The 108,595-nt window shown below is 46.0% G+C and overlaps 1 protein-coding gene across 1 annotated transcript; it reads left to right on the forward strand.

Moving 5' to 3' along the window:
- The first annotated feature begins 283 nt into the window (after nt 1-283).
- Nucleotides 284-62,053, forward strand: PRADC1 (protease associated domain containing 1). Its single transcript, XM_086960100.1, has 5 exons — nt 284-449; nt 45,102-45,202; nt 45,806-45,915; nt 52,410-52,577; nt 61,150-62,053. The coding sequence occupies exons 1-5, from the start codon at nt 395-397 to the stop codon at nt 61,268-61,270; spliced, it is 555 nt and encodes a 184-aa protein (XP_086816226.1). The 5' UTR covers nt 284-394; the 3' UTR covers nt 61,271-62,053.
- Nucleotides 62,054-108,595: the final 46,542 nt, after the last annotated feature.

Consider the following 108,595-nt stretch of genomic DNA (forward strand, 5'->3'; position numbering starts at 1 on the left):
GCCTGTGATTCAATGTCTCCCTTAATATTCCCCCAGGTCTGAGCCTGTCACTCGGATCTCTCGAGGTCGAATCAAGCCTGTGGCACATATCAAGAGTTTAGGTGCAGGAGTGACAGCAGAGGCAGCGGCTGTGCACAAACGGATGGGCGGGGCCTAACCAGGAAAGACTGTGGGACCTGCCGCGAGTGACGTGCCGCGACGCCGCACCAATCCCATGTCTCGGCATGGCTGTGGGCGGGTCCTAACCAGGAAGAAATGCGAGACCTCTCGCGAGTGACGCCACGCCGCACCAATCAGATGTCTCGGCGTTGCTACCTGTCTTTCCTGTTTCCTTTCCATGCTCTGCTGCCCCTGGTGCCCTGGCGTGGGGTGAGAAGCAGGCGGCTCTGGAGTCATGCCCCCCTCGGCGTGCTTCCTGCTGCTCCTGGCCCCCTCCTGCGTCCTCTGCGGTGAGTACGGCACAGCGGGGCAGGCACGCGGCCTTTTATTTATTTTAAATGTACCCGGCCATGCCCCCCAAAGATTCCAAGACCCAACCCCCCAGCCTGCCTGAATGGAAGCAAGCCCATCAGTGTGTGGGAGGAATGCATTTTATTTATTTAATGCAGTTTTATAAAGCGCGGACTTTACCCGAAGGTGTCAGAGCACTGAACAAAAGAACCAGTTTCACTACATGAGAGAACTGTTACAGGAATCGAACAAACAAAAGTAGCTGGCTGCGTGGTGTCTCTGTTGCAGGGTGGGATCCAGGGTGCTGCATCCTTCTGCCCCATGAGCAGGTTATTTCACCCCCCAGTGATTGGAAGCGTCTTCCTCGTCGCTGAATAGTTCACGCGCACTTTGCTCTTCAGTGTGCAATCTGCAGCATCATTGCATTCGCCTTCAGAATGCACTGCAGTGTGGCGCCGGTCTGTGTGTATATTTAGTCAGTTACCTGTATTAGAGTTTATGTTCTAACCTTTGCTGGCTCTTGTCTGTAGCTCGTGGCTGTATTGGCTTTTAGTCTGTGGTCTGTATTGACAATTAGTCTGTTGCATAGTTTTTGCGCTGAGCTTGCATCTTGTTCTTAAGGCTGCTTGTTTTTATAAGGCTAATCTGGGGAAACTTCTTTAGGTGCTTCTTCTTAATAAAAAGTGCCTCGGTAACCGACCAATGTGAAGCATACGTGGCCCGTCAATCGTTCAGTCATTTTTAACAATTTTATTAATAAACTGCATGATTACTTAAAATCTTTACAGTATGAGAGAGTGAGAACTTGATGAACATCCCCCCCCCACGTGTCCCATCCACTCATGAAAGTAAATATCACTTTAAGTTAAAATACTGACAAATTAGTGCTGTTTAGTTGTCCAAAACAGAATTCTTTTAAAAGAAGTAGAGTGTAGGTTGCACCAATGTTTCCCAATCGTTCAGTAGCCTGTGAGCCTTTACACTAGACTTTTTTTTAATGCACTTCAACTGCTGGTGGAAGGCCAGGACATATACTGATATCTCGATGGCCAGTGAGACAGGCAGATTTCTGCTCCATTTATGAAATAAAAACTCAATGTCAGCTAGTTGAGCATGAGTTGTTTGTTATGAGTTCCTAGTTCCAGAGACCTGGGTGGAGGGGGCCTACGGTCAGCATGAGAAGGTTGTGAGGAACTCCGGGAATCCTGGCCGTCACTCTCAGTCACACAATCACTTGTCAGCGACTGAGCTGATGTAAGGTATGCCAATGATCAGAGGCACAACTAGAGCCGAATTTCGAGGGGGGGGGGTGTTGGAACTGGGGTCACCAGCTCCCCGAGGGTAGCATGGCATGAGCGGGTAGGCATCCGAAAGCTTATGTGTAAAGCGACCATACAGCACTTGCAACCACTGAGACAGAAAAATGGGCACGCAATAAGTGACGCCACTCCAGTGAGTATGTGTAAAAATTAAATAACTTTTATATTTAGAGCAGAGTCAGGGTAATGAAGAATTCACAGTATGGTTAGCTTATTAGCTTTCCTTTAAAATACATGTGTGACAACACTTGGCAATAAATACTGGATGAATAAATATTAAATAATAAACAACCACAGGCCTGACCTTGGCCTTCCTTCTTATCATCACCTGTAAGAATTACATTATAAAGACATGTAGATAAATAACTGTAGGCTCCTAGTAAATTTAGCACTACGTGGAAGAAAACATTTCATTAGGAATAAACATCCTCCTGTGATGGATTAACCATTTCCTTAATCGGGAATAACCTCTTTAGGAATAAGCATTAAGCAGGTTAACAGTTGAAGGAAAACTTTTCATTAGTTATGCATCAACCTTTCAATCAATATGCATTTCACCATATTATGCATCAACACATTTCATTAGAGGCCAAGCATTTTCTTAGCAGTAACCTCTTTACTCTACAGATTAAATTATCATCTAAGAGGGCATCAGCAGACCCCTAACTAGGGTAGAATAACCATCCTACTAGGTACGGACTAACATCTCACCACCCCCATGACTAAACAGGCCATTAACACTCCGGTAGGAAGAACCATCCCCTAAGCGTAGGTAAAACGTTTCCTTAGTCATGAATAAACATTTCAGGGAATAGGAGTAACCCTTCCTCTGGAACAAAAATTGAGCTTTCGTTGACATTCAACAACTTCCCTATTTCATTAGGTATACTCTTGTTTGCAGGTGAGAATCAACATTCCATAGAGCCCACCTCTGCAAGAAATTCATGAGAATCATTTAGGCATGTTTCATGTAGAGCTACACCTAACCACCTGTAGGCATTCAGGGGGTGTAACATTGAACAGGAGCCACCCTATTTCATTAAAGGTAGAATATTCAATTTTCTGTTGTGAACATTTCATTAGGGTATTATGCACGTTTCTTTTAAATACAAAGCACTTCATTAAGCTACAAATACACTATGCGAAAGGGCCTACATTTGCTGGCATTTAGCTTATATACTCCTCCCCTGGATCAGGAGTAAACATGTTCAGTTCCAGGTAACCTTCCCTTTTCCCCTAACAGGGGTTACATTCCTATGTTCCCCAGTCTCAGGACCTAATTGATGACCTGTCCTGGTTTTAGTACTGTCAGGGGCCAATCGGGCCCAACAATAGACTTCCCCAGGGAAGAATAATCTGGTTGTTGTTCAGGGCCTAACAGTAGCCTACGAGGAACTAATCCTCACCCAGGGGCTACTTTTACCCACAAACTGACTCTAAAGGCTTGGTCCTCGTTCTCGCCCCCATCAGGGGCCTTCTGTTAACAAAATTAACGACCAAAAAGACCCACATCAGTCTTGTCCCCAGGGGAGGGGTGAGCTCTGGCCCTATCTGGCCTTTCACCCTACTCCCCGGGATTACCTCAGTCTTCGGCCCTTTAAAGAGCCCTTGTGGCAGACTCCCCCCCCCCCCCCCCCCCGCCCCGCCCGTCCTCGGGGACGAGCAGGCCCTCCGACAGGCCTCTCAAACGATTACCACGGGGGCCGGGGCTGGCAGGTGGGGGCTTGCAGACTCCTCCAGGGTGCCCGCGCCGGCTCTTCTCCTGGTCCCAGGCCTCCCAAGGCTTCCCCGGGCCCAGGACCAATCAGGCAGCAGAATAGAGGAGGTGCGCCCGTAGCAGCGGGGCTCGCCTCCCACGGGCCAATGAGTGCGCGGCGGGGCCTGCGACCAAAGCAAGCCCCCGTCACGTGATAGGGGATGCAGGCTTCAAGACCTGACAGGCCCAGCGCGGCCTGACGTGAACTCCTGCGGCCCTCTCCTCACACCGGGGGCCACCGCGACAGATTTCCAAATGGGCAGGAGGCTCCCCAGTCAATCGTGGCGGCCTCCCAAAGGCTCCGAAGACCGCTACAGCCACTGCACGCGTTCAGTCCCGATCCGGCCCACAGCTCCACCGTGGCAGTGGGGTATTCAGTTAACACTCCTCCCCCTCACAGCAATCCAAATAGATAAAGCGCCCGTAAGCTTCGCGGCACTTCTTAGATCACAGCGCTCAGTAGAGCTAGCGCCTAGAGCACTTCCACAGCGCTTGGGACAGAATTTCAGCGCTAGTCAGGTGGCACCCCAAGAAGAACTCTAGGGTAATGAAGCAAGTCTGGAGGCTAGCGCTGCACAGTGGTAGCGCTTAGCAGTACATGAAGTGCCAGAACAGATACAGCAGGACAACAGCTCAGGCAGATATAGCGCTTCAGAAATCCTACAGCCTCGAGGATCACAGCGCACTCTGGCAGCATCAGCAGGCTCAGTGCTTCTCACAGGGACACAGTAGATAAACGCTTGAGGGGCAATATGACGCTTAGGCAGCAGACAGTTTATTTAAGTTGGCAGCAGGACCAACAGGACAGGACACATATCCGTGTCAAACCAACCAAAGGGATCCCAGGTGGCGTCAGGGAGCGCGGGGAGCGGCACAGCGCCAATACCTGGTTGATTTCTTAATAGTTCTGTGGTGATTTTGTTTCTTCTTGGCGCAGCTGTTTCTTGCGCCCTTGTAACTTTACGTCTCTTGGTTTCTTAAAAAGGGGAAGGGGGTCGAGTTGATGGCTGTATCAGTTCTCCTCAGCCAGTCTCCTCAAGTAGTCTCTGGGTTTTCCTTCCGCCGGGCCAGATCAGGGGGGCAAGTTCAAGATCCCTCAACACTTGATAGGCAGCGCTAGACTCTGTCTCCACCAGTGTCATAGGTCCCTGTCCAGGCCCCCACCGCCTAAACTCCTGCGTAGGTTCTTCCCCAGGTCTGTGCTCCCTCAGTCTGACAGGAAAGTTTCCCTCCCTTTCCTTTTATAGTGCCAGTTGACAGTTGGTAGTGGCAGTTGGTGCCACCTCACCTGTTCCAGAAGGTTCCAGGTGGTTCTAGGAGGTTCCACCATTCTGACTATGGGCAGGCTAGTATAGATGCATTGTCTGGAGGGTTCTAGCCAGCTCCTGACCACTAGAATGCTCCCACAAAGACCGCGCTGCAGTAGCAGGGGTCAGTGGCGGCCATGTTAGGGGAAGTGGGCACCTGCACCTTAACATTACTTTAACATTACACAGGGGTTTCTTCACTACACAAGGCCTATACCCTTTTGTTACAATAGGGGGCACCCTAAATTAAAGGAATAAAAAGCGAAAAATTCTGGGGAAAGGGCCAAGTCCTACAGGGGGGCTAAGAAAAAATTTCGGGGGGGGGGGGGCTGAACCTTTAATCAGTAGGTAGAGTGGAGCTGCAGGGGCTCTTAGAAGGGGTGAAACAACTGCAAGGCCTAATTAACATTCAAATGGTCTTTTAAAGACCTGTTGAATGTTCGGGTGCGGCTCTGCGTGTGCCCGGGATCTGTCTCATCCCGGGCTGCCACACACGAGGGGGGGCTGAAGCCCGGTGAGTCCAATGGGTGTTGCGCGCCTGCCAATGATATACCTTGTTTCCCATGCACATTATCGGAAGGACGGGTTCCATGACAAAGAGATAAGTAGGTCCTGAGGGCAGAGAATTGGGAACCGTTTTGGAAACACATACTTTTTAGCAGAGCACTAAAAACTGAAATCAACACCGTATTTAAATAGCGCTTAAAACCACTGAAGTGCTAATGCTACAGAATGGAGAATGCCCTTGCCAAGGGCATTGTTTTTTTTTTAAATGCTTGGAGAAGAAGGAGAAAGACGTAATATTGGACTTTATGTTGGAACGTAATTGAGAGGAAAAAGAGGTCTTGATTTTCTGGTTTGAAGCGGATTGTGCAAGTAAATTGACAGTGTAGGTTTGAGATAGTTTTTACCAGTAGCTGTCTGATTGTCATGAGGATGTAGGATGTCATGCAATCTTATGTATTTTCGTAGATTAGAAAAAACTATCAGTTGCTATCAATCCTTTAAGAATCGTTTGCCTCTACACCAATAGTTTTGTGTTATTTGATTTGCTATGCTGCGTTCTGGAACTGGGATATATATATGTAGTATGTTCTATTTTTGAAGGGACATTGGTGATTCCACTTCTAGCAACCGTCAGTGGTTGCCCTTCTTACTAGAAATATACTAGTTGTTACTGAGTTAATCTTATTTGTACAGATTGCAGCATTTGGGAATAACACACTCACCACTTAATCAATCAAACATTTGTAAAGTGCACTACTCACCCGTGCGGGTCTCAAGGAGCGGAGGGGGGGAGGGGTGCTGCTACTGCTCGAACAGCAAGGTCTTGAGAAGTCTCCTGAAGGTTAGCAGGTTTTGTGTCTGCCGCAGGTGGATGGGGAGGGTGTTCCAGGTCTTGGCGGTGAGGTGGGAGAACGATCTGCCGTCGGAGGTCGCTCTTCGGATGCGGGGAATAAAGGCGAGGGCGAAGTCAGCGGAGCTGGCGGTTCGGGGTGTAGAAGGTGAGTCGTCTGTTGAGGTATACTGGTCCGAAGTTGTGGAGTGCTTTTCGAGCGTGGGTGAAGAGCTTTAAGGTGATCCTCTTGTTGACGGGGAGCCAGTGCAGGTCTCTCAGGTGGGGTGTGATGTGGCGGGGGAGGTCGAGGATGAGGCGTGCAGAGGCGTTCTGTATTCGTTGTAATCGTTTCAGGAGTTTGGTTGATGCTCCTGCGTAGTGGGCGTTGCCGTAGTCCAGCCTGCTGCTGACGAGGGCCTGGGTGACTGTCCTTCTGGTTTCGGTGGGGATCCATCTATAGATTTTGCGGAGCATGTGGAGACTGTTGAAGCAGGAGGATGAGACGGCGTTGACTTGCTTGGTCGTGGAGAGTGATGAGCCGAGGATGAACCCCAGGATGCGTGCGTGGTCGGTGGGCATTGGTGCCGCTCCCAGAGTGGTCTGCCACCAGGAGTCGTCCTGGTGGCATCCTGTCACAAATTACCACCTTTTTGTTTGTTATCCATCGCATTGATACCCATTTTTGGACCTCCAAAGGATGAAAGGTTTAGTAGACCCACCAGATTTGAACCTGTGAATTAGAGGTCAAACACAGATCACTGGAGTGGATGTATTATCCCACTGAGCCCCTAGCCCAGGTGACTCTAGAAAACGTGATATCTGAATCCCTCCTTCTCTAGTTGACCAGATTTGTCAATCAGAAGCAAATTGCCTTGTCTTGATTATTGGGAGTGACTGTGTGCAATCATTTTGCAGTGACTGCTATATCATTGCGCTTTAAAGTAAGGATAGTTAAATATGTATGTTCTTTTTCTCTTCACAATGATATGGAGGTACATTTATTTCTCTTAACGATTTGGCAGGAAACGTATCTTGATACTCCCAGTTGGTGTACAGAATCTTGCATTATCTCCAAATACCCTCCATTCACTTTATAACTATCAGGCTATAGATACAAGTGTGGTGTTCTCAACAGGAAATAACCATGCAGGAACATCCAGGCAAGAGGCACGTAAGGTTTATTCACCTCAGTCATCAACAGCAAATCTCAACTGCCCCACATGGAATACAGTCATAGGAATTCTACAACAAACATTTTATATAGGATGTACAATGAGGTTCTACATAGAACCTAATACGTCACCCCCCCTCCTTTACAATAGAATAATAAGAATGAAACAAAAGGAAAATAAATAAACCCACAAAAGACAGAGATACAATATAAGCATGTCAAACACAGTCTTTCATGTACACAGGAAGTCTGCGCACCCTCTGACCCCTCTCCCTTGCATTACCAGACAGCCCAGAAGGTCCTGTAAGAGAGGGAATAACACCTGTCGATGAGGGATAAGAGCCAGTTCAACCTCAAACTCTCAGCTGAAGGAACATTTCTATTAACTACAACCACACAGCTCTTATTCCAAATCCTACTATCTTCAGTCTTGACCGCATTTTTAAAGCTCTTTACCACACTCCTAAATTTTGGAATATTTAGACCAGGGTTGACATCCAACAGGAGTTTTAATCTTCACCCGGTCAACCACCTTCACCTCATTGGTTGGAGCACGTTTCTTTTCATCAAAATACATTTTACTATTAAACTACTTATCCAGTTTAACCTCATCCACCCTGGAAACAATTTCGAGTTAGAAGCCCTACCCTTGAATAACTCAAAGGGAGTTCTCCCCTTGGATTGCTAATCCATTGTGCTTTGCACGCGTGGGTTCGTATCCCATCCTCGTCGCCAAATAAGTGGTGTTTTCAACAGGACATAACCATGCAGGAACATCAAGGTAAGAGGCACGTAAGGTTTATTCACCTCAGCCATCAACAGCAAATCTCAACTGCCCCACATGGAATACAGTCATAGGAATTCTACAAAAAACATTCTATATAGAATATACAATGATGTTCTACATAGAACCTAATACAATGTCGCAACAAGATAAATAGGCCCACATTATGAATAGGGCTCCCGGTTTTCCGTTTTTACGGATTTTTACATATAAATACAGACGGAAATGTATTTTTCCTTTGTCTGTATTTATATGTAAAAACGGCAAAATACGAGTAAATGAGTTCAGGGTCTTGAAGTGCCCCAGATCAATCCGCCTTAAAAGCCGCTCCTGACACTCCCTCTGTCCCTCTGCAGCCTCGAGCTCCTGCCCTCCCTCCCCCCACCCCACGTAAGAAGTAGCAGCACCAGCTGTTCGCATCCCTGTGTTTGTTTTTGTTTCTCTTGTGATCTGCTTGGCTGTGCACCGTAACCCCTGCCATAGCACCCTGTAGTCCATCAGACCTCACCTATTACTGTCCTCTCTGCGCACATCCTGTCTTCCTAGCTCCCGCTTTTCCTTCTCTCCCTTCTACCTGCCTTCATCTTTCTCACTCTACCCTCGCCTCGCTCTCGTCTCCCTTCCCTCATCTGTGCACTTACTGCTTTCTCTGCCGCTCTCCTTTCCTCTTCTCACCCCCTCTCCCTGTGAGCTCTCCTCCTCTCTCTCGGAATAATGCCCTGTCTTTCAGTGATCGCTTACAAATGGTGTGATTCCCTGCGCTCACTAATGCTAAAGCATATCACTAGGTAGAAAAAAAAGTGCAGCCGCTTTGAGGGTCGGAAGGGGGGGGCCTTGATGCATGTTTCTTTGTCTCCCCCCCGCCCCTCCCCTCCCCCCTCCTTCTCCCCGCCCAGTTAGTTATTTTTGAACAGTGGAGCAAGACAAAATTATGCCCTCCTCTTCCCAACCTACAGCTTTGCATAATGAGATGAGGGGCCCGAGACGTCACCGGTCTTGGGGTCAATGGGTGCCCCCCGACAGGTTGAGCCAATCCTTAAAGGTGCACTTGCTGTTCCCGTTGTTTTCCAAAGTCGGCCGCCTTAACCGTTGAACCACTGATTATCTGTTTAAATGGGGTTTGAAGCCGCTTCAGCAATTGGCAGAGAGTTTGGCGCCAGTCCGTCCCCCCCCAACCCAACCCTGTGCGGGACTTTATCACCTCCACCCCTCCGATCGACAAAAGCCTGGTCACGGAGGTGGTCGCAACCCTGGTGTTTTCCCGTATGGGGGGTGGCCTCCTCCTGACTTGGGTACAGACAGTTGGCCATGCCTCTGTGGCAGAGGTATGCAGGGTTGGCCGTACTAAGGTGGGTGCCCTGCCCAACGGTTTAGGGGGTTATGAGGACGCCCACGGGGGCTACGGGCACATTAAGCGACAGTTTTCACATGCGCCATGGGTACTGATAAAATGCCTGCCACGGGAGATTACCGTCTCGAAGCAGAGCGCTGATGGGTTGCTGACTTCACTCTGAAGGCACCAAAAGGTTGCAAAGGATGTCAGTATCTCGGCTGCCGAGTATCCGCTTTTTTTTGGGGGGGGGCTGGTCCCGCCTCTGCTTCCCGCAGATGTTAAATATCCCGTCGGAGGGTGCAGAGCTCTTCCACCTTGCTTCGTTCAAAGCTCAACCTGGACTCCCGTGTCGGCTCGTGGTCATATTGCTGCATGGGAGCGGTGAGCGTCGCATGGCCCTCTCTCCATGGTCATATCGCGGGTGAGTGACTAGGGCCTCAGGAGGACAGTGGGTTGCACAGAAGTGTCTTTTGCATCGAGCAAGCATGCCCCGTCACCATGGTGAATCTGCATAGGCTAGTGAATTGGGCACTCAATCGTATTAGGAGTGAGTAGAACACTTCCGGGTCTTGGAAAACTTCAATGACTGGTTCATTGTTCTTCTAACTGTACAGGGCCTTGACTCGGAAGCTTTCAAGGACTGAGAGGAAAGTAAATAATACTCTACCTAGTAGCCCAGAGGAGAGTTCGGTAACAAACAGGGACAGCGAGCAGACAGGAAACAGCAGACATTGTAATTGTATTTATATAGCGCTTACTCCCCCAAAATAGTCTATATGTAGCATTTGTTCCATTTTACCAAGAATCTTAGTCTTGTCTTGAGCGTTTATTTATCAATCTAATGCATTATGGGGGGTAGTCTGCTTCATACCAATCAACACTTTTTGGTATACAGAAACATGGTTTACGTAGCTCAGTGTGCCACAAATACTAAAGCTACCATCATTCCTGGTAGGAGTGCTGAATTCTGGCTCTGGTCCCTGATGCCTGGGTGTATCTGGTTGTTCGTTTTTTTTCCTCTTTAGCTAAGTCCGACTAAATGTGCAGGTTTAATAATACTCCTATATGTGATAGATACCAAAGACCAGAAGCCTGTTTTGACCAGTCCTTCTGCCATCCAACTATTTTAGAACTGTGCAAACTCCTCAGATGTGTACATAAAATGTAACTTTGGTCCTGAATTTTGACCCTTTGTCCTGAGTTTTTACAGTCACTGCCCAGAATGTCCCATGTTGCCAGTTGGCGACCCTCCTAGGACCCTCCAAGGTTTACAGCCTAGACCCTGGACACCTGGGTTCGAGTCTCAGTAACGACGATAAACAAAACATCCTGTGATTCTGGGCAAATCACTTAATCTCCCCATGCCTAACAAAAAAAATGAATGTGTGTCCTCATGTAACATAACTGGTGCTATGTAAAGCGCTCTGATACCCGATTCAGTTCGGGTCTAGTTCGCGCTATATGAAACTTAAAAAAAAAAAAAAGGCAACTTTTTCATGTGAATGTATTGTGTTGACTGTGAGAAGTTGGCCCGATATGCAGCGTTCGCTATTCTAGCGACCACTATGCATCGGTCTAAACGACCCTTATGGTGATTGGTTGTAAGTCAACCTTGGACCAGCTATCCTAGTAGCGTGGATACGAGCAGTCTTCGGGCTAAACTCTAGAGGGCGTGTTAAGCCAGCTGTAATACCATCACATACCCCTTGAACACCAAGTGAAAGGACACCACACAAGTGTTATGAAAATAAACAGTGTATTTATTAGAATCACAACAGCCCTGGACTCTTTATGAGGACAGGGTACTAAGCACAGAACAAAACTCTTAGGAAAATACTTCAAGTGCACAATTAAAACAAGTGCCCGAGGGCACGGAAAGTTCTAGTGGTCTCGGGCGGACCCGATAAGGCAAGTCGGAAGCGAGGGACTCAGGACCCTTAAGTAAGGAGGCTATGCAGACACCGCAGTGTCGGAGTTACCTAGCCACAAGGGCTGCGGCTGCACAAGTCTTACAGGCGTCGGGGGTCTTCGCTGACGAGCCAGGAGTCGGAAGGAAGGAGTTGCTGGCCGGCGACCAGTGATGAATAGTTCGTAGAGATCCAAGCCTGGATCAGAGATCGTTGATACCTGAAAGCAGAGGGGACCAAGTTCGTACTACTAGCCAGTAGTCAGAGGGTACCAGGAAGGTACTGGATGGCCGTCACCTCGACTAGGTGAGTGGGCGACGCTAGGCTCTGCAGTCTCACGGACCAGGAGGCGTTGTCGGCGACCAGGATGGAGGTGCGAGCTGTCCCACGAAGATTGATGCTGTCGGCGTCGCTGGGCCCAGGATTGGGGCAACAAGCCTTGGCAGATTTCAGGGCCACGTGGTGGGCCTAAAATGGCGTCTTGAGTGGACCAGGAGGGTCCGCGGTGCTCCTCTCGTAAAAAGGAGCAGACGGCTAGTCTGGAGCAACCAGACCAGCAGCGTTGGTTGTTGTTCGTCGTCAAAGGGTCACGAGCCAGCGGCTAGTGATCGGACAACGTACTGAGCAGCGGCAGAAGGGCCCCACGCAGATCGTGGAGATGCTGGGAGACTGCACTTCGGTGCTGGAGCTGCTCAGGGTCGGGGCTTCTCGGACCCCAGAGCACTCACCAGAGAATTCCTTCGGTGGTCGTGCTGGTTAAGAAAGCGTGCAGGTTTTGATGATGGCCGGTCCCTCGAGGTCTCGTCGCACCCACAGATCTCAGCTGAGCTGACGACGTGGGTAGAGATCAGAGGTGCCAGGGAAGCCGGTTCTCGTCGAGCTGGGTCGTCGGATTCCTGAGGAAGGACTTGCAGCAAACCGCAGAGTTCTTAGACGGTGCCTGCGGGTGCAGGGTGACTACTCCTTAGCCACAAGGGAGAAATCTTGAGAAGAGTCTCGAATGTCCTTTCGTAGAAAGTAGTTCTTGATTCAAAGATGATCTAATTTGGAAGGGTCCCCGCTCCGGCCTTTATCCTAAAGAAAGGGGTGGGTACATGACTAGGTCCTGCCCTAGGGGTGGGACCAGGAAGGGGGGTAGTTACACCCCTCTCCCCTGCCGGACTTTCCCCAGGTCAGGGACGGCGCGCCCCTCGAACTGGTTCTAACCGGCAGATACGTAGTGAGCACCGGGGTGCCACTCCGCAGTCACCTTCCTGCGAAGCCCTACCTACCCAGAATACACAAACCCTGTCTGGGACGGTGCGAACACCGCCCCTGACAGGAAACCCTTTGTCCAAGCTCTCCTCGCTGGAAGGACTCCCAGCAGCAGGAGGTCAGACTCGCGTCTGTGGTGGCAGCATCCATTTTGTGGAGCTGAGGCTTCGGCTAACTTTAACCGGGGTTCACAGTTACGTACATGTCGTGTCCCTCTAGAAGGGCGGAATGCTAACCTCGTCGCCAGAATTGGTGAGGGGGCAGCATCCCGATTCGTATGACACCTTACTCGACATGTCTTGATAACGCTATACCGAAGTTACCGATATGATACGCGTTATCATGGAACAGCCATTGGGTCTTGGTTCCGCAAGCTGCAACCGGGCTCGGCTCGTGCCAGAGCCCAGTTCACACGATTCCACGCACTCTGCCTTCAGGATTGTTAAGGCCTGCCATAGGAGTGACTGATAGGAACTCGGGTGTCCATTTTGAGTTTAGATATAGGGATACTATACCTACAGCAACGGGCGAGTACGCCACGTTGTCCCAGCTGTCATGCAGCCAGTTGTGTCAGATTTAGTTGGCCAGCCAGGGGTGGCATAATACATGCTTCAGCCCCTGGTAGGCCCTGGGTTCACCGATGCCCTGAGTTACAGGGTCTGACAGGGTGGCCCAGTTCCAAGTGGGTAATGCACCTAAGGTACACGCATCAATTTAGTGAGAGAACAGCTAGGCTGTGGGTCTGATTGGCAGGCCCACAGCCTGAGAAAGTCGTAAACCAGTGAAACAAAAGCAAAAAGTCCGGGTGATCATAGGATTGCAGACCCTACTCTCCTACATTGACCAATAACAAACGGGCGCAGGTGTGCCTCGTTAATTTAAATAAATGTGGAAAAATACTAGCCGTAGCGTCGTCTTTTGCTTGTGGCAAAAATAAATGTGGATAAATACAGAAAAAATACCCCAAAAATAAATATGGATAAATACAGACGGAAATGGCAAAAAAATAAATACCATAAAACCGGGAGCCCTAATTATGAATGACCTCTTCATTCCGTAAAACCAGTTACTGACCCCATCGCAACCATGAGATCTGCAGGAACACAATGGATCTGCTTATTCCCACAGAGGATTTGGCTCGTGGGAGCGGCTGAAATCTCGATGTGAAAAATCAGGGAGACATGAGAAGTTACTGGTGTAATGAGACTCGGAATTACAAAATAAGTGTTTCCCCATTTCTAAAGGGTTCCTCAGAGTCCCACTTGTAATACCCTGGTAACTCTGGCTCTTAGCAGTTACTAGTACCCACACTAAGGTGACTCTGCTTTGGTAAAGTTACCCGGAGGATCACTCTGCCAATCCAAATAATGCCGATACAGTGAGAGGTTTACAGATCTATAAATTCCCTGTGAATGTATTCCGTGTATGAAGAGGAAATGAAGCTATACAGGAAAAAGGAATTGCAGATTCTCTCTGGAGTACTTGTGGCATGTTCCTAGTCTTAGGTAACATGGCACTGTGCCCTGGGTTGCATTTAATACTAAGAAGTTTTTAGAGGGCTTTGGTCCCATATACTACCCCTTACCTACATTGTCTTAAAAGTTCTGTAGTATATCACTGTATGTGAACTGTGAGACTAAAAACTCATTTGTGTGCAGTAGCTGGCACTTTCAGTAATGCTCGATACTATAGCCATGTAATATTATCATAACGGAGCTCATGCTGCTAGGCCCGGCCGACCCGACCCTCTTCAAGTCACTATGGCCCACCAGTCTAGGCCCCCCCCCGGCCCCGAAAGATAACATCAAAAGCCTGGGGATATGGCTGGACAAGAACCTTACCTTTAACACCCAGGCCACAAAGCTGTCCGCCACCTGCTTTGGACTTCTCCGGACACTGAAAAAGGTCCTCCCCCTGCTCCCATTGGAGGCAAAACAAACAGCTATTCAGGGCATAATACAATCACGCCTAGACTCAAATAACGTCCTATACTTGGGAGCTCCAGAATACACATTAAACAGATTACAACTGGTGCAGAACTGCGCAGCCCGCACCCTACTGCAAATTCCACGAAGAACCCCAGTCAGAGAGGCACTGACCAGCCTTCATTGGCTGCCAGTACGTAAAAGAGTCACCTTCAAGGCAATGTGCATTGCCCATCAGGCCTTCTGGGACTCGGGACCTAAACTCATGCGCAGCCTGGTTAGCCAATACCATCCAGGACGTGAACTACGCTCTAGCCAGGCTTTCATGGCAACAGTCCCCAGAATCAAGAGGTCTAGAGCAGGGGGAAGGATGTTCACCTTCAATGCCTCAAAGATCTGGAACACCCTTCCCCTTCATCTGAGATCTAACCCTAACCTCGCCTCCTTCCGCAAGCAACTTAAAACCCATCTATTCAAAACCCCGTAATCCACTTAGCCCTTATCCCCTCCTCCCAGTCTCCGTCAGCCTCTTACATCACCTCCCTATGGTTCCTTAGCGCTTGGACGCCCCAGGGCAGCAATCGCGCTGTATAAATGTATTTTCATTTCATTTTCATTCATTTATGGATGTCTCTTACAGCAGGTTTTGACACTGGCTGGTAATTACCAAACACTAGACTTGTTAGTATATCTGCCTTGCCCTGCCATGGTAACTTAAAGCGAGCCCCTTGAGTGCTGTACAGTTGCAAGTTTGATTAGAAAGGACATGGCTGAAGGTCCTTCACTCATTAATTCATGTATTTACAGTGGTGGATTCACTAAGTTAGGCGTGTCTGTTTGGAAGTTAAACATTGACTTGGAGTATGGACATTACATCGTGAACAAAGGGCCGGTCAACCATGAACAGTCACATTGACCATGCAGCTTGTAAGGATTTAACTTGCCTTTCTTTTGGTAGCTCTGCTGGTTTGAGTTTATTGGTCCTTTTTTCTTGTTACATACCTTTGCCTTGGGCATATGTGATTGTTGGGCAGGTTTCTGACATGTTATCCATCCCTAACCGATAACTTGGGAATTCTAGTACTTCATCCTTTCATTCCTTTTTGTTTTACCTGCAGGCCATGCGTTTTAGAACATTTGTATAGCATTAGGAGCCCTGGACATCTTTACCAGCTGCTTCAATCTCATTTCATATTGGTTAATTAATGTAATTCCTGAAAATTTAATAGACTGTAAGTGTTGCTTTCATGGCACTTCAGAGTGCCATGGGCTAGTGCAGAGAGCTAGGCGAAGACGTATGAGGTGAGACTGAAGATAGTAAACCTCAACAGCCAGGTGATTTTTATAGCTTCCAAATATGCCCATTGAGATTCCCATGTAGTGCACAACTTTTTAATGTGTGAATATCCAACACCAATTTGCTAGTTTATAAACGGGATAGAAAAACCCAAGATGAGCTGTACATAGAGGTAAATTGCCTGTGGCTTTAAACAACTTAAAAAAACTGAACTTGTTTCTGAGTCTGCCTATATACAAAGACCAGGCCTCGGTTTTCATGGGTTCTCTATAGGGATCTTTGTGTCTGCTATTCAAACTTTGTTCATAACTTAAGCTCTTAATTCCACAATTTAATTACTTTTCTTTACCTCTTTTGACTCCAGTAGGTCTTTTCTAGATGTGTTGACTGTACTAGGAAAACTGTGTTTTTTAAAACTTTTTTTCCATTTCTTTTTCATTGTGGTTGACTTTCTGGGTAACAGTGGCCCACAAAGTGTAGACCAATTCCTTTCTAGGTTTCCCCTGAGCCTGCGTGCACATTTGTTGTCAGCGACATCACTTTAGCTAACAAAAAAACCCATTAAAATGGGCTTAGTGCCCGCCCGTTACTTACCATTGGTTAGCTTCAACGTCACTCTCGTTTCAAGCTAGCTCTTCCATTGCAACCTGTCGTAGCGGCAGCAGTAGGTAAAGCCGAAGTGAAGACGTGACTGATGGTTGTGTGGATTTCTCTGACTTGGCTTTCACGTGGATCCAGTGAAGCAGATCTGAGATAATCGACTTTCCTGAACTGCCGCCTAACTATTGTTCTCTGTACAAAATTTGGCTTCGCGTTATATACATTTGGCACAATGACCTTGAAGTATAGTGGCTACCTATTTGAAATTAAAGACTTTAATGCGTGCAGCTGAACAATTCTCCTTTACAGTCATCGGCTGTGCTTCACACTGGACCTGCTCTGACATGAGTGCTATAGTTGTGTTTTCCTGTCTACAAGCATTTAAATGAAGATTGGGTTCAAGCTTTAAATGCTTGTGACAGATTTCACACAAACTATAGCAAAATGTTTGCAAAAGAGGGAAAGAATGGAAGAGTGTAATCGATTTGGCAGGGTCCAGCATGGGAAGCTGTTTTCAAAAGAGGACTGATGCAGCAGGAAGGATTAACAGAGGATGGAGGTATCTGGCTCAGTACTTTTTCAAAACTTTAAATTACTTAGTTTTTTACATAAAAGTTGATCTATTTATTATTTATTTATGAAGCTTGTAGAGCGCACGGCTACCCCCGACGGGGTTGTCCCGGCGCTAAGACTGTAAGCAGGAAAGGAGATCTACCTATACAGATGAGAATAGCCACGTCTTAAGACGGCTACGGAAGAGTGCTTCAGAGGAGGCAAATCTGAGGTCCAAAGGTAGGCTGTTCCAATATTTGGCAGCGAGGACTGCAAAGGCTCTGCCGCCCTTTCTGGAGCGGCGGAATCGCGGGACAATCATGAGGCGTAGATTATTAGATCGTAAGGATCTGACTGAGTGAGATAGTACTAATCTCTTTCTTAAGTGTTCAGAGCCCGGAAAGCAAGAGTTAGCATTTTGAACTTGATACGACTGGCTATTGGGAGCCAGTGAAGCTCTTTGCGATAAGCTGAAATCGGGTGCCGGAAGGGGATGTTGCCAATCAGCCTCGCCGCCGCATTCGGAACTATTTGTAGACGTTCAATTTGGTATAGGGGGGCCCCAGCGTAGAAGCTGTTGGCATAATCCAAATGAGAGGTAATTAAGGCTTGTGTGACCGTTCTGCGAGCATCTATAGGCAGAAATGGGAAGATCTTTCTCATCATCCGTAGTTTTCCAAAACAGGCTGCAGTGACCTTGTTAATCTGAGGGCCGCAGGAAAGAGTGTCATCAAACTGGAACCCCAGGTTACGAGCAGTGTGAACCGGGATGGGGGGTGGATTGAGTACCGTCGGCCACCACAATGTGGAGGGTATGGTCATTTTTTTATTAAAAAACAAGACCTCCGTCTTGTCGGTGTTGAGTCGGAGATGGTTAGAAGCCATCCTAGAGCAGATTTCGCCCAGACAATGACGAAAGCTGGCGAGGCTGGAGTCAGAGTGATCTCTAAAGGAAAACATCAGCTGTGTGTCATCAGCATAAGAGATCACTCTGACCCCACATGATTCAACTACCTTGGCCAAAGGGGCCAGATAAACATTAAAAAATAATGGACTCAGAGCCGAGCCCTGCAGGACTCCACAAACAAGTGGTTTACACTCAGATTTGAACGGTCTAAGAAGGACCCTCTGCGTACGTCCTTGGAGAAAGGAGCTAATCCATGATAGGGCGGAGCCACCAAGTCCAATCTGCTTCAATCGATCTAAAAGTATCTTGTGGGACACTGTATCCAAAGCGGCGGATAGGTCGAGGAGGACCAACATGGCCTCCTCGCCCCTATCCACACATTCTCGAATGGTCTCCGATACTTCTAGCAGCGCAGTTTCCTTACTGAAACCAGTGCGGAAACCTGATTGGGAATCATGTAGTAAGGAATTGGTCTCCAAATATTCCGCGAGTTGTAGTTGAACGGCCTTTTCCAAGACCTTCGCTGGTTTCGGGAGGAGGGAAATGAGGCGGTAGTTTCAGAATTGCATGGGGTCCGCATCTGTTTTCTTCAAGATAGGTACCAGCATGGCTTCTTTCCAAGCAGTGGGAAATTGGCCTAGATGTAGTGAGGCATTCCATATAGAAGTGAAATGTTAACATGAATATCCTGAGTCTGACCATATCAAATATGTGTACGTTTCACAGTACCTGTGGTCTATACGGACACTTATTTAATATTTGCTCTTATCAGTAAATTGTTGTGGAATTACAGCAGTTATTTCTTTGGCGACATATATTCACCCCAGGCCCCGAGGAAATATTTTTTTTTTCTTTTAGCTCCATCACACAGGAGTATGTTGCTAGGAAAGGTGGACTCGGATCCAGGGATGATCTGAGCTGTAAAGTCTCCTGACTTGAATGGAGATCCAGTTTTTTTGATCTAGGTTTACAGCACAGCGATCACCAGACATTTATGTTAGCATCACTAGAGAGGGACTTCAGCTCTTCCCACATGTTGGATACCAGGAGTACATGTTTTAATTGGTCATAAGTTGTGTGCTTGCTCAACAAAGTGCTTCCCTCCTCATGATTGTGATTATTTGTTTTTTTTTTTAATTCAGCTGCCTAAGATTGAAAGGGGCATATTCATGACGTTGTAATACTATATAAGTGTCTTAGATAACTAGTTAAGTTATGGTGTTTTTCTCTGGCAGCAGCACAGATGGGAGGAGGGCAGTTTTAACTTAAAAAGATGTTTAGGTTTAACTTGTCAGTGCAACTGTCACCCGACCTTTTAACCTGCACCGATATTATTGTATAGTTCTTTGCTTCCACACAAATACATATCCATTCCCACGCTATTTGTTTGTAGTGCTTACAATTACCATACAGCATTCCTTTGAAGCCAGAACTGTTGGCACTGCCAGTGCTTGTTTTAAGATTTCCAAGTTTGTCGGTTTGGGAAGTTTAGATTAAAGCAGTGAAAAACACCCTTCTCAGCTGGGCGGAAACTGTTGAACTTGCAATCAAGGGCTTCACGGCTCATGGATGGTGGCAGTCTGGGAGTCTCCTGTTCCACACTGCCACGGGCATTGGCTCACAAGCACCTGGCCCACCGCCTTGTACTTTATCTCAGAAGCCATGGCCCGCAGACCCCCAGCCAACATTTGCCTTGCCTTCTCACACTCATACCTGCCCAAAAAATGACATTTCTGTACTGGGTTGCTCCTAGGGGAAATACTGAGGAAGGGTCAGATAGTCTCAGAGACACATTCCTGATGTCTCCTAATAGTGAAGTCAACAAATGTGTTTAAGCTTAGGGCCTGTGGCCTTCACCTGAGCACACTAAGTGCTTGCATGTAATCAGTTTTTCAGTGATCTTTGTATAAACTCCTCTGTCTGACTCCCACTCTCTAGCAAGGTACAGCGCTGGGACACTCCTGAGTAGCCGCCTGCGATATAAACGCCTATAACATAACCTAACTTGGGTTTTCTGCATCATAGGACATTATTATTAGGCCTCTCTCAAGCAGCAAAATAGATCAGCAGTCTTCAGACTGTTGGGTGTGTCCCCCGGGGGACGTGGAAGGATGTCAGGCCAAGAGGAGTATTTTAGTCTGTCCCTGCGGACACACGACACTGAAAAACAGTGCTGTGACTTAATGAAAGAGCACAGAGTACTTTCGGTCTAGTGGGTTTCACAGCGGGCCTCCAAATAACCCCCATTGCCGCACCCCTCATTTCTGAGAAGTATTATACTGTGAACATATTTTAGGTGAAGGGCCTGTAAATAGTATGTCGGCGATTACGTATGTGAGTGCGCTTTCAAAGGATAACTGAACATAAATGCAATGTTCGAATTGTTGAAAGTGCTCCGAGATGCCCTCTGTCCCCAGGTATTTCTTGTGCAACACCTTCAATCCGTCCTTCTATTTTATGTAACAGCACCTTGCCCTTTGGGACTTCTTGTTTTGCCTTTCATTTTGTAAGAATGTTTGCAAAAGTTCCAGCAGGCTAAGTGTTTCTGGCTAAAAAGCCAGAGCAGGCTGAAAAGGTTACCCACATAATATCTGATAAAATAACAGGAAATAATTAACTTCATTTTTTTCCTGAATTTCTGTGACCTCGTCATAGCCCTTTACAGATTTGTCTCTTCTGTTTATTATAAACATATTGTTACTATCTCACATCAAATTTAGCGCAAGACAAGTGAGAAAGAGCATTGCCCTTTAACTTATCATTTGATATTCCCCTCCATCCCATGATCTCACTTCAGCTATTTGGCTGGCGTTCTGTGGTTACACTGGTATGTTCATTCTGATAATTGAAAAAAATAATTGCAAATTAGTTCTCTCTATATTTGTTAGAATCCCCACTACAAGAATAATTGTGAGAAAATACATTTGCAATGTTCAAGGGTGTGGAATTTAATAAAATGTCTACTTGTCCATGGAACATGTTGCTTTAAGAATCTACTTGTCCTGCAAAAAAAATCCACTTGTCCTTTTGGTGTCTCGTAGTGTGGTGCAAATTATGGCAGCAAGCGCATTATATGAGAGCTCTGATACTAGTCTCTCTGATTATGCAAAGGCTCATACGTACCATAGAAGGGTTTGAATCCTAGCAATTCACGGATTTTGCCATCTCTCAATCCTGGGGCTGGCAGTAGCGCTAAGCAAAATTCAGCGTTGGAATGCCCTTTTCAGCCTGTGCAAACCTAATGACTTGCATGTTTTTGGGGTTTTTACCAACTCTTCTGTAATCTGTTCCTATAAGGAGAATAGTTGGAAAGTTTCTCCTGATAATGGTAGAAGTAAGTATTCTTCAAGCTCCAAACAACCCCCCCCCCCCTGCAAGAGATTCCATTCTTTATTTGTTGACCAAAATCAAACGAGATGCTCGGTAACGGCAGAACACTACTTGCTTTTGGTTGAATGCCATCAAAGTAAGTTAAAGTGTGGTTCTTGTGGTTTTTGGATACAACTACCAAAGGCCTGAGGAGTGCCGTGTTCACAGAGCGCCGGCGCCACCACATGTGACGGGTCCAGTTATATTTAGCTGCTTGAATGTCATATCCTGGCGAAGTAATGCCTCTCTATCTGGATGTGTGGGCGAAAGGGCAGGGGGATGTTACTCTCTTCTGCGCTGTTGTTTGATTGCAAAAATCAAGAAAAGAAATGAGGGAAAGAAAAAGGAACGACCAAAGGCCAACAGTTTTATGGGTTCTCCCTCATTCAGTCCTGGAGGTAGCTGTGACACCAAAGGCTCAAGACCGTGCCTCTGAGCAATAGCTTCTGACTCTCCTTCATACAGTAAATGTAAAAAAACAAGGACGGTGCACATGTAATCCTCTGGATCTCCTGGTCGCAGGAACGCAAGAGATGTATATATAGATTTGCTTATCGGTTGGAATCTCAGGGGTGTGGAATTTATCGAAATATGTTCTTGTCCATGGGACAAGTAGCTTCATAAATCTACTTGTCCTGTAACAAAATCCACTTGTCCCTTTGGTGCCATGTAGTGCACCGTCAAATAATGGCTGCAATCTCTTTGTAGAAGAGCTCTGATAATAGCCTCTCTGGTTATGTCAGGCTAATACTATAGAAGGATTTGAATTTTGGAGGTTTTCACCAGCTCTTCTCTAATCTTTTCCCATACTGAGAAAGGTCGGAAATTCACCCCTGACAACGGCAGAAGTAAAGTTTCTTCCAGGGCTGGGAAAAATGTTGTTGGAGAAAAAGTGAACTTGTAAACACTCAACAGATTTCCGCTGGGGCATATTCATATTTGCTCATGCTAAGATGCAATTCACAAATATTTTCTAGGACTACGGTTTTCTGGCCTACTTAAGGAAATTCATGTGAATTCATGAAAAACGTAAATCTCCTTTAATACAAGGACATATATCATGGGTGCACTTTCGTGACTTTAACATTTGAGCCCTAATGAAATTTGAGTTAACCAAGACCTTTTGTTTTTATTGAAATGCTATCTCTTCCTATCTGTGAGCTGGCTTCATTGTGTGTGACAGCATTCTGCTCTTTTACAAAGTAGTTTTGTTCAGTGCTGGGAATTTCTATGGCAATGTGGCTTTTATGAGACCAAATACTAGCTGTCTAGTAAGAACTCGCTGGCAAACAGCACCACGCCTACCTGATAATCCCAAGGTAGAGAAAGGAGCACAATGTAGGCCAAGTGAGTAACCAGAACATTTAAATACCCCCAACGTTGATTCAAAGTTCATATGACACCAAGCAAGCGAAAAAAAGTAATTGGAGTCCTCTCCACAATAGCTCTCTTGTCTCTTCCATCTAAGCATCTATCCATTCATCCTTTCACCCACTGATATCTAGCATTTCACCTTTACATTGGCACCCATTCATTCTTTAATCCATTACCTTTCACTAATCTGTTCATCCATCTGTTCATCTGTCTCTCGATCCACTCATCCATATCCAAACCTACCCATTCATCTCCAAACCTATCCATTTCAACCATCCATCTATCCTTTCGCTCATCCATACAGCCTCCCTTTCACTCCATCTATATACCCTTCCATTCACTTCATATATCCACCCTCCCTTTCACTCATCCTTCCACCCACCCTTCGATCCATCAATCCATCCATTTATCCTTTACATTCATCCATCCTTTCGCTCTCTAATCCTTACACCCTGTAACCCATCCACTCATTCACCCTTTCCTTCATTATAACATCGTTTGTCCATCCACCATCCCGGTCACTCATTCATTCATCCATCTAGCCAGCCACACTTCTACTCACTCATCCTTTCACACACACATCCATTCATCCTTTCAAATTAATTACAAGTCTTTGTCTGCCGAGCTGCAGACAGTAGAGGCCCATCAAGAGCTCCACCACCTCTACTGTAGCTGCTAAAGCCTATCCTGCCATCTCAAAACCTATCGATCCAACTGATCCATCCCGCTTTCCTTTCACTCATCCATCCTTTTGCTCATCCATCCATCCTTTCACCCCACACATCCTCCTTTTCACTCATATTCATCCATCCTTTCACTCATCCCTCCATCCATCCACCCCATCCATCCTCCTTTTCACTCATCTATCCACCTACCCTTTCACTTCATCCATTTATGCTTTCGCTCATCCATCCACCCTTTCACCCATCCATCTTCTGTTTCGCTCATATATCCACCCACCCTTTCACTAATCCCTCCATCCACCTTTACACTCAACTCTCCACCCACCAAGCCATCCGTCAACCCGTCCACCCACCCCTCACTCAGTCAGCTATCTATTCATCTACTCTCTCACCCATTAATCCACCCTTTCAGTAAGTCGTCCATCCTTTTACTCATCAATCCACTTTCAACCTATCCATCCACTCACCCATCCCTTCATTCACCCTTGCTCTTTTCCTCCCATTCTCACACATCCATCCTTACATCCATCCACTCATTCATCTATCCATCCAGCCTTTCACTCATTCATCCATGCATCCATCGATTCACCCTTTCACTCATTAATGTATGCATCTATCATCCACTCTTGCACGTATTCATCCATGCATCTACCCTTTCACGTATTCATACATGCACCTATCCATCCACTCATTCATCCATGCACCTATCCATCCACCCTTTCACTCATTCATCCATTTATGGATTTAAAAATCCACCCTTACGCTCCACTCATTCATCCATCCATCCAGCCTTTCACTCATTCATGCATCTATCCATTCACCCATTCACTCATTAATGTATGCATCTATCATCCACTCTTGCACGTATTTATCCATGCATCTGTATATCCACCCTTTCATTCATTCATACATGCATCTATTCATCCACCATTTCACTCACTCACCCACCCTTTCAAGTCCATTATGGGCCTTTGTCTGCGGACCAGCAGACTGAAGAGGCCCATCAAAAAGTTCACAGCTTCTGTAGTTTCTACAGCAGTGTGTTCACAATGCCCCTGGTGCAGATACAAAGTGACATGAGAGGCCTAGTGCAAGGACAGAATTGGGGGTGGCCTTAGGCCTGCATGAAAGCCCATGGGGAAACTAATGAGCTTTAATGTAAGCCCTTGATGTGTAAGATATGAGAGGCCAAGGGGAGCGGGTCAGGGAGGGCGGCTAAGGGGGGTGGGGTGGGGTGAGCAGGTTCAGGCACCGGGTGTAACATAAGGTGTACAGGAAAGGCAAAGTGCAAAGGAGGGGGTGCATGAGAAGGGAAAGCAAAGTGAGTTAAAGATGAGGCCCAGGAGTGGAGCAGAGAATACAAGGCAGGGGTCATACAGTTCAAGTCAGAGCAAGGGGCCAAGAGGCAGATAAGGCAGCCTCTTACATGGGGCCTGGAAGCTACATGAGCACGAGCTATTTCCAACTTTGAGCTCTGCTTTATCATTTTGTTGTTCTGTTCTGGGGAAATTAAAGTGCAGGCCCCAGCTTTTGCATTCACCCTTTCACTGCCAATAAACTGCTCAGAGCATCTTATTAACTGGCTGTGACCTACAGGGTTGAGCAGCAGTGTATCGGATTACCATAAAACTGTCTACTTGTCCTTTGGACAAAATACAAATTAAAACCTCTTGCCCTCCTAAGAAATCTAGATGTCTTAGGCGTCGGGAGATAGGAATTCCCCACCCGTGGAATCTGTAGATGCTTAAACAGTATTGACAAATGTCAGCTTATTCAAGAAGCAGGTGCATCCTATATTATGTAAATGAAAAAACACACAAGTTATTGTGTTTTAGTCTGTTTCCTCTCTCGCTGATTTTCCACTGCTCGCACCTCTCTAGGAAGTCGTCTCATGGTCTGTCTCTTGCTCTCACACTGTTGAGTGTCTTTGCCTATGACCCTGATGTACTTGCTATATCCATTTCTAGCCATCTTTGCTGCGGTCTCTCTCCCCTACCCTTTGTTCTTACATCTCTCTCACCACAGCTCCCACTTTGAGGTCCATCTTTTTCTCTCTAGTGTGTCTTTCTGTTCCCAGAGCGCCTCTGCTTCAGCATCTGGCTATGAAGCAATACAATTCCCAGGTGGTTATTTTGCCACTGATTTTAAATTGGGTCTTTTACTCTGTGGGTACATTATTCCTACAGATGTTTTCTACTTTGCAGAGTTACCTGCATGGAACTGATTGGAACAGTGGCGACACCTGTGTCCATCTGTGTGTAGTATAGACATCCATTCACTACATTTGCCTCTGAGCACTCCTTCTTGCATCGGTGTATTTGATTGTTCTGATGTCTTTTGACTTTCTTTTACTTCTCAGGAGATGGTCTACCTCTCCATATTTGTAACCCATGCGTCTCCAATGTTTCTATATCTCTCTCCTATATCTCAGATGTCTCAATCTTTCAACCTGTGACTTTGATCTCTGGCTCACAAACATATGCCTTAGAGCTATTTGCTCCTCTTCCCTTTGAATTAGATAGTCCATCTCACACACTGGTGGCTTTCTTGCCTCACCCAAGCAATCATAGAGAGCTGGGGGCAGGGGAGGAGAGTAGTGAGCTTTGACTTGTAAGAAGAGCCCATTCTTTCCTCCTCACCCACTTCCCATCTCAAACCACTGATCTGCATTGTATACCTGTGAAAGCAGAGAGGGACAGTTCATTGTGTCCACCCTGTGGCGCTCTTTCCGTACAGACAAAACTGAAGATCTTTAGCTGGAAATGAGGGCTTGGAGAGCATGAAACCTTCCTCCAACTCTACTTCCTCCTGTGACAGAAGTGTAAAGATTCCCTGGTTGGCCAATCCTGAAGACCAAAGAAGACCACCAGCAATACAAAGATTCCATAGAATCTTTAAAGGGGGGTGGGGGCGTGCATACATACATACATACATACATACGTTTTTTTTTTTTTAATATATTTTTATTGCAGAATTATAGACAAGACCTCCGAATAGGCCAACCATTACACTTCTGGCATCACGAATGTTGAAGTGACATTGATACTGTACACAGCCATTCAGCCCACATCCCGGAGGCTGGGCGGCGCGCCAAGTCGTCCGTTCTCAAGAAGATGACTCAGTGTTTGCCCTTCTCGGGCATCCGGTCGGCTGCAACATTTGGTATCCGCTTTTACCCCCCTACAACCCACCCTCCTTGCACCATCAAGACCCAAAGTTCACACTGGGACACCGTCAACATTTCCTACCCACACCAATGTGGTCCCACCCCCACCCTTCCAAAGGCCATCTCCCGTAACCCCCTGATGGTACTTCCGTGGTGCTTGCCTCCTTTCATCGGGAACCCCTCTCTTCGTGGATCAGCCCTGTGTCCTAACTACCGGTTCTCTTAACCTATGTACGGTGCTCAACTGTCTTCCCCGAAACACTCCCCCCCCCCCCCCCCCCCCCCCCTCAACTGCTGCTGATGCGGGCATACAGAATCCGCGCTAACGCTGGAGCACATTACCTATCAGGAGTCACTTGCAATCACTTAACCTGCATGGAGCCCTATGCTATCATTGCTCTTCCTCTTCATCTTCCGTCATGTAATCACGCAGTGCTTGGACCACCATCTCCCAAGCTCTCGCATGTCCAAGCATTTCGCATTGCCAGTTCTAGTAGTTTGTCGCATTCTGATAATACTTTCACAGCCTGACCATTTCAACAGCTCATTCATCCATCTCCTTACCGATGGGCCTTCTTTAGACTTCCAGTGCCAAGTTATCTCCCTCTGGGCCAACATGAGTCCCAGGTCAATAAATGTACTCGTGATTTTCGTCCTCTTAGTATGAGGGAACCAGAGCAGCAGACATGCCGCCATGTCAAAGTCCACTTCCCTGTCTGTGACTGCATTCAGGAGCTCCCCCACTTTCGGCCAGTACGCCCCTAGTTTCGGACAACCCCACAACAGATGATCCAGGTCAACCTCGGGAGCCAAGCATCTCGGGCACATTGCGTCGAGCACCTGGAAATACCGTTTTATCCTCTCCGGGGTCAGGTACGCCCTATGTACAATGAAGAAATGCACCTGCTGAAATTGTGCGTTCCACGTCCATCGCAGCACATGGCTCCAGACTGTGTCCGGTATGGGCTGGCCTATGCTGTCCTTCCATCGCGACTTCAGTGGCACCAGTCCCTCATTCAGCATTCTAGTGTGGAGGCAAGTCACTGCTTTGACAGTGCCAGCGGCCATCACCACATATTGGCACGCCATGGTCACTCTGCTAGCCCTCCCCTCCAATGCCTCTGCATCGCCGCCACCACTGCCGCATGCAGTAGAAAAGTTCCATCCGGTAAGCCAAATTGCTCCAGTAGGGTCTGATAGGGGACCAACGTCCCATCGATGTAGAGATCCCCCCTACCACCTGCAAGCCCAACTCCTCCCATTCCAATAGCTGGGACCAATCGCCCCCATGAGGCAGCGTGGTCAGCATTCCCAAAGGTATCTCCGGTGCATATGGTCGGTCTCTTTTCGCTCTTTTTAAACTCCTATGCCAACATAATTTAGCGTCTTTTCCTCTATCGTAAGATCCCTCATATCCAATTTCTGTTGCACGACTATATATGACAAGACACACCTCTGGATGCCAATCCCACGTTCATGTTCAGGGCCCCTGAATTCTCTAGCAACATTTTGCGTTAATATCTGGAGTTGTGCCGCTAGGTAGTATAATTCAAAATCGGGGACGGCCATCCCCCCTTCAGACTTGGGCCTAGTCAGGGTACCCAGTGCACCCTACGCCGTCCATGACCCCAAAGGAAGCCAGTCACCAGCATCTTCAATTCTTTAAATATCCGCTGTGAGATCCATATTCGTAATGCTCGAAAATAATAGAGCAGCCGCGGAAGTGCTACCATCTTCAACAATGCCACTCGGCCCAACACCGACAGGGGGAGGGAGGCCCAAAAATCCATGCAACCCTTCAGCGCGCGAATGCAACGCCCCACGTTCCCCTCTAAGAGGTCCGCAGCCTCAAGGTAAATGCGCACCCCCAAGTAGGTGAAACAGGAGGGTTCCCACACCACCTCTCTCGCTAGTGGGGGACAGGGCGTACCCACCCGCAATGGAAATACACAGGTCTTAGTCCAATTCACCCTAAGGCCCGACAGCTGCCCGAATCTGGCCAGCATATCCACTGCACCTTCTAGGGAATGTCCAGGATCCGCTAGGTACAATAACAGATCATCAGCGTATAATGATATGTAATGCGACTCTGACCCTTGCGCAACCCCATTGTACATGGCGCCTGACCGTGCCTGTGCCGCCAGCGGCTCCATCGCCAAAGCAAACAGGGGGGACAGTGAGCAGCCCTGTCTCGTACCCCTACAAACAGGGTAAGCTGAAGATACAATTGGCCCCAGTCGTACACGTGCCCTCGCCGACGAGTAAAGCACCCTTGTCCATCTCCGAAAACCTTCCCCGACCCCGAATTTCACCAACACCTCATCTAGGTACTCCCACTCGAGGCTGTCCAAAGCTTTTTCGACATCAACTGCCAACACCACAGGGTCAAGAGCCGAGGCCCCAGCCCCATCTATAATTCGGATCAGGCGACGTATATTCATCGAAGTGCTTCTAGTCTGGATGAATCCCGCTTGATCCCTATGTACTAATGCGGTCATGTGTGGCAGTAACTTGGTGGCCAGGATGCGACTCAGGATCTTATAGTCTACCGTCAGCATAGACAATGGTCGGTAGGAAGTCACATCCAACGCATCTCTGCCTGGCTTCAGCAGCGGCACCACCAGCGCTTCCCTCATTGATTCAGGCAAGCTCCCCACCTGCTTCGCCTCCGAATACACCACCAATAGTTTAGGTGCTAGTATATCCACAAATTTGGCATAAAATTCTATCGGTAGGCCGTCCACCCCTGGGGTTTTATTCCGTGCCATCTGTTTAATTGCCACCCTGATCTCTGCCAACGTTATGGGACCCCCCCAGTTCTTTCGCCTCCTCACCGCCCATCACCGGTAACTGGATCAGGTCCAGGTATTCGCCTATCTCCGATACCTCTGCCTCTAGTTGGCATTTATATAATCCAGTGTAATAGGACTGAAAGCGCGCCAGGACTGCTGATTGAGAGTAGACTACGTCCCCTTCTGCTGTTCTTATACTCATGACCGGACACCCCCTAGGCTCTGGATCGGCAAGCCTAGCAAGGAGCGTACCCACTTTATCTCGTTCCTCATGTACCTTTACTGCATACAACTTATAATCATAGCACCGCAGCCGTTCCGTCTCAGTCGCCACCACTTCCTTAGCCTCCATCAGTCGTTCCTGCAGTTCCGGTCGCTCAGGTCTTTGCCGCTCCAGCCCCCTCAATACCTCTTCCGCTTTCGCAAGATCATTCAAGACTGCTGTTCTCGCATTCGAAAATCTACCCATGCACACACCTCTCACCACCACTTTCATCGCATCCCATTCTATTGACCTTGACGTGGCTGAGCCTTCATTCTCCTCAAAATAGCGGTCAATTCCCTGTTGAATCGTGTCACTAAACAACAGATCCTCCAGTGTATCAGGCCGCAGCCGCCATGATGGAACCGCTGACCTCGCCTGCCGCCACTGCACTGACACCAATAAGGGGTTATGATCCGAAATGGTCCTGGTCAAATATTCAGAATGAGTCACCACAGCTGCCAAGGGGCCACTACACAGCACCACGTCTAGTCTAACATGTAATTCGTGTATTGTGGAAAAGTAGGAGTATAATCTCAGGGTGCTGTTCCCTCCACACATCTACCAGTCCCCACCTCTCCTGCCAATCCTTCCGGTGGGCCGCTAGCCTGAGTACTGGGGAGTCGGCCAATGGCGGATGTGATCTATCCAGCTCTACATCAGTGATTGAGTTAAAATCGCCCCCCAGTAAGACCGGGCCAGCCAAGAAATAGGCCAGCGAGCTCGGTAAACCCTCAAAAAAGCGGGCCTGGTCGGAATTGGGGGCATAGTTTGAGAAAGGTCTATAACTAGTATACATAACATAGAAACAAATGGTGCTATTAGAACCCACTATATATAAATAATCATGGACCACTTTTGTTGTACTTTTATTCAAAATGTATTCTTTTTGTTTGATTTTGTAAAGGGTATATACTTTGTAAAAATTGAGTTATTTATATATATAAAGGGTAACTGATCAAAAATAGTTGATCATTGAAGGTGCAAAACATACATATGACAAGACATAAAATTAAACATAAGGAAGATGAATGAACATGATGTAGGCAAAGCGGTAGATACACACTACGTGCGTTTCGACTCGTTAGCCTTCATCAGGTGACCCGTCTTTGACTCTATAATTAAGACACAAAGAATATTCATATAAACATACTATACATTAAATGACATAAATATAGTGGGCACATCTATATAAATTGGTATATTTAACTTAACTTTTATCACAATAACATACATGTACATCTCATTTTTACATTATTTACAATTAAAATTTCATATTCGCGTGTACATGTCCTAACCATTCATAGTCTCAAATAAGCCACATCAATTAGGTTGAGCATTACATTTCATAAAGGTCTTGCGTACACATGTTGTTCCCTAGATGTAGATATTGTAATACAATCACTGGATATGTCTCACATACTCTAACAATCTTATACAAAGACATGCTCTTACCAAGTGATATAGAGGAGCCAGGATATATATCTCATCAAGCATTAATGATACATATATACAGTCGATATTATTCGGTGACTATGGTAATAAATTAGATGAGTGTGGCATAGACAGGGAATAGGTGGAATGGGGGGGGCGGGGGGGTTTGTGTAGGTATAGAAAATGGGACACATAATCATCCTGAAATAAAAAAATTTAGAAGTAGGGGGCATGATAGAAACCATAACGGAGATAGGGACACATAATAATCCTGGATTGAGGCCTTATAGGAACACATAATGCAACATATAAAGACTAACCGGTATATACTGGTACTTACAAAAAACAGCTAAAGATGAGTGAAAAGCTGGTCAGCAAGTTAAGATAGTTGTATGTTCAATCTCGTAGCCCTAGCAAAATGGTCGGGGAAGTGCTGATGCAGAGTTGATATATAAGCGTGTAATTTCCTAGAATGGTAAAGGAAAAAGAAAAACAAAAAAGACCTAATGGGTATATATGTAAACCTAAGAATAGTCTAGCCAAAGGCTCTAGTACTATCTGAGGTCTATGTACCTTTAATGTATTTTGATCACGACGTAAAAGATCTCATTGATGTTGGAAGTGAATATGATGCTAATAGTAAACCACTTCTAATATCTTGGCGTTGTGGATATTGGCTCTAAAAATATAAGGAGCATAGTATTAGAAATGGATAGTGAGATATACTATCAGATAGATAACAGCAGAGTGATGAGATCCATGGCAAATACCTTAAGGGTTGGGCATCTAGAAGAGAAGCCAGATCGATTTTAGTGTGGAAATTGTAGGACGATTCTAAAAACATGAAAAGAAGTAGATAAACAGGATTACTACTTACTGTCTAAGTTAAGATTAACAAGTAAGGATGATGCTGATAATATGTGGAGACTAACAATAAAGTGGAATAGCTAGTGCTGGGTGCTGCTGAAAAACCATAGAAATCTTTCTACTGACATAATTACATGACGTTTATAATGATCAGAAATATATGACTCTCCTTTATAGTTATATGGAGTATGTGCTTGTGTAGTACAGCCATGTTACTCCAATATCAGAGATAGCAGTGAATGCATTAAGCGTCTATCTAAAGTAAGAGGGTGCTTCCTAACTGTTACTAAACATAGCGAGTAGAATGGATCTCTGCTCGTTCAGAACTAACTGGTAATGGGTAGGGCTTGTACCAGTGACAAGACCTGGCAAAAATTTCTGCCTGATATTCGAGATAAACTTACTTTTAGGGATAAAATGAAGTCGGTCGTCTGGCTTCATGAATGCATCCTCGATAAAGGATCCCGGCGTCTTGTGTCGGAAACGGACGGACATAAGGTCGCGCCATATTTAAAGGGGCATTAATTAGCTGTAAGGACACGGACAGAGACGACAGACTGAGAATGAAAAGCGGGAGGCATAGTACTCGAAAACGGACTGCCGATGGTTTAGCTAGCTAACCCGGTGTGGATGAGAAAAACAAACAAAGAAAATAGAAGAGGGGACATAAAAACGGAGGATTAGAAATGAAAAAGTGAAGATTGAGTATTAGGTTAGCATTAACGTAACTGCAAAACCCCAGTCAGATAATCAGAACCATAGAGAACCCAGCATGGAGCTGTTGTATTTTGAAGAAGAGGGATGGGGACCGACTAAGGTGCTTTTAGACTAAGTCCAGTATTGGTGCTACATAGTATAGATGCATGATGCCAAAGTGCTTATACAGTTACTAAGACATGCATTAAAATAAAAATAAAAATAGAATATAAAGGGGCAATGGATGAATGGTGTTCCACTTTGAGTGTTTAGAAGAGTATATATATGTGTATATAGGATAAATGCTTAATGAATGTATACATGATGGCTCACTCTATTACATTATCATCTAGCCGTATCTCTCAGAGTGATAGTGTACTTATTTTCATATCTGCCATTACAAAAAAGCCTGTTCCCACGGAATGACGGCATTTAGTTCTTTATTTACACTGTCCAACATGAAGATATAGTATACTTCCCGTTTTTTCCTTATTGCATCACAGCAGAGCCCTGCTGTGGGCATGATTTTTTCTAGGATAAACCATCTAATATCTTCAGGTTTATGTTGGTGTTCAAGAAAATGGCATACTAAAGGGGCTGTTAGTTTTTTTTGTCCTTATTGCTGATCTGTGTTCGGTAAGTCGAACATTCATGGATCGTGCTGTTTCCCCAACGTATGCTTTTTGACAGGGACAGAGTATCATGTATACTATATTTTTAGATTTACAATTTGTCATACATTTACTTTGGATTGTTACTTTGTTGTAGCAGACTGATGGGCTTTCTATCACTAAGGGGCATGAAACACACGTGCCGCATCTATAATTGCCTAGGACCGGTGATAGATCCATTATGTTTCGTTGTGACATTTGTTTAGTTAAACGCGTCCGCGATTTAACTATAAGGTCTTTTATGTTTTTGTTTTTTCGATACGCGAACATTGGTTTTTCTAACTGTTCATTTTTTGACTTATTGATGTTTAATAAGTACCAATTCGAGCATATTATCTGACGAACTTGTTCGGAATTGGGGGCATATACACTACACAGGACCACCTCCCTGCCGTAAAGCCGTCCCTCAACCGCTACATATCTACCCTCAGGATCCACCCGCTGATTTGTCACCTGGAATGGTATCCCCGCTCTGATCCATATCAGTACCCCTCTGGCAAATGCTGAGTATGTCGTTCCAAACACCTGACCCCGCCACCTCTTCTGTAAGGCCCCGCATTCCTTCTTGGTCAAATGAGTTTCTTGAAGCATTGCTATCTGTACGCCCTGTCTCGCCAAATAGGCATGCACCTTATGACGTTTCACCATCGTTCGAAGTCCTCGGACATTCCATGTTATGCATTTTAGATGAGGTAACGTCCCCATGATGCATTTTTCTGCACAGTATCACTAACAGACAGTTGTTCCCCCGCATCGCAGCAGTTGTAGCCCCCCTTCAAAACACCCCACACAACTCCCCAAACCCCTCTCCCCAGGACAGGACCTAATAACCCAGCTTCAGCCCGTTCCAAACCATCAACATTCCACACATTACTCTAATCTGTGGTCGCCACCACAGAAGGCCTTCAGGGCCACAAGAGGGTGAAGGAGCGCCGAACCAGATACATACATACATACATACATACATACATACGTACTGTTATTTCGTATCCTAGGGTCAGGTGGTGGAGATATAAAATAAATACATTTTACTGAGGGTAGGTGTTGCTACACTGGTCTCTGGTGGGTTGGCCAGTGTAACCCATGTCAGAAACATTCCCCCTGAGTTTCTTTGTCAGCCATTCAAATTGGAGATTTAAGGGCTGTTAGTTTTGCTCTGCCCCTTGCCCCTCTAATGCGGACTTCTGTCTTTGAGCTGTTGGTCTTTCAAGAGTTGACCGTCATCTATAACGTAATATCTTCTAATAATTTCTCTGTATCTCTGCAAGGGTATACATCCTCGGATAATTAAATAGACTTGGATGTTTTCCACACCCTGAGTGGACACCGGAGTGCTCGTCAAGAGTTGGCGCAGTGCCACAAGATAAATGTTGAAAAAGGCTGTGGAAGGTTGAGAGTCCTGTTGTATCCCATAGCTATAGACAACAACCTCTGAAGTAACATAATACATTTATAACGTTGTGTCCTCCTTTCACGAGACAGAAGAGTGCAGTTCCGAAAAACAAAATTGTGGAGATTACACACAGGCCGACTAGTCTATGGAGGGGCCACGTAATTGGAAAAATCAGAACCTCAATGTGCTTGAGGAGTGTTTGGCAGGGGCATTAGGTGTTGACTGGCCAATCATAGGTTTCAAATTGGTACATATATTTGTATATTGCACTTAGTGTCCATATTATTTTGAACAGAAACCCTGTTGAGAAAACAAAACCGTTTTAATACATAAGACAATCATACTCCGGTGGTTAATATGATCCATAAGCTGTGAAATAGAGGTGTGGACCTTGGACGCCCTTATTTAGGAGTATAATAGATGAGGACATATTTGCATTGTTCAAAAGTGGCATTGGTGCTATGGAGGGAGAATTATGTGCTGTGAGCAGGTGAAGGTTGAGGAAATGGGGTGTATTATATAGTATGGTTGTGCAGCCTCACTGTGTAATACACTTACCGCCTCTTTAGGTTCAGCAGCTTTGGTCTGCAAAAACCCTCTGAGCACCCTCGACACCAAGGATTACACAGAGGAACAAGGGTAAAGCATATAAATGGCACTAAAACAATTGAAGAATAAATCTACACTACTCAAGAAATCAAACACCAATTTATAAAAATAGACTGTATTTTATAAGCGTTCATACAATAGAATGAAAAAGATCGACTGCAGCGTTCCAGAGATATAGATTTTACAAGCAATAATAAATCAAAGCAATTTCACTTGACCGCGAACAAGTATTGGTAAAGTCAATGAACTTGAGACTTAGAAACTTTATGATGGAAAACATAGGTAAGTGTTCAGTTATAAGTACTTGGGGTGACCAACCTCGGCAGGTAGCAAGTCGGGGGGGGGGGGGGGACCAGCAAGGTCCTCCATAACCTTCATAAGGGAAGCAGTCCTTCAGCAAGTTCCAGGCACTGTATCTGCATTGGAAATTGAATCCTATGGAGTAGTTATGATGCAAGTTATGAAGGATGCTGAAGATGCTCCAAGGACGACGTGGATGCGATGCGGTTGACAGGAGGGTCTTCCATCAGGGATTCCTTTGTCCACTTTGATGGTGAGGGGGTCCTGGTTGCATGGTCGACATCCCACAAAGTCCTCTGCTGTCTGACTGAAGTCCAGTCGCCACTGGACTACCAGCCTGCTGTTGTCATGGGTATAGGCAAATTCTTCCTGAATTGATCACTCTTCTTCTGAGGGTCCCAGTAACTTTGCGATGGCACTGATGGGCTCAGCAAACTCTGGTGCAACTATGTATCAGATATTGGTTCTTGGTGCTGCATGGCCAAGGAGGTAGCGACTGAAGACTTTGGGCTACCAATGTGCCACAGCAGGCTTCTTCGGTTGTTATTTCCCTTTGCTGCGAACAAGAGGCCCGTCAGCTGGCCCTTCAAGTTCAAGTTCAGAAATTTGGATGATTGACTGCTTTCTCAATAACTTTTGGCAGGGAATGGGAGGAGCGAGATGGGGCGGTAGTTCTTAAGTTCAGTAGGGTGTCTGCTGTGGGTTTCTTTAGAAGGCGATGAGTTCTGCATGTTTCCAGCTTTCCGGTAAGGTAGCGGAGTTGAGGGAGCAGTTGATGACGTCTCGGAGATGGGGTGCGATGATGGAGTCTGCTTTGTTGAAAATGTGGTGGGGACATGGGTCGGTTGGCGATCCTGAGTGGATGGAGTTCATCAGGCGGATGGTGTCATCAGTGGTGATTGGGTTCCAAGCGCAAAGGTTGTTAGAGGGGGATTCTGGTTCAGAAGTGGGTGGAGTGGGCTGGTCTCCGGATTGGTTTTCAAAGCTGTTATGTATGTCGGCGATTTTGTTGTGGAAGAAAGAGGCTAGGGAGTCGCAAAGGTCTTGGGATGGAGTGATGTCGTTGGCGCCGGCGATGGGGTTGGTAAATTCTTTGACGATGTTGAATAGTTCTTTGCTGTTGTGGACGTTGTTGTCAAGTCGATCCTTGAATGCTGATTTCTTGGTGGATCGGATCAGTTGGTGGTGTTTGCGGATGGCGATCTTGAAGGTGGTCAGGTTGTCAGTGGTTGGGTTTTTTCTCCAGGCTTTCTCGAGGGTACGACATAACTTCTTGGATGTCTTAATGTCATAGTTGAACCAGGGGGCTTTTTTGCTGCTTTGTTGATTTGGTGGTTTTTCAAGGGTGCAAGTTCGTCGGCGCTGTGGGTGATCCATTGTGTGAGGTTGGTGGCTGCTTGGTTTGGGTCCGACGATTTTGCAGGAGGGTTTTGGTGAAGCGAAGTGAAGAGCTGGTCGGTGGTAATTTTGTTCCAGTTTCTTCGGGGGATTGGTTGTGGGTCGTGGTCTTTTTGTAGTTGAAGTGAACGCAGCTGTGGTCCGTCCAGTGGAGAGTTGTGGTGTGGTTGAAGGAGATGTGCTTGCTAGAGGTGAAGATTGTGTCGAGCGTGTGTTCGGCATAGTGGGTGGAGGCTATCAACAAGTTGTTTGAGTCCGAGATTGGCCAGGTTGTCCAGAAGGGTGGTGGTGTTGCTGTCGTTTTTCTTTTCCAGGTGGAAATTGAGGTCTCCCAGTAGAATGTAGTCCTCGGAGGGGAGGGCGTGTGGGCTGATGAAGTCAGTGATGTCTTCGCTGAATTGTGTGCGGGGTCCTGGTGGTCTGTAGATGAGGGTGCCTCTGAGTGTGGTCTTGGGGTCGGTGTGGATCTGGAAATGAAGGTGTTCGGCGGCTGCGAGGATATCGTCTGAGCTGGTCGTGATGCGGATGGAGTTCTTATGGACGATTGCAATGCCTCCTCCTGTTTGAATGGTGCGGTCCTTTCGGATGATCTTGTAGCCGTCTGGGATGGCTATGGCGATGTCGGAAGCTGAAGAGGCGTTCATCCAGGTTTCTGTAAGAAAGGCGACGTCCGGCGAAGTGGTGTCGAGTAGGTTCCAGAGTTCAATGGCGTGTATGTGGACCGAGCGGGTGTTGAGTAGGATGCACTTCAGGTGGTTAGTGTCGGAGCTCTGTTTGGAGTCTGTGGATTTGGTGTGGGTCCTGATGCAGTTGAACTTGCAGGTGAAGGGTCCATGGGTGTGTCCTGGGGCGGCTTGGTAGCAGTCTTGGGTGCGGCCGGGGTTGAGTGCTGAGAGGGAAGCGGCATCATATGTTAAGCAGGAGGAGTGGGATTTACGAGGGCCAGGGGGTCTGGCGCGGTCTAGGCGCGGACGGGCGCAGACGGGCTTACCTTTGGCGCACCTTCGGCGAGCATGGGGCGCGGTTGCTGCGCTTGAACGCTGCGCGCAAGTGCATCTGATATAAGTGGATAGAGCGGCTGGGAGGCGGGAGCGGGGTGGAGAGGCTGGCTACGAGGCACAACAAGCAAAATGGCAGCGAGACCAAAACCGAAACCAGGAAGAGATTGGGGCACAAAGGCATCGGCACAATCGGGCAATAATTGTAAATATTAAATTACGCAATGCGAGAGCAGAGGGCACAATAATTCTTCTAGGCAGCAGTGAGCATTAGCAGGCAGCAATTAACAAAGCGCTACGATATGATGCATTGAGCACTAGCAGGCAGCAATAAACAAAGCGCTACGATATGATGCATTGAGCACTAGCAGGCAGCAATAAACAAAGCGCTACGATATGATGCAACAAAGCGCTACGATACCCAGGCACAATTCTTAGAGGCAGAGAGGCAGTGCTAGCAGAGCGCTATGATATCCGGGCAGGGAGCGTGGGGAGCGACCGCTTCACAGAGAGTCAGACGGTCACGGTCCTTAGAGTTCCTTGGCTTGACTGGGTCTTTAGACAGCTTCTCCTTCAGCAGGACATGGCAGGGACAGTCCCTCTCTTCGGTAGCCACCAGGTGCAGTCCTTGTCGGTGCAGCCTCTTTTTGCTGGTTCACTTTGTGCAGCAGGGCAATCCTTCTTCCAAGTTGGTCGAGATATGAGTTCTGGGTGCCCTCTTTATGCTTGGAAGGTGCCCTCAGTACAGGATGCGATTGGTAGCCAATGGGCTACCAGGTTCCCTCCCACCTGGTGACCACTTCCTGTAGAGTTTGGTATCCAGCTATCCCAGGAGGTACCTTTCTGTCCACTCCCAAGATGGCGAGACTCCTCTCTCAATGTTCAAATCCCACCAGCACACCCCCGGGGGTTTGGCTTCCTCAGGGTTACCCGTGCATGGGTCAACCAGTTTGACAACTAGATTCCTCTCTCTGCATCCAGTGCTAGCCAGATTACCTCAACAATGGGGCAGCCCTCCCTCCTGGCGTTACCCATCTGTCTTTCAAAGGTGGCTTCACCTTTAAAGCCTGACTTTTGGGCCTAACGCCTAAGAGGCTTCATGCAGGAGGGAGGTGACACCTTACCAGCCTGCAATCCCTCATTGTTTTTCTTCCTGAAAGTTGTTGGCACGTCTCTCCAGGTGGGCAGAAAGCCGTCTCGTGGACCAGGCTCCATGTGTGCCTGGGAAGGCCAGGAATTTTTAAGGCAACCCAGTGGTAGCTTTGCTAAAGCTGCCAACAAGTTGTGTTAATTTCGACTTAAGATTCAAGTCACGCTTAATGTAATGAGTTGTTTGATATATTGAAGTGCCCACTTTGGTTGCACCGTTCAGGAGTATAATGTATTACATTTTCAAAAGATCTCTTGATTGCCAACATTTCTCTGCCTGTAATGATGTAGTTTAATTCTGCTGGGGAACATTTCTGGAAAAATAGTCCACTCGATTCACCTGCCCAGCGATTTGATTTCTTTGGATTAAAACACCTTCCATGGCATAATGTAGAGCATCTGTCTCCATAACAAAAATGGTCGTTCAACATCTGGATGATACAAAATAGGCGCACAGAAAAGTGTTAGAAAAAAATATTAAAATCTCTTTAGATAATATAAAGGTAGCTTCTTTACGAAGAAGTTTGGTTATAGGTCTAACTACCTCAGAAAATACATAGATGAATGAATCTTCTAAAAAAAAAAATCAGCAACGCCTAGAAAACCTTGGACAACTTTGATAAAAGTAGGTGTAGACCAGTAAATTATTGTAGTTTCCTGTGGGATAAATATAGACCCCAAAATTTCTACTTGTATGGAATATGCTCCTCAAATTTGGCAAACGGATAATAGTCTATTAATCTTTGTAATACTGCCTGAACATGTTACACATTTGTTTCCAGAAATTCATAATAAATATCACCTAGGTCAAATTCAGCAATACACTAGCTAAAGAGAGTGTAATTTTACATCAAATTACTTCCTAATTTGCACACAAAAGGCAGAAAAATTGTACAGCGTTGGGTTATTGTAATCTGCTAATGAAAATTTGCAGTTTTCCACTCGAGTACCGTGAACAAATGCTACTTTGGTATTCAGGGAACATAATGGGTTTACACAGAAAATGTAGTTGACACTGATTAAGGAATAGTGCAAACATTTTGGGATTAATCATCCCTCTGGAGGGGCTAAAGGTATTGCAAATTGTACTTGTGGGTATGAATGCACATAAGAGTTAGAGTTTTGAACTGGGGCTGGTAAGGTCCAAGGATTATTATTCGGAAGGCAATGAAATCTGGCTTCAATAAAGAACCTAATTCTATTTTACGTGACTCAACTCAAATTGTAGTTTTGTTCTCTGATCTTATTAGACTGACTTTCTTTTGTGATTTAATTACTACTTCTAGGGTTTGAGACAAGGTATTTTCAGAATCAATTGCTTGGGATGCAATAATATCATGGACTAGTCAATCTGTCAAGTTTGCTCCAATTTGCCAATCCAGATCGAACAGTAGTGATGCTAATCCTCCTGACTTCCCGGAAGCCAATGGGAGCCAAGCAAAGGACATTCTGCTAGTCAGCAGTAGACCCAGCTAAACAGGGATTGGACGAGAGAGAAACAGAAATACTAAATATCTTCACTCTGCTTGTTCTTACAGCTGGGCTCACCCTGCACTTTATAGGTGTTGATATCTAAAACCATAAACGTCTCTTACTATTTCATCACTTGAATTCCAAATCACTGCTCCTAATATAACATTTGATCTAACGTGTGGCAATCTCTGTACTCCCCACTCTCTATAGTTGGTTAACACTGTGACTTTCAATAGCTGAAATACAAAATAAGTTCTGAAATGGCCACCACCATTGCATGTCTCAAGAGTCTTGTGGAACCATGGGAGTTGCAGTTTGTTCTGACTGCATCTGTGTTGTTCGCATAGATTGCGCATCTCGGATGCGAAGCCTCACACCTGGGTTTGCGTAGGTTTTGTGCACCGCTGACCTCTTCTACCTTGGAAGAATTGCACACTCATGACGGTAAGAGGAGCACATCTCAACATGTCCAGTAAGTACAGGTGAGCACGATACATTCATCATGAGCACTTCTTACTGATTGCTTGAATACTAGGGTCAGTACACTGAGCAGAGCCCTACTCAGGAAGGCAAGGTATGTTGTGAAGTGTGGACCTATCTCTAGAGGGCAGGAATATAGAGAGCGATCTAGCAGTGAGCTGGTACAAACTTCTAGATTGCCAAGAGCCCATGCTGAGATCAATGACTTAGCGATATAAAAAAGGACATTATTGATTGGTCCTTCATATACTTCGGATGTGGTACCTGCTTGATGTTTCTGTGGAAATTATGATGTCACCGGGTGGAAAGGGAGGCTGGCTAGAGAGGTAGGCAATGGTGTGGCAGCAAAATAGAATTGGTTTTATTCAAGTTAAGCCCGAGGAAACCATCTAGTGATGAGTTGCTGTCAGTCAGTCGGAGAACCACCATTGTTGGAGAGAAATGAAGTTTGGGAATGAGAAAAAAATCTGGACATCATGAGCACATAGGTAATGACAGAACGGAAAGAGGAAATTAGGTCATCAAGAAAGATGTAGGAGAAAAGGAGAGAATGGTTGTTGCTCAACAATGGGAAAGATAGTAAAGGGAAGAACAGGGCAGCCCAGTAGACCAAGAATGACTGGTGGGAGGGATAAGAAGAGAGCCAGTTGGGGGTGTCCTAGTAGAGCAGTAAAGGTTAATAGCAGAGTGGTGTGGTAGATCGTATTGAATGCAGCAGTGCGCTTGAGGAGAATAAAGTTTGAGAGGGTGCTATGGTGGACAGTAGTTAACAGAATGGTAGAGGGTGATTTCTAAGATCTGAAACTCAAGTGAAGTAGGTTATGCAAGTTTTGTTGAGAGAAGGAGGGTGAGATGATTGAATAGTGGGTATTGGGCCGTTAGTTGGAGTGGGAGAAGTAATCAGAAGTGTGGATGTGTACACGGGTGTGGATTAGTCTTCTTGGACATATTGTTTTCTATCAAGTACAAGGAAACATTGCATGTTTATTTTGTCCACTAGACAAAAAGGCCAAAAACCCTGCAGTGCAACTCTTTTGGCTGGTGGTTTCTAGTACTACTTTATGGATCTGTGAAATAATATTGTCTGCCATTAAAGCAAAGTTTGTATCCATATGTATGAGTTGTTCAAACTTGTATATATGATTCATGAACGCAAAACCTTTACTATTAGGGAGAGCACTCTTAGGAAAGGCAGTGACTATGAGCTCAGCTTGCATTGCTGACACTGGTTCAAATGTAACAATTTGATGCTATTTATAAGGCTTCCAAAACGCTCACTGAATATTTGCAATTGCATGCCTAAGCATAAAAGCAAGATTTGTGATTGTTTGCGTTCAAAATAAAATGTACACAAAAAGAATTGCAACTTAGAAAACAGGCATTTGGTAAAGCCAATAGATCTGGCATTGTAAACCAGCCCTTTGCGTTTGCCAAGGCGTGTTTAGGTCCGTCGTTGCTTTTGTAAAACCTATTGTTTACTTATAGTTTACTGACTTCCAAGCCCTCACCAATATGAGAAAAATGTTTCAAAGCAAAACATTTTTTTCTCTGAAAAAGCGCCCAGCCTCTTACATAAAGGATACTACTTTAAGTGCGGATGTGCTCTTTATTAAAAAAAAAAAAAAAAGTAGAATGCACTCCCTAAAAGTGAAGTTAACCAATGGCTGAAGTGCGCTGACCAACTGTTATGTGCTGTATTCTGTGGAAGTGAATGAAACAATAACGGTGCAACTGGTTAAGAGGTCTACCTGAAAACCACTCTGTTAGTATATCAAATGTATATAATTTTAGTAAAATCACAAGGTTTTGGCTAACGCTAGACTCCAAAGCATTTTCTAAACTCTTTTCCAACTTGCAATATGTCTATGCAATGCACCAATGTGTACAGTGAACATTTTCGGAAATTCACAAGAATTTACAAAAGTAGGCCTGGCATCTGTACTTTTAGCAAACCTTTCTGAATTCAAATTTTCCTCAAGCATAGAGCAAATATAGAGATCCTCCTGCTTATATCTGGGGAGCAATTGCCAATTCACTTTCCATGCGCCCCTTTTTTTCTCGCCCTTGTCGGGAGTAAAGATACCATTACACGAACACAAAGAAGTTGGTAGGAAAGCAGAGATGCAAGCACTCTAGGCTGTTTCACCTACCTGGGCTTCTGGCCGTGCATTTACCAGCGCCCTCTGTGGCTGGACTGTGTGACATGTCTCACTACATCCTTCACATACCCCCTCTTGAACCTTTCTTCTTCACAGTCCCACAGTTTTACTACATCATATACAACGTGTGTGAAGTCCAGCTGCATCTCCCGCTTGGCAGTTGCACTAGGATGTAGGGTGCTTAACTACGCATGACCCTATGATGCTTGATTCTTGGCTGTGTGTGTGTGTGGGACTTTCTTCCATGTACATTCTGCTGGATTCTTAGCAATGTTTAGGAAGGGTTCCATTGTAAATGTTAGTGAATATGCCATAAATTGTCACTCCATATGTTTATATCTAGACACTGATGCTCTTTCATACCCTTGAACTTATATGTACAATACTTGAAAGTTTCTACCTTTTGTGGGACTTGCACATATGCATATTCTTACGCAAAGTGTAAACACAGCTTCAGATATTTCATTGTGAATCAGTCAGATAGGGTGATACTCTGACCAATTGTTTGAATACAAGTCCTTAATCTAACAAATGCATAATGTTTGTTGTTTTAATTGATTTTGCCAGCTGACTCACTAAATGAATTTAAGAGCAGCTTAGATCTACATGCTGCGTCTGACCAACATCTGCTCGGGTGACAATGAGGCTTTGATCACAGGAATGATAGTTGTGACGGAAGCACCTTAGAATGCTTTCTACATATTTCCATGCACAAGTAAGAAAGAAAGACTTTTATAAACAAACTTGCATTGGAATTCCATTATTGGAAAATGTACATTTTGATTTAATTTTTTTTTAAGCCAAACTCAATTTACAATCCCAAGTCCACTCCATGGCCATAAATGTGCTGTTTCAGTTGCAAGTCTCTGAGGAATTTGCCTCTTGATTCCAGAGCAAGATCTCAAAACCCTGGTGCAATCACTGATGCGATCTAGAATCGACTGGTCTTCCCAAGATTCATCTCACTCCCAAAAAAAGCAATCCCGCATTAAGCAGCAGGGTTTGTCTCTGAGGCGAAAGGAATGACACAGTTTCACCGATTCTGATAGCACGTGACTGGCTTCCATTTAAAGCCCGGGCTATACTCAAAATGGCTTGTAGCACTTGAAGGGCCCTACACACATCCACTCCACATTGTCTGGCTGAGAACATTGCATTATCTGTTAGACCTTTACAGAATGGTGAAGCTCTTGCTCGCAGCACCTCAGATCTTTGGAAAATCTTAATTTATGTCCCGGTCCGTTTCTGGAAGTGCAACCGGAGTCTGCCTCTACTTACCTCTCTTCTGCATAATATTATACTCTATACGTGTACCACTGTTTACTGTTTATTGTATTTTGACAATTGCTGTGTCTATTTCATTTTTGTCCTCTCTTCCAACCTATTGTAAAGCGCTCTGATATCCTTCGGGATCTTGTTCGCGCTATATAAAACTTTATAAATAACCTATGCACCGCTACCCCGCAGGCTATCTTTAAATCTGAACTGAATGCCATGTTGAAAGATATTTTAGTTAACTCTCTTCTCCATTCTACACCTCAATGGCTTAGTTTCCACATGGATTGGTGCCGCGCGGCTCACCTCTCTACTTTGACTTGTTTGGACTCCTTCCTCTACCTGGCATCCATCCACATGCGGTTACTGAACATTTCTGACTGTTGTAATTGATAACTTACTTTAATGGTCTTTGTCTTTTTTAGTCTGTGGTAATGTAATCTATACGCCTGGTGTATTGTAATTTATATGCTTTATGTAATTATCTATTTCTTTTGTAAAGTGCTCCAACGTCTTTTGATGTCCACGCTATAGAAAACTGTATAAATAAATAAACTGAATTTGCTGTAGGATTATCATTTACAATATGGAAATAAAGTATGTATTGGATGCTGATCCCTGCTATGAATTATGCTCTCTTTAATTGTTTCAGGTCTGCACATCAATGAGTATTTATATTTTCAAGTGGTGAGCCCTGGGGACATTCGATACATTTTCTCTGCTACCCCTGCTAAAGATTTTGGCGGCATATTTGTAAGTATTGAATGACTTTTAAGTTTAGTTTTCTTCACTGGTGGAATCATTTCCTCCCTTATAAATGTTGCCAAGCATGGCCAGTATCCTCCTGTTAGTACTAAATAATATGTGTCTAGTCTGATCTTAGCGCTGTGCCTAGTAAAATATTTTGGAGTACGTTACGGTTCTCTGATGCAAACTCCATTTGACCAACTTTAGCACCACTTGTCAGGAATTTACTACAAATAATCTGAAGTCTAGATTGCAGCCCTCTTTTTCCACCTCTGTTCACTTGAAGACTTTTCGCTGTGCCCTTTTTGTGTCTTAGAATACCTCCAGTCTTACTGACCCTCTGAAGCAAGTGAAGGCTATCCACAGAGACACTATTCCAGACACACTGCGATGGACCATAGACAAAATGCTCAGTAGACTCGCACTTGCCCGGTTCCTTAACCTCTCCCTCAGCTCCCTTCACGCATTTCCCACTAAATCTAAGGGTTTTACACAAGGTTATAAAGTTCATGCTGTTTTACTTGGTGCATAGAATATCATCTGTCCGCTATTAACATTTTCCTCAATCATGCTTCATTCCAGACCATCACTTGTCTTTTTTTTTCTCAGAACAGACGCTATGACTCGATCCATCTGGTCCCTGCAGATCCACCGGAAGCTTGTGGGGAGCTGAGCAACGGAGTCTTCATTCAGGATCAGATTGCGTTGGTGGAGCGGGGGTAAGTGATTTGATTCGATGAATACATTTGTATCGCGCAAGTGTGCCCAAGGGTGTCTTGGCGCTGGGGTTGGCAGGACGGAGTGATGCTGATATGGGATTCAAGCAGTTGGAGAATAGCCATGTTTTCAGTGCTCTTCTAAAAGACATGAGCGAAGCGCTGCTCTTTATCGAGATTGGCAGGAGGTTCCAAGTTTGAGCTGTCCCTAGTAGGAATTTCCCCACAACCAGTTCGGCATTATTTCCGATAGCGGGGGAACCGTATGGCCATTCATTTATGAATAAGAGGAAGGGATCTCCATCTCATTGTTCCTTACCTTAGAACTGATTTATTTCCCTGGATGAAGGGAGGGAGACCATTATTGAAATATGTGAACTTTCTGTACAATAAGCCTCGTCCCCCATGCTGTTTTTAAGCATACTGGGAGAAACCGACTGATTTATTCAAATACCCAGCTATATATTCTGCATCCTACTTTGGATTACTGAATAGATCCTTACGTGGACATTGAAAGGACTTTCATCGCGACCTGTTTTGTTTGACTTAGTATTGCTTTATGAAACGGATTTTGAATTTTAGGTCCCCTTATATTTGCTAGTATCTGAAGTGGTCCTGAAGAAGGTGGTGTCTACTACACGCATCCCACCGAAACGCGCGTCGACCTAGTGCCGAGTCTCAAATTTTTCTTTCTGTGTGAGACCCGAGTTGTTGATAGGAGAGAATTCTTTCCTGTCCTTTAACCTCTATCATTGACATATATTGTATGCTGGTAGTTGTATGGGAGTGAATGGTTTTTATGAGTGGATTGGTTTTTTAGTATGCAATCAGGATTGTATTAATTAGTATTGTTGTGTATTTATTCATTTTTAGTATTTTTCTGCAATAATCATAGTTATAAAAGAAATGTACTAAGGATTATATGCATTTATGATATCTGTTTTGTAACATAAAAAATGAATCTATAAAATGAAAAAAGTTTTAGAAAAAAAGATGAAAATGTTGAAGAATTAAAATCCTGAGATAATTAACTCTTGTCACTGGTATATCTTTAAAATAAGAGTTGTTGGTCAATGAGGGAAATTTTGTGATATTTATAAGGGCCAAAGTTGTAACAAGTGTTTTTAGTGCATCGGGGGAATGAATGGATAATTCTTCCTAATCATCTTTAAAATACCCCAGAAGGTGGAGGAAAGCTTATTGATCTGACTATCAAATGTCAATCTGTCATCAAAGACAACACCTAGGTCCTTAAACTTAGGGACTGGGATTGGGCATTCCACCATCTAGGAGACCAAATGGAAGCATTGGATTCTAGTAACATGACTTCAGTTTTTTCGCTGTTCAATTTCAGGCAGTTGGTCTGCATCCATGTATTTACCTGAGACATGCAGTAGTTCAAACGATCAGCTGTCTCCTCCAGGTTCTTCGAGACTGATACAACCACCTGGGTGTCATCAGCATAGGAGACAAATGAAAAACTAAACTGCCTAATGATTGAGGCCAAAGGAACCACATAAATATTAAAAAGTGTGGGGCTCAATGAAGAGCCTTGTGGCACACCACACAGCAGTTTGAAAGACTTGGACGCTGAGCCACCCAGTTCTGCTGAAAAAGTTCTAGCCATTAGGTAAGATGACAGAGTGCGACCGGTGTCTTGAATGTCCAGCTCCGCTAGTCTGCCAGTTAATATTTCGTGATTGACTGTATCGAAGGCCGCCCATAGATCTAACAAAATCAAGGCGGCCTTCTCCCCTGCATCCAGTGTTCTTCTAAGTTACTCTGCCGCCAATACCAGAGCAGTCTCTGTTCTGTTGCCCTCCTTGAAACCAAATTGTGAATGGCCCAGGAGGTCTCCTGCGGAGATAAAAGTTGTAAGCTGTGTGTCAAGCAATTTCTCCAATACCTTAGACGGGAAAGGAATCCTAGAAATCGGACGGTAGCTACTGGGGTCCTTAGGGTCAAGGGTGGGTATTTTTTAACAGAGGCAGGACTGCAGCTGTTTTCCACGCATCAGGGAATAGGCCTGACTGAATTATCTCTGTGAACACTAAACTTAGTTGTTCACTTAATATTTCTGGGAACTAATGGAAAAGTTTAGGGGGACCAGGATCTGACGGGGCTCCTGACTTAGTTGTCTTCACCACTTGAATAATCTGTTCCACCAAGGGAGAAGAAAATGAGAAACCAGTGCTGGGTGTGCACGTATCTGGCCCTGGCTTAGTGATCTTAGAGGAGGAGTGATTGCTATCTTTGAAGTGTTACAAAATTCCGGGCAACTAGCTGTCTGTGATTTGGCTGGTAGATTGGCTAGTTTTTTCAGTGTAGCAAAAAGCTCCCTACAGGAGTTCTTAGCCTGTTGTGCCTATTGTGAAGCAATCACCCCAATTTCCCTTGGAGGGCTCAGTTTGTATGAGAATCCTTATGGCTGTTGCTGCATTGGATTTAATATAAATCGGGTGGAAATAAAAGTGGGTAAGTAGGATGCTAAGTGGAAGGAAGTAGATGTTTCTGGTATTTGAAGAGTTCAGAATTAGCCCTTACTAGATGACTGAAGTGGTGTTTAGCTGACCCATCTCTGTACCGTACATGCCACTAGTTCCCTAGCAGTAATGATGAGGGGTACAGTTGTAGTGCAAGACCCACAGATAGAAGAGACTCCCTCTCCTTGTCACATTCAAATCTTGTCTCCTGAAATGACGTAAAGTTACGGATGTACATATTATGGTAAGTCTATGCTCGTGGGACCCCTTTGCATGATGTGCGGCAGGTCTATCGAAAAAACAGCTCCAAGGAGGGTGGATGGGGCACCCGAATCTGATTAAAAATCTACAATGGAAGAGAAGACCCCTACTTTAGTGGGGCCATTGTGGTCTCCCTTTTGACATTGTTGATGACAGTACAATCAAAGGTGCATGTGTTGTTAATGTAAGATAGTATTGTGTGTATCGAAAAGTGCTTTGCTTGTCCCATGTTTGAAATATACAGAACCTTATTTTGAAGAACTCCAATGCCAAGACAGTTCCTGGAAGATAGTCTAAGTTATTGGATCCACAATAAATTGTTAATCTACAGAAATGGGGAAACCAAACTTAAAGCATACTAGCTTCTCTAATTGACCTGATTTTATATCCCACTGGATAATCGGTCTAATACTAAACGAGTTGCCATTAATTGCATGAAATACCAAACGTGAAATGGAAGGTCAGGGGATATACACCCCGCATTAATTGAAATAATTACATTTTTCATCATTTTGTCCATACAGTGAGTTACGGAAGAGGAGTACCATACGTTTTCAAGCATTTAAAACTCAGACCTGCAGAGTTTTATCATATTTTGGACTTCTTTTGCCTTATCCACCTAATGTTGTTGCAGAAGAAACATAGCTTTTGAGTCCTGCTGCCTTACTGTAATCAAACTGTCCGCATTAGAAGCTCCTGTCTCTTCTGTAAAAGACGAGAGAATAACCCCCTCCTTAAAGGAAACTTGAACACCAACATTCTGTCCAATTTGAAGCCTCTACCTTTAGTGGCTAAGATTCTGGAGACAGTGGCAGTAGAGCAACTAAAGGACTTTTCCAGCATCTCTCCCATTCTCCTTCATTTATTATAGGTTTGAGCTGAGGTGTGGGACTGAAATAATCTTATTAAGGCTTTGTTTCACATCAGGGTCTCACAGGTTTGACTCTATCTCTCCGTAGCCTTTGAGACCACAGAATATCTCGCCCTCTTTCATCCTGTGCCGTACTGCAAGGTTTCAGGCCTTTCTAGCCGACAGATGTCACCATGCCAAATTAATTCCCTTCCACTCTGAAAGAGTATTTTTTGCTATTGTGTTCAATCAGCCACATCCCCTGTTCCTGATCTATTTAATATTTCTCTTTCCCCTCATTTTGATAACATAATCAGACTTCATATTTGTACAGTCTTACGCTGAGAAAGTTTGTTTTATATGAAAGTCACAAATCATGAGAATATTTCCACAGCTCTGCACGAACTTTTAGATGCAATGGATTTCTAGATGCAGGATATCTACCTGCAGTTACATGATACCAAGACTAGGGTGGTTTATAATTATATTTTTTTTGGCCAAAATGTTGCTCTTCTTTTCAATATCCCCAGTTGCCTACTCTGCTCAGACATTCACTAGCCGCATCAGCAATTTGAAAACACTAGGTTTACAGTATACCAAGGATGGCACCATTGAAAATGAAATCTGTAGTGTAATTAGCGATTATTGCTGCTTCCCAGTCTCAAGCAGATGATGCCATTGCTGTCACAAAGTGAGGCAGTTAAGTCAGCCCCAAATTTTGAAGACATCCTGAATCTCTACTGACTTTCATAAAAGACTAAAACCTTTCATGTTTGAAAGCCTTATTCACTAATAATGACCCTCGGCACTGAAGTTCTACCCTCTGAGCCACTTTCTCTTTGATATGTTTTCTTGTTTAATTTAAAAACAAATAGCGTTGATTAAATGACTTCTTTATCTATGCTTTATGCTATATCCTGACCTCCCTCAGCACCCTTCCCATTCTTGCTTCCCTCTTCAACTATGATTTGGCCTAGCTGCCTTTCCTTCCCACTTCCTCCATCCAGCAACCTCCCCCTTTCTCACCTTCTTGGCTCATCATGAGCGTATGCTATGACCAACCCAACTGACCTTTGCTCCATTACGTGTTTGCGCTTATGGAATTGTTTATTCTTATATTCTCTTCGATGTAAGTGCAAGAATGTGTCCCTTGTCCTAGCTACAGTGCTCTGGTACGCTAGGGTTGGTGGTGCTGTATACGTATGAAATGAAGTCAAATAAATAGGGCAGCTAGATTGAAGGATGGCTTTTTGAGGAAACCTGCAAGTAACACACCTGGTCCTTCCAAAGTTATCAGCCCCTTCCATAAACAATGTAATCTAACGAGGGCCAGTGGAAAGAAACCTCTTTCGCAGTGTCGTAAATTAAAGAAAATTATTCAGGTAGAAATTGACATGTGGACATAAGCGTTGCACGAGTACCCTGGATGGAGCGAGGGCCATGCCCCCTTGAGCAGTAGCTCCTAATCCGAGGCAACCTACCTTAAAGGATGCACCTCTGTTGTCACCTGTGTAGCGTGATTGAGTGATTGGACTGACTCATGAGGTTTCTGTGGTGCAAAGAGTAACTCGTGGCCAGGCTGTCTGATACTGCTGGTTGTTGGAATGTGGCTCAGTTGGTAGGGTGCTTAGTCCAAGATGCACAACTCTTGTACATTTGACGTTTCAGACCGTAGTTACTGGGATTTCAGTCGCTGGGTCACCTCACAGATTGACGAGACCTTGAGATGAGATTAAATACAGTTCTGTGAGCTGCTCCAAACCTTCTACCCTGAAACTGCCCTTAGTGTTATTGAGCCGCTGCTGTTCATTGATGGCAGTGAAATGATTACAGTCCAAATAACCTGTTTTTTAAAAGGGGATGCTACAGGAACTCCAAAGCCTTATTGTCCATGCAGATCTAAAACTCTGGCTCTGCAGTTTTTCCCCTTCAGAACAAATCACTTTAGACTGTAAACCTGTACTTTATTTTTTTTTATTTCTTCATTGATAGGGAAACCTAGGAAACAAGTCTGAAAAGCCTTCATGAAATTTAGAATTCAGCTTCCATCCTTTTAGACTCTTATTACCACCTCACGGGAGTTACTAATTGCAGAGTTACAACCCAGTTGTTTTCCAGTGAGAGTTAAGTCACTAGCTACAGGCTGGGGTGAGTCCAGTGTCAGCCAGTGCTGGGATTAAACTGGCGGCAAGAAGCAGCACACCTCTCAAGAAGAGGGTGACCTGGGTTTCTCTTTCTTATCCAGGTTCTAAGGTTCACAACCAGGAAAAGCCAGGACAGAGAAGTAGAGCAGGCACTCCCAGGGCCTGATATGGAGTTTGGTGGATGGGTACTCTGTCACAAACATGATGGATAGCCTAATGCACTTGTCACAGCGTGGACGGGTTATCCGTCACATTTATGACTGAGTTATCTTCTGCCAAACTGTAAGTTAGACCCATAGTCCTCCCAGCTCCCCCTCCCTGTAAGCGATTCACAAAGGTCACATAAAGTTGATGCACACCTGAGAAGACCTCGGACCCAGTGTCTTACACTTCTTCGGCAGAAGTGTTCGTTATAGCATCCAAACTGGGTTGTTATGTAAAGGAGAGCTGCCTTTGCCAAGTCCCTATATCAGTGGCTCCAGGAAGGAGCTCTTAAGGACAGTTCTACTGACTACAATATAGGCTTTTGAACTTTCTAAAATGTAAATGATTATTGCATTGGAGTAATGTGCATGCAGACCAGTTTAAGATCGGAAATGCAAGTGTCATTTTTTGATTTGCAGATACTTTTATAAAGAAAAATGCAAGAAATCGCTCATGATGAAAAGTATCACTCTACATGCCTCTACAGGTGTATATTATGAGTGTAATTTTGTAACACACAATATTGCTCAACTTATCGTAACATATTTATTACAGAGGTTGCTCTTTCTTGTCCAAAACGCGCAATGTGCAGGAGCACGGAGGGCTGGCAGTGATCATTTCTGATAATGCCTACGAGAACGACAGCTTCTACGTGGAAATGATCCAGGATAACACCAGTAGGACGGCGGAAATCCCAGCGCTCTTCCTTCTGGGGAGAGATGGGTAAGTACCGTCTCATGGAATCACTGGAACAGATTGACCATGTGATGTTAGTGGGATACAAAGCAAAAGGCTTCATCCGTTGCCTTTTGTCCATCATTGCCGCCATTCTGTATTGTTCATTTACCAATACGATTATGGTCTGACATTTTCTCCCAAGACGCCATGAAGGGGACCAGAGTTTTAACCCTGTTGCTTCTCAGTGAGCAACTCATAAAGCACCAATAAAATGTTGAGAGTTTAGGGTAAAATGATGGTTGTCAGGGTAGTGACTTTGCCATGGGTGCCTTGACCTTGCATAGCTGAAGATATCCAGCTCAACCGAGTGCTTCCTTGAAATGGTTTTTGGCGGTGTTAACAGTTTTCAAGTTAGTCGCCACACTGTGCTTTCACGTTATTTAAAGGGGAAAGGTATACTATAATAAACAAACTGGGTAATACGACCAAACCATCGTACAGCAGAGCTTGTTAAACCAAATAAAATGACATTACTAAACGAGACAATGCTAAAGAAATCAGAAGGAAGTATAATGAATGTGGCAGACAGACCCTGTTTGGAGTTAAAGGGTGGACAGGGGCTACTTGGCCTCAGCTGTGGTTCTAGGCACATTAGGCAGATCCTCGGGTCCTCTAGAAGAAAATGTAGACTTCAGGTGATCTACCCTTCACCTCTGGGTGCCTAGCTGTCAGGCGAACCCCAGCCCTAGTTGCCCAGCAGTTGTTCGACTACTGTACAGAGCATTCCATACCATGATCATAAAGGACTTGGAACTGGAAGTGCAGTAGTTTTGGTCCCACTTGGATACAACCATTCCAGACAGGGGGTGTGGATCCTCTGTCTTGTACTGTAGAGCCGGTTTGAGGTAGTTCTTTTAACACATGCTCTTCATACTGCTCTCCAAACTCAGCCTTTGTGTAGTGATGTTTCTCACAGCAGGTAGCACTGAAGAGGTCTCCAAACTGGAGCACTTGCAACGCAGGCACAATGAGGTGTGAGATTTCTGCACCTGGGTGTTATCAGCCTAATTGAAGCAGTAATCATGGACAGACAAGACACAGGCGTGACCTAGAAATGTTCTGACCTAACACAATAGAACTCAAGTAAAGTCAAAAGATCTTTATTCGGATTCAACATCCATAAAAGTACATAAAATCTCAACATCATGGAATATCATACAAGAAACCAAGTCCAAAGCGCTTACATTTAAAATCATGTAATAAAAACAGCAAATTCATCATGGTCTGTATGTGCAAATGACTTCGAAATTAGAAGTATCGAGTTTTGAGTTCATAAAAAAGAGTTGCAATCGGTGACTCTACAAAAGATAATTCTATAATGTGTGCAGGATGCAATTATTTGTGCAAAATAAAGCAATGTGCAAAAACAGCAATTCACATTACAAAACTTTTCAGGGCAGATTCAGTGACACTCTTTTTTTTTTTTTTTTTTTTTTTTTAAATTTTTGAAAACCTTTATTGTGCACGAGGAAAATTAACAAATACGGGCCTACAACCATCCGGCCGGCCACGAACACTCAGTTGAGCACTACAGCTTACATTATGGCGACACAGTACTGCATTAGAACCGCAAACATTGAAAGGAAGAAAAACTGGAGGATAGCGCAGCACCGTGGCCCAGGATGAATGAAGGTTAAATTTTAAAGTTTTTTGTTATGCAACTCTCGCTCAGGCCGTAGTGTTCCGTACTAATAAAATAAAAAATAAGAACAAGGTCCATGTAGGTGGGACACGACATTGGCAACTATATCAAGCAATTCGCATATCAACAATCAAGTCCCCGCCAGGCAGGATGGTTACACAATATCATTGCTACAGAGTAGCGCCTATAACCCAGTCACATTACCACTGCCACCCAACACCCAGCACTCCCTACCATGGGCAAAAAGGTGAAATCATAGAGGAATAAAACAGGTCCCATAGAAACTAACAAAAAGGAAATATAACCCTACACACATGCAGAGGCTATGGCCTACCCCCCCTCCAGCAGCGTGCCTGTCGCCCTATAAACCCGAAATTTAGGAAGAAGAGAAGTCGGAAGAGAGGAAAGGAGACAGCAAGAAGCACCAAAAGAAGGAAGAAAGAGATGAAAAGAAAGAAAATGTCACTCTTGACTATAGGGAGGGAGAAAAGGACAAGCTAATCTACCACTCCCAAAAGAAGGAGGCGGGGAGGAGCCCACCCAGTCACCGATCTCCCAGACTCCCAGCCATCTGCAACCCTAGCGCCTTGCGGAGTAAACAATCAGCGACATGTAGGAGAGGAGGAGCAATTCTGAGGAAACAGGCAAGGGAAACCGGAACAGTCCCAACCCACTCTCCGCCCGCCCCTGTATCTATCACATTGAGTAAAGCCTGGTTGTAAATATTCCCGGACAATCCCGCCATGCAATCCACCACCGCCCCGGAAATTCTAGAAAGCAGTTGCAACATCGGTAAAATATGAAACGGGGCGAGGCATATAAAGTCGCACATTTCAGCATATATTCGCAAGTGTTCCGTTCCGAGTCCCCGGCAACTTTTCAGTCCCGGTCACAAAGCTCAGTGTATCAGCCCTGGCCAGAGCGCGAGAGTCCCCCCAGATTCGGCACCTGAGGGGGGCCAGTCCCACATAGTACCTGAAAGCAAAATGGCCGCCGTCGAGGAGGAGCCCAACAGCCACGACCCACTAGAGACCATACCAGCTGTAACCCGAAACAAGCAATTATAACAACCATGCAACCGCCCAGTACATTGAAGAATGATACAGTCCAAAATGCAACCAGCCAAATAAAAAAAAACATAGTAGGGACCCCTCCTCCTGCACGTACCCCAGGACCGCCTGCACACCGAACCCCCATCTCCTAAACAGAAATCAGCAGCTGTGCCCACCAGTTACAACCCTATGCAGGGCAAAACAAAACGCATTCGGAAGTTCCAAAGTAGTTTGAGAATCCCGGTATCCGTTAGCCAGGCAAGCAAAGTCAGAACAAAGACCCATCACCCCTGGCCTGAGCGTCGCAATCCTCCCAAAAATGGCCACTGCAGGAAACATGCCGAAGGCAGAACAAAGGGACAAGATGGCCGTCCCCAACGAAGAGAAAGCATTGAAGGAAGAGGTGAATGTCCCCGGTCTACAAGGAGTTGATTGGCAAAAAAGGCTAGCATCCCAGCCCTCACAGGAGAAAGTACCACCGACTGGAGAAAGGATGAGGCTCCAGAGGCAAGAACAGCAAGGAAGTCCAGCAGCCGGGGAGTCAGCAGACCATGCAGAAGCAATGATGGTGGAGGCTGAGCCTCGGAGTTCGGAGTGGAGAAAGACATTGTATCCACATCCACGTCGGCGGGCAAGTCAATAACACTGTTGCCAGAAATCGTTAGCGGCATGTCAGGCGCCTGCTGAAACATAGTATCCGGGTCAAGGATAGTTGTAAGCAGCTGAGAACCAGAGCGCCACCGGTGTCCCGGCGCAAGAATCGCCTCGTCAATCTTGCGGCACAAGTCACTAGTAATTTGCCGACATGTAGATCTGAGATCCGTGATAGCCGCCAGGATATCCACACAAGTAGGGGCCCGCTGCAGCCCCACACAAGACGACATTCGGGTCGACATCCCCGGTCTATAGGAGTGGGTTAGAGCAGGCGAGACAATACGTCCAGGGGGCAAAGAAGTAGTCATCTCCCCTTCCCTAGAGACCGCCATCTTTACTTCGGCAATCCGGTGACAATGGGGGGAGTGGGGCGATCAAAAAGTCGGGACGCACCAGGCGGGGGCGCCGGCAGGGGAGCGGCTCACAGGACAAAGTGGCAAATTGTAAGCGACCCTTCGCCGCTGGTCCGAAGGCAGCTCCCGGCGCAGGCGGCTCCGCCAGCCGGAGCCGAGTCAGCCCTCCAGTCGCACCACACTAAGAAACGAGGGGGGTAGGGGTCCTGTCCCGCCAGCGCCCACCGCATCCAGGTCCGGAGAGCCACGGGTTCAGAAAGTGACCTCACCGTCCCACTCCACCGGTGGCAATTCTGCTGCGAGCAGCGGCGCCTCCACTAGTCATCTACCCGGTGCATCGGCATCCCTCGGCGGCCATCGGAGCAGGGTCCAGGGGGTGCAATGGCGAATGGCTCACGCGAACGTATCTCCGTCCACACGGCTGATAGAGGCCTCGGAGGAACGCGTTGTGATCAGCGCGTTCATGCAATCGTGGCGCCGCAGCAATAATTCAGGATGAGTGGCAGGATACCGGTGCGGGAATAAGAGGCTCGCGGAGCTGGGAGCCTACACGTCCGTCCTGTCGGCCATCTTGGCTCCTCCCTCTCAGTGACACTCTTGAGCGGACTTCATATTAAAAAGAACTACGATTGGCGACTCTACAAAAATAATTCTATAATGTGTGCAAAAATGCAGTAATTTGTGCAAAATAAGGCGATGTGCAAATCAGCAATTCACAGTACAAAACTTTTCAAGGCAAGTTCAGTGATGCTCTAGAGCGGACTGCAGATTTAAGAAAGCAACTGACTCTAAAAATTACTTTGTCACAGCTTAACCGTAATAACTCTTCAAAAGCTAATTCAAAGTCAAATTGGTCAATATTACGAAAATATGGCATTAAAAAAATGTTTGGTGTATTTAACATAAAAACCACAAAAAAGTGTGAAGTGCAAAAGGCTTTGTTTGCCACCATGGCTCCAAGGACAGTTTAGGTGCTCCAAATTCCTATTAAATCCTTTTGGGAAGCATAATAGATTTTTAATACTCCCATCCCTGAACCGGAACAGCAAACTCCTGTTCCATCTACTCATCTTTCTGCACAGATAACTTTTGGGTAGATTAGGAGGCCTGTCACTTGGTGTGAAAAATGAGAGCTACCTTAGGACTGCCGGTTTTGTGAAGTCTTTCTTTTCTCTTTCACGGTTATAGTGGCTATACAGGGCCCTTTTTACTAAGTTCTTATGTAAGCAGTCTATTATGTGGGGAGATGTAAATAATTGACCCTGCTCCACACTCCGTAGGCTTTTTTCCACCGCCGCGAGCCATGGTATCTGGGTGGCCCGGTCACATTTCAAGCAGTCCTTAATGATGTCACGGGTCAGGGAACACAATAGAACTGCAGTCCCATCCCTCACCTTTACTGTCAACCAAACACAGTGCTCAGGAAGACTAATCAGCAACCCCTTGCTAACAAAAGGGTTCATGGAGTTTCTAAAGCTAGTCCTGTCTCCATTCTCCTCACATTAGTATCTGGGTCTCCACCCTTCACCCACAGGATTGCATGTAAAACACTTTCTCTATCATGGAGAGCATCCTTACCCCCCATCTTGAGCTCTGCTAGGCCAGGGGCATCTAGAATGGATCCCACTGTCCCGTACTCAGGTGCACCCTCGCATGCATCCTACTATTTTTATTTATTTATTTTGAGATTTGTAAAGCGCCTGGTGACCCGAAGGCATCCCCGCGCTATAATACTGTAAAATCCGGGACGGGCGAGAACCAGGAACTATTTGGGGAAGAGGAGGGTTTTGAGTCTTTTGCGGAACACCGTGTGGCTAGGTTCCAAACGCAGCAGACGAGGGAGTGCGTTCCATGTGGAGGAGGCCTTGACCGAGAAGCGTCGTCCACCGGTGCGCGCCTTCTTGAATCTTGGGACTGTGGCCAGATGTTCGTTGTCCGAGCGGAGGTTTCTGTGGGCTTTGTAAGGTGTGATCATGTCTTTGAGGGTGGCAGGTCCAACCCCATTAATGAGTTTGTGCGTGATGCACAAGGCCTTAAACTCCACTCGCTGGCGGACCGGTAGCCAGTGCAGCGATTTGAGGGCCGGTGTGGTATGGGCTCTAGGGGGAAGTTTGAAAATGAGTCTCGCCGCGGCATTTTGTACGCGCTGAAGTTTGGTCAGGGTGGTTTCAGGAGCACCGAGATATGCGGCGTTGCCGTAGTCCAGGCGTGATAGTATGAGCCCTTGCACCAGAAGTTTCCTGGACAGGGGGGGCAGGAGGGGGAGGATCTTCCGAATTGAGCGGAGAAGACCAAAGCATGTGCCCGCGGTCTTAACTGCCTGGGTCTTCAAGGAAAGGTCCTGCTCCAGCCAGAAACCCAGTGTTTTAATTTCAGTCTTGGGCGTGGGGATGTCACCGAAGGAGTCTGGCCAGGCTGAGGGAGGGACAGAAGACCATTTGTTGCCCAGCAGCATGATTTCTGTTTTTGTCCCGTTCAGTTTCAGCGCGGATTCACACATCCAGGTATGTATGTCTTGCAGACAGTTAAGTAAAATTTCAGGGTTCTTGTCCAACTGGGACAGGGAGACGACGAGTTGTGTGTCGTCGGCATAATTGACTATTTTTATCCCATAGCGGGTAACCACGTCCTCCAGCGGGGCCATGTATACATTAAACAGGGTGGGACTGAGCGAGGACCCCTGGGGCACACCACGCGTGAGCGGGAGGGGGTCTGATCGGGAGTTACCGTCCCACACCTGAAATGAGCGTCCCGTGAGGAAGGATTTGATCCAAGCATGTGCGGCTCCCACAACTCCTGCCTTAGCCAGGCGGTGGAGCAGTACACGGTGGTCCACCGTGTCGAATGCGGCACTGAGGTCCAGGAGGATCACTGCCACTGATCCTCCTGAATCCAGGATACACCTAGCCTCCTCGATGACGGAGAGGAGAGCGGTGTCTGTGCCGTGGCCTGGCCGGAATCCGGTTTGTGACTGCCGTAGTATTTTATTCGACTCGAGGAATTGGGAGAGTCGCACATTGACCAGTTTCTCCGCCACCTTGCTGAAACAGGGAAGGAGCGAAATGGGTCTATAGTTGGCCAAGTCGTCCGGGTTGAGGTTGGGTTTTTTCAGCATGGCTTTGACGACTGCGCCCTTCCAGGAGGAGGGCACTATGCCTTGGGCCAGAGAGGTGTTTATAAGATCCCTAATGATAGGTGAGGTGCTGAGACACACAGTTTTTAAGAATCTGACGGGTGCTGGGTCCAGGGGGGATCCACTTCTCATTTTAGCCAGCGTGTTAGTAACCTCATCGAGGGAGACTTCTCTAAAGGAGGACAGCCGCGGGCTGGTAGAGTGGGCGTCTAACTCCACCGGGATGGGGGGGCTGATTGGGGGGAGGGATTCCAAGATCCGCGTGATTTTGGAGTCAAAAAATGAGGCTAAATCCTTACATCTGTCCGGTGGGGGGGAGAGGCTGCGGGAGCAGAGGGGATGTTAAGTACTATTACTTGTGTGCTGCATGCACAACACATGCACGGGTTCGACATACACGCAAGATGCTGGGCACAAGGTCCTGGATATAAACATAACAGCAGAACTGTACACAGGTGGGGCCTGTACTCCTCCCTTCCAGTGACATTGATAAAAGCGTCTGGTCACAGTGTCTATCTTTCCAAAATATGGCATGTGCCTACCCCCACTTTGTGCGCCATACCTAGGGCTGGGATGGTAGATCTCTGCCCATGAAGAGCGCATGCTTGATGCACCCTTCCAGGTAACAGGACAAATCCAGGACCCCAGATAGGCATGTTTAGATAAGTGTTATGTCTTAGCCAAAATAATGGCCAGGATACCAGCTATGCATGCATTCAGCAGGGTGGCACACCTGTATAGCATGCGGGCGACATTCCCGACACAAAAGTATGCTTTTCTCCAGCAACGATAATTGTTAAAAACACAATTTTGCAAGTGAGGAGAGTGCAGTGAGGTACAAACTGATGAAAGGGAAACAGAAGTTCTAAACAAAAGAAACTTGTGTTTTGCTGGATTATGCTTAATAAAAGGGTGACCTCCAATTTGCAGTAGCACTGAGACACTGCTGCAGATGACAAATATCTTCTGTGTGTGACACGTGGATAATGGTGTCTGTCAGCAGCGTTTAGGGAAATACAGACCCAAATTATGTTGGATTTATAATCCAAGTCTTATTGGCAAAGAGAAAAATAAAAGCTCTCTGGTCAATTTGTAGGGGCCCACGTGCTTGGTGTGTGCACCTGCAAAATGACACAAATGGCTGCATATGACTTGTTTTTTCTTTTTAAAAGCCATGCTGCACAGCATTGGGAAGGTGTACAGCATGGCTAGAATCCTTGGCAAAGACAATAGGTGGAAAAGGTGAGACCTATTGAGTTTGAAAGTGTTTGTTTCTTGATATCCCTGCCGCACATCTTTTTTTTTTTTTTTATCCAGGTGACTGAGCTTGTTAAATTTCAGTACTGTCCTCTTACACGTGTCAATCCTGTTTGTCTTTGTGCTGTTTAGAAAGAATAGGTAGAGCCATAGTGTTTGGTAGGATGTCTCGTTGACCCCATGTAGAGCCATGGCTTGTAGTATGGTCCGCTGTCATAAAGCAGTTGGAGGGTAGCAAGAGTTGTTTTGGGAAGCCTAAGTGAGCCAGAAAACAGCATCTGGAGTCTTCAAAGGTGGATTATGAAGCTAATGCTGAAGATGAAGATGACCTCTTAAAATTGTGACCTAGACCAATAAGATGTTATGTATGAAAAGTAAATATGGGACTGCAACTTGTATGGGCCGGGAGAGGAAATCCAAATGTGAGTTCATGAGACGTTGAAATTGTCCTTCTTTCTCCATGCAGGTACATGATCCGACGCTCTCTAGAGCAGCACGGCCTCCCCTGGGCCATTATCTCCATCCCAGTTAATGTTACCAGCATTCCGTCCTTTGTGCTCAAGCAGCCGCCGTGGACGTTTTGGTAGTCATTGCAAAAGGATGTTGACGAAAGACTGACCCGCGACTGCTGCACTTCTCTGAACATGGAACGTTGAGTGAGATCCTAACGAACTGTTTGAGGCCTTTGTGTATGGAGTAGATGCAAGCTGTCCGGTGACTCTCTATATGTGAATGGGCCTACTCTGGAAGCTGCAGAACGGATTGGTACCTATCCTGCTCGGCTGCCTCAAACGTTCAGTTCCACTTTCGGATCTATGGAAATATATGCAACCATTAGCTGGACCATTGAGGAGAGATGTTTACGGCATACATGGTGTCCTGCGATTAATATTAACAGTCTGCAGCAGAGACGTGTAGATTGAGGCTAGAGAGAGGGCACCCGGCACAATGGCACAAAATGGGTGTGCCCCTCCTATCTGCTGCTTCCTGACTTTCTACTAGATGCTATTCCAGTACCCACTACCCCAATGTGAATCGGATGCATAACTGCATGAGGAAAGACCTTTGGAAGTAGACACTATTTCCGGGCAACAGGCATGGAGAGTGCTTCTTGTAGCCTGTAATGTCAGAAGTGCATCCTCCTCAGGCAGGCCTTACAGGAGCAGGCCCTGTCTTCTTTTAAAGTGTTCAGGAATAGATGTATAAAATGTTTAGACAATAATGATGTATATATTTTGTTATTGAAATGCAATATAGGTGGAATTGTATGTATTTTACCTCTTCACACACCCCAGCATCTCTCAGCAGGTTCTTGTTTAATATAATAAACTGGCAATTGACTGGGAGAATTAAAAATATTTAAAATCCTATGTTAGAAAAGGCTGTGCTTCAAATTGCCTGCTTACTTTAAACTGCATTTATGCACACACTGCACTTTAAATTGTGTATTGAAATTGTGTATTGATGAGCACTGCTTGTCAAACTCACTGTGCTTTAAAGAAGTTTTCCCAGCCACTGCTATTAAGCACTGTCTTTTACAGGCTCTGTAATTTAGTGGGTGCTGTATATTGAGAATGTTTATTGAAGTGGCTGCACTTTAGGAGCTGGTTTGTACAAATATCCTAGGACTTAGCAGGTGCTGTGCTGTAAACCGGGTGTTGTGAACTGCAAGTCTTGGTGTCTTTCTTTATTGTGGCTCTTAGTGTGGTTGTCATCTTATTCTTATAAGTGTCTGAGTTCGATTAGCCCTACAGTGATCTCCAGACAAGGAGCACAGTGCTGAAAGACAATCATGGCGATGCATGTGTAGTGAAGGAACACAGAGAGCAGACTGCACTGGAGATGTGAACATTAGTACAAATTGGCCGAGACTGAACAGAAGATGAATTGTACCAATGTGAGCTTTATGTGGGGTCTTATAGGCACATTCTATAGTAATCTGCAGCTAAGCACTGGTAGACTTAAAACAATTTAATAAAGTAAAATTTAGAGAAGTTCTTAAAAGGCAGTAGTTCTCTTTTTCCCCCTAGATAGGGGACAACACCACTAAACCCTGGACACCCAAAATGTACCTGCTCTGCTGCTTTCCTCATCCCTGAAAATGAAAGAAAGCTACATAACTATACAGAAAGAAACTTGTGGATGAGATCAAAGCCTCATTTTTTAAAAAAAGTTTAACAACTTTCAGTCAGTGTAGGGCTATCGAAAAACAACATTTTCACAATATTTATGGAGAAATTTGCTTTCTCACTAGGAGTTTCCAGCGGTAATATTTCCTATAATCTCCTACACCCAGCTTTGTTCTGTGGATCATGCATCTAAAAAACTGGTTTGTGTATTTACCACTTCGAGTAAACAATATTGTCAACCTGATAATCGGCAATGATTACCCATTCGCTTCCTGTAAGCGTTGCTGCGCTGGTTCTACTCATCCCTGTAGTCGCTAGTCTCCCGCCTGGAGTCCATTTTCTCAACCGATCTCTGCTGGCCCATCTCTCTGCCCCAACTCTGATTCGTTCTGCTGTAGTTACCTTTGATGTATCACTGCCTTCAACCATTGTGCCATCCACTCCACCCCCCTATTCACACATCACATCAAAATAAACCAGAAAAGCAATCGCTACACCTGACGCAACACAAAGACTTCAAACAACAAACACACAAGTTGTTTCTGCTCAATCTCTGCTTCGGTGATGCGCACACCATTTCAAAGTTGTTGTTTCATCTTTACATTTAAAACTTTTTGGTGATTTGCACACCTCAATAACTTTATCGTTGATGCACACAACATCGGTCACTATTATTTATCTTGATACTGGATTGCATTGTAATATATTTGTGTGCACAGAACAAGTACGTTTTCAATGTTAGCAACTTAAAGGGGGCTCAATGCTTCATGGTCACAACAGTTAATATAATTGTATTATCATTACATCAGTGTCAGCCTTGCTTTCACTTCGAATACTGAGGGGCATATTTACAAGCCCCTATTGCCACAGGAACATCACTTTTAACGACATTCCTGCAGGGATAGGGGCTTCGCCTTATCTACAAGGCAACGTTCAGCCACTTAACACCGCCTTGTAAATAATTCCCCCTTCGCACTATACATAGCGTGAAAGGGAAGGGCAGTGGGTGTTTGTTTGCTGTGGGCATTCTAGCGCAACACCCGTTCCTTTTGACACTGCCCCCTATTTACAAGGGTACCTTAAATATGGGGCAACGCCAAAATTAAGACACAAAAAAACCTGGTCTTATCCTGGAGAAATGCTTAATTTCTCCTTTTTGATGTATCTGTGTGTGCTGCATTGTGTAGCACACTAGAAACAGCAAAACGCAATGCATGATAGCTGGATAGTGCCCCCTCCTCACACAATCATTTAGAAAATAACGATTTGAAACTTTTATGTGTGCTGCACAGTTTCAAATCGTCATTTGTGATTGGTTATGTGCAGGAAGGAACACCTCCCTGCACATAAACAATCATTCCCTCAATGCAAACCCCCTTGCACTATGGTGCCAGGGTGCGTGCGTCGGTGCTTGCCAGCTTAAATTTAGCACCAGCGCTAGTCAAAATGTATCTAAATATGGCACATCCCTGCGTTCTCTGAATGGCGGAGCATGGTGTTAGCATTTTATGCTTAACGCCACGCTCTGACATTCCCTTGTAAGTATGCTCTTAAGTGTTTTTAACAACATTGCATGCCAAGTTACATTTCTTTCTTCATTTGTACATACTACTTTTACATTTATTTCATACTTTTCACGGTGTAACTTTACCAGGCATTCATCAGGACAAAAGTGTACTAAACCCTGGCGATATGAGCGCTCTAAGGCCCACCCTGACCTAGGGACGTGAAAGTAAAAATTTAGTGTAAAAAAGTGCAAGAAGAAGTGAGAAACTCCTTCAGGGTCCGCCCAATTGGGGAACCTCACAATCAGTGTATTTGCATTTATATGGTGAATAAATCATACACCATGGATCTCGGGAGAGGGGTGGTGGCGTAATTGGCACACCTCCCTCGACGCCAGACCCCCTCTTGGAACCTGTTGTCACCCTCGTTACCGGATCCTGTAACGAGGGTGACAGCAAGTTCCAAGAGACCCTGAAGGAGTTTCTCACTTCTTCTTGCACTTTTTTACACTGAATTTTTACTTTCACGTCCCTAGGTCAGGGTGGGACTTAGAGCGCTGATACCGCCAGGGTTTAGTACACTTTTGTCCTGATGAATGCCTAGTAAAGTTACACGTTTCAAGGCAGAAACATGTTGACTGATTATTAAATTTGAGAAATAACCAAACCTTTTATTTGGTCTATTTTCCTACACCATTTTAACCTGTCCAAGTGATCAAGCAATAAAATATATATTTTTCTGAGACACTGAAGACAATTTTTTATACCTTCACTCCTTAATAGTTATCACTCACGTCACGCCTATCTCACAAAACCTGCTCCGCAGTAGATCTGGCGTCGAAGCACACTGAAGAGGCACTTGGCCTCTTCAGTGGGGCCCTATGATGAAGCATGTAACCAACCAGGGTGGTGAGTGAGGGCTTTCTTCATTAACCCAAAAGGAGTCATATACTGCTCCAATTGTTCGATAACGGTACTTTCTGGACACTCTTTTCTTGTTGATATGAGACCCTGTAACACCACAAGTAAAAGATCGAGTTTTCATGGGAGGTAACAAATGGCAACAAGGCAGTAACAAGGAGGGACTAACAAGCCTCATAATCAGAAGCCAGCATTTACCAAGGACAATGACACCAGCCAATGAACAATCTGGGAGGAGAGTGGGTGAGGCTTCCACAGCATACTCTACTGCAGCATGCCACGCAGAGCGAGCAGTGCATGTGCGCTGCCACTTGGCTCGACCAAAAAAGGGGACTGGGGAGGAACAAGCATATGGACCCAGATGGGGTGTGCTACATACATACATACTGGCGCACAAAGCCCTGATTTAAAACAGCACTTTAAATCTGCTACAGACTCCCCTAAAAAATAAAGCTGGTGATAGTGCACACAGGAATATCCCTAGCCATTGCAGTCTTCCATGAATCCAAGCCAACACTGTCTGAAATCCCCTTTGGGTGTTCACACAATCAAGCAAAAGAGGTTTTGTACTAAAAAAAAACACAATCTTAACTAAATTGTATTTTTCACAGAGGCGTAAAGTGCAAGCATATGTATTTTTATAGTGAGTATTGTAGAAGCTCGTTTCATACAATATTGTGAACTGTGGCCTAATTTCTTTTAATGTTTATACTTGTAGCAGGGGTGTCAAGTGGGTCGTGCCATGTGCTTGGGGTTTAACATACATGCAGCGGTCATGTGACAAGTCATTCTCTGCTTCATCTGCCACAGCTGCAACGTATTCCCTTGTGAAATCGCTTAGAACATTTAATATGAATTTGAGTGCTGTTTTGATAGGTCTTAAGTTAAATCCCTCGGAAGAAGTTTCTACCAATTCATCATTAGCAGACTGAAAGCCAATCAATAATTGAATACTCTCCAGTTTACAAGTGAGGGGAAAATGGTCTTGGTGAGTAGCAGAAGACTGGGAAGACACTTGAGAAATATTTTGACACACGGTCTAGCATACTTGTAAGTCCATGATTTTAATGACAGTAACATTGCGTCTTTACGTATACTTGCATCTTCGTTTGATCATGATCATATAACATTAAAAAGGATATTCTGCAAGTAAAACATTGGCTATGCAATGTTCAATTTAGTGTGACGAGGCCAACCAACCGCACAGCATGATGACGGTTGGAGTGATTGAACCTATTGAATCTTCTCTCTGGTTATCAACATTGGTTGTGGCTTGAAAGACAAATGGTGGACTTGACACGAGATGTCCAGGTTAAAGATTTGTGTGTTATTCATTGGATCATGAGGAAGCCCACTTTGCGCCACCACTACATCCTGGCTAGGGCATTAAGATCCGCCGACTCTAATTGGTAGAGGTACCCGGCTAAACATTGGCAAAAAAGGGAGTATGTAATAGGTACGGTGTTATGAAATAATTTGCTTTTACACCTGCAAAAAAATTCCTAATCACCTCTGTTTTAGGAAACATATGAAGATTTGCCTAGTTGCAGCCTAGGCTTGGTTTTGTGTTGCGGCAGTCAGAGTAGAAGCAGGGAGCGCTGGGAAGCCCTTACGGGGCAGATATGCGCTATACAAATCAGTATAACAAACATGTAAATTGAAGGGATGTTGGTTTACTGTCACTCGTTGTCAGTTATTGAGGATACAATGTATTTCTGTGAGCTTGACAGGTTAGGCCATGATGTCAAAAACCTCTGCGGGGTTCGTGTCAAACACACAGTGCTGGCCCCATACTTTGCAATCTCCGCTATTGTGTTTTCTCTTTCCCGGAAGATATTTTTTTATGTAAATGTTGCCAAAGAAAGACAAAACATGGTGGCTCCAGTATCTGGCTCTGCATGAGCTGCATGAACAAACACAGCGGCTTGCTTCCAAGGCTGTAGATTTAGCAGTACAAGTGCAGGACCTGGGAATAAGAGCCCCTATAAACACTCTCATACCCTTGCCGACGGCCATGGGTTTTGCATTACACTAAAATTGTGATGTACAAGTGTGCGCGCCATTTGACAATGATGGGTCCAGAGACTTGGGTGTCTACCATTTAGTGCAGTGGGCATGGTTTTGCTTCAAATAATTTCGGTTTCATTTATTTAAAAGGGTGGGTGGAATATTTAGATTCCAGGGTGACTTTGTGTCCACTGGTGGGTCTAAGGTGGGAGCACAATGCTTGTGATATTTTGGAGAGGACAATGAATAACAAAGGAAAGTTAAATGCCGACGCCATTGTTAAGGTGAGCATGCCTCACAACAAGAATCAACTATGGTGTTTTTATGTTTGTGTGGTCCTTCTGGTAAGCTCTTCACTGGAAAGATATGGCACTTACGTGAAATGATGGCCATGGAGTGCAAGATGATCACAGTGCGCACGGTGACTGTCGAGGTGAAGAGACATCCTGAAGAAAGTGTATTGTGCTAATGGGCGACCATTTTGTGTCATGGAACAAACGCACGTCGATCGTTCAGGTGCTACAGTGTATAAGGGAAACGGTATGCAACTCTTACCACGCAATTTTTACCACGCATACTGTTACCACGCATACCATTACAACGCAGGATCCATTACCACTCATACTTTTACAACACATTACACTACATCGCACATACTATTACAACGCATACCATTACAACGTAAGTATTGGTAAGTATATTATTTTATTTTACCTTTTAATAATAAATTATATTAATTTATTTAAGTAATTTATATATAGTTTGGGTTATGGGGTACAGGGGTATTTTTAGGTTTCAGGGCTGGGTTTGGGTTTGGGGTACAGGGGTATTTTTAGGGTTCAGGGCTGGGTTTGGGTTTTGGGGTACAGGGGTATTTTTAGGTTTTAGGGCCGGGTTTGGGTTTTGGGGTACAGGGGTATTTTTAGGTTTTAGGGCTGGGTTTGGGTTTTGGGGTACAGGGGTATTTTTAGGTTTTAGGGCTGGGTTTGGGTATTGGGGTACAGGGGTATTTTTAGGTTTTAGGACTGGGTTTGGGTTTTGGGGTACAGGGGTATTTTTAGGTTTTAGGCCTGGGTTTGGGTTTTGGGGTACAGGGGTATTTTTAGGTTTTAGGGCTGGGTTTGGGTTTTGGGGTACAGGGGTATTTTTAGGGTTCAGGGCTGGGTTTGAGTTTTGGGGTACAGGGGTATTTTTAGGTTTTAGGGCTGGGTTTGGGTTTTGGGGTACAGGGGTATTTTTAGGTTTTAGGGCTGGGTTTGGGGGTACAGGGGTATTTTTAGGTTTCAGGGCTGGGTTTGGGTTTTGGGGTACAGGGGTATTTTTAGGTTTTAGGGCTGGGTTTGGGTTTTGGGGTACATTGGTATTTTTAGGTTTTAGGGCTGGGTTTGGGTTTTGGGGTACAGGGGTATTTTTAACATTTACAAATATTAAAATTTAAATTAATTTTATTATTAAAATTATTTAATAATTAAATAATAAATAATTAAATTAAATAATAAAAAAATAATTATTTACATTATTTAAAAATATTATATACTTACCTATACTTAAGTTGTAATGGTATGCGTTGTAATAGTACCTGCGTTGTAGTGTATTGCGTTGTAAAGGTATCCGTGGTAATGGGTCCTGCGTGGTAAAAAATGCGTGGTAAGTGTATGCGTGCTAAAAGTATGCGTGGTATCAACATACATCCAAGGGAAACAATATCATGATTACTGGTGGTCTGGTAAGGATGGAGAATTAGATCTACAGAAGAGTGTAAAATATGGCCCGCGACAGTGGTGGTGGCAGCTGTGGTCTACATTGTCATGATCTCAAAAGATTATGCCTGGACCCTGTGAATTGTCTGATCACTGCTCACCATTTCCATGCAGGATGGCTCCTGGGCACTTAGCATTGAAAAGCAATGAGCAGCCATGTAGGGCAGAACAGAAACACAAGATTACTGTGAGCAACAATAAGGGCCGAGAAGTGCAGGAGCTGCGAGCAGCACTGAAGCACTCACTAGAAGGGCGTAGAGTGGAAGCGAACAGATTGAAGCACATACTTCAGTCTTTCAGAGGCTGCCCCTTCCTGATGTGGAAGGAGACAGTATGCAGGGCAAACTCAGCCAGTCAGACTAGCCAACAAGCGAAGCTCTGAATAGCTGCCCCGTGGGTGATGCAAAATGTGACTGACAGCCTACAGGCCAACGGCTGAAGGCTGCTGACTCGGTCTCCCACTCTATGTATGCTGTTGTGTGCCTGAAAGTGTGAATGACACACCAATGGCTGAAGCATGTTGGTACAAAGCCCCTTTCTGTATGTAATATCACAACAAATACGATGTATTTATTCATGATCAAAATTACAGCCTAGAGGCGAGACAGCTAAAGCGGTCTGAAAGCCATTGAAAACTGAAGAATGTTCGAGATGAATCCTCCAGAGTGGAGTTCTAGGAGGTGCACAGAAGGGGAATCTATAACAGATTCTCACTGGAAAACCAGCTAAGCTCTACAACATTTATGCCCCAGAAGCACCCGACTGCTCTCCATGCCGGCGTAGAGTGCAGTCAAGTCTGCTGCTGATGAGTGCATGGGTGACAGTCGTTCTGGATTCGGTGGGAATTCATCTGAAGGTCTTTCGAAGCAGGCAAAGCGTGTGGAAGCACTCTACGCCGGCGTCACCCAGAAACTCCTCAGGAAACTATAGAACATTCAAAAAGCAGCACCAAGACTGGTCCTCAACTTCTCCCACCACAGCCACATCACTTAACACCTGCGAGAACTCCACTGGCTCCTAGTCAACAAGAGTGTCTCTTTCAATCTCCTCACACATGACTACAAAGCACCCTACGACCAGCATATCTAAATCACTGCCTCCCATTTGACGTACCCACCAGACACCTACGCTCTGCCCAACTAGCCCTGGCTACCGTCCCACGGATCCTCAAGAGGAATCTTTCTTCTACCTCGCCGACAAGAACTGGAAAACCCTGACTCTCCACCTCAGGCAAGCCCAATCTCAGACCCAATTCAGAAAGGATCTCAAGACCTGGCTCTTCGACTGAACCACAGCGCCCAGATGGATCAGCAGCCCCCTCCTACATCCTCAGCACATTGAGACCCTTACAGGTGAGTAGTTGCACTACACAAATCCTGACTGGTTGATTAATTGACTCACCATACATTTTAGAACCCTTCCAGCGAAAACTGCTGCCTCCGCCCGAACACTTCAATGAATGAGTGCATCGCCAATGGATCCTGCTGCAACATTTTCACATAGCACATATTGTCTGTTCAGGCTCTCTACTGTGTTCACAATGTTTAACAGAGTTAAGTTTTATTGTCATTATTTGCTAAACTAATCACATATGAAATGATGCCTATTTGTTATCTAGCACATTACAATGACCATGTCCTGTGTTGGAAATTGGGTTACTGGTTGAGGGCTGCAATCCTACTCCAGCAGCAACCACAACCTCAGGCAGGGTGAAACACAGACAACCCCCAAATGAACCTGTGCTTAACCCTCTAGCAGCTTAGAGCCAATCGGTAAATCATTTATGCAGAACTTCAAACAGTAATAAATGGAAAACACAACGCAAGAAAAATCCAACACCAATGTAGAAAAATAGAATACAATTTTATAAATTCAGACCAAAGTGAAGAAACTTCAATCAGTAGAACCGGAGATATGTAATTTTAAAGTTTTAAGTAAAAATAGCATCTAGAAGCACAACAGAGTCAAATGTGATTATCTTATTGCACCATACCAGGACAAAGTCGCAAGTTCAGGCCAACCACCAAAGAGTGTGGGCCTGATACAGGGACTAAGTTAGGCCCACTAAACAAAGAACCTTAAATCCTGGCTGTAGATTGTTGCGAGATCCCATATCGAGGATGCGTTGCGAAATGGTAGTTAGAAAGCTATGATGCAGAGTCCTGTATCATCGTTGAGCATACCGTCGACGAGGGGCTTGTGATGTGAAGTTCTGCATCAAATATGCATTCCATGCCGGTCAATCAATCAATCATAGACATTTATAGAGCGCTCTACTTACTCGGAGGGTCTCAAGGCGCTAGGGAGGGGGGGGGGGGTGCTGCTACTGCCCGAACAGCCAGGTCTTGAGCTTCTTCCTGAAGGCGAGGTGGTCTTGGGTTAGGCGCAGGTCGGTCGGGAGGGAGTTCCAGGTCTTGGCGGCCAGGTAGGAGAAGGACCTTCCTCCTGTTGTCGTTCTTCGGATGCGGGGGACGGCGGCGAGGGCGTGACTGGCTGATCGGAGGTGTCGTTTGGGAGCGTAGAAGTTGATGCGGTTGTTGAGGTAGCTCGGGCCTTGATCGTGGAGAGCTTTGTGTGCGTGGGTAAGGAGACGGAAGGTGATTCTCTTGTTGACCAGGAGCCAGTGCAGGTCTCTTAGGTGTCCGGAGATGTGGCTGTGTCGTGGGATGTCGAGGATGAGTCTGGCTGAGGCGTTCTGGATCCGTTGGAGTCTCTTCTGGAGCTTGGTGGTGGTTCCGGCGTAGAGGGCGTTGCCGTAGTCCAGTCGGCTGGTGACGAGGGCCTGGGTGACAGTCTTCCTGGTCTCGGTGGGGATCCACCGGAAGATTTTCCGTAGCATGCGCAGGATGTTGAAGCACGACGAGGAGACGGCGTTGACTTGCTTGGTCATGGAGAGGGAGGAGTCCAGGATGAAGCCCAGGTTGCGTGCGTGGTCTGTCGGTTTGGGTGCGGTTCCCAGGGCGGGGGGCCACCAGGAGTCGTCCCAGGCGGAGGGCGAGGACCCCAGGATGAGGACTTCCGTCTTGTCCGAGTTCAGCTTCAGGCGGCTGGTCGACATCCACTCGGCTACCTCTTCATTCCTTCGTGAAGGTTGGCTCTGGCAGCGGCGGGGTCGTTGGTAAGGGAGAGGATCAGCTGGGTATCGTCGGCATAGGAGATGATGTTCAGGTTGTGTTGGCGTGCGATGGCCGCGAGGGGGCTCATGTAGACGTTGAAGAGGGTTGGGCTCAGCGAGGATCCTTGGGGTACGCCGCAGATGACTTCGGTGGCCTTTGATTTGTACGGTTGTAGGCGGACTCTCTGGGTTCTTCCGTCGAGGAAGGAGATGATCCATTCCAGTGCCTTCTCCTGGATTCCGACGTTGTAGAGGCGCTGCACTAGGGTGCGGTGGCAGACGGTGTCGAAGGCCGCGGAGAGGTCTAGGAGGATGAGGGCCGCTGTTTCTCCGTTGTCCATCAGGGTTCGGATGTCATCGGTGGCAGCGATGAGGGCGGTCTTGGTGCTGTGGTTGGCTTGGAAGCCAGACTGTGAGGGGTCGAGGGATCCGTTCGTCTCGAGGAAGGCGGCCAGTTGCTTGTTGACGGTCTTCTCGATGACTTTGGCTGGAAACGGGAGGAGCGAGATGGGGCGGTAATTCTTGAGTTCGGAGGCGTCCGCTGTTGGTTTCTTGAGTAGAGCGCTGAGTTCGGCGTGCTTCCAGCTCTCAGGGAAGGTGGTTCTGAAGAAGCTGTGGGGCTGAGATGTGGAGTCCTGCGTCATCGTGGTGCGAAGGCTTGCATCGAGGATGTGTTGCGCAGCAGCAGTTCTGAGGAGACTGTGAGCCGCCACACGAAACTCAGCGTCAGGGTTGCGTCGCACTGTGGCGGTTCTGAAGTTGAGCTGTTAGGATATGCATTGTGCTGCGCCAGTAACAAAGTGAAGCTGCAAGATACATTGCGCTGAATCATTTCAGTCCACAGGACCACAGCTGGACTGGCAGAGCACCTTCCAAGGGTCCAGGAATGGGGTAGCACTACTTGGGGAGTAGGACTCAGAGCAGACAGAGTCAGGGCGCTGGGTTCAAGGTAGTTGGAGCGTTTTATGTCCCTCAGGCTCTGATCAGGAAGCCAGCCAACTAGCCCTTTAAGTCACTCTGGTGGTACCGTATTGAAGATGCAGGCCCAGTTCTTCGCTCTAGTAGCAGTCCTACTTGCAGAGCAGCACATCAGTCCTCCTGAGCCTTACACAGGTCTGGAAGTGTAATAAAAGTTGGGTCAGAGGGTCTCTTATTTATACATGGGGCCCACTTTGAAGTAGGAGAAGGTTCTGAAGATTTCCACCCTCTTAGATGACTGGAATTTCCTGGCCACAGCTTGTCTGGGGTCACAAAAGACTAATGTCAAGCTCTTTGTGAATGTACTCAGCCAGAGTCATTATGATGTGTAAGCGTGATAGGTGACCGCTCCGCCACCTCATCAAGTCAGAGATGGAACATCCTGCCAACACCTATGCTCCTTTGTATCACTGTTTGGGAGCAATACAAAAAGATCCACTGCCAGATAAATCTACTCACATGACTCTGAATGCAGGCTACAGGTACTAAATGGTTAGGACCAGAAAATTTCAACTTTCTAAAAGTGGCATTTTCAAAATTGTCACGAACAAGCCTATTTTACAGTTAAAGAGGATTTGAAATTACAATTTTTCTGGCGCCAAACAAGAAATGTTTACTTGTTCTCAATCAAAGGTTGGCACTTTTTTAAATGTAATAAGATAACCCAATGTTATAAAGGCAGGCCTTGCAGTATTGAAACATTTATTAAAGAGTTTTTCACTACCAGGATATGTAAAATTTAAAACACATGTCCAACTTTTTAAATACACTGCCCCTTGCCTCCTGTGGTGTACAGAGCCTACCCTAGGAGTGACATGTATATTAAAAAGGGAGGTTTAGGCCTTGGAAAAGGTTTATTTTTCCAGGTCGAAACGGACGCTTAAATTGCACACATCAGCCTGAAACATAAGGCTTATGTGGTCTGTACCTGCACGGCGTTCTGTTCTTCTTGCACCATTCAGTGGTTGGTGACTGGACTAGAGGACCAGAAACTGGTCTGCATCGGTGAAAGCAAATGCCTCTTTTTGTATGATCACCCCAAGTTTTTGGACCCATGCTGCTGGTGCTTCAACTCAGAGCACACTGAGGCCTGCTACAAAGACCTCAGTGTGAGTACCCAGACCTTGAAATGTATCTGGTGAATTGGTTATACCCAACTGGCATATGCTACTTACTTATAAGTGCTTAGTACATGGTACCAAGGGGACCCAGGACCTGTAAAGAAGAAGGTCACGCCAAAGGCTGCAGCACTGGACATGCCACCCTGGGTGTGGCAAAGGTAAAACATTTCTCCCAGTCTGCCACTGCAGAGTGGGAAAGCGATGAGTCACTGCTAGCCTGACTTTGCCATTGCTCTGTACGCCAAGATAGGGGTCCTGACATGTTGAGAGTAGGTAGAATCGTCCATCCTGAAATGGCCAGATGCCTCAAGTCATAGGAGTGGTCATCAGGAAGGAGGGAACCTGGTAGTCCATTGGCCACCAACCAAGGGGCATATTAGCAAGAACCTCGTTAAAATTACCGCTGCCGCTAAAACAGCGATAATGGGCTTGCTAATATGCATTATAGAATTCCAATAATAGCCCAGGTTAGATGTCCTGCACATTATCGCCGTTTTAGCGACAGTTTCCTGCCGCTAAAACAGCGATAATTTTAACGGGGTTCTTGCTAATATACCCCCAAATATCTTAAGGGCATTTTCGGAGAATAAATAGTGTACTCCTGGCACCAAGAGCCCCATTCTCGTTGAACTGGAGAAGAGGACCGAAGGAAGACTGCCCTGGTGCACCAACGATCAGGCAAAGAGAGGCTGCACCAACATGGACTGCACCAGCTGTGGCTAGTAAAGGAGACGGGACTGTATCTCCTGTGTCTTGCTCGTGGAGAAGTTGTTTCCTGAGCCCAGCCAAAGCAAGAAACTCCAAGGGTCAGATTGTTGACCTCTTGTTCGCTGCAAGAGGGCTACAACAGCTGATAAAGCCTGCTGGGTCAAGTTGGTAGCCCAGATCATCGCATTGTTGCCACTCCTCACCGTGCAGCACCAGAGAGACCAGGACTCGCCCCTCAAAGTTGCACCCGAGTCTGCTGGACGTGGGAGAGTCTTCTAAGTGCAGCTTGGTCACCCAGAAAAGGATTTGGCTATAACTGCGATGCCAGGCAACTGGGCAGTGGTGGCTGGACTTCTACCAGAACCCCTAGGACTTCGAGGAACATCGACCCCTGTGGCCATGTACGCCTCGCCCCATCCGTGGACTGAGGAGTATCCGCAGAAAGACACCCATCGACCCTATTGCATCCGCAGCATCCATGAGCATCTTCGGCATCCTACATCCCTTGGATCAAGCCCACTCCCATAGAAACTTATAGCAAGAGGATAAAAGTTGCTGGAACTGACTGAAGGCTGGTTCTCCCACTGAAGGAGCTGTTGCTGAGGACCTTGCTTGTCCCCTTGACTGGCTCCCTGCTTGAGTGGTCACCTGAACTAACTGCATTGATACTTACCTAGGTTTTTCTTGAAAATATTTTTAATAATCAAATTATTTGAATTTTCACAGTTAAGTGAAAAAGTGCTTACTTACCATATCTTGTAAGATCTATACCTCCGGAAGTAGCTAACCCCTTCCGTGCGTGCAAAATTTCCACGCTGTGCGGGAGTTTATTAGTGGGCGGGGGTTCGGACAGCCGGGGGCTGTCCTCCGCACACGCCCACCGTGACGCGTGACGGTTCCCGGCTGTCACGATCATGGAAGAGGTTAAAAAAAGTCTAGTGTATTTCTTCAATTATTTTGCTGCTGTTTAAAAGCTTTACACACGTTCCTTTGTGTAAACCTGACTGCTCAGAGCCATGGCGACCCAGGGTAGAGCTAAAGTTTTCTCAATGAAACCTACTGGTCCGAAAAGGGTTGAGAAGTGTATTACACAGTGAGGTAGCATAACCACACCATATAACGCACACCATTTCCTCATAAACCGAAATAACGGTCACATGTTATCATATGATCCACTGCTTCAGGTCTTGTTGGCGTTTGCAGAACCCTGCACAGGTTAAGGTGTGGCTGTGCATAGCAGGCGTAATCTTGGGCAGGAACATTTTTCCCTAGCTTACGCGTACATATTATGGAACTGGCTCTAACCCCATAAAAAGTGCTTCAACCACCAGTGTTTTTTTCTCTACATTCCTTCCAGGGATTGCTGGTATCTTGCTAACATTATGTTCACCAGTCCTCCATAATGGAGGCATTCTGCTGCTATCATTTGCACTAGGCTTATTCACACCTTTTACTGTGAATAGGGGTAATGAAATCAGTAAATCTTTTCAAGGAGTCCTGGCCCTTTCCTATTCATTCTTGGTGGTAGAGAGTCAATGAGTCAGGTCTCAGCGTGACACCGCTTTTGCTGTCCTTTGCAAGGCTTTGCTTGTCTTATCCCTTTACTTGAGACATCCCTGTGCTCTTCCTATGATCCGACCAGACCAGTTACCTGTTGGTCTTACCAGGCATTTATTACAATGTATGTCTTTGGCTTATAGGGTAACATTTTCCGTTCGAGGCATGTGTTGCTGTAGATACACATGCTGTGCATCGACTGTAAACAGGTCCTCCCCGAAGCAGTGCCTAGCCTGCTGATGTTGAGGAAGACTGAAAGAGGACACATAGTACAGCCTGACCAACATTGGCTTGTTGGTGGGCTTATACATCTTCACAGTAGTGTTTAGTGAAAGTGTGTGGTGTAGACCAAGTAGCTTCTTTACAAATGCTCACTATTGGGATGTTCCCGAGGATGGAGATAAGCAGCAACAGCCATCAAGTCTAGTCGAATGTAGTTGAAGAATAGACCACATGTGTGAAGCTGTAGTAGGTAACAAACAATGTTTTGAACTGTGGCTGCAAGAGGGTCAATCTGGTTGGTAGGCAGTAGCAGACAACCCTTTTTCATTTGGCAACATAGCAGGCTCAAGTCATGGGCTACGTGCTTCCTTAAGAATGTTCATACATTTAGGTAACCACATTCTGAGACTTCAGGAACCAGATCGCAAGGCTGAGGCTTCTGGGGTAGGGCTACCTGATTTCTCCATGGTTCTGCGTGAGAAGTTCCGGCCTGTTGGGGAGTCTCTTGAGCAAAACCACGAAAAGAGCAATGAGTGGTGAACTAGGGCTATCTGGCCCAATTGGGAGCCACCAGGATGAGGGGAGAGAGGTTTTGGGTTTGAGTCTCGGTAACGACGCCAAACTTCCTGTGATTCTGGGCAAATCACTTAATCTCCCGTGCCTAACAAAAATGAATGTGTGTCCTAATGTAACGTAACTGGTGCTATGTAAAGCGCTCTGATACCTGATTCGGTTCGGGTCTAGTTCGCGCTATATAAAACTCTGCAAAAAAAAAATGGGGGGGAGAGGTGAAAAAGCGTAGACAAATATCCCTAACCAGTTCAGCCGTACGGCATTGCCCCTGGACTCTGGGATTTGAATCTGAAAGCAAAGTTTGGGCATCTTGCGTTTTCTGCTGCGATGAAGAGGTGCATGTCTGGTAACCCTTAGAGCTGGAAGTACTGCTGGAGGACTCACGTGGAGTTCACACTCATGGACATGTTTCGACATCCTGCTGAGAAGGTTGTGGACTCGTTGCTGAATCCTCTGAGGTGGTCGGCAAAGACGTTGTACAAGCGTATTCCACTAGCAGGTTGATCCTGTGGTGGACAGCCCAGTGGCAGATGGACTGTGCAAGCAGAGCGTTGAGGAGATCAAGTGCCTCCCTTCTTCTGTATTTAATACATAGCTGTCATGTCGTACGAGGACTACCATGCCCACTATGGGTGGGAAGGAAGGCCTTGAGAGCTAGATGGACAGCTAACAACTATAGTTGATGTGGAGGCCCCTGTGACTGGGATCCCACTGATCCTGGACAGTCAAGTTTTGTAGATACACTCCCACCCACTGACAGAATCCTCCGGTGATCTGCGGAACTGGGCCAAGAAAGGGCTGTCCCTGGAACATTCCTGGTGTTCCATCTCTGCAGAGAGCGATGCGTGCGGCGGCTGATCAACACTAGACCCTGTGTAGGATCCAAAGAGGTATAGCAGAGGCTAAATTAGATAATTCACTAACAGCTCTCTTTGTGGTAGTGTGGTCGAGCAGTTAGGCGTATCAGAAGGGTGTGTGAAGCATTTATTGTACTCACTCAATCAAGACTGAAAGCACACACTCAGAGACTGAATCCGGACCAATTAGGTAAGTATAAAAAAGGCACTCATGTTTTATTTCTAGAACTAAGCAGGACTTTGTACAGGTAGGTAAAACCTTGTAAATGCAAAACTGTACAAGAAATGTAGTTTTGAATGGAATTGCAAGAATTACAGGTTTGCATTTGCTTATAAAACAGTTTAAAGTGCATAGAAATTACTTTTGCTTTACTTTTAGATTACATCGACTACTCGGGGTGACATGCCTAGATATCACACTGTAGATCCTACAGTACAAAGGTAACAAGCATTGGAAATGCAATAGGTCTCGCAGCATTAGAGTTAGTGCTTTTAGAATTGTTTATGGGTTTTTTTGTAAATCTTTAGCATTTTTGTTTCCTGTAGCCAATGCTAAAGAATTAAAAAAAAAAGCCATAAACATTTCTAAAAGCTCTAACTCAAATGCTCCGAGACCTATTGCACTGTGTGAGGGTGAGGGGTTGAGGGTGAGTGAGGGTGAGTGAGGGTGAGGGTGGGTGAGGGTGGGTGAGGGTGAGTGAGGGTGAGTGAGGGTGAGTGAGGGGTTGAGGGTGAGTGAGGGTGAGGGGTTGAGGGTGAGTGAGAGTGAGGGTGAGTGAGGGTGAGTGAGGGTGAGTGAGGGTGAGTGAGGGTGAGTGAGTGAGAGTGAGTGAGGGTGAGAATGAGTGAGGGTGAGGGTGAGTGAGGGTGAGGGAGGGTGAGGGTGAGTGAGGGTGAGTGAGGGTGGGTGAGGGTGAGGGTAGGTGAGGGTGAGTGAGGGTGAGGGTGAGGGTGAGTGAGGGTGAGGGTGAGTGAGGGTGGGTGAGGGTGAGTGAGGGTGAGGGGTTGATGTTGAGGGGTTGAGGGTGAGTGAGGGTGAGTGAGGGGTTGAGGGTGAGTGAGGGTGAGGGTGAGTTAGGGTGAGGGGTTGAGGGTGAGTGAGGGTGAGGGTGAGGGGTTGAGGGTGAGTGAGGATGAGTGAGAGTGAGGGTGAGTGAGGGGTTGAGGGTGAGGGGGTGAGTGAGGGTGAGTGAGGGTGGGTGAGGGTGAGTGAGGGTGAGTGAGGGTGAGTGAGGGTGAGTGAGGGTGAGTGAGGGTGAGGGGTTGAGGGTGGGTGAGGGTGAGTGAGGGTGAGTGAGGGTGAGTGAGGGTGAGTGAGGGTGAGGGGTTGAGGGTGAGTGAGGGTGAGGGTGAGTGAGGGTGAGGGGTTGAGGGTGAGTGAGGGTGAGGGGGAGTGAGGAGTGAGAGTGAGGGTGAGTGAGGGGTTGAGGGTGAGGGGTTGAGGGTGAGTGAGGGTGAGGGGTTGAGGGTGAGTGAGGAGTTGAGGGTGAGTGAGGCTGAGTGAGGGTGAGGGGTTGAGGGTGAGTGAGGGTGAGTGAGGGTGAGTGAGGGTGAGTGAGTGAGTGTGAGTGAGGGTTCAAATCGGTATTTGGGGGGTAGCTTTGAAATCAGTAGTCTTCGATCTGAACCGGGTGTGTTGGAATGTAAGGTGTCTGGCAGTGGATTAATGAGTCATGACCTGTATTTAAGACCATCCGCCTCGATATCAGGCGAGACGAGATTTACTCGTACAACCGTGGGCTTCTGAGCAGAGCTTCGGGCATAGACACTTTGTTTTTAAAATAAATTAAACACTGCTCTTAGTCCCAAGTCAGACACTCTATCACTGACGCTTTGGGAGCTTACGGGATTATTGCCCCAGCTACCATGTCAGCGAGGGAACGAGAGAAGCACCGGGAAGCCAGCAGCTCCCAGTGCAGGATATGGGCTGCCACGGTATACAAAAAGAGAATGATAGTAGGAGACTCGTAAAGTGCAAAAGGCATATACGCGCACAGACAATTATATAAAATCGGTCGACCAATGGTGCCAAAGTAGGAGATTGCGAGGGCGTTAAAGATAAAAATGCAGCTGCGACGAGGGGTGTTACTTTGAGTAAAGGTTCAGGCGGTGCAAAAAAAACATCCGGGCAGGGTAACCGAGTGCTCACAGCCGAGATGCAACGCACTTTGAGGGTCGGGAACAGAGTTTAAATATTTAGCGCTGGGCGGAAGCCAGATAAATAAGAAGATGGACTATAGAGTAGCTCCTCCTCTTAGATTAACTAACAAAATAAACAGAGGACAACAAGAAAAGAAACAAAGCGGGCAAAAATGGGGGCCATGATAAAATGGTGTAGAAAATTACATATGCAATGGTCGAGGCCAATACCCCATAACAAACCGGGGATGAAAACAAAAGGCATGAACAAAAATGCGACACGGCGGGAAGGGGAGGGGGCGGAGCGGTTAAAATAACAAACAAGATGGAGGGAAGAGAGGGGAGGGGGGAGGAGAAATGCGACACGGCGCAGATTGTACGAAAACTTGTATAAAATGGTGGCTTTAAGTTTAGTTGTGCTTGAATGTTACGGTAGGTGTATTGGGCACGCAGCTAACATCAGACACACAATTAAGGGGCATTTTAGCAAGGGAAAGGTGTCTTAGTAAATAACGAATTGCGTTTTTAAAGCATAGAGTAAAAAAATGCCTCTCCGTACTTACGTTGTTGACATGAAATTGCACGTCTCGGCCGGAGCAGGGGGCGGAGCAGGGAGAGCGGGCTTTGGAATGTAATTGACACGGCCGGCCGGTCGTGAAACTGAAAGCATGGCCGGCCGGCCGTGAAAGCCTTTGATGCGGCAGGGGAAATGCGAGACGGCGGGAAGGGGAGGGGGCGGAGCGGGTAAACAAAGACGGACGTGCACGCGCTTTTAAGCTCAATGCGCATGCGCATTGAGCTTAAAAGTCACGGGCACTGCAAGGAATCGCCACGATTCCTTGCAGTGTGGCTAAAGAGTGGATAAGTCCCAATACTCTCGCTTGCTCGATGCGCATGCGCATCGACAGGCGAGACCTAAAAAGGACACTTTTTGGTTTAAAGAACGTTACTTTGGTTTTCATGTAAAAAGATAATTCGACACAGAACATTTTTAGGACCAACAATTATAACATTGTTTCTTATGGGGAAAAGAAATGTATTGGTTTGCAGATGAGTAAATAACCTGCAAGAATCATTTTTGGGGTTTAGAACCAAGGTTCAGTTATGCACTCAATTTCCACCACCAGCAGCACTATGACAGCCGGGTGCAGGGGCCCAATGTTAGCCATCGGGGCTAAGGGGGCCTTCGGTCAGGGGCTGCTTACGAGCAGGCCACTCGGGCATGGGGGCAACATTACTGGGGTAAGGATCAGCATTGCAGGGGCCCACAATCAGCAAAGGAGTTGCCCCACCAGCGACACAGAGGCAGGGGGATGCTGAGTGCCAAGAAGACGTTGGGAACCCTGTGGTTTGCAATGGAGATCTCCGGTTTGCAGGGGCTGCAGGCTTGGGAAAAGAGGTATCCTGAAGGCGGCGACTACCGGCAGGAGAAGTAAGGTGCGTTCTTGGGAGAGGCCTAGATGTCCACCCAAGGCAGTGAGGCGTTGGGTGCAGGGGTGTCTTTAGGCATTGGATCTTACCAGCTCTGGCCGCGGTCAGGGGGCCTTCTGGTTGAGGCTGCAGGCGTCGGTCTGGAGCTCGAGGTAGGTCACGGTTCACCAGTTTCCAGGACAAGATCGCTGGGTAGACCTCGTCATGGTGTTGGGTGCAGAACTGCAGTGGCCTGGATCTGGGTTCTGTGTTGCAGGCTTGGTTGAGCAAATCCAGTGGTCATTGGAGACAGACTTGCAGATGAGTGCAGGGCCTCTGGGATCTGGGAGGTTGCTGACTCACCGGGGTTTTGTTCTAGGCAAGTTGGAGTGGGGACAGCCCGGTAGGGCTGGGGCCAAAGCAGTTGGTGTCCTCTTCTTCCTCGGGCAGAACAGCTCCTTGGACCTTCTTTCTTCCTCGGAAGGTTCAGGGTCGCCCCTAAATACTACATTTAGGGGTGGTTACAAGGGAGTGCAGGTCTGGACCAAAAGGTCCCTTCCTTGGGGTGTGTCCTGAGGGGTGGAGTTGGCAAAGGTGGGCACATCTCTTCTCCTAACGTGGTTTTCCTGCTGATTCTCCCTCCCCAGGGGAGGGTCAGAACCGGTGTGTGTCAGTTGCTGGGGGCAGCAAAAGACAGGGACAGCTTAGAAATGCTTCCCCTTCATGGACCCAGCCCATCCTGGGCGAGGATGCATGGCAACTTTGTCCAGGATCGGGTTTGTTTCTGGACCCAGAGAGTGGAGACCCTCTACTCAGGGGTCCAGAAACCTGTCTGGTGGTCGCACATGGCGGGCAGCCATTCAGGAGCCACACCAGGGCTGGTCGTTTTCAAGGGAGAATCTCTAAGATGCTCTCTGAGTGCATTTTACATTAGATCCCACACTGGCATCAGTATGGGTTTAATGTGCGGGGAAGTTTGCTACCAAACTTCCCAGGTTTCAGTAAAGCCATTATGGAGCTGTAGAGTACATAATGACCAAATCCCAGACCATATACTCTTTATGACTTTAAAGCACTTACAATGTCGAAGAATGGACTTGGACACTGTATGAGTACAGGGCTCATGATACTGTACCCCCACTTGTGGGCTAAGGCACCCTGCAAGAGGGGTGACTTACCTCGGCCCCGGCAGTGTGTTGCAGGCATGGCACACTCCCATGTCGACTTCACTTTTCTCTGTACTAAAACATGCAGCCTGCAATGGCAGTGTGTGGGTATTAAGGTGCAGGCCCCGTAAGGGTGGCATACTAGGTTCTACAGCCCTTGAGGCCTTCCCTGGGCACAGTGCCCTTAGTAGCCATGGCACCTTTTACCTGCCACCAGAGATGTGCCAATTGTGGGTACAAAGGAACAGTTGGGGGAAAAGAACACAGGCCCTGGGAACCTGATTGGTGGGGACCCAGGGCACATCAAGTCAAAGTGCATCAAATGCCAGGTAAAACGTGGGGATAACCATGCAAAAAGGGGCACTTTTCTTCACTCTGCGCATGCGACCATTGATGCGAAAAGCATTCCTGGAGCTGACGCATGTGTTATCTTGCATGGGATAGTATGGCCATGATGGAGGCCATTATGCTGCCTAGGAGGCATATGACCTTCTGGACTATGCCCTGTTGATTTGGCTGAAAATGGGGGAGAAATGCAGGGAAGGACAGGACTCTTGCTGGACTTGGATAGGCTTTGCCAACCTCTGCATTGAGGATGGCTCTCAAATAGGGTTGAATTTGGAGAGGTTGGAGATGGGACTTCACAGTGTTGATGGTAAAGACCAGTTCATGCAGGAGATCTACTGTGGATCGAGTGTGCGCATGGCACTGCTGTTGCATTGCAGTTGGTACAATCCCGAGGTGCGGTGTTGACCCCCGAAGGACAGCACATTGAACTGGGTGTGTTGACCACTTCACACAACTGTAGGATTCGCAGATGAATCTGGATGTGAAAGTAGGCGTCTTTGAGGTCGAGTGCAGCCATGAAGTCACCTTGCTGTAGCAGTGTAATGTCATCCTGAAGAGTGACCATGCGGAAATATTCGGACAGGATGTACTAGTTTAGGGGCCTGATGTCCATAATGGGTCTTAGGAACCTGTCCTTTTTGGGAATGAGGAAACAGAGGGGCTAAACCCCTGAGCGCTTAAGGTGTTGTGGCACAAGCTCAACGGCTCCTTTGACAAGAAGCACTTGGACCTATTCCGGAAGCAGGCATTGGTGTTCTGGGGAGAGGACGGGTCTATGGGGTGGTATACTGATTTGTGTGATTATGATCTCTAGGCAGTAACCATGTTGAATGATGCCTAACACACACTGGTCTGAGGTGACATGTTGCTGGGAAGAACATCTGAAGCTGTCCCTTTATCTGTGTTGTGTGGTCGGGAGGAGGAATGACAAGACATTGTTTGGCTGGGGCTGCGCTTTTGTAGGAGCTACCTTTGCCTCTTCCTGTGGTACTGTTTCCATGGTTGGAACCTCTAAAGTAGTCTCTTGAGGTTTTTTTTTCGATAGGCTGACTCTGGAAGGATGTGGAGGCTTCGGTGGAGATGGTCTTGGAGGCTCCGCGATATGCTGAGCGCCAAAAGGACCTACGCGCAATAGGTGTCTGCAGGGCGCCCATGGCTTTTGCTGTCTGTGTCTTTCTTGACTTTCTCGAGCACCTAGTTAACCAGTGGCTGAAATAAATGTTTCCTGTCAAAGGGCAGGTTGAGAAGATGCTGCTGAACGTCCCGCTTGAAGCTGGAGACACGGAGCCAGGTGTTTCGGAGTAGGAGATGTCAGGAGGAATTTACCCCTCGAGCAGCAGTGTCTGCAGCATCCAGGGCACTCCTAATTGTTGTACTGGAAATCTGTTTGCCTTCTGTGACCAACTCACGTCCTCTCTTAAAGTGCACCTCTGGGAGATATTGGAGTTCTTTTATTTTCATCTCAGTAGGCCAGGTCATAGCTAGAGAGCAGACCAATGGAATTGACAATGCGCCATTGGTTGGCAGAATGTGATGTGACACGCTTATCAGCCGTGTCAATCCTTTTTAGGTCGAGCCTAGAGCAGGGCATGTGCTGCTTGCTCGACTTTAGTAAGGGGCTTTTCAAAGTGCTACCCGCCGGCCACGAGCTTGCGGTTATGTGCACAAGTGCGCTCGCTCCGCCTCTCCAATCATTAATGCGTGGGCATCACTCGCATGCTTAGCACAGAGCGCGTCATTGCGATCACGATCACTTTTGTTTTCACTGCGTTCGCGATGATGCGCGGCGTTGTAGTTCGTTTTTTTAATTCCTCGCGCCATTTCTCTTTTTCAGACAATCCCTGTTGTGACATGTTTTTGTTCTTTTTTCCACATTGTTCAGGAATTCGTGGGTTCTCCCTCTCGGTCTCGTGCCCCCTCTCCTCGTGCCGCGCACTCTCTCCTCTGTGACTCTCAGTGACAGTCGTTTCTTGCGCTTATTTTCAGCTAAGTAAATTGGGCGAGCTCTTGAAGTCTCTCTATTGCCATCTGGTGCCGCAGCTGAACAGTGCAGTCATCCTGGAGTTTGTAAGTACAACAGCGCTGCCCCTTGCTGTGGGTATATATATATATATAAAATATATATTTATATAGCGTGACGTCGCCAGAGAGACCACTGGCGGTGGTGTGTTCTGCTTTTCCGAGCCTTGTACCGATATCTCAGTGTCTGTACAGTGCCACCTAGCGGTCTCTTGTGCATTCCTCAGCTTTGTTTGTATCAGTCCATAGGTGGGCATCTGTAAGCCGCTGCCAATGGGGCTGTTGCACAGTGTGTCCTGTTAATGCTGCCATTTCTGCGTATATGTAGGTATCTTTCTAATGCCCCGAGCCTGCAACCGACAGACAGCTTTGCAAGGCCGGTAGAAGGGCACATGCAGGGGTGGTGGAAAGTGAGACTTAATAGAAACGACAATCCTCAAATGCATGGAGTGGCTCTCAATCCCCTATTCACCCACTGGTCAGCTTCAGAGGCCGGTGGGGCTGGAATCGGATCAATTACACCTCAGACCGGAGCGTGAGTGGTTGTTTTTAGTGCGAAGCGTGGCGCTCTGCTGAGCTGTGGTGAAAAGCTTAACAGGTGTGACGTCATGTACAAACTGCACCACAACAATGTAAGCAGAGTCATAATCCGGGCCACTGGAATTATGCGGCAGGAGAGGGCTTCATTATGCGGACTAAATTACATGGCAAGAAAAGGCTAATTATGCCGCGTACTTCGGCACATTTTGTGAGCGGGTTACTTCGTTATTATTTATTTTTTACCCTTGTAAGCACTGTTTTAGCAAAGTTTTCAGCTTATTAGTACCACTTTCAAATTAAAATACAAAAATAAGTTCTGAAAAGTAACCAGTGAACTTTAGTTCGGGACCTTTCACTGCGCGACAAATGTCGTGCATTTTTACTAACTTTTGATCCATTTGAGTTAGAAACAATTTTATTTGGTTAAAATCTGCAAATTATGTGGATATGAGAATTATGTGACAAATGCAGCAGATCCATAGCTAGGCGAAAAATACAGCAGCTGCAGAATCTCATAATTCCAGTGGCTCTGTTCATAATCAAGCTCGTTTTGGGGCCGCAGAGCTGCAGATAAAGGTATGGCCCAGCTTGTGACGTTATAGTCCTGCCTGAACCCCTGATCACACAGCACACTGCAGTGACATCACAAGCCCCACCGACTGACCGCACATCATTCTATTATGACATCACAGATCCTACCTACTAACAGCACACTGCAGTGACATCACAAGCCCCACCGACTGACCGCACATCAATATATTATGACATCACAGATCCTACCTACTAACAGCACACTGCAGTGACATCACATGTCCCACCTCCTGACACCTCTTGGCGTTTTTATCACAAGCTCTATTCTCGGACAACTCTTCACACTGTAATGTCATCTCACATCAAACATTGTAAAACAGCCCTTGGTTCATAGAGCATTTTATGCAAAGGCTTCGATATATTCTTTGTTTTTGGATAAGATGGGGCAAAAACAATGGAAACTCCCCCCTTCAGAGGACAGGTTCAGCTAGGGTAGCAGTAGTGCAAGGTTTCTTCATCTCAGGTCACATACGAATCAGACAGCAGCAAAGCAAGCTTTGCTCTCTAACAGTAGCAAAGCAAGTTTCACTTTCTCACGAGTGAAGGCTACAAATAAACAAGTATTGGCATAGCCAATAGGTCTCGCTTTTGGGACCTTATACGCATTTATGCAACAGTTGATGTTGTTGCACCAAGGATATTGTGCTGTAGAACTAAATACTTATAAGGTCCCAAAAGCGAGACATAATGGCTATGCCAATGCTTGTTCTCTTTAGCAGAGGTGCATCACCGGTGCCCTGAGCATTAGCTCACTTATAATCAGTATGAACCACTAAGGAATCTGGTGGGGTTGGCCCCTGACATAGAAGGGATTTTAAGGGGAGGTTTTTTATTTCTTGCAACCCAGTGGGTAATAATCCAGGCCTTGTCTGGCTCCCTGAAGATGTCAGGAGTGGGCTTGAGCATCCCCTTCAGCATGGGCAGATACTGCAATGAGCAACTGGCCGAAGACAGAGTTTCAAAGAGGAAATCCACTTTGACAGGTGGCTCTTTATGCAGCAGCCCTACCCATCCTATCTCCATTGATGGCTTTCATTTAAGTTAAAAATTCCTCCTTCATCTGGCCCAAGGAAAAGGAGGATCACCTTTGGATTGAAGAAACTTGTTACATTGCCCGTTACATTGCTGTATTTCCTATTCTATTATTGTTCCTTCCCCTTTATTTTCCCTGTATACTTTTAACCCTGGCACCTGCCTTGCAGTTGGTTGTGATTTCATTTAGAACTGGAATCCCTATTCATTCTGCTCCTGGATTTGGACTGAGCAGTACTGTGCTCTATCCATTAAACATCTTCTACCTTGTACTGGATTTATGCTTCTTCTTTCATGGAAGTTTTACTTCTTAAGGCACAGGAGTGGTACAACTTATTTTGGGATTATCAATTTTAAAATTTCGCTAGAGCATAAACTTGGAGTGGAACATTTCCGACTATACGTGGTTAATATTGTTTTATTATCCATCACTATTTTTTCCTCGAATTCGCAGTTTTTTTCGTTACCACGGAACTGATTTTTAACTCCTTTGGCGTCCCTTTTACTCTACTCTATCTTTTGAGTAACCTGCCGGTGCTTCAGCTACATCATTGCCCACGCGAGCTTAGAAAGCACCTTGGCTGCAACTTACCTGGTCGTAAAGGGGAGAACAGAAGAAGTGCTCTCGAGATTCCTACTATTCGTTGCCCAGTGAGGACGGCGTGAACGGCACGCTCCGCTTTTGCACCAAGGCGACACAGGAGTTGCTGTTACCTAGACACGAAGATACGCTTCTTCTTCAACCTTTTCAACACAACAGTGTCATCGTGCAACGTGGCGTGCTGACGTGTTTACGTCACTGCTGCGTGGTGTCATTTTGGATTTCCCTATTCAGCGTCGGTGCGCACGACAGTGCATTGAGAGTCAATTGTTGGTAATAAATTACAAGCAATTAGGATATCGGAACCCACACTAATAATGTGCTGATGCGCATGGCTACCTAAAGATACTGATGGTTATATTACTTTATTGTGCACAAATTTAAATTATTAACTTCATCTGCACACCACGCTGATGTGCACAGCTACCGTAATTCTTTATAGAATTATTTCTTCTGATATATAGTGCTCTTATTGTACTGTTGTTATACTGTAATTCCTGCAATGATTAAGTGGATTGCTAGTATTTATATCTTACCATGCAGTTTGAGCCTCATGTCAAGTTTCTTCAATCCAAAGGTGATCCTCCTATTCCTTGGTCCAGATGGAAGGTGGAATTTTTAACTTGTATGAAAGCCATTGAGGGAGATTGGATGGAAATGAAGGAAAAAAAAATTTCTCCTTCATTGTTTAGGGTTTGAGGGTCAAGCCATTTTCAGAACTCTTCCAGTGGTGCAAGGCATACTCAGCACTTTTGAAGAAGCTCTATTACGTATGGCAACACGTTTTAAGCCCATCACCAGCATAGCTTTAAATAGATATAAATGTTATACCAGATCACAAAGGGATTCTGAATCTTTTGATGATTTGTTGACTGCTCTTAGAACCTTGGTAATGTCTTGTAATTTTGGAGTCATAGCAGATGAAATTAGAGATCAAATAATTGTGAATGTTAAAAGCAAGAAAACACAAGAGCAATTGTGGGTTCTGGGGAATCCTAACTTACACGACACCATAGCCACTGCAAAAGCTTTTGAACAATTCGAAAAATGGATGAAAACCATTGAGGATGTCAATGCTAAAGGTGATAAGAGTAACAAAAGTGTTGATGCGGTTTGTGCCATGAATAACTCTACCAATAACTCTGCCAAAACTCCCCTGGTAGGAAAAAGTGGCGACAGGAGTGTAATATGTTATAGGTGTGGTAGTATCAACCATGTGGCTTCATTTAAGTTTTGTCCTGCTATAGGAAAGGAATGTATCAAGGGTGGTATACTTGGACATTTTGCCAGAGCCTGTATGGATGACAGGAAGAGAACCATTAACAAAGGTAGACGTTTTCCCACTAAGACTAGTGAAGTTTCCTGTGTAAGATGTACTCAGCCTTCTAATGACAACCCTGTAGGTGAGAGAGGCATTGTAGTTTCTTTAGTCAATATATGTGGTCTCAAAGGGGAGACTTTGAGTTCACCCAAGCGTGTTGTTCAATTCTTAAATGAAAACTTATAACTGATGGCAGATTCCGGGTCACCTTGGTCAATTGTTATAGAAAAGTATTTAAATAAAAAATGTGGTAATACTATGTCCACAAGAAGCCTGTGTCCCCCGGACATCACAGCTCAAGGTTTTGATGAGTCCACTATTGACCTTATACGGTACATTGCTTCAGACATTAAGTTTAAGGAAAGGTCTGCTTTCATTAAATTGTATGTGGTCAAGAAGAGAGTTAACATATTGGGTTGGAGGGACCAATGGAGATTAGGGATCATTCTCAATCCCAGCAGCAAAGAGCCAGTCATGGTGGTAGAGGACAGTGTTGATTCTGGTATCATTGAAAAAGACTTTCCGGAAGTATTTTCTGAGACCTTAGGCAAGCTCAAGGGTTTTACTCATTTAATTTGGCATAAGCAAGGAGTGTCCTCTGTTAGACAGAAACTCAGTAAAAGTTTATTGAAGAGTTGGAATCTTCTGAATGGGTTTCTCCGATTGTGTTGGCACACAAACCCGACAAATCATTAAGACTATGCATTGACCTCAGAGCCCTAAATACTATTATTCTGGTTGATTGCCATCTGTTGCCTAATATCAACGAGGTGGTGAGCATGCTTGGAGGTGCCATGCTATTCTCCACTCTGGACCTTAGGTCTGCATACCATCAAATTGAACTAGCCAAGGAGTCACGCCATATGACTGCCTTCATCATCCCCCCCCCCCCCCCCCCCCCCCCAAGGTCTCTTCCAATTCAACAGGATGCCTTTTGGATTGGCATCAGCGGCCTCTGTGTTACAGAGGTCCATGTGTCATCTTTTTAAGGACATGCAATCATGTGTGAAGTGCTTTCAGGATGACCTACTTATTTTTTCTCTTGATGTAAAAACACAGACAGAACATCTCAGGAATGTATGCGTTATCCTCAAAGAATATGGACTAGCTCTTAAGAAGAGAAAATGCAAACTGTTTCAAAAGTCTGTTGAATATCTTGGACATACGCTATCCAGAGAGGGGATGGTTCCAAAAAAATCTCTCATTGATGCCATTTTAAAGGCACCAGCTCCTGACTCTAAAGACAAACTTCTTTTCCTTTTAAGGTCTCTGTGGATACTACAGCAAATTTATTATGAATTTTGCATCCAAAATGGAACCCTTAAGAGAACTAAGTAGGAAAAATGCTTAATTTATTTTGGGGGGGGGGAATAGCAACAGGAAGCTTTTGAAAGTATGAAAGCAGAAATAACTGCTCCCACCCTGAAACCGTATTGTATAGGGAAGACTTGCATACTCACTGTTGACGCTAGGCTATATTGTCTGGAGGGGGGGGGGGGGTTATCCCAATATGCGGGAAAAGAAGAGTGGAATGTTGCATTTGCCTCCCACACACTTAACCTTACTGAGAGGCATTACGCTGACAATTGAGAGGGAATTGTTGGCATCTGTCTGGGGTGTTGAACATTTCCGCAATTATATTTGGGGTGTGCGATTTGTTTTCAGGACAGATCACAAACGTTTGGTTTCTATTTTCTCGCCTGGAGGCTGTCTTAATGCCACTGCCCGCATAGCCAGATTAATGTCCCGTTTGCAAGAGTACAGTTTTGCAGTTGAGTATGTTCCAGGCAAAATCAATGTTACCGCAGACTGTTCATCCAGACTTCCCTACAATACCAGTGATGTATGTGAAGATTAATTCGTTGTTGCTGACATTTCTGGAGTCATATCGTGGAAATGTAATTCCATTTCTGAGGAGATGTGGAAAAAGGCCATGAGTAAGGATGATCTTTTACGTGAAGTTATTAATTATACTAGAATAGGATGGCGCTCAAAAAATGACGTTTCAGATGACCTATTTCCTTTTTGGAATATCTCCAATGTTAATTATTAAACTGTATAGCTTTATCGTAGTTGATCGATATATCTATTTCAGACCGCCATCTGTGTTATTTCAGTGGGTACAGTCTTTTATTTTCGATTTTGTAAAGTAGAATTTAAGGCCATCCGATTTCTTTTTTTCAAAGGCATTTGGGTGCGGAAAGGAACATCGCCATATATGCGAGGCCATATCGGATTTTAAGAAACATAGAAAAAAAGAAATCGGATGGCCTTAAATTCTACTTTACAAAATCGAAAATAAATTTCGGTCTGAAATAGATATATCGATCAACTACGATAAAACTATACAGTTTAACAATAAATGTTCGGCTGAACACAACATTTTAAAGGCATAGAGCTTCATTCCCTTTACACCTGGTCTGAACAACATCTGCAACTAATCTAATTGAAACTCGTTTATTCCACCTGCACACGGAAAATAAATTAAGAGCTTCTCCCCAGACTAAATACCTATAAATTTATAAGCGAATGCTTTGATCAAAGGACTGAAGTTGTGATAAAACAAAAGATTTAAAAACAAACCGTATATCACAGTATTTTTGAAAGTTTCTCCCCAGACTAAATACTTATAAATTTATATTCGAATGCTTTGATCGAAGGGCTGAAGTCGTGATAAAAAAATTATTTAAAAAGGAACCGTATGTCAAAGTACTTTTAAATTTTCTGTTGCACATTGTCATGTTTGTAATTTGTGAATGACAGTCACCTGACGAAGGCCACAGGCCAAAACGCGCGTAGTTCAATTCCACCGCATTGCCTACCTCAGTATTTCATCGACCGAAATTTGTGTCTATTTCTGTTATTTTTTCACTTATGTATATGTTATGTAATTATATGTATTTTATGTAATAGATCATTGATTGTATAAACAAAATATATTTTTTTAAAAAACAGTGAGACAAGAAATACTAATTATTTTTATACAATAAAAACAAAAAATAAACAAAACATTTTGGTTTGTTCACTAATGATTGAAAGTCGCTTGATATAGTCTAAATATTGATTAAATAGAGGGCAGTTGTTTAATAAGTGTTTGCAAAAGAGAGCTTTGCTCTCCTCTTTTCCCTATTTGCTCATTGTTCCCTACGATTAGCAAACTTAGTAACTGTAGGGGTCCCCTGTTTTTCAAAAATTGTACCGGATAACTACCCACTCAACCACTGAAGTTTCTCCTTTTTGTTTGCTCAAGGGAAGGGAACCAGTTTCCAAATTGTGCCCTTGGTGGTTTAACAAGGCCATGGGGAATCATAACTCCGAAATCAATCAGAAGGATATAGCCCACAAAGTGGAAGAGAACCAGCAAAGAAGTAAACTTTATTATGACCTCCGCGTGAAAGTTAAAGTACCCTCATTTTGTGGTCGGAGAATGGGTGAGGATACGAAAGCCTGGTGTTAAACTTAAGGGTGAGATGAAATTTGGTAGATCTATTAAAATTGTCAAAGTTAATTGCAATAGTCTTATTACTCAAGTCAGGAAAGTTTGGAATGTCAAACTAGTAGTTTCTAAATGTATTAATATTTCTTCAAAAATTTCCCTAAGGGGAGAAATGTGTTACATTGCTGTATTTCCTTTTCGATTATTGTTCCTTCCCCTTTATTTTCCCTGTATACTTTTGACCCTGGCACCTGCCTTGCAGTTAGTTGTGATTTCATTTAGAACTGGAATCCCTATTCATTCTGCTCCTGGATTTGGACTGAGCAGTACTGTGCCCTATTCATTAAATTGCTTCTACCTTCTACTGGATTTATGCTTCTTCTTTCATGAAAATTTTACAGAACCTCATGGTAGGAGGTGGCGAAGTATGGCAGGGAGGGCCAGGCAGGGCAGGGTAAAAGTCAGGATCCAGACCCCCCAGGTGGATCCACATCGTAAGAGTCCCTGAGATGTCCCCCTCCACCATGTTCACCCATGTCGGACTGTGGTGACCTCTGTGGAGTGTAGGATAGTGGGTCAGGCAGAGAAGGAGGTGGGTAAAGTGATGGTGGATGTCTGGGTGGGCTGAAAGAGGGTGGTGGTAGTCCAGGCTCAGGAAAAGAACTGGCGGTTTTGTCCTGAGGTTCTGTGAGTATTTGGCCCCTCTGGGGGTGAATGACTATCTGCCTCTGGCAAGCGTCAAGTCTGTCTTGGAGCTTCTGGATTACCAGTTAGAGCGATTTTCTAGTTGACATCAAAAACCGACCTAGGTTTGGATGGCTTTGGATTCAGCATCCAGGTCTGTGATAAAACCGAGAGCGGCCGGCGCAGCCGAAGCTGGACATGGTGTCCGAAGGTGGCAGTCGATGCGGACCATGGTCCGAGGGCAGTGGCAGCCCAGTAACTTGCCTCTGTGGGTCCAGAGTGGCTGAATACGCCTTGTGGGATGGAAGCTCTGAGCAATGTCATGGAAGGGGAACAGGGGTTGTGCTCACGACCTGCTGAGGCGGCGGGAGGTCTTCAGACATGAGGTTTGAGCTGGAACTTTTTAAGGGTGAGGAAGCCTCCTTGTCGGTGGCTGAAAATTCAGGATGATGTATCTCCTAGAGGCCCGGGGTGCCTAAGAGGTCTGAAGTATTTTTGCCTCTTCTGCGCAACAGCTCGAGTCGACGGGCCCGGCAGTCTCGAAGAGTCTTTTTCGACCAGAAGTACTGGCACACGTCGCAAGAGGCCCAGTCGTGCTCTGGCGAGAGGCAAAGATTACAGACCTGGTGGTGGTCGGCCCATGGGTATTTTGCAGAACACAGAAGGCAAAATTGGAAAGTCATCTGTTCCATCACAAACGAGGCATAATGAGAGCGGACCTATGGAAGGGAAAGAGGCCTGACGGGTAATGTTCCAGCGGGGGCCAAAGTCAACCAGAGAATTTCTGGACAAAACTGTAGGCATGGACCCGAAATGAAAGGGTAAACTCAATTGAATCCAATAAAATATTGACTGAGGGAGAGGAAGCATGAAAAACGAAAACACACTGCAACGGCGTCGATCCGGAGCATGGGAGCACACGTCCGAACCAGACAGCGGAAATAAAATAATCTAACAATGGAGCTGATGCCCGAGGTTCCGTGACGATTCGAACCCGTGTTTTCAACATTGTTGTAAACCTATAATTCCGGTACCAGTGAACCGTAAATGATCCATATAGTATATTCTGGTGTTTTCGCTATGCTATGAGCAAGAGCACTCTTGTTATGAGCACATTTCCAGTACACCAATGGCATCCATTTTGGAATACGGCATCCATCTTGTATTCTTGCCCTCACATAGTCAATGAACTAACAGTGACCTCTGATCAATTCACTTCGCTAAAAGACACGTAGGCTTTAGCCCGGCGATGCACCTTGTCTATGACACGTAAACCTTAGTTCAGAAACGCTGTGGCTGCATGACTCGACAAAAGCTGTCTCCTCTGCCTGAAGCCAGTCCTGCTATACTGGTTCTCGTGCTCGTTGGCCTGATCATGATTAGGCGGCCGAGGACAGTAGCCTTGCCCATTTACGACCCACAAACATCTCTTATCCTGCTTTCCTATCTCCTACACCTGGCTCTGCTCCTTTCCTTCTGGGCTTTTACTATGGGGAGGTAACGAAATTTACGATGAGGCGGTCCGGCTCTTGAATGAGAAGATGACACGGGATTATGATTGAACAGTGGAAACCCCTCATTTGTAATGTTTGACATCAGAACTTCGTTGACTGTTACTGTTCAACGCTAAATATTTATTGTTTAGGATACAAAGTTTATGAAACGTACGAGTAATGTGAAGAATGTTGCCTACAGCTAAAAATTGTGTATTTAAGGAGCAACCCACTTAGTGCAAATCGAACAGGCTCCTAGAACCTGCCCGTGTGTAGTTTCTGTGACTTCTGTATCCCTGCAGTAATAAACCTTTGGTCTTTGACGCCACCATCGAGAAGCCCGTGTTTCTGTTTATTTGTGCACCGAGACAAGTAGAACTCAGGGGTCTTCGGGTGTTGTATCCCTGGCACCTCTGGACCTTATTTAGTCCAGAACTCCAATTGGCGCCCAACGTGGGGCGACGTCATTCGGTACCGGTCCAAAAGCCTGAAGATTTCGAGAAGCTTCGTGTGAAGATTCCAGAGGGAGGCGCCCCACTTCATCGATCCCGGTATATCGCAAAAGTGGCCCGACGTTCTCTTCCACGAGGGTTCCCGCTCAGACGGCTGCAGAGGACCGCTGCCTTGACTGTCGCCCTGTCTTGGACCCGAAGTGCAGACCTTAGTACGGCGAGATGTAGACGGGTTTCTCCTTGGTGACGTCTTCAGCGCCTCAGTTAAGTATTAAGTGGTTGCTAGTTGTTTTTGGTTACTTTGTAAGGATTTATCAATTGGTTGCTTCTGTTCGGATAATCCTTTCAGTTCTCTGACTTGACTTGGTTTTGTAGATTATCACTGGTTATTTTCGTTACGATAATCTTTGGTTTGGTTTGGGTATCGATACATTTGTTCATTTGGTAGGTCTAAGTTCTAAGTTCGATTGCGCATCTTTGTTTGTGTTTGTTCTGTGTTCCAGTTTGTCAAAATGGTAAGTCGGAAAAATTGTATGCTTTCATGTTTTGGTTGCAACAGGGATTCCCGGTTGGAGGACTCATGTCCGGTTCCTCCGATTGGAACTCCTACTTACGAGCTCTATTGCAAGCACGGTGTGGGTCCTATATCTTATAATGAGATGTGGGTCCGTTACACGAAAAAGGATGGTGTCCTTAGTTGGCCACTACATGGTAGTTTTGAACCTGAAATCCTTGATAATTTGGAAATAAAACTGTTTAAGAAGAAAGCCCAGCCGGCAATGTTTGATTCTTTCCGTTGTTGGCGAAAAGAATCCAAACAAAGAGAGCTTAGGAAATTAAAGAAAGAGCAAAAAGAGCAAGGGTTGACCTTAATGCAGTCTGCTAGGCAGCTGCAACTCAATGAAACTGAGAAGGCGATAGAGATATCTGATAGAGAACATAATTTGGCGATTGACAAGTGCTACCCTGCTTTGCCATTATGTACTGCTAAGCCAGTAGAGGACCCTGAAAAGGATCCCCTGTTGTCTTATCTGTTAAGGTCACCTCCACCGTATGCTCAGGGTGCTTCGGCTCCACCTTTGCCACATGTTTTGTTACCGGCTGCTGGACAGCCCGGGATACCTGCTCCTGTTCCCTTGAATCCAGTTCCTGCACTCCCTGTGGTTAACAACGTTCTTCCGGCACCCCCTCTTCCAGGGTTGCCTGCTCCTCTGCCTATGCCTGCTCCGCCTATACCTGTTGTTTCGCAAGTTGCTTTGCCTGCTACCCCTACTCTTACTGTTTCATCTGTTCCAACTACATCTCTACTCAAAAATTCTGCAAGCTTTATCTCTCCGCTTTCTGTTCGTCGGAAAATCACCGAATCAGTCACTAATATTCTATCTCCTTTTTACAAAACTCTAATTAAGACTCCTGCCCCTGAATCTACTCAGAGACGTAGTCAGCTTCCTAATATTGAAGAACGAGGAATATTAGATTCTACAGCCCTTAGGTGGATTTCGAAAGTTGGAAGGTATGATGTACGAGATGTATTGGAAACATTTATGCAGTGGAATGAACCGACACAGCGCTATGTGTTCGATGTAATGTGTTCCCTTTTGCGTGAGGATTGGGAGGAGGACGACTCTGAATCAGTTCCGGATGATTTAATTCATGTTCAGCAAAAATTCGCTGCAGGTATGATAGTAGGTCAGGACGTAAAAGAAGCGATGGAACTGATTTTAGGCTATAGGTCTGATCCTTCTCTCCGCTCACCAAGGGACCTAGAGAAACGTAGTACAAAACAAGGTCGTCAGTACCCGATGAGGGAGGTTCCGCCAATATGGCGCGAAGCCATTCAAGCTGATGCGGTCAATGGTATTGTAGCCGCTCCAGCACAGTTCCAGAGAGTGTGGATACACATTCCGTGGAAACGAGCTGAAGTGTTAGCAGTTAAACAGGCTTTGCCAGATCCGCGTAAGAATCCAGCCGGATATTATAAAGAGCTGACTCAAACGGTTCAAGCTTGCGTTATGAATTTAGCAGACATCGACATGCTATTTGGCAATGTAGTGCCACAACCTATTTGGGCTAAAATTCGTAACGACAATCATCCAGTTGCTCTAGGTGGTGATTGGCCAGCTATAATAGCGGCAGATGGTCAACAAATTGGTGGTTCTAAGCCCGAACCTCTGATTGCTAATTTACCTGGCAGGATAATCGATTTAATGAAAACTTTAATGCCAGCATTGCGCGTTAATTGGGACAAACTGTCCGCATGCAAGCAGAAGAAAGACGAAAGCGTCTCCGACTTCTTCACTAGAATTGAAGAAACTTTCGTAGACCACAGTGGTCAGGATATGAGCACGGAAGGAGGCCAAAGATTGTTTGTCGATAAATTTGTGCATAATTTGTTACCAGAGCTTAGTAATAAATTAAAAGATTCTGAAAGTGCGTGGGCTGTCTCTACGACTGCGCAAATCCTTGCAACGGCTCAGTACTATGAAAATAGGGATAAAGAAGAGAAAGAAAAATCAGAAAAGAAAACAAAAGATTTAAAAACTAAAGTCCTTTTGCAACAGGCATATCCGCCTCGCACGAATCAGACAAACTCACAGCAAGGACCATATCAGAGGACTGATTACGGTTACCAAAGACAGCAGGTGCAATGGAATCAGTGTGCTTACTGCAAAAAGGAAGGTCATTATAAGAATGAGTGTCCAGTCCTAAATGCGCAAACTAGTGGTGTTCCAGCTCAGAGAGATCGTGGTGGTTTTACGCAAACCCCTAGAGGCCGTGGACGAGGTACTATGCCTCCGCAAACTAATGATTGTCCTTCTAATTATTTCGATCAGCGAAACGGACAATCTGTACAGCCTGTTAGATCTCAACAGTACCATGTTGAAGATTATTGTGAGGTTAGCGAGGAAATTCGACAAAATGAGTACTAGGAGAGCCATAAACAAAGAGAGGGAGTAGTATCAGTTCCAGTAGATCAGAGTGGGCCTTATGTCGCAGTAGCTACATCAGGTGTGGTCGAACCGTTTCTGTTGGATACTGGTGCAGCAAAAAGTTCTATCATGCATGCGAAACTCCCTGGCGCACCTTTGTCTGGCTTAACAAACGTTTCAGTAGGTTTTTCAGGCGCCGCTGTTCACAATCCTGTTTCTGGTCCTTTGTCTATTTCTGTTGGGCCTTGTCAATTAAAAGCACCCCTGATTTTGACGACCGGTTGCAATGAAAATCTGCTTGGTTTAGATCTATTAAAACGTCTGTATGCGACACTGTACTGTTCTCCTTCAGGAGTACAGCTTAATTTGGGTAAGAGAGTCATCTCTCCAATGTACTTGTCAAAGGATGCGCTCCCGCTGGAGCTGCGTTCTCTCCCTGATACTCTATGGGCGACTGGCCCTAATGATGTAGGTCTTTTGGAAATTCCTCCTTATGTAGTAAGTTTGAAAGCAAATGTTAAATTCCCACGAATTCCACAATATAGGATCTCTAGCGAAGGTGAACGTGCGCTTTTGTTGATAGTGCAAGATTTGATCCAGAAAGACGTAATAGAAGAAACTAGAGGGAATGTCTGTAACAGTCCTGTCCTGCCGATTCTGAAACGCACTGATCCTTCAAAACCTCCAGTCTACAGATTTGTGATTGACCTTAGAGAGGTTCACAAAATTGTGATTCCACAGTTTCCTGTGGTTCCAGACATTACTGCATTGTTGACGTTGATTCCTGCTACAGCCACGTGGTTTTCAGTGATCGACTTGAAGAATGCCTTTTTCAGCATTCCGATAGCCGAGGAAAGCAGGGATATTTTCGGCTTCTCTCTAGGAGGTCGTAGTTTTAGGTTTAAGTGCGCTCCACAAGGCTATTGTGAAAGCCCATCCATTTACAGTCAGGCATTAAAAAGTCAGTTAGTTTCTTTTGTGCTTCCTCCTAGTTCTGCTCTGGTGCAATATGTAGATGACCTTCTAGTGGCTGCTGATGACGAGGAAACTTGCAAAACAGCTACAATTTCCCTACTGCATCATTTATCGGATTTACATCACAAGGTGTCACCTTCCAAACTGCAATATTGTTGCCAAGAAGTGACCTACTTGGGTCATCTCTTGTCAAAGGAGGGAAGAAGGTTGACCCCGGAGAGAATAAAAGCAATTACGCAGATGAATGTTCCTAGCACACAGAGAGAAGTGCGTGCGTTTTTAGGTATTACTTCATACTACACAGAGAGAAGTGCGTGCGTTTTTAGGTATTACTTCATACTGCAGGCAATGGATCCCAAATTCTTGGCAAAACCATTGGTGGCCTTGACTGGAAAAGGCGTTCCGAGGCCGGTGCCATGGTCTGACGAATGTCAGCAGAGTTTCTCTGAGTTACCAAATGCACTGTGTTCAGCTCCTGTGTTGGGTACACCTGACTACAGCAAGCCATTTACACTCTATGTTCATGAAAGAGAAGGTTGTGCGTTGAGTGTTTTGACGCAACGATTTGGTGATAAACAACGTCCTTGTGCGTATTTTTCATCAACATTAGACCCGGTAGCCAGAGCGTTGCCGAGTTGCTTAATAGCTACAGCAGCAGCTGCAGTGTCCATTCGACAATCTGCTGGTCTGGTCATGAACAATATGCTAGTAGTCATGGTTCCACATGCCGTGGATACACTCATGAACTGAACGAAAACTCAGCACCTCACCAGTGCTAGATTATCAGGCTATGAGCTGACACTTCTAGCGAGTCATATCCAGATTAAAAGATGCAACGTACTGAATCCAGCAACACTATTGCCGACTAGCCAGGAGTCGAGTGATTCTGAACCTCATGACTGTTGTTTTAGAACCGAGGAGGAGACAAAAGGACGGATTGATCTTAAGGATACTCCGTTACTAAATCCAGATGGCACGTTATATGTTGACAGGTCTTGTTTTAAATTGGAGAATGGTGATGTGACAGCTGCCTACGCAGTAACGACTGAGTACGATTGTGGAGACTGCAAGAGTGATTCAGAATTCTGCCCAAGCTGCAGAATTAATTGCATTGACTAGAGCGTGTGTTTTAGCTAAGGGAAAGAGAGTGAATGTGTTTACAGATAGTCAGTATTCGTTCGGCATAGCGCATAGTTTTGGTCGACTGTGGAAGGAAAGAGGTTTTATTACGTCCCATGGGACTAAGATCCAGCATGGTCAGTTAGTCAATGACTTGTTGGAATCTCTAACCTTACCGACTGAAGTTGCGATTGTAAAGTGCAGTGCTCATCGAGCGGTTACGGATGATGTTGGTCGTGGAAATGCTTTTGCTGATGAGATAGCTAAAAAGACAGCCAGAAATACGATGAGTAGGATGTACGTTGCGACGTCTGCGAGATGGATTGCTGAATCGGGAATGTGTGAGGACACAGTGGATAGTGTGAAAGCGATTCAGAAAGAAGCGACTGCAGAGGAACAGATTGCATGGAAAGAGAAAATGGGTAAATTGGACTCGAGTGGATGTTGGATTGACTTGTCGGAGCATCAGCGTTGGATGTTGCCTGATGCGTATGTGCTTGCGGTGGTAACGATGGCGCATGGAGCAGCCCACATCAGTTCAAAAGGGATTTGTAAAATGTTGGCTCCAGTCTGGAGGAATGATGGAATCAGTAAGTGTGCAGAAAGAGTGGTTAGGAACTGCATGGTATGCCTGATGCATAATCCTGGCAAGGGAACCCCCACACCCGCTGGACATTTCGCTCCTCCTTCTTGTCCCTTTGAAGTGATTCAGTTGGATTTTATCCACATGGACCGATGTAATAACCTTAAATATGTCCTAGTGGTGGTCTGTGCTTTTTCAAGGTGGATTGAAGCATATCCGTTAAAAGATAACACTGCTTTGTCCACTGTTAAAATCCTCCTAAAAGAATACTTCCCCAGGTATGGAATACCACGGATTGTATGGTCAGACAATGGGAGTGAGTTCGTAGGGAAAGTTATGCAGAATGTGTGTGCAGGATTAGGGATCAAACAAAAATTTCATAGTGCGAACCACCCCCAATCAGCAGGTTTAGTTGAAGGGTACAATGGTACTCTTAAACTGAAACTTGCTAAGATCCAAGCTTCCACGGGTCTGTCCTGGCCAGACGCACTGCCATTGGCTTTGATATCCACTAGAGCGACTGTGCACTCTCGAGCCCATATGAGATTGTGTTCGGTCGCCCTGCAAATGTCTGGGGGGTACCGAGACCACGAGAATTTAAGCAGCTAGAGTACCCAATGTTGATTGATTACCTTTTTGACTTGACTGCTAAATTGAGTCTCATTCACCAACAGGTTTTCGATGCATTGCCAAAGCCTCCGGAAAGTCCAGGTCACCAGCTGAAACCTGGAGATTTCATCCTCATCCGGAACTTCGGACGGACCAGGAAACTCCAACCAAAATTTGTGGGCCCCTTTCAGGTGCTCTTGGCGACAAGGACTGCTGTACGTGTGGCTGGCCGAAAAAATTGGGTCCACGCCACTCACACTAAGCGTGTACCCCTTCCACTCCCTTATGTCAATTGGGTTAGACAAGGAATTGGTGCCTCTGACACAGAACCTGTTCCTAGATATGTTCCCTTTAGTGATGCAGAACTGACAACTGATTCACCGAGCTCTGATTTCCCCCCTGAAGCTGTTTCTTTGATTACCGACCAGAACATTGAATCGAACGAACATTTGCCACCTGCGAATTCGACCATTGTTGCTCCTGCTGAAAATAGACTATTCCCGGATCAAACGAAGCCAGGAAGATTGAGATACAACCTTCGTTCTCATTCTAAGGACAAATAAAAGCAGGAAACTGCATTTTTCTTATTTGAATCTATTACATTACCTCCAGCCAGGAAGTTTACTAAACATTTTTTGTATTTCTCTGTTTATTTCTGTTGTTTCTGTTACCTTGCCGTCTGGGTCTCCGTAGGGTCGTGGCTTTGTGCCTAGTTGAATTTGCGGGGGCCAGACACAAGGTCTGTCTTTCTGTTGGTTTTGGGAACTCCCAGGGCTGATAGAGGCATTGTCAACTACGTACAAATCATCAGTGGTCACGAGCGGTTGTAGAAGATGGAGCTTCCTGAGCTGCGCCGAGAGAATGTAATTTATGCTCGCAGGAATAGATTATACAAAATTTTACATAACAAATGCTTTCTGATGCAATGTGCAATTACATTTTTGATTGTTTTAATAACGTTGGTGGGTGGAATTGCCTTTGTTATTCACTTAATTTTTGCACCGGTCACGACTACAGTACCTCCCCATGTTCCTGTTTCTCCTACTGTGGTTTCTCTCCATTCCTTTCATCTGTTTCCTGAACATGAGCAAGCCCGACGCTCAGAATTTATAAACAACTTTTTGTACAGCTCTTGCACCAACACCAACTGGTAGTTAACACAACGGACTGCTGGGTGTGTGGTTTGATACCACATACCATGGATAAGGGCATCCCCTACCTGGTCTTGCCTTATAGCTATAATGGATCATATCGGGCCTTTCAGACTGTCTTTGTCTATGCCCTCGAGACCTATCCCCCGCGTCCTCCACGTTCCACCAAGTATAACTCCGCTAATAAAGCCTTGATAAAGGGAATAACTGACATGATTAAAGACGTCAATAACACCCCATTTATTCCTAAGAATGAGCTAAGAGTTTATTTGAGTTGGAATGCTACGGAGTATAGCATTAGTTTGGGTGAAAACAAGCGTAAGAGCTCCACTCCGGTTTGGGTCGTACCTCACCGAGGTCAAGTCTGTCTGCAAGGTAATGGGAGGAATCCAAGAGCTCGGCTAGGGAAGAGTGACTGTGTTGAAACTTATGTGTATCCATCAAACTCTTCCCCTGCCTTCCTAACTGCTAAGGGTACCTACTTCATTTGTCGAGATAGAGCATATACATGGTTGCCTGCTGATTTTTCAGGTTCATGTTATATTGCTCGATTGTTGCCTCCGACATACACAGCTGCCCCAAATTATCACAAGACCAGAGTTGTAAGAGGTGTCTTTGACAAGGAAGATACCGCTGGTCAGGAAGCAGGAGACTTCTTTAAAGGTTTCCTTCCGTTCTGGGGGCCTATGGCCAATAGTAGAAATTTACGTCAGCTAACGCGGGTAGTTGAGTCTACTATCACAGAAACTGCTGGTGCCCTTAGTAACTTAACAGCTGAGCTCCAGGCGGATCTTCTCATGACATTACAGAATCGTATGGTTCTTGATGTGATACTTGCGGATCGAGGTGGGGTATGCAAAATGATCCAATCGAGCTGCTGTGTTTATATCCCTAATAATGCTCCAACAGTGTACGAAGCGATCTCTAATCTACACAAGATCTCCGACTCTATTCATGTAGACAAGGGAAATTGGTCATTAATGGAATGGCTTTGGACTCTGTTATCAGCGTGGGGATGGAAGGTTCTGATGGTCATCGGTATTGTCTTGGTGTTCCTGTTCTCATGCTGTCTTGTTATCCAGTGTGGTCCTGCCTTGTGTAGCCTCTGTGCTGCAACCTGTTTAAGGAAACCGCCTGAGTTGGGAGACAAGGTACGAGAAAGAATAATGCTACAGCAACATATCACTGACCTGATGAGCATCGAGATAGACTCTGACATAGAGTGAGTAATTGCCTATGTAAGGGCAAAAGGAGGGTCTGAGGTTCCGTGACGATTCGAACCCGTGTTTTCGACATTGTCGTAAACCTATAATTCTGGTACCAGTGAACCGTAAATGATCCATATAGTATATTCTGGTGTTTTCGCCATGCTATGAGCGAGAGCACTCTTGTTATGAGCACATTTCCGGTACACCAATGGCATCCATTTTGGAATACGGCATCCATCTTGTATTCTTGCCCTCACATAGTCAATGAACTAACAGTGACCTCTGATCAATTCACTTCGCTAAAAGACACGTAGGCTTTAGCCCGGCGATGCACCTTGTCTATGACACGTAAACCTTAGTTCAGAAACGCTGTGGCTGCATGACTCGACAGAAGCTGTCTCCTCTGCCTGAAGCCAGTCCTGCTATACTGGTTCTCGTGCTCGTTGGCCTGATCATGATTAGGCGGCCGAGGACAGTAGCCTAGCCCATTTACGACCCACAAACATCTCTTATCCTGCTTTCCTATCTCCTACACCTGGCTCTGCTCCTTTCCTTCTGGGCTTTTACTATGGGGAGGTAACGAAATTTACGATGAGGCGGTCCGGCTCTTGAATGAGAAGATGACACGGGATTATGATTGAACAGTGGAAACCCCTCATTTGTAATGTTTGACATCAGAACTTCGTTGACTGTTACTGTTCAACGCCAAATATTTATTGTTTAGGATACAAAGTTTATGAAACGTACGAGTAATGTGAAGAATGTTACCTACAGCTAAAAATTGTGTATTTAAGGAGCAACCCACTTAGTGCAAATCGAACAGGCTGCTAGAACCTGCCCGTGTGTAGTTTCTGTGACTTCTGTATCCCTGCAGTAATAAACCTTTGGTCTTTGACACCACCATCGAGAAGCCCGTGTTTCTGTTTATTTGTGCACCGAGACAGGTAGAACTCAGGGGTCTTCGGGTGTTGTATCCCTGGCACCTCTGGCCCTTATTTAGTCCAGAACTCCATGCCCATGTGCATTATATGCAAGAGGTAGAGTCACACTACCTCTTGACTCGAAAATAATTAATAATAATAAGGGAAATTTGTATAGCGCCTGGTTATGCGCAACGGCGTGTCCCCGCGCTGTAGTGAGTGGAATCAACAGAGTCACGGCTTACTGCGTGTAGAGGTGAGTCTTTAACTTCTTCCTGAAGCCAAGTTCAGAGGGCTCCAGGCGAAGTTCCAGTGGTAGGGCATTCCAGCTTTTCGCGGCCAGATATCTAAAGGACCTACCCCCCATGCGTACCTTTTTTATCCTGGGGACCTTCAATAGCCCTGTACAGGAGGAACGCATAGCGCGCATAGGCGCATACCTGGTGACCAGGCCCTGGAGCGGAGCAGGTGCCTTACCGCACAAAATGCGGTGGCACATACAGAGAGCCTTAAACCTAACCCTGCTCCTTACTGGGAGCCAGTGAAGGGCCTGGAGGGCTGCCTTTGGCGCCAAACTTTTAGGAAGCTTCAGGACCAAGCGGGCCGCTGCATTGTGCAGCACCTGGAGGCGGTTGATGGACTTTCCAGTGGCCCCAGATAAAGCAAATTGCCATAATCAAGACGCGATGTGACGAGGGCGTGCACCAGCGTCCTTCGGGCTGCCGTTGGAAGAAGATTGAGAACTTTCCGCAGGCTTTTCAGGACGCCGAAGCATACCCCCACCACACGGCCTATCTGAGGTCCAAAAGACAGATCGGCGTCAAGCCACACCCCAAGATTTTTTGCTTCCTGGCAGGGTGTGGGAGCATCCCCAGACAGGGTGGCCACCATGCCGTTTACCAAACAGACGCCCCCCCTCCCACCACGAACACCTCAGTCTTGCTGCCGTTTAACTTCAGGCAATTGGCGGACATCCAGGTAGCCAGCTCCTGCATACAGGCTCTGAATCTGTCCGCCGCAAGACTGGGCGCGCGCGATAGGGATATGACCAGCTGTGTGTCATCGGCATAGGACACTATGTGCAGGCCGTGGCTTTGGACAATGGACGCCACAGGGAATACATACAGATTGAATAAGGTTGGGCTCAGGGACGAGCCCTGAGGCACGCCCTGGCCCAAACCAATCTCCCTTGAGTAGCAGTCTCCCTGGCGAACCTGGAAGCCTCTCCCTGTCAAAAAAGACTGGATCCATTCAAGCGCAGCCCCTGATATCCCTCCATCATTCAGACACCGGAGCAAGGTGGTATGAGCTACAGTGTCGAATGCTGCACTTAGGTCAAAAATGGATGAGAGCCATAGTCTGGCCCTCATCCACCCCCTGGCACAGTCTCCACCGCCATCAGTAGCGCCGATTCAGTAGAGTGGCGGGGACGGAAACCAAACTGGGTCTCGTGCAGGAGGGTGGCCTCTTCCACGAAGTCCATCAGTTGGGTATTAACCGTTTTCTCTGCCACCTTAGCCATGTAGGGTAAAAGGGAGATAGGCCGGAGGTTCTCTAGTTTTTCAAAGCTGACGTTAGGCTTCTTTTGGAGAGGAAGCACCACCGCGTGTTTCCAGTCTCTGGGCACAGTCTTGGTCCTGAAGGAGATGTCCAAAAGATGTCTAATGTAAGGCACCAGAACCGGCAGGCTGCCGACCAGCCGACCTGCACATCAAGTTCAAGTTCCAAAATTTGTATAGCGCACTACTCACCCAGAGGGTCTCAAGGCGCATGAGGGAGGGGGGTGCTTTACTTATCGAATATCCAAGTTTTTAGTTGCTTTCTGAAGGAGAGGTGGATCTGTGTAAGGCGGAGATGGGTGGGGAGAAAATTCCAGGTTTTCGCCGCTAAGTAGGAGAAGGATCTTCCTCCCATGGTGGATCTGTGTATGCGCGGAATTGCAGCGAGGGCTTGATTGGACAATCGTAGTTGGCGGGAGGGGGTGTAGAAGGATAGTCGCGTGTTGAGGCATTCGGGTCCTAGGTCGTAGAGGGCTTTGTGTGCGTGGGTGAGGAGACGGAACGTTATTCTCTTGTTGACAGGGAGCCAATGAAGGTCTTTCATGTGGCCGGAAATGTGAGCTTGCCGAGGGATGTCCAATATGAGTCTGGCTGAGGCGTTTTGGATGCGTTGGAGTTTTTTCTGTAGTTTGGCTGTGGTTCCGGCGTGAAGGGTGTTTCCGTAATCCAGTCGGCTGGTGACCAGTGCGTGAGTGACCGTCTTTCTTGTTTCGGTGGGGATCCAACTGAAGATTTTTTTGAGCATGCGTAGGATGTTGAAGCATGATGATGAGAAGGCATTGGCTTGTCTGGTCATTGAGAGGGAGGAGGCCAGGATGAAGCCCAGGTTACGTGCGTGATCCGTAGGTATGGGTGCGGTTCCCAGGGCCGGTGGCCACCATGAGCTGTCCCAGGCGGAGGGGGTGACCCCTGTGATGAAGACTTCCGTTTTGTCTGAGTTTAGTTTTAAGCGGCTGTTCTTCATCCACTCGGCTACTTCTTTCATTCCTTCGTGTAAGTTGGTTTTGGCGGTGTTTGGGTCTTTGGTGAGGGAGAGGATCAGCTGGGTGTCGTCTGCGTAGGAGATGATGTTGAGGTTGTGTTGGCGCGTGATGGATGCGAGGGGACTCATGTATACGTTGAAGAGGGTGGGACTGAGTGATGATCCTTGTGGTACGCCGCAGATGACTTCGGTGTCCTCTGATCTAAAAGGGGGAAGGCGGACTCTCTGTGTTCTTCCGGCGAGGAACGAGATGATCCAGTGAATGCTTTTCCTTGTATTCCGACGTTGCTGAGGCGTTGTATGAGGGTGCTATGACAGACTGTGTCGAAGGCTGCGGAGAGGTCAAGTAGGACGAGGGCAACTGTTTCTCCGTTGTCCAGTAGTGTTCCAATGTCGTCTGTTGCTGCGATGAGGGCGGTTTCGGTGCTGTGTTTGGCTCGGAAGCCGGACTGAGAAGGGTCGAGGGATTTGTTGGATTCAAGGAAGGCGGCGAGCTGACTATTGACGGCTTTCTCAATGACTTTGGCAGGGAATGGGAGGAGCGATATGGGGCGGTAGTTAAGTTCAGTGGGGTCTGCTGTGGGTTTCTTCAGAAGGGCGCTGAGTTCGGCATGTTTCCACTTTTCCGGGAAGGTAGCGGAGTTGAAGGAACAGTTGATGACATCGTGGAGATGGGGTGCGATGATGGAGTCTGCTTTGTTGAAAATGTGGTGGGGACATGGGTCGGTTGGCGATCCTGAGTGGATGGAGTTCATCAGGCGGATGGTGTCTTCGGTGGTGATTGGGTTCCAGGCGTCGGAGGTGGGTGGAGTGGACTGTTCTTCGGACTGGTTTTCAAAGCTGTTATGTATTTCGGCGATTTTGTTGTGGAAGAATGAGGATAGAGAGTCGCAGAGGTCTTGGGAGGGAGTGATGTCGTTGATGCCGGCGGTGGGGTTGGTAAATTCTTTGACGATGTTGAATAGTTCCTTGCTGTTTTGGGCATTGTTGTCAAGTCGATCCTTGAATGCTGATTTCTTGGTGGATCGGATCAGTTGGTGGTGTTTGCAGGTGGCGTTTTTGAAGGTGGCTAGGTTGTCAGTGGTAGGGTTTTTTCTCCAGGTTTTCTCGAGAGTACGACAGAACGTCTTGGATTTCTTAAGGTCATCGTTGAACCAGGGGGCTTTTTTGCTACCTTGCTTGATTAGATGG

The sequence above is a fragment of the Lissotriton vulgaris genome, chromosome 3_1 (assembly GCF_964263255.1).
Source record: "Lissotriton vulgaris chromosome 3_1, aLisVul1.2, whole genome shotgun sequence".
In the NCBI taxonomy this organism is placed as follows: Eukaryota; Metazoa; Chordata; class Amphibia; order Caudata; family Salamandridae; genus Lissotriton; species Lissotriton vulgaris.

Bases quoted from the DNA above. Each gene is read 5' to 3' on its own strand.
- PRADC1 (XM_086960100.1), top strand. From the start codon at position 395: ATGCCCCCCTCGGCGTGCTTCCTGCTGCTCCTGGCCCCCTCCTGCGTC. The intron at 450-45,101 runs GTGAGTACGGCA...TAATTGTTTCAG, and splicing joins CCCCTCCTGCGTCCTCTGCG to GTCTGCACATCAATGAGTAT. The intron at 45,203-45,805 runs GTAAGTATTGAA...TTTTTTTCTCAG, and splicing joins AAGATTTTGGCGGCATATTT to AACAGACGCTATGACTCGAT.